This window comes from Psammomys obesus, unplaced genomic scaffold, assembly GCF_907164565.1.
Source record: "Psammomys obesus unplaced genomic scaffold, mPsaObe1.curated_primary_1811, whole genome shotgun sequence".
Classification (NCBI taxonomy): domain Eukaryota; kingdom Metazoa; phylum Chordata; class Mammalia; order Rodentia; family Muridae; genus Psammomys; species Psammomys obesus.
The window spans coordinates 281,453-425,631 of record NW_026594418.1 but is presented as its reverse complement, the minus strand read 5'-3'; the positions used below and the strand labels follow the sequence as shown (position 1 = coordinate 425,631).

Here is a 144,179-nt window from a genome sequence, read left to right as displayed (position 1 = left end):
TGAATGCCCTGTGCAAAGCCTGCACGTACTCCACCACCCCCAGAAAAGGGCTAAAGTGGCTCCCAACAGCCATAGCCTCTGTTTATAAGGGCTTAGTATTTTTCCATGGCCTAGTGTCTTTCCTCTGTAGCATATGTTTCTGTGCTCCCATTCCCACCTCAAGAAACTGAAAGATGCCTTTATGGAAAAGTGTGAAACTAAGAAGCTGTGTTGGGTATCCAGAGGTGGCATCGAAAATGCTCTGTGTGTCTGCTGCTTTAAAAAGAAAGAGGGAGAAAAAAAAATCACATCCCAAGTGTCAGTGTCAGGTCAGGTAGCACCTACAAGGGAAGGCTCTCCTCTTCCTGAATAATTGGGTTTGCTTCACATGACTAGCTGACATAAGCTTGGCAGCTCCATGAGAGATCTTGCAGCCTTACCCTTACTTCTCTTGATACTTTTCTCACTCTTGTCCACTGAACAGGATGAGGAGAAGCTGAGGCTGTCTCTCCTGGTCACCCCCGTGTTCCTGGAAGATGAAGAAGGCAGTTCTATGCAAACAGTCTCACCATCAGATCTTCAGGGCTCTCCACAAGTGGGTCATGAACCCAAGACCAGAAACCTGGGATGGCTTTTTTTCTCTAATCTCTGCTTTTGATCTATCACCAGAGCCTGTGGTCAGCCTTCAGCATACCTCTCATGTCTGGATATTGTAATAAATACCTCACCCCCATTCCCTGCACCTCTCCACACGGTCCCCACCACGGCGAATATGCCAGGGCACCAGAGGGCAGCAGCTGTGGCTTCTTAGAGCTCCCGGGAGATGTCAGGTTCCCATAGTACAGTCCTGTCTACCTCCCTGCATTGTCTCCCCAGCACTTGCTCTCACTCTGGCTTCCTAAGCAGTGCTTCTCTCTTTCCTCCAGACTTGCTTTCAGCCCATACTCTCCAACCTCAGTCTGTTTCCTCCCAGGATAGATACATGCTCTCCACAGGCCTGTTAATGCCTGTGCATTCTTAGGATCTCAGTCTAGCCATGACATACATGAGGACCGTGGACATATGGACACATACAGTAGGAGACATCTGAGGCCCAAGAATACTGCCATCTTCCACTGTATTCTCAGGGCCCCAGAGCAGCCCCTTGGAGGTAGGGGATTTCTGTTACTCCACCTGATGTGTGTTCCTATCCTATAGGGGCAGAAAGGTCTCAGGAGACAGCTGTGGGTCACCTCTGCTGTGCTGTTCTCTCCCATACTTTCAAGCAGAATGAAAAGGGAAGGTTCGTCACAGGAGCAATTCTTATCTCGCCCTGGCCTCTCACCTGACAGACGTTTTGGTAACTTGGCAGGCTAATTTGCCCTTTGTAAATAAACTAAGCCAAATGTTCCCGCTCAGGCTGTTGATAGCCTAACCACTCTGTCAGGCCATATCCCGACACATTCTTTAAGAACCTTTGTTATTTTGAGTTTTAAGGCCTGATGTATAGTAGGGTGGCAAGAACCTCTCAGAATGATTGGGTGATATTTTTACTTATCAGCCCACTGGGGTAAGGGTTAAGCCACACTCCTTCTTTGGCTGATATCTGGTCCCCACTGAATCCTGTCCAGCCCTCCTCAGTTCCTAAGATTAATCTATACCTCAAAGCTGAATTTCTAGCATTTGCACCAGACAGTGTCCTGGTCATCTATGAGCATGGCTACTCTTGCCAGCACGCCATCCTGATGATTATGGCATCTTCACCACTGACTCTGCCATACAGCGAGGCCAGCATTTGTGAATGCTTGCTTTGTGCACAGCACCAAGCTAGCAATTCCTGCCATCCTTACCAGGCAGACCTTGCTCCCAAGACAAGGTTTAGGAAAATTAAGAAACCTGCCCAGGCTAGTAAAATAGGCAAGTGTCAAGCCAGGTCTCCCTAGAGCTCAGCTCAAACCAAGGTGTACTGTAGAGAAGGAATTGAAATGGCTTCATGAAAACAGGAAGTGCAACTCACAGTGTTCCAGTATCACAGAATGCACAAGATGGGATTCCCCTAGGATAGCTCCCCTGCACATGCCTTTGCTCAGGAGCTGGAGATAGGGACAGCCTGTCCCAGGACTTAGAGCACTGATCTTTGAGACCCAGAACAAAGAGAGATGAGGACAGCAGGCATGGGGAGGGTGGAAAACATACCTAATTCAGAGCATTTACAAGTGAGGAGAAGAGCCAGTCTTGGGATTTTCTGCTTCTTTCCACAGATCCATTCAAAGCAGATAAACCCCTCTGTAAGAAATATATATATATATATATATATATATATATATATATATATATATATATATATATAAACCCAGCTTCTTTGAGAACATTAATTTTGTCCTCATTTAGAAACCATGCTAAGTTACACTAAAGGTAATGGCATTTTAAAAAATGTTCTCAGGGAAACTCCCAGCTGAACACACAAAGAAGCTGTCCCCAGGGAACAGTGTAAGGATTGTCTGAAGGAACTGACATTGGTGAGATTACAGAAATCATAATATGTGAATAAATGAACATATGGAAGAAATCAGCAAAGTTCTCTCCTCCTTCCCATATGTAAACCCGGCCTTCGCCTAAAGTCCTTAAGTAAATGCAGATGTAGCCAAACTAGGCACCAGATGGCAAACAAGAACTGGACCACGAGGTAAAGAAAGCTTTCCATGTTTATTCAAAATGGGAGAAAGTCATAATCCAGAATTCTGTGGTATTCTTAGAAGGGCAATCTCAGGTCACTTAAGCCTAACCAAGGCACAATATGACCTAAACAACATCAACAGAATTTATAACAACTGTGATTTGCTGTAGAAAAGCCACTACCATCTTACGTGACTGGAATCTGAAGTCAGAAGTTGTAAGTTTGGGACATGAAAGTGCTACTTAAATAAAAGGAACAGGAGCAGAGGGGCAGGAAAACAGCAGAGCGGCCTTTAGTCAGTATTCACATGTGCCGGCAGCTTTGATGCTCCTTTAATTTTCTCAGCTATGAACTAGGTATTGGGCAAATTCTATAAGGGTACTTTAAATGGATCAAGGATGTTAGGTCCCTGGGTCCCACCCTGGGATGCCAACCTAGCTATCACTAGTACTTTCTGTGTTTTGCTCACATGCTCAGCTTTGTAGTTCTGTGTTGTTGGAATGTATAACATTTGATAAGGACGTTAGAACCCTGAAGACTCTCTTCCATGCATAACCCCTAAGTACTCACAATATGCCAAGCCTATGCAAATAGCCCCAGGCCATGTGCTAAGTATGAAGCTCCACCATACCTCGTCTGCCCTTCCTGCCCAACCCCACAGGACTGGGGGACACTGTTAGCTAGCCAAGTAGTGCCTTGAGATCAAAGCAAACATTCTATGAGGAACAGAGAAGAACATGACTCTCTTTTCATAAACAATGGCCTTCACCTTCCTCACCCTTCCTCACAGCCTGTTCAATCCAGTGAGCATCAATACTGAAAATGCCCAAGCACATCCTTTGAAGTCCTGGCTTTTCGGGGTGCATGAATTTACATATTGCATGAAGAAAGTTCTGGTAGTGCTTCACCTTCATGTACAAGCTTAAATGAGCATTAAAGTGCCCTCTCTCTACAATTCAACTAATTCATTGCATGTGGAGCAGAAGGGTAAAATGCTTTCAAGCCAATCAGAACTGTTGCCTGCCTTTACCTCCAACTAAGCCCACTGCCTCAAGAAAGCCATCTCATACTTTGGTACTTAGTGTATTTGCCTCTAAAAGGTCTGAAGTATACCTTGAAGGCTATTCTGAGAATCACTTTGTTTTCGCTTCCTCCTATTCGCCTGTCCTGTTTCATGTGTGCATTCTTTCTGAAGGTCTGTCTGTGTCCCCATCACTCTTACTTGATCTTAACTCTGGGTGACAGAAGCATATAAAGCTCAAGGCAGACTTCTATATGTCAATCACCAGCACCCTGGTTCAGGTATTCCTGTTGTCTAGTTGGGTTTGGCCATTAGGAGGCACTAGCAGAACCCTAGAGAATTGTTCCTTTCCCAGCATCCTCGACAGGGTTGCCACAAGTCAGCTGCAGCCTTACTCCCACCTATTACAGAGATGGCCCCATGAAGACAAGTATCTCTGTGTGGTGGGAACCGGTTCTCGCTCCCTTTTTCTTCTTCAGACTAAGGTAAAAAATGGCTCCCTACTGTGGTCAATCCACAAATTCTTATTTCTTTTCATAATCCATTTTTCACTTCATTTATTTTTCATTCAATTTATTTCATTTTAATGACCCATGTGTGTGTGGGTATGTATGTGCCATGGCAAGCATGTGAATGTCACAGGACTACTTTCAGAGGTCAGTTTTCTCCTTCTACCATGGGGATCCCAGGGATTGGACTCCGGTTGTCAGCCTTGGTGGCAAGTGCTGTTACCTGCTGAGTCATCTTATCAGTCTCAATGTCTACTTTTTTAACGAACTCTTTCTTAAGATTACTTCAGTCACATCAGTTTCCTGACAAGAATCTGGTCAATATGCTATGCTAGCTCGATTTCTTGTTTCACACAATGTTTCCATGAAATCATTTAGCTTCTATCCCCATCTTTCCTCTCATAAATGATCTATTTATTCTCTACCACCAGTCACCCTTAAGTAAACATCCATTAGTGAAGCCTTTGCTTTGCTTTGCTTTGCTTTGATGGAACGATCAATGCTGGTTAGCTGAATCTGAGAAGTTAACAGTGTTTCTTCAGGGTCAGCACATGAAGGCTGTCGTCCAGAAGGCATAAAAGAGGTACATTTTAGCGAAATTGGTAGTGTGTAAGAGTCTCCTAGGTGGTACTGTTTTTGAAGGCTTGAAGGGGAATGGAGAGCAGCTGAGTCTTGGCACCAGGAGAGGTCGTTGGTCTTGAAGGTGCAGCCTCAGTTGCAGTTGAAGGCTGAAGACTGAAGGGGCCATGAGAAACCATGATGCTTGGCATTGTGACAGGGTCAGGGTCCCAAAGAGAGCCCAGGAGATGGTAAGGTGCAGTCCAGTTGCAGCAGAAATAAAAGCTGGTTCTTTAAAAAGATTAACAAGATTAACAAGCCTTTAGCTAGGTTAACCAAAAAGAAAAGAGAGAAGACCCAAAACAATACAATTAGAAATTAATGGAGACATTACAGCAGATATTGGAAATCCAGAGAATTGTGAGGACATATGTTAAAAATCTACATTCTCCTGACTTGAAAATTAAACTAAAAGAAATGGATGACTTTCTAGATGCACATGACCCTCCAAAGCTAAATCTAGATGAAGTAAATAATTTCAGTAGATCTATAACAACCAATGAGATACCAGCACTAATTTAAAATCTCCCAATTTAAAAAAAATCTCAGGGCCAAGGGGATTTAGCCCAGAGTTCTACTAGACCTTCAAAGAAGAACTAACACCAACACTTCTCAAATCATTTTGTAAAACAGGAAAGGAAGGGGTACTTTCTCATTCTTTTTATGTAGCCAGTGTTACCCCAACACCAAAGCAGACAAAAAACCCAACAACAGCAAGAAAGAAAACTACAGGCTGATCTCTCTGATGAGAACAGATGAGAAAAATCATCAATAAAATATTTGCAAACCGAGTTTGGGAACACATGAGAAAGATGATCCACCATGATCAAGTTGGCTTCATCCCGGAGATGCAGGGATGGTACCACAGGCATAAGTCAATAATCCACCACATAAACAGACTCAAGGGAAGAAGCCACATGACCTTCTCATTACATTCAAAACAGGCCTTTGACAGACTACAGCATCCCTTCATGATGTGAGTTCTGGAGAAACTGTGATACGGGGGACATATCTCAACATAATAAAGGCAAGATGCAACAAACGCTCAGCTAAACGCATCATGCCAATCGCAAAGCATTTCCATTAAAATCAGGAACAAGACAAGGACTTTCCAGTTTATATAGTGCTTCAAGTCTTGTTGATTTGTGTTTTGCCTACATACATGTCTGAGTGGGGGTGCTGGATCCCCTGGAACTGGAGTTAGAGTCGTGAGCTTCCATGTAGGTACAGGGAATTGAACCCAGGTCCTCTGAAAGAACAGCCAGTGTTCTTCACTGCTGAGCCACCTCTCCAGCCCCCTTCATCAATGTGTTTGCCTAAACAAGCCCTATAAAATGACAACACTAGTTGACATACCGTATACTTGATTTCACTCCCTTTTATTCTCTACTGTAGCACCTGTGGTTCAGCATTAAATGAGGGCAGAGCTTCCTGGTCCCCCAGCACAACACCTGAGGCACAATAATTTACAATGCCTGTTTGTTCAATGAAACCAGCACTCTGGCTCAGACTTTCCATTGTGAAGAAGCCGAGATCCAAAGAAATGAGGCATCTTAATCAAATGAGCACAAACTAAGATTAATACAGGCCTCCTGATTTCTACATCAGCTGATTTCCAGCATGCCATGTGCTTGTCTCTAACATTCTTTCTGGAGGGAAGCAGATTGAAACCCTGTCTTGTGAAAACAAAAACAAGCTCATATTCGTAAACACAGCTGATACTGTTGTTTTCTTCATTTGTTTTATGTGAAATGCCTGAAAGTCCAACCCCAGACTAAATTCTGTTTTTCCAATCCTTGAAGTAATGTAGCTTTTGTTGCCTACAACAATTTTTCTGTTCATTGTTCATCTTCCTTTCCCTCATGACTAAAGGAGTCAGCTGGTATTCTGTGTTGAATGATTCCTACATTTAATTTCTTTTTTGTTGTCATAGCCTTGCCCTGTGACATGTCACAGAGAAGATCAGGAAGTACTGCCTTTAAATAGTGACACTCAGAAAACAGGACGATATCCTATATATAGAAATGAGAAAGAGATGGCTAATTTAGCTAATATTTAAAGTAAGATGCTACTATTAATCACCTCTGTACATTTTCAATTATACCTTAACAATTCTATGGAAATTTATATTATTTCTATTTTAAAGATGAGTATGTTGAGGTACTAAGCAGTAAATTGCTTAAGCCATTTATTTAGCCAGTAAAGATCCAAGAGTTCAGTCTCAGCAGTATTGAATCCAAAGTCTTGATTGTCTATGAAGAATGCACTGATTTTACACTTAAGAATTACTACAATATACAACTGAGGGCCTAACCTTGTGTGGATATGCTAGGTATATAGATTTGCCACCCCTGGGTTTTTCATTAATTTATGAATCCATTTCATCATCTGTTTATTCTTTCAAAATGCACCATTGCATTATTTATATGAATTGTTATGAATACAGATAGAATAAATGCCCTCTAGCATAGCCCAGTGGAGGAAATCATATAAGTGAAAAGACATCTTTTTTATAACAAACTAGAAGGCAACCAGGGGTACTGGGGTCATACAGAAAAATCATAAACCAACTTGAAGGGACAGACAGTGGCTTTTTTCTGGACATGCTGTCCTTCTCCATTTTCTATCTCTGCTGGACCTCCATTTTATCTCTCTTCTACTAACTTCCCACTTTTCTTCCAATCTTTCTCTTGATTGGCCTCCCCAACTTCTAGGTCCACATTCATCTTCTTTGCTTATCTTCTTCCTAAGACTGATTTGGAATGAATTCAGGCTTAGCTGGAGGAATTCTAAGACTAGGCCAAATGTCCAGGATCCACTGCCAACAGTATGACCCTGGCTCGGATCCAAAGCTAGGAACTTTGTAGAGCATGATAGAAGAATGGATAAAGGGTGTCTTAGATAATATGGTTGCTCATCTATGTCAACACAGAGCCAGCATCCTGAGCAACTCAGGCCATGTTCACTATGTTAATACCATTGAAAATTATGTTTTATTAACTGATTTAACTCTTAACTATTTTATACATGTATATAATACATAGTGATTACTATTACCTCCCAGTCTTTCTTATCTCCTTCCCATCCTTGTCTTCCATCTTTCTTCCATACAAATCTCTTTCTCACATTGCTGTTCTTGTTGTTGTTGTTTTGTGAGCCACTAAGTTTGACTAGGGCTATAAATGTGACTTCTAGATCTATCTATCCATTGGAGCCTAGCGGCCTCAGAACCGAGTACACAACTGAGGTCAATGACTCCCCCTCTTCCAGGTTCTACTAACAGTAAGTAGTTAGAAAATAAGGGGATGATTACATAAATTCTTGCTACGTCCATGAGTAATTGCAGGCAAATCTTGTGCAGACCTAGAGCAGGTGGCTGCAGGTTCCGTGAGTTCATGTTTGCAATGGTTGTGTTATGCTTAGAGGATGTTGTTTTGTGCCCCTTCTCCTTGTCTTTCATCTCTTGCATTATTACTCACTGCTCATCTGGAATGGTCCCTGAACTTTCGAGGGGATAATATGGATATCTTAATTAGAGCTGTCCCCTTCATTATCTTTAATTCCTGACACCTTGGACAGCCTGAAGACTCCACACTCACTGCTGTTCAGTACGAAGAGAACATCGCTGGTGAAGCGAGACAGTTGTTTTGTCTGTGGGAATAAATAGACATTTTCCTGCTTGTTTAAATGGATTGATCAAACGGCCTTCTAAAAATATGTTAAAAGAATTTAATGAAGTTACTATATGGAGTTCTGTAATAGGGGAGAAAATACACCAACCAGATCTGTTATGCTACCAAATAAACCCCTAGTGCCAGTAATGCATTACAACTTTTTGAGTTGTTGACCAGAGGAGTCCCATAGACACCCTACCCCCAAACATTACAGGTGATTACCAATGCTGCTGATTACCCTCCACAACCTAATGGTAATATCCTACTGCTGAACATATATGAATATGTTCACGTATATGAACATACACAAATATGGAGAAATCAAGCTGGGTACTCAACTGAAGCTTCAGCTATATTGACTAGCATTCAAGTGCTGTACATGCTGTCAGAGGAGAAAAGTAATCATCAATGTCACCATTCACAGCTATGAACCTTGTGAGCTATACAAGCGACCTAGTGCATTTGCCTAGCCATTTGCCCACTATTACAAATGGTACAAATGTCCTAGGAGTAACCAATCACTTTTATTTAAGTTAAGGCCCTCTCCATGAGATATAACTCATATCTGACATAATGAAGCTAAAAATATACAACTAGGTATTGATGGGCTCTAGAGGAAAGCCTACTACTATCATTCTGTTAAACGAACATAGCAATACAATGACTCCTAATGATGTATACCCATAGCATCACTTAACCCTCATCTGAGAAGCTTCTTGCAATAGATAATTAACACAGAAACAGACAACTCGACAATGTTTAGAGAGTGGAGGGATTTGGAGTGGTAAGACCTAAAGAGGATGTCTTCATCATACCTGCCCTCAAGGCTCAGGGATACGTACAAAAGCAGAGGCAGACATAGTGAACAAGTTTAAGAAAGCAGCATTTTCAGATATAACAAGGCCAATGCAATATGAACTGGCAGAAACTGTGACAGCATGCAAAAGACCTGCACAAGCTTGAGCCAGACAAAATCCCAGCGTGGAAAAGGAGAATGTGGACACAAAGTCCTACTCCTGGCCAAGAATCTAAGAAAATATTTGCAATTAATAATTGCTGAAGGAGGGAAAATCAGTTTTCTTCAGTGGAGTGACACTGAGTGAGTCAACCACACTCCAGGACAGGCCTCATGCTCAAGAATAGCCAACAACAACAACAACAAAAATGGACTCCATATGTTTCTGTACTTTGTTTCAGTTCTGGCTTTAAGATTTATTTATTTTTACTTTATGTGTATGATGTCCTTCAAGACCAAGGACATCAGAATAAGTCACTAGATCTGTGGAACTGGAGTTACAGACGGTTGTGAGCTGCCATGTGGGTGCTGGGAATTGAACCTGGGTCCTTGACAAAAGCAGCCAGTGCTCTTAACTGCTGAGCCACCTCTTCAGCCCTCTGTTTTGTGTGTGTGTGTGTGCGTGTGTGTGTGTGTTTGTTTGTCAAGTTCGCCTGCTTGTTTTGTTTTAAGAGACAGAAAGAATATTGGGTATGGGAGGGGGAGAACCTGGTAGGATTTGGGGAAAGGAAAAACATGGTCAAAATATATTGTGTGAAATTCTCAAAAAACAAATATTTTTTTTAAACTAAAAAATTCATTATTAGTATGAAGAATTAAATGAAACTGAAAATGTTCAATGGACTGTGCCCTATCCAAGGTTCACAGTTCATGTTCCTTAATAAGTAGTTAAGAATAGGTCTTAGAACTTCACCTTACATTGGAGGAATAAAATCAGGTGTTTATATAGCACTAGCTATAGTAAATACTTGATAAAGTACTGGCTGCCACCACTGCTGCCATTGTTATTGTGACATGACCATTTTTCTATTTCAGCTCACTGCAATGCTTTATGCCTTCTCAGAAATGTCACCAGGATCATTTCAATTCCAGGAAACAATAAGTGACTAATTGAGCTCGCCTCTTTTGCATATTTAGAGTGTATGATCTTATTGATGCTTTTAGTAAGAAGCCTTAGAAAGCCCATAAAAATGAGTCAAGATCATATAAATAGGATCAATCGTTGCTCAAAATTCATATTTAGACCCAGTCCCTATTAGCCAGGCTATGTATTAGGACTCTATATCTAAACCTCTTGACAGGGACAGAGCCACCCCCTGTGCCATGTTGACCCATGATTAATCAAGAACAAAACTACATGGTGCCAGTAAATCAGCTGATGTATGCCCTGTTCGAGTGGGACTAGGAAAGCCTTGGAAATTGTGCCACGGGGAGTCAAGACTAACTTGTCATCTGAGAGTTAATTAAGACAGCACACACACATACATACCCCAAACTGATTGCAAATCTGGCAAGATTTTAGAGATAATTTAATCTGGTGCCCTTATCACTCTGCTGATAAGATAAAGCCAAGGAAGGGGAAAGGTCTTATTCAGGTTCATACAGATGGTTGTGATTTTATTTTGTTTGTTTCAAAAAGTAATGTGAGCAGCTTCTCTATACATCAAGGAACCTGCCTTCCTCTTTATATAAGCACAATGTAGTGACCATGGTTAAATGTGTCTTTGAAAGGGGAAAAGAAAGCTTTGGGGGTTTTACAGGGTCTAAGCACCATCACATGAGGGTAACTGTGATAGATTCAGCCTAGACACCTACCTGTTGAGAGTGAGCTCTTCAAGAAATGGGCTCAGTTTTACTCGTGACTTGAAGCAAACTTCTAATTCACTAATTTAGGAAAATCATTTGACATCTCAGAGACTGTGCTTCCTCATTTAAATATAGATAAAATCCCCCCCACCCTCCAGAATTTGACAGTCAGATGTGCAGTACCATGCATTAAAAATTCTCTCAGTGGAGCTGAAAGAATAAATGCTCTACTAAAAGCTGATAGTACATCAGTTAATAATAATGCCATGAACTCTGTGCTTCTGGTTCTGACAAAAAAAAAAAAAAGAGCAGAAGTGAAGGGCCTCGTGGAAGGAAGTAAACAATAAGCCAATAAATTAACAATAAAACTTCAGATGACAGTATGTATAAGGTGCGTTGTGAAGATAAAAACGTGTTGATGGTATGATCACTGGGATTTAGAAGTGGACTGATTCAATTAAGTGTGGCCGCAGTCTTGGAGAAAGTGTATTCGAAGAGGCCCTAAAAGAAAAGGCCAAACAATGAAAGGAGAGGAACAAATTGGGAAGGAGCAATTTTAGCATGGTCAGTCATCAGCAAGAAAGCTAGTGTTTCTAGACTGGCTCATGAGGAAAGTAATGAATATGACAATGCTGGAAACAGACACAATCTCCATATTGAAGGTTTCAGATCCTGAAGCTTTCATGGAGTTTGAGTTTTATCAGAAAGCCTTAGGTGTTCATTGCAGGTTTTAAGAGGTGAAGAGATTGTGATGTATGGTCATTGTCTTTGGTTCTTGTACATATGAAAACTTTTAGTTCCTAAAAAGCAAATTCCTTAAACTTTTGGCATCTCCAAAATGATATCTTCTTGAATGCTAATGAGAAGATTGATTGCTTGAAGACTATAGATGGGTACCCAGGAAGGCCCAAGCATGTTAAAAAGCCCAGAGCTTTCAGCCTGTCCATTGACTTTCCAAGATAGAAGAGTAAGGTTCACTGATGTTCCCATCTAACAAATCCCCAAATGATGGGATTCGTATAGGCCCTCGGTTGATGAGCACATGCAGGTCTTGACTGGTACCATGCCCAGAAAGAGCATGGACCCTTGCTGCATTCTGTTTTCTTGCATTTACATCTGCATAGGATTTGTGGAGCTGATAGCATATTAGTAGTAGTAAGTCCTATGTACCCATTCTAGTTAATTGGGGAGCCCTGGTTTATAGTTACTCAGAAGTATAGAGAAACTCAAGGCTTGCAACTCAAGTTGGGGCATCCTTGTGGGACTAAGCCATTACCGTGGGGAGTATGACCCTGACTCTGGGCAGCTAGGGCTGGAATTTAATTGTATAACACGTTGATGTCCACAGAATTGGAAAATGGATTGGGATAAGGTGGTAGTGGACCCACACATTAGGTGTCCTAAGTTTCATGGGTCAAAACAACCCAGAGACAAAATCTAATTTACCTCATTTGAACATTCAGCACAGTTTGATGGATTGCAGTCTCCAACTAAGTATGGGTTTTAGTGCAGTAAATGAATCAAAGACCAGATCTGGCCTGTGAATGCTGCACATTAGCAGAATAACAAAATATGTAAGGCTGTGATGTGCCTCAAATCTCTCACGTAACTACCTTGGCAATGCTATGAGAGACATGTTGTTACCAACCTTTCAGATAAGAAAACATCCCTAAAGAAAGCAAGATGTTTGCCTGATTACAGTCCCAGAGAGAGTCCACAGAAAAGTCCAATTGTAAACTCTGGAGAGCTGTTACAGTGTTGTTTAATGACCACACTGCAGTTTCCTCATTCTGGGTGACCATGACCACTGTATAGAGACGGAAGTGAAACCAAGAGACCAATTAAGAATGATGGTCAGAGCTGGGTAGGTAATATTCAATCTACTGTGAGTAGATGCTGTTACTCCCATTTTGTAGATGGGAAAACTGAGTTTGGGTTTGCATATCCATACTCATATGTGGCATTTTTTCTACTAACTGTTCTATTTCCTATTGAATTAGACATATCCATGAGTCCCCTTTTTTAGGTCCAAGAGAACTGGTGAGAAAGGAGTATATTTTAGGTATAATTGAAAAAGTTTTGTTTCAATTTGGTAGACCTTTTAAAATTGAAAAGATAAAATGTAACTATGGGACACATTTAATATAGAGCAATATTTTTACAATCTGAAGATGAAGATACAGTATAGATAAACTGACATATACATGCTAAACGTAACAGTTCTATGAGGTTTAACAGGTGGGAACGCCTGTGTAATTGAACATGTATAAATGTCCGTGACAGATTCAGCGTATTGGGAATGGTGAAGGGAATGCCAGTCTTCGCATCACAGTGGATGCTGAAGATCTCTCCCACTCTGTCATCTCCTCCTGCTGCTCAACTGACATTGCTGTTTTCAGTGCATTGTGCCGAGACAGTGCCGTCTGCAAGTCAAAAGATGACCATGCCAAACATAAAAACCAATAACACAAACAAAAGAACAATTAGCCATTTCTTAATACTTGGTAGAGGAAAATCACACTGCTGTTTTTTCTGTTTTTCTACGGAGGGGTCATGTGCGCCTGCCCACACATCTTAGCACATGAACTTGTTTTTCCAGTAAAATGAGTCAGAGTTTCCCAAGAAGGCAGATTAATGTATTTCAGAACTATGTGTCAGCATCTCTAGAGAAAGATAGTCCCCAGCATTAGAATTTCTCTCTCTCTCTCTCTCTCTCTCTCTCTCTCTCTCTCTCTCTCTCACACTCACACACACACACACACACACACACACACATACACACATATACACACATATATATACACGCTGAACAGACACGTGTATACTCAAAGTGATCACACAATTATCCAGAAGTGGGATTTGAACTCAAGTCCAGAGGACTCAAAGATTAGGTGGTGTTCGTTATGAGGAGGATGGGGCGGAGTACGAAGCTAAGAACTAGCCTAGAGTCAGAACTGGCCTTAAATTCAGGGCTTCATGGCAATCTGGCTGCATGTCTTTGGGTGGGTTATTCATTCTCTTTTTCTCCCCAACCTCCATTCAGTCCTGTCACTCAAAATGTGAGGGCGGATGATAATGCCTGTATCAGAACGTTTCAAGGAATAGAAAGTCACGTGTGTAAAGCAAGTGGCATGGTTCCCAGCCCAGGGTGAGCACCTGGGAAAGGCTGGCTTGAAAGTTGGCAGCTGACGTTGCGCACACCAGTGCTTTTGGATCATATAGCCATTCAATCATGAGGAATTCGCATGTATATCTCAGTGTGTGGACATCTGTGTAAAAGCATAGTCTATTGTGCTTGTAGACTATTTTGTAAAACAGACAAAGTATAGCTGAAACACACATATTTTGAAATATGCATATCTATCCAGTGTCTAAAGGTCTACGCTCTATGACTGATAGAATTTTTGTATGATGTTTTCGATTGTCAAGAACAAAGCTCCCTGTACAGCCTAGGCTGGACTTAACATCCTGATTCTCCTGCCTCAGCCTCCTGAGTAGTGGAATAACAAGCATGTTTCACACATAGATCTTTACGATTTTTTAAACATGTATGTATATATGGTGTGTTTTCATGTTTGAATTGTGAAGTTGTACATATATATGCAATGTTGATTGTCAGGAGTCTTCCTTGATCCCTTGTCATAATATCCATTAAGGCAGGGTCTCTTAACTGGGCCAGAGATTGCTGCTTTGGCTTAATCTAGCTTGCCCACTTTTCCAGGGACCCCCTATTCCTGTCTTTCCATGAACTGTTTTTTCCACCTGGCGGTTACGTAGATGTTAGGAATCTGAACTGGGGTTCTCATGGTTGAATGGCAAACATTCTGTTCATTTAACCATCTCTCAGTCCCCTTATTTTTGATGATTTTTAAAAAATTTTAGATGTGCTTGTGTTCAGATGTCAAACAGTGTTCTTGATAATTTTTTCTTTTCCAGGGCCTACCTTACCAGAGTAGAGGTTTGTTATTTTTAACCTCATAGTGTAAAAAGATAATATTTAATAAACATATTACCATTTTCTTTTTTTTTTTTTTTTTTTTTTTTAATCTGTGTTTTTTTCCTTTTTTTTTTCACCTTTTTTTATTTTTTTTTTTTACATTTTTTTTTTTTTTTTTTTTTTTTTTTGAGGATTAGTGTATATCAAATTAGGTCCTAGCTATAAGTCTAGTACTACAGGGCATTTAAATGTCAGCATATAGCAAATTCTGAATGTGGTGAACACCTAAGCAAGTACCAGGAAATTATATTAGTGCTGGAGGACACTTGCATGCAGCCTGCATGACTCTGGGTGTTTCGCCTAATGCCAGGCTCTAGATTAAGTGCAGGGAAACCTTAATTTGTTTGGAGCAAAAATCATGCATATGGCACTTCCGGTATTTTCTTCCAGAATATTTACTGAAGCACCCCAAGTGCTTTCTGATTGCAGGTGTCTCTGAGTGCAGTGTCTCAGCAGACACTGTTTTTTATAGTCTTACAGTGTCTGCTGTGATAGGCATCAACTTTTCGTTCACAGACATCAACTGACCAGTGATGGATGCTGGGATTGTGTTCAGTCTTAGCTCTCGTGTCATACTCCCTGCCTCCTGGAGGCTAGCTCCCTCCAACACCAGTTCTTGATTTGTTCTTTGCTGTATGCCGTAACTCTAGACAATTCTAGGCTTTCTCTGCAGCTCCATGCTGAAATCTAGACTACCTGACAGTCTTCCCCATATCTTAAGGTCTGGGGTCTCCAAAGTAGAGGAGAATGTTCAACTCCTGTGATGAATACCCACATCATGTAGGCTGTCTCTGACAGCCCACCCAACAGTACTTGACAGCTAGCCCGCAGCACATGACAAGCATTTCCTTTGCCCACTGCAGGCCTGGCCACTGCCAGTACTGTCTCCAGAGAAGCAGAAGCAGAGTGCTGACTGGTATCTCAGCCTTGACACAACAGGGAAGGGTCAAGTCTGTGAATGAGGCCTTTCATGGCTGGCTACAGGGACCCCATTTTTTTCCTACAGAAGTCCTGCACTTGCTTTCAGAAGTGACAATCAAATGTGAACTTTCATGGTTTATTAATAGCCCTGCCTTAGAGAGATAGAGAAAAGAAGTGATTAAAATGCTATTTTACAAAATATTTTATTTTTAAAGAGCGTTCATTGTGTGGGCAAAAAGGAAAAAGAAAAGTCACTCTATTCATTGTGCTGTCTAGACTCTCAAACAAAGAGGATAGCGTGCTGCAAATTGAGATTGTCCGGCCCCGACATGCTGACAGAAAGTATGAATTTAGAGCTCAACTTCAAATAAGTCCCTTTGAACAGAAATATATTGTGGGGGTGACTATATTTAGCATGTCAGCATTTCCATAATGAATTCATATTGTTGTACTGTAGTGATTCCCAGATTTGCCACAGGCAGAAGATTCATGCGTTTTCACTTTTGTGGTAATTATCTGGAGAAATTGGGACTCTCAGCAGTGCTGTTTATGATGACAGCATTGCTGCTCTGGATATTCTCTGTACTTTTCTGGTACCCATAATGCGACCAGCCTTCCAAGACGTGAAGTTGAGCCAGAGCCTTTTGACTGCCTGTGTGTAACTATAACTTAAAATAATGTAATGTAATGTAATGTAGGCAGAATCTGTGTGATTTGCCTACAGCAGTAAAACCAATATCTGCCACTGTGGAAAAAAAAATCTGACTAAAGAAAAATAATGATCCATTCTCTTGAGCTCGTTAACAATTTCATATATTTTCATCTGACCTTAATAAAAGTTTGCACATGTAATTTTTATTTAGCAAGTTATGTGAAGCAAAAACTTGTATGGAACACTTCACACAATTCTTTCTTCCTTCCTTTTTTTTTTCTCTGAGACAGGTTCTCCACATGTTGGGTTAGCCTCAAATCCCTGGGCATGAGGTATCTGCATTCCTTAGCCCCCACCCCTACCTCCCCAAGAAACTGGGAATACAAGTGCCTGCTATGGCAGCTGGCTACAAAATTCCTGAGACAGATTGAAAACCAGCTTTAGTTTTCACTCATACTGTCCTTTCCACTGTGGAGGGGAGTAGATTTTCCTGTCCTGGCTATGAATTACAATAGTTACCTACACACAAAGTAACATGGTGATGCAAATCTTATGCGCCTTTACAAATGTTATACCCAGCCAAAACTCAGGAACTCAAATACCAAGGGATATACAATAGTAAATGTGAGCATTTCCCGATTTCTGTAGCTGGGGTGAGGCAACACATCACAGGGTCTCTTCATTCTTCCTTAATCACTTCTTCACAATTGTTTCTCTTCTTCCTGTGAGGTAGTTGGGGGAGACAGAGCAATCTCATCAATAAGACTCTGGCTCTCTTAGATGTGAGTGGCTAGTTCTTGGTCTCATGAGGCTCTGCTGTAGGTGTTTCTGGACACCCGCTATCTCTGAAAACGTTTCACCTATAGTATAAGTTGTTAATGCCCCTGGATCCTAGCAGAATACTAGTTTTTTTGTTTTTTTGTTTTTTTTTTTGTTGTTGTTGTTGTTGTTTTAAATAAATCTGACAGTTCATTCCGATGTCCTTAAATGGCCACACTGTACAGAAACTAAATCAACCTATGACAGCCTCTCATCCCAGTGCCTGTTAGAGTCTGTAAGGAATGGCCATGCCTTTGAGGGTCTGACAGCAAGACCTCTCCTCTCTTCTCTACACAGAAAAGAATACTGGCTGGCATGTCCCTTCACAGCATGAGCCACTTATAATCTACTATGTGCTATAGCCCCAGTGCCAGGCACCTAGTGAAGGAAGCCCCGTTGGCTTGACTTGCCGGGCAATAGCCTTCCTTATAGCTCACCCTGGAAAGAGTCCTGATCACAGTAAACTAACCTTCCCTGAGAAGCCTGTCTCTGCGTGACCTTCCATACAGGTGAAAGGCATAGAGACATTCCTGTGTTCCATCCACAAACTCCCCAAGGTGGGCTGTTTCCAGCTCACTCTGATATCGTTTATCTGTCATTGTAGGTCTCAGTAGAGTCTTCTGTTTTAACATTTTTTTTTCAAACATATTATCTTTAAGTTCATTCACTCGGCCGACATTCCTGCATGCATCGGATATGCCAGATGCTAAGTTTGGCAGTGAAAATAATGTTAACAGTTCCTTCCTGAAGGAGCTCACAGTCGAGTTGGGAGACTGATATGTTAGCAAAAAAGCATGACACCATGTCATAAAGGCTGGCTAGACGGAAGCGTGAGTTACTGAGTGAGCAAATAACTCAGTCCAGGGGGCATGCAGGCAGCGGTGATGACTCAACAAAATTCTCAGGAGGCTAGGTACTCGACCTAAATTTAAAGTCGACCCTTTCTCAGAAACAAAATCAGCCCTTTTTAAATCCCTGAGATCTCCACTGTGAATACGTGTTTCCTTATTGTGAAAACAATCAGAGGTAATGTGAAGAAAAGACTAATGTGAAGAAAAGAACAGAGAATTCCCTGGTGTCTGCCATTTGCTGGACATCTGTTACTGTGGGGAGGAAAATAACTGAAGTACCTTCAATAAGCTTCCTGGATTCCATTCATGAAGGCAATACTGGAGTGTTGTCTCAGGCCCCTGAAAAAGCAGGGCCAGGAGGGACATGCCCTCGCAGAATTTCCCAGCTCCAGGGAGGTAATAAGGACAGGGTCTTCTCAGAAGCATAGCAGACGGAAAAGCAAAAACAAAATAGGATAAAGTTGCAAAGGTGGAGGCGCCTCTGACGACCTATGCCACCGTGTTCCACTAAGAAATTATGCCATGCAACAGAGATCCAGTGTTAGAGAGTTATTGGGTGGTGGAGGAGGCAAAAGGCCTTCATGGAGTGGGAACATGAGGGAGAGATGGAAACAGATGGGAAGACAGAACGGACAAGACAGATAGGGAATAAAGGAGTGAGAGTAAACTGGAACTGGAGCGAATGAACAAGATAGGGAATGAGAGAGAGAGAGACAGAAAGGCAGAGAGACAGAATGGACAAGACAGGGAATGAGACAGTGAGACAGAGAGGCAAAGAGAATGAACAAGACAGGGAATAAAAGAGAGAGAGACTGAGAGGGAGCGTTTAAAGACAAGGGAAAGAGGGACAGAGAGAGATGGGGTGCTTTTATGCATCACAGCTGGTGCACTTGATCGAAGCGCGTGACTTAAGCTGCCACTAGTCCCTGAGGACAGGCCAGTGGAAATGCCTGATTGCTAACAAAAACCAGAATGAATAGCAAAGTGGATGGTGGGAATGCTAAAACAATCCCAGGAAGTAAAACTGCGTCTATGAAGGAAAATGTCTTGACATACTCAGAGGTATACAGGGCTCATAAAACATCCCAGAGCAGAGCAGCACATCAGGAAGATGCCCTCCACAGAATGACTGCACGTAGCCTCCCTTTGGGTTTTTTCTTGTCTGCTTCACTGGTTAATTTTTTTTTTTCATCCATTTAAAAATCTTCCTCCCTTGTTAAAGCTGCCATTTCTTTCTGCCATCAGTGTGCTTGCTAATACAGCACCTCTTCCCTCCCCAGCACCTTTTTCCTCACCTGCTCATCCAGGGCTAGAAGACCACAGCACAAGTTCAGAACACCCACACTGTCTTTGGGGAAGAATCCCTAAGAGCAACTTGGCTGGAGTGTGAATAACAGGTTAGCAGACAGGCAAAGCTGTCTGCTTTCCTAAACTTTGAATGGTCTTTGAAATGAGCATGGCATATATAGAACTTACCAATACTGTCCTTTGATCCTAACAAATGTCATTCAGTAGCAAACTCTTTAAGAAATATCCATATAACCTATTTCTCTGTTGTCCTCCTGTACTGAGTGTTCTCCTTGGCATATAGAAGTGGCTCCATGTGCTTTATGAATACTTTAGGTGCTAAGATTCAGCAGGTCCCAGAAACCTTGTAAAACTGCCTAAGGAAATCTAGCCCTCCTTCTCTGTGCAGGCACAGAAGGCCTCTGCCTTCTGGGTTGTGTGCCCTAGAGACCTCAACGCACAGTCATTTATTAAACTCAGGATGTTTGGCCCCAGATGTAACCTAAACTGTTCGTTGATTTTTATTCTTAGTGCCAGAGAAAAACAAGTTGCTGGGAGAAAGCATGGTTTAACTGAGGGAATTAACGGAAGTGCATTATAATTACAAAGTTCCTGTATGTCACAAGCCTGTCTTTGAGGTTTGGGTTTTTTTTATTCTGTTTTATTTTTTCCTTCTTCTTTTTTTTTTTTTTTTTTTTTTTTTGGTTTGGTTTCTAGAGATTATAATAGAATTACAGCATTTCTCCCCTCCCTTTTCTCCCTCAAAACCCTCCTATATACTTCTCATTCTTCGAATTCATGACTTTTTTATTAGTTGTTATTGCATGCATATATGTATATACATGTATATTTCTAAGTATAACCTGTTGCGTCCATATACAGTTACTTGTATGTTTGTTTTCACAGCTGACAGTTTGGCACTGAACAACCAATTGGTGTGTTCTTTTCTGGGGAAGACCATATTCCCCCTGACCACCACCCCCCATCCCCAGCTTTATTCATTTGCCTGTAGTTTTTTGTATAGAGTTGAGACTTCATGGGCTTTTCCCTGTACAATTTGGCATGTTCATTGGTGTCATTCTTGTTCAGTTGACATTTCGGCAGTCATGTTGGTAAGAGTTTAATGGGTATAGCTTCTATGGTACTAGGAGTCACAATCTCATAAGAAACTCCCCATCTTACAATCTCCCCAACCCCACATATTTCACAATGTTCCCTGAGCCTCTACAACTCAGCATTTTGATTGGTTATATTTTTCTGTATTGGTCTATTTCTGTTGTAAATAGAAGTTTCCTTGATGAGGGGTGAAGGCTGCAGTTATCTGTGGCTATAAGTGTTTTTAAATTGTTGTTAAGGATTATGCTGGTTTGGTAAGTTAGTTATAGATTCTCCTCCAATAGCCACGATTTCACTAGCACTGAATAGTTAACTACGTTTCCAGTACGAAGCATGGTTTTCCTCTTGTTGAGCAAGTCTTAAGTCCAATTAGAGAGCTGTTGGTTACCACCAAAATATGTATGCTACTACTGTACCCAGAGGGTTATCATGCGATTCTGGTCATTGATGTGGTTCATAAGCATCATAGCTGGGTAGGACTCTCTCTCTTTTAAAGCTTGCATGGTTACTTCCAGGTCACAGGTTTCTGGGGCCTGTATGGAAGTGTGTGGGGTTTTTTGCAATAGGGACTTCTTACCTTCTATCTCTGAGAGGTAGCCAAGGACAACAATAAGCTCTCTGTTTTGGGAGTTATTTCAACAGACCTGACCAACAACTCAAATGAGGGCTTATCATGTCTGGTATTGACCTTTTTTGTTAGGTGGTCTTTGGCTCTTGGAAGGAACACCATCAATCTAGATGACATGAGATGGATACACACACACACACACACACACACACACACACATACACACACCCCTTTATTCTTATTTTACTCACTTCTGTGTTTACTGCCTTCCTTCTCTCTCAAGAGCCACCTTTCCCATTTCTCTGGACAGCTTGCTTATATCCTGCTGTTCCTCTCTCTGTTGCTCCCTAACTCCCTTATCCTGGCAATGGTCTGTTTTACTTTCCTGGTTTCTGTAGGTTTTACAGGCTCTGCCCTCACATCTGAAGATTTGGAGCTAGAAGCCTCCAGTGAGAGAGAACATGGGGCATTTGTCTTCCTGGGTCTTCGTTACCCCACTCAATGTGGCCTCTTCTGGTTACATCCATTTCCTGAAAAGTTCATGATCTTGTTCTTTACTCAGCTTTCTGTGTTGTTTCCATTTACCAGGACGCAATGGCAAGAATGAGCAAAGTGGGGAAAGTTGTGCTCCCGAGACATGAGGACAAAAAGTAAGTTTGTATCTCTGTATGAAGCTGCTAGAGAGGGAACTGGAGAATAAGACTTAGAGAGTAAGAGCACTGGCTGCTTTTCCAAAGGTCCTGAGTTCAACTCCCAACAACCACATGGTGGCCCACAACCATCTATAATGAGATCTGGTGCCCTCTTCTGGACTGCAGGCATACATGCCGGAAGAACACTGTATACATAATAAATAAATTTTTTAAAAAGCTGCTAGAGAATGAGAGCATGAAAGGAGGTGCAACTGTTCATCTGAGATGGACATGGGATCTGGGATTGACCTTGAATCAACCCTGCATTCCTTTCGCTCAGCACAGTGGTTCTCAACCTCTCTAAATCTATGGCCTTTAATACAGTTCATATTGTGCTGACCCAACTATAAAATTATTTTTATTTCTACTTCGTAACTGTAACTGTAATTGTGCTACTGTTGTGAATTACGGGAGATGGTTGTCAATGGGGTCGCGACCCACAGGGTGAGAACCACCTGCCTAGAGGTTGCCCGAAATTCCTCCTAAGGAGAGAACTTTGGTTTCCCAAAATACAGAGTTAGGCTGGCTAGAGCTTAGGTCACACGCAAGCTCCCAAACTCTCAGACCAATACCTTCGCCCTCAATCGTAGGAAGGAAATCTGTTTTGTTCTGTTCTAAAGTATGGGGATCTTTTATATTCACATCGAAGGATCAGGTGGCATTTCCTACCCTTTGTATATTTCTTGGCACAGAAAGCTAGAAAATGCCTCACGCTTAAATATAAAGTCAGCAAAATATTTATTTATTTACCCATTTATCCATTTATCCCTTTATTTATCCATTTACTTACTTATTTATTGAGTCTTTTCTATATTTAAAACATATACTGAGCTCTGGGCAAGATGGAGAGAGCAATGAGACACGACCTGATTTATACACAGAGATGATTTCAAATCACATGAATGAATCCTTCCATAGAACTACCAGCAGGTAGCAACATAACCCAAAGAAGAAATAAACAGGACCCTACAGGGATAGAGGAAAGCTTTTGGGAGAAGACTGAGTCTTGGCTAACTTTAAATGTTTGAAAGAAATTTCCAGACAGGCCAAGGTAGAGAAAAAGTATGCAAAGGACCAGCTTTCATACTGAGATCACCATAAACAACTCATAATTTCAGAACACAAGGATGAGGTAAGGAAGTGACACAGGTGGAGGTCATCTCATAAAGCCCATGGGGTCATACTGAAGACCTTTCTACTGTCAGAACTGAGTTGTAAGCAGTGATGAGACCTGCTCAAATGGAGATTTTGGAAAGTTCACTCATACAAGATCGATTCTTGAGAGCTAAGGCTAGAAGTCAGAAGGCTTCATCAAAGGCTCTTGGATGAGCCCACATTAGCAATTGGGGTCACTATGAAGTCATTTGTAATGAGTCTGAAGATGAAGGAACCAGTAATAGAGGAGAGCACTTGAGGGACCTAAAGGGAAATCTTCCCATGTCACCGAACAAAGATCCGAACTTTAGAGTTTGAAATGCCCACCAAAGGAGTAATCTAGTTTCATTTCTTTGTGGAGTCAGGCTGCTAACGCCCCTGTGTATAAACCCCTCTCTGCCCAGCTTGGGGAGAGATGTTGGTCTCATTTCTAGGAAGTTTACCCTGGATAAACAGCTGGATAAGGTAAAGCCATTGATATGGCTGTCTTCCAGAGACACTGGTGTGTGGAAATTGCAAGAGGGATTAAAATGTTCATCCTTGTACGTGGTTTTCACCTGTGTCTAGTCACACCAGAAGTATTTATTTAAGCCTGGGGAACTCAAGCCAGAACACTAGGATTCCCTTCCCAGTGACTGCAGTGTGTCCGCTTGAGGGCGCCTGTAATAGCTGCTTGTTTGAAATGAGAAACAGATTATTCCTCTTCATCTCTTTCGTGACCCTCTGAAGACTTTTCAGAGAAGTGTTTTTAAGTTCTTTCGGTAAAATCCAAGTGTTTTTCTTTGAAAAGACTGGCATCTTGACAGCAGCGGGCAAGCTTGAACAACAGTGCTGTGCCGCCATCTGCAGGCACCACAAAGATTGCAACCAGAAAGCCAGAGCCCATTTCCTCTTCCTGCCTGTTGGCTTCAAATCTCATTAACTTTAAGAAAGCTAGGAGAGGATGGGATTGGAAGGGAATAAGGGAGGGGGATACAGCTGGAATACAGAGTTAATAAAATGTAACTAATAATAATAAACAATAAAAAAGAAACAAACAAAAAATAAACCATATTATAGGGCAAAAAAAAAAAAAAAAAGAAAGAAAGCTAGGGTCAGATAGAAAGGGAGGAGGTCCTCCCCTATCAGGGGACTAGGGAAAGGGCATAGGGGGAGAAGGGAGAGGGTGGGTGGGACTGGGAGGAGATGAGGGAGGGGGCTGCAGTGGGGATACAAAGTTTATAAATTGTAATAAATAAAGATATAAATAAAATTAAATTTGAAAAATTTTTTAAAAAGAATGTTTTCTTGGCCCGGAGGCACACAAAAGAATTGCTCAAGAAGAGGAGAATTTAGAAGATAACTCAGCTGGCAAGTTGTATGTAAACTTAATGTCTAATTAAATAACTATAGTTTAATAAGCAAATGTTTAGGAGGATTCCAAATTATTCAGCCTTAAAAGGGTGAATCTTGGGTTCGTGTTAAGTGAAAAAGACATTTGCAAGAAGACAAATGGTAGGGGATAAATGAATCCAGTGAGAAGAGTTCAGGAAAGGTGTTGCTCTCAAACCTTCAAGTGTGTGAGACAGGCTGCTTCTAAGAGTTTTGAGATTCCGAAGTGAGAAATTGGTCGCATCTCCACAGAAGAGTGGCACAACCCTAAGCAGCTCAGGCCTGGTTCACAGCCAACCATAGTTCAAACAGGGCTCACCAGAGGAGTCAGATGGAGTAGGCAGGTGAGCAAGGTCAGTACCAGACAGCTGAGGGTAGGGCCAGCTGCAGGGAGATGCTGGCCTCATTTCTAGAAGGTTTACCCCTAGGCAGACAGCGGGATAAGGTAAAGCCATTGATATGGCTGTCTGCCAGAGACACTGGTGTGTGGAAATTGCAAGAGGGATTAAAATGTTCATTCTTGTACCTGGCCAGACTGTGGTTTTCACCTATGCCTAGTCACGCCAGAAGTATTTATTTAAGCTTGGAAGCAGAAGGGATCTGCACTAAGCCTGAGCCTTTCAGTGCTGTGGAGGCTCAGAAGTCATTCCTTCCTGAGTTCCAGCTCTGTTATGCTTTAAGCTTCAACACTTCAGACATGCCTTGCTGATAAAATGCTGCATCTCAGACATGCAGCTAGTGGAACTTCATGCCATTGACACATAAAAGATAGGAAGCCTACTAACCCACTACTCAGGGAGCCTCACACACGCAGCACTTGGGAGGTTTCAGCCTGACCGTGACACATACATTCCCATCCTTCTAAATAAGAGGGGACGCCATATGATGGCTTTGTTTTGAGAATGTTTAACATGTTCCTTTCTGTGCCCCCACAGATATTATGACAAGAAATATCAAGTATTTCTGAGGATGGTTGAGCACCAGAAGGAATATTCAGCAATCATGAATGGAACCTGAACAGCGTTTGTGGGTGCCAGTCCATAAGGACTCCATGCCGTTCATTAGGGGTCTGTGTGTTCATCCTATGCTCAATGACCTTTAGGTACATTTTAGCATTCCTTGCTTATCTTCTAATAAAAACTTCCACACGCGCAAGCATAACGGGAGTCTCCCATGTCTGTGTCCAGAGGCTGCAGTTATTCGCTTGCCGTTTTGTAGCTCACTTCCCTGGTAGCAGTGGCTTCTTATCAGAGCGTGGACTCTCTTGTAAGAACCGACCTTGGGGAATGATTCAGTCTTGGGGAGACTTGTTCATTCCTTCCGTGTCAGCTAATCAGACATACACTATTTTATGTGGAATAACCCAATGCTTATCCTGATGGCGTTGATGCTTATGGTGTTGATGGCGTTAATGCTTATACTTGATGGCGTTGGCTCCTTCTATACTTCAGGGGAGGTTACTTTATGTAATTTCAGAATCATTGTTTTGCAGCCATCATAGTAAAGATAGGGGTGGAGAGGAGTCGTCCGTGGATCCTGGAGGAAAATTAACATTCACTGCTCACTGGCTCCGCTATGCACTTTGGTTGTGCGGGTGTACCCGTACATTAAATGCTCTGAATAAATCCTACGCTCCCAGTTATAAGACATAAATAACCCAAACACCCCCAGTCATCTCCCCTTCGATACACACACTGTCATGGCCAAACCCTCACTTGTGTCGAGGTCATTTAGTTAAACTCTCTCTCTTCTCAATTTCATGAACCATTCCTTCCGTGTCTCCCACTGCTTTCTCACTGCCTCCCTTCAACGCCTTCCCCTAGCCAGTCCCTCTTGCCTGTGACAACCTAGTTACCAGTTCCCAATCCCCCACTACTGACCACTTGTCCCCAGCCTTAACTGGACAGCTGTGGCCAGCAGTTCTTTGGGCCATTCTGTCCTCACAGCTCAAGAGTTTTAGACCAACTTTCAGCTCTCTGTAGATTCCACAGCCCAATCTCTGCTTACCTCCAACGACAGCTCACTCCTATGACCCAAGCCTCTCTCCAGAACCAGCGCGCCTTAGGTCTCTTAACAGCAGAGAAAGGGGAAACTTGTCTGTTCCTCAGAGGAGAATGCTGCTAATCCATCAACAAATTGGGGGTGGTGGAGGAAATGCTTATAATCTAACCTGCCTTTCTGAGGACCTGCTGAAAGGAACTCTCTCTTTGATCACAGCTCCACAAGCTGGTTCCAGTACCCCCAAATTAATTGGATCTGGCCCTTCGCTTGACCCCTTATCATCATTGTTGTTCTATTCATTTTTGCCCTTTTAGTCCTTAACTGCCTTTCCCCTTTGTTATCCAAACAAATTTTACAAATCAATAACCAAGTTTTTAATCAGCTCCTCCTCAGGCATTACCAACCTCTTGCCACCAAAAATGACATCATCGTTTCCTCATCTGGCCTATGAACATCTTGTCTGGGCATGTGGATAGTTCCCTGATGGCCTCTGGGAGGACTCCTGGCATCTGCAAATGCCCTTCCATGAGCCAGGTGGCTTGCATGAAGCAATCTCCAATCTATGGCTTCCGGGAGCCTTTCAGCTCCTAGACCCAGAGCTTATTGAATTTGTTCTTTCCTTCTGAGCCTCTTATTTTTTCTACTTCCTCCCCTGCCAGAACCACTTTCAATTCCGTTAGATTAATGACTCCCTTTTCCTTGATCTTTGCCCTGAAATCAGCAGGAAGCAACCAGAGAGAATGACAGGTACTTACTCAATACTTAACAACCCAATGACAAAACAGAAAGGTGGGACTGAAGGGCTCTGGCAGGCCAAACCCCAGCAAACATGGGCCCACACAGGGCAAACATGGCCCTGACTGGTGGTGCCTTTTACCTTCCCCCACCTTGCTAAACTGTCAGATTACATTCCTAAAGCTAGCCACCAAGGTCTATTCCCTTATATGACCACTGATCATTCCTGACACTGATTACCAAGGTCCAGCTATCAAACTATCAAGGTCCAGGAATCAAAATTCATTATTTTTGACTAACCCAATTAAAGTATCCATTCAGAATTTATTACCTTGTCCTAGCTCATTTTAACACAGACCTCCCCTGCCCCGCCTTTTAAAATTAACAGCCTCGTGTGGTGGCACTGGCCTTTAATCACAGCATTTGGGATGTAGAGGCAGGTGGATCTCTGTGAGTTCCAGGCCAGCCTGGTCTACATAGCAAGTTCAGGACAGCCAGGACTTTGTTACACAGAGAAACAGTGTTTTGAAAAACCAATAAATAAATAGATACATGATATATAGATCATAAATAGATAGAGCAAAAAAAAACGATAGATAGATAGATAGATAGATAGATAGATAGATAGATAGATAGATAGATTTAACACTTTCCTATTTGCTACTGTTTCTGCCCACCTTGTCTCTTTACCTTGCTCAATACAGGATCTCTTTGCATTTGATTTGTGCTTAGAAATTGGTGTTTGGGTGTGGTCTGTGCCTAATGCTGAGTCCAGAGTGGAGTGCTCTGCAATATGCAGGTGCCTTCAGTCATGGTGTTTATTGCAGCAATAGAAAGCAAACTAGAATTGATACTGGTATCAGAAATGGGTGGAACATAAGGGAAGATTGTGCAAGCATTTGGAACTTTGGGCTGGAAAAGCCACCCAGTGCTTGGAACTTAAGCCCTATCTTGAGGAGGCTTGAAAAATAAAAATACTGAGAACAATGCAGGTACTGGAGGCCTTGCCTGTGGATTTTCAGAAAGAAGCAAAGACTCTATCAGGGCCATTTTTATGATTTTTTTTTTAAAGTAAGAATCTGTGCTCCTGTGGCCTGGCAAGGCTGTACCCCACACCCCAGGGAGAGGTAATCAGAGAGCCTGTCACTGAGTTCATGCCAGAGAAAGCCCCTGCTTCCCTTACTAGGGACCCCACCTGGATACTGAGCTGCCATGGGCTACATCTGAGCCAGGGTTTTATGTCCACTCCATGCATTGTCCTTGGTTGAGGTATCAATTTTGCAGGGCTCCCAGCCTCTGTTGGTCTCCTTTTGGAGCTCCTCTCCCCTCCAGGTCTTTCTATCTCCCCTTCTCTCATAAAAGTCCATGTCCTCTGCCCAAAGTTTAGCTATTAGTCTCCACAGAGGAAGACAAAGCAACCAGTCCTGATGAGACCTGATAGGCTAGGGTCAAATAGAAGGGGAGGAGGACCTCCCCTATCTGTGGACTAGGGGAGGGACATGGGGGGGGGTGGAGGGAGGGAGTAAGGGTAGGACTGTGAGGAGATTAGGGAGGGGGCCACAGCCAGGATACAAATTGAATAAATTGTGATAAATGATAATACAAAATATAAGAACTATTAAATAATAACATAATTAAAAAAATAAAAGAATCTATTCTTCCTGTCACCAGAGGCTAAAGAAACAAAAGACCAGACTACTTAAACTAAGCCTTTGCTTTACTGGAGCAGTAGATGCTGGTCAGCTGGAGCTGAGAAACTGAGCTGTGAATACGGGAGGAGTAGCATCATTGATGTGATATCTTCAGGGACTATTTCCTCAGAGTCAGTACACAGGAGCTGTGGTGCAGAGGAGGCCAAGGCTGTACCCCATGCTGGCAGCTGAACTTTGTAATGTGTAAAAGTCTCCTCTGTGGTACTGGCTTTGAAGGCATGAAGGGGTCATGGGACACAGCTGAGGCTTGGTACTATAAGAGGCCAGGAGAGTCTAGAAAGTGTAACCTTAATTGCAGTGGAAACCTCAGGATTAGACGGGTCACGGAGGGAGAGTGGGGCTTCACTTCCTACCTTAAGTAACTGCCATGATGGACTGTGATCAGAAGGTGTATGCCAAAGAAACCGTTTTCTCTCCAAGCTGCTTGTGGCCATCATGTTTTTATCACAGCAACAGAAAGCAAACTAAGATAAAAGTGTGTGAGTCGGATGAGAGGAGTACATACACAACATGGCTTGATTGCCAGGGACATGCCTCTCTCGTTGCAGTATTATACTCTGAGTTGAAAAGGTCAGTTCTATAGTAGTAATCCATGGTATCCAAGTGCACAGAGATTATAGGTGTAGCCCAGGATGAAGGTGGATGTGTGGATGTTCATAACCAGACAAGAAGCTCCAGCCAAACCTTGGAGTAAGGGACTGGGAACACCCCAGAGGAGAAATAGGGTAGAGCAGTATCTAGGCACACTATGAGGACTCAAATTAAATATGCTCTAGCTGGCAGAGCTGATGAGCTCTGACTAAGGCATTGGGGCATGCCTAAGCCAGCCCACACAAAGTACCGGTGAGTTCAGTGTCTGTCAGTTGTTAGGAAAGGCAGAAACAGAAGAATGCAGTCTTTCCTGTTTATTTCCTCAGTCCTTACTACCACATCTTGAGGTTCGCAGCATTAACCTGGTGATCCAGCAGAGAAGATGATGGTCAGAAAACAACAACAACAACAACAAAAAAAAAAACCCAAGCCAACCAAACAACCAGGCAACAACAAAAAACCCCAAACAGCTGCTGCAGTCACTTAGGAGGCGTGGGAATAGGCTCCAACTCCATGTCTGTCCAGGTGCAAAGCCTTGGATGGCACCCTATTGTACCTTCTGGGAAATAACCCTTACCCACAGCTTGCCCTGTGCTGTGATGACCATTCTAACTGCTCAGACCTGAATTTGGCATCTCACTGCTTTGTAGGAAAATAAAACTACCACTGAGAGAAGGAACACAACAGGCCCAGGTAACCTTCAACATCTCAAAATCAAGGAACAGTTTAACAGAAGAGGCTGGGCCCTTAGCCCTTAGCCATTGGACAAGTTAGCCTAAAGGAGGGTGGCCCCTGTCAGTGACTCTTTCTACTATATACCTCCCCAGGTGAACAAGGAATTGGCAAGTTCCCAGTTGCACTATGTTTAAAACCCCTTAGGTAGTACCTTGCAAGGTGTTAGGCATTCTGTTAATAGTGTCTCTACATAAATTTTCTGTACCTCTTGGCCAAGCTAATCTGCAAGGAAATCATTGTGGTTATCAAGATAATATCTTGGGAAAATATAAATGTCCATAAATCTTTATTTATAACTGCGTACAGATAACAAGATTTTAATTATTCTAAGCTAATAGAAGGGTTAATTCAGTGAATACATATGCTTAGCTTTTATGAGTTAAGAATTACAGCACAGCCCCAGTGGTTCTTGGGATTCTTGTTTTGTTGACTACTGAGCGTTTTTCTTTCAAGTCAATGCAGTTTTGCTGAACAAATCATTTTCCTAAGGAGCATACTGCATGTCTTTAATTGGGACCATAAATACTCACCATATATGAACAATATAAATGTGGCATTTAAAGGAGACAAAGAGAACTAAGGCTGGGGGAGGGTGGAGAAGCAAAGATGGGGATGGTGGAGTAGCGTCATTTGCTGCAGAGGTACATAACCCAGAGCTAAGCAGCTGGGGTCCACATGAGGCACCTAGAAACGACACACACTCTCAGAGAGACCTGGGCTGGGAAGTTGCTCTTTATGCTGAGAACACAGTGATTTTATCAGCTCAATAGAGGAACCAAATTCTCAAGGGGAGCAGTAAAAATGTCGTTAAGATGTCTCTGGAAATTCCCATCTAGGAGGAAGTGGCAAGTCAGCCATGTTGGGTGTAACATTTAGGCTTGAATTGTGAACTAAGCTACTATTTCTTTCTAGCCCAGTATCACCATATCCTTCTGCTTTCCTCCTCCATTCCTTGGTTAATGGCCTGTGAGTCCCTTGGGGGAGACAGGCTTTCTTAAAATCTGAGTTCCCTGCACCTGAACAGGCCCTGATATTTAAAGGATACTGAATAGATTTACCAATACAAACCAAGACATTCTTCAACAGAATCTAGCAGAACAAAATATCTCTAGGATCTCTGACATTTAGGTCAAACTAGGTATGCATTAATATATGTTAATTTAAGAAACTGTCAAAGAAAATTAAAGTGTCTTAATCACTGAGTGTTATAAAACCTTTACCTCATGTCTAGTGACTTTTAGGTTTTTTTTATTATAAACATATGCATACCATGTCAAAACACACACACACACACACACACACACACACACACACACACACACACACGCCCTTGACTGATCAAGTTACTTTATTTTGCTTTCTGGCTCAAACATAGAAAGCATTTGCCAGTGCCCAGGGTTATTGCAGACTATTACCTGCACAGAATCCAATGGGACACCAACTGTATCCTGGTCCAGAAATATCCAGGCCTGCAGTACAAATAATTTTAGAATTCAAGACATACGTACAAATCATTACCACCAAAGAATTTCAAATGAAGGACATTATCACTAAACAAGAGGCTCATGACAGGGCCGAGCTATGTAATGTAATCACTTAAGCTGGGCTCTCCACTGGATTACAGAGGAGCCTTTGGGCTGTCTCAACCTTGACTGGTACTGACAGCAGGAGGAGGGAGTCTTGAGAATACAAAGCTTTTTTTCTTTCTGTGATCTCTAAAGGGGGAACTTCTGTTAGAAAATTCTATTAAATTTGTAACCCTAAAGTCATTTAAACAAAAACCAAGAAGACTCTTGCTAATGAACTTAGGAACCTCAGTTTAGTGCTGTCACCCATTAGTTTTGTGACCAAAGGTTATTCCATTATGCCCAGGAAACCATTTAAAACATTGTGTCCTATGAGAACAAATGTTTCTAAAGACCCAATTTGTATTTGTGTAAGTTTTGCTATAACCTATACTTGAAATTTTACCCACTAAAAATTAAAAGTGTCTTCCTACTCCCTATCATTATTCATAGCTTAAATTCAATTTTTTTATTTATTAATGTTTGTTACCTGGCACAATCATAACCTTTCTCAGTGACACCTTTTCTTTGTGAATTTCTCTACCAGCTCCATTTCATTGCATTCGTGGTCCTCCCCCATGCCCCACAGCGAGTGGGTAATACAGGTCCTACAGAGCAGAATCCCATTCTGTTAAGAGAAAAAAACATCACCTGGAGTTTCAGAGCCAGCCCAGGGTGCCACAGATGCAGGGCCATCCCATTGCTTCTCCCTGCATAAGTTCAGTTAGCTTGTCTGTGGGACAGAGGCTGATTCATTAGTTGGTTAATGGCTCCCTCTTCCGCACTCCCCTTGTTAGCCTGTAGAAATACCCCAGAGACCCCTTCGGCCATTCTTTGGTTGATCAAAGGACTGTGCTATTTCTACTTGCATGCAGAAGTAAGTCAAGAGTTGGCTATCCTTGAGTTGCATAGCCATGGATCCTACTTTCAGTCTCTGTGTTGTATTTACAAAACTGGAGATAAGAAAAGCTGCCTCATTGTTCATAGGAGGGTTCAGTGGATACAGGTGCCAAGTGCCAGGTGCCTGGTTAAAGCAGTACAACAAATATCAGTTTAGTCTTAGACGTGTAGCTTCCAGTCGTGCTGCACACCTTTATACTGGTTTTTGCAGGTATAATGTCTCACATTAGATTGAGTTCTTATGTATCAAGAGTGCTGGAGTGGTCCCTCACAGTCAATCATGAGACCAGCAAGTTCGGATTCAGGAGAAGGGGCACATAAAAAAAACCGGGAACCGCAGGGCCCCAAGCTCAGTGCCTACTGAGCACTGCAGCCCAGTTGATGGTTGCTATAAGCAACCCAGGAACCAGAAGGTCATGCTTATTAGGAACAGCTCATCCAGCAACCATGAAGTCTAGAGCAGGGCAACCCTGCCCTGTTCCGCTCTGTAAAACTGCAAGCAAGAAGTCCTTTCATTCACCAATGCAGTTCCACCCTCTTCCAGAGGTAACTCAAGCCAAGGCAGGTACCACAGTCTCTCTGTTACTGTGCGCAGAGCACCTGGGCCTCGCCAGCTCATACCTTCTTCCCTAAAATACTAACATGCTTCCATAACCTCACTTGATTTCTTGAAATTGCCACACCAATCTTATACTAGGATGAAGAGTCCCCCCATGTGGTTCATATGCACGGTAACAAAGCCACCCCACTCTTCAGTAGGCATAATAAGCTCAGGCCTCATAGACCTGTTCTTTCACCACCTACTTGACCACTTCTTTCGAATTGACTTCTGAGCCATCTCCCCGGGTAGGACTCATCTCCTTCAAGAGATGAAATTCTCTTTCCCTTTAGTCTGACTTAAAAACCACATCACTCACCTGGCCCCCATCTCAAGTAAAGACGCAAAAAGGCTTCTCTTCCTTAACTCAATATTTGATGTGGAAATATCTGACTTAGTCTCTAATCTCCCCGTGGCAATCACACTTTTGGAAAGGCCACTTAGATGGAACTCTTGTTCTTTAGCTCTCAGCAAACTCTCTCCCTAAAGTCATTTCAATTCTGTTACTCTTTAGTCAACAATTTGGGCCTTGCATTTATCCCAAGGAGACTTCTCAAAAAGAATGCAAGAGCACACAAGCATAATTTCTGACTAGAAATATCTACTGTAGTACAGTCTCCTGATGGAAGATGAACACTGGACTTCCTGTCCCTCTGCTTCATTCTTAGTCCTCTGTGTGACTGGGGCGCAATGCTTACAGAATCTGGACCAAGTCTGATTGCCATCATTGGGTATCTCCAGAGCTCTCTTGCCCTATACCACAAGCTGATGATGTACCAGATGAGGATTCTCCCTCGTGCCAAGTGCCACAAAGGGGGTGACTCTGAGCCCAGCTCCCATTAATCCAAAATGAGCATGGAGCTTTAGACTTCGCCTCTGTCACTGAAACCTCTGAGGTTTTAAGTTTGTCTCTTACCTCAGCACCATCAACCCTATCAAAACTGGTCCACTTTGTAACTGGCATATCTCTGATGACAGGTATCCTGACCCAAATCAAGCCTAAACTTGCCAGAAGCAGAACAGCTGCCTCCATCTTGCTGGTGGAAAGTCATCCAGCTAAGTTGAAATCTGTTCTGACCTGAATCAACCCCATCCTACTCCCTGTGATTTCATTTTGAGCCCTCACTACCAATAAGAGTCTATGCCAGCTCCTCCCAACCAGGCCTCTCACAGGGTAATCCTTAAGGTATAACTTCCAAAGCTTAGGCTCCACTGTTCCCACAGGTGCCCCGTGGGGAACATATAGGCCACAAGTATTCATGTTCATATTTCAGGCCTACCCTTCTTACAGGCACATCATAGACTTCCTGGTGTTTGTGCCAGGAACATGTGGCTAGCCTTGGTGTCACCTGCCCTTTTAGTCGAGAGATTTATAAGGAAACTCTCGTATGTTATAAAGTCTGCAGGAAGTAACTATACATACAATGGTGACTTTGTCACAAGGTGACAAATCGGTGAGGCAGCACCAGTGGTTGAAAATCTTTTAAGGCTGCAATCCTAGAATGAATTCCTCTCTTCCCAGCTTGCTGTCCCTATAATCCTTTTGCATTTGTACAAAAATTTTCTCAAAAAAATGTTTCTCATACCATATGTTAAGCACAACTTTTGTTTCTGAGTCTACAAATTATACAAACAACTACTTATGAGTAAATGCCCTGCGGGCAAGCTTTGTTCTAAAGCAATTTCCCTTTTGGACTTTACTACAAATTTAAAACATGATTATTATTGCCATCCCTTTTGTAGAAGAAGATAATGAAGCAGAGAGAACTTAAATAATTCAAGGTTACAAGGAATGTCTTGCCAAAGTTCTCAATCATAGTTTTGGTTTGATCATGAGGGAGTAGCACCACTTGACAGTTTTTAGGAGGTATGACCTTGTTTGAGGAAGTGTGTCACTGGGTGTGGGCTTTGGGGTTTCAAATTTTCAAGCCAGGATTAGTGTCTCTCTCTTCCTGCTGCCTTTGGATCCAGATGTAGAACTCTCAGCTACTCTCCAGCACCATGTCTGCTACATTATGACAATAAAGTAAACCTGTCAGCAACTATAAGTGAGACCCAATTAAATGCCTTCCTTAATAACAGTTGCCATGGTCGTGGTGTCTCTTAACAGCAATACAGCATTGACTAAGACAAATAATAACTACCTTTCTGGAATGTAAATTACATGTAAAGATTTCATCATCTCAGTCTGCCCTCATAGCCCTGGTTGTAAATAACACCTCTGCCCTGGAGGTGAGGAAACCAAGATTCCAAGGCATTAAATAATTTGTACAAAGTCACATGACTGTAAGTGGCACTATACTACCTCATCTAAATGTCAAGTTATTTTAGAGTTAGGTGCAGCTGATTCTCTTTAATTAGTGACAGGCAACAGCGCATGCCTATCTACTACAGCACGGTGGTTTCTGTTACCCTGTGACCGGAAGAGAGAAGCTGAGGCCTCATGAATTAGAAAACAAAACATAGAATGCATGAGCGCTGTTAGCACAGAACCCCTTCCCTCCTCTCAGTCATCGAAAAGGCTTGGAAAGTGAGACTTCCCACTGGAGGGAGCTATAGTCTTAACTCTAAACTCTAGGTACACACTGTCCCTGTAGAACAGGGGTTAGCAAACCTCCCAGAAAGCGCCATATGGTAAAAATGATTGGCTTTGTGTATCACAAGTTCTCTGCCACTGCTGTTCAGCACTGACATGCCATTGTTACAAGGAAGCAGTCACAGACAACATGGGAATGAAGAGAACCGGCTACTTCCATGAAAAGCCAGGAAGAGACAGCATAAGGTCTCTGTCACTACTGCTCAACGGCATTGTTTCAAGGCAGCAGTCACGGACAGTGTGTGAGTGAGGGGCCCTGGCTATGCCCATTAAAGCCAGGAAAAGACAATTATTTTTTCCTTCCTACTACTGATTGGAACACCTTCTTTGCATCATATTCCACAGATCTGCCATTGCATCAACAAATTCACTTACTGGTCTTCCTTCTATTATGAATATATAAAGCTTCCTGAGTCTTCTTCAAGAAATCTTCTTCACTCAAACTGATTCCTAAATGCAATCTCAGCAGAACCCCCAAACAAGAACAAAAACAACGACAAAAATCCCCACCTTACATTATTAATTTACGCACTGGACAATGATAATGACTAGGAGTGACATCAGTGAGAATGAACCTTCACTTACTCCACATATATTAAGTGCCTGATTCTCAACTTTATTTCCCTTACATATGAGAAAACTGAAGCTTAAGAAATGTCTAAGTTCCTAAGTGGCAGAGCCAAGAGTCCAACAAGCACCCTGTTATGTCAAACAGGCATCACTGCTCTATGAAAGGAGATGTAGTAGTATTGAGCACACAGATCGCCCCTGCTGGTTGGAGTTGCTTTTCAGTGGGAAGACAGTTTTAACCTTTCATTTCATCAGGACTCTACTTTTTCAGAAGAGTTTCGAGTAGTACAAGTTTTTTTCCCCACAGTAGTTCCCTCAGCTTGCTTCTCCCAAAGCCAGCATCCCTCACAACCATAAATTTATCAATACTAAAAAATTAGCATTGGCATAATATTGTCAATCAGACTGCATATGCAAAGAGTTTTCCAATGTTTTGATGTTCTAGCATGCAATCCGGACACACTGTCCTGAAGTACTGCATAGGGTTCTCTGTGACAATTTCTTAGACTTCCTTTGTTTTCTATGACCTTGAGCCTTTAAAAAAATTACTGACCAGGTACTTTACAAAAAGCACCACAGTTTGGTTATGTCTGCTATGGCTCCAGAATTACACTGGTGTGATGGTTTTTAGACTAACAGCAGAGAGAAGCTCTATTCTCATCTTATTTCATGGGGACAAAATCTGTTTATTTGAGGCACTGCTGCTGATGTTAATGGTGACCAGTTAGTCAGTGTAGTATCTGGTAGATTTCTCTGCACAAAGTTACTCTTTCGCCATTTTTATATTTCATTAATTAGAAGTGAGTTCTAAGTCCAGATCACACAGGATGGTAATTAAGCTGTACTCCCTGGAGAAGGAGTAAGTACACTCGATTCTAATTGCAGTTTCAGTGAAATCATAGTGTGGATTATTTAGGTTGTACGGTTATTATGTATTTTGCCCTTTGAATTGTTTCAACTTTAGCCATTGGGAACTTTTGTATGCTGGCTATTGTGTCTTGTTCATGTGTATTCTTTTTATATTGTTTGCTTAGTTGTTTGAGAAATGTTGAGAGCTCAGGTTGTGCTCTACATCATTCAGGCTCACCTTCAACTTTGAATCATACTCCCCAACCAGGCATTATGAGTATAAGCACAGGTCTCTATCGGCCTAGAGCCAGTCATTTCTGCAAAGAGCCCTGGTAGTCTCACTGAAAAATGGTATTTGAAATCAAGACCTAGATGCCACGGTGTTTTAGGTCCTCACAGGAAAGCAAATAAAAATATGTATGTGTTAATATACTAGCCTATGTATAAACACATATGACAACATTAAATAAATAAATGCATTAAATTATTTTCATTAAGGAAAATAACAAAGCTTTAATTTAATAGCTAATATAGGCAAATACAACTGTTATATCAAAGCAGTCTTTGTTACAGAAGGAATATTAATGATAAAATCTACTAAGCAGTTAGGAATCATCCAGGTGAAAAGGCAGAGACCCTTTCAGGTGGAAGGAACATCACTGAAGAAGCACCATAAGGAAAGAAAATTGACTGCAAAGAAGCAAACACAAGAGCATGCTTGAAAGCTATGAAACAAAATTCACTGTCATGGATGCAGAAATATGCCACCGAGGAGGTTTTGATTTTGTAAAAGGGAACATTCTTCTTTATACAGAAATGAGGGCTCATGTCTTTACACAGAAATGGGGTTCCCCTATCTCCTTAGTATCTGTCACTCTCCCACTTACAAACTTTTCTAATCTCATATAAACCTACAGGAATTAGTACAGTATCCTGCATCACTCTGGAGCATACTAACATTTTTTCATAACAGTCTTTGCATCTCCCCCAGGGCAGATGAGTAAAGAGGACTCACTTGAGATACTTCAATTGTTGTGAAATCTGCTATCATTTGCATCATTTTCCCATCCACTCAGTCCTTGAAGGAGCATCTCTAAATAAAATGCCTTATAGAACTCTGGTCTCTCCTAAACACTGAAAATGTTGCCCTCTTTTGCTCACTTACAAAACGCCTCATAGCCACATTTTATTGCCTAGTATTCATACTAACTATATGTTCTTGATAAAATAATTTTCCAAATAAAGAAGTCAACAAGATGGCTGCCTAGAAATGCCTATGTGCTTTTTAACATTTTCAACAAAGGACGAGGACAATGAGTGTGTAAGAACTAGAAAGCAAGAGTGTGAGTGAGGGAGAGTTGCTTCACTGGGTGCTCAAGGCAGTGCTGGGGACTTGGTTGAGGCATTACAGAGCACAGAGATGGATGACAGTCTAGTCAATAAAAGAACTGAGCATACAACCGTCCCTTCTCTCAAGATCAACCATGAACTAAGAGGTAGTTCACTTGTCAGTGAAATAGTACATTGGAGACCCAAGAAAGTATTCAGAATCACAGACACTGGAGGTATCCTCTACTGTAGATTTCTGTAGCTCTTGCAGACCCCGACATCAGTGTGAAGAGTCTTCTGGTTAGCGCATCACAGTATCATTCTGGAAAAAAAGTGCAGCGCTTTTTTGTATGCACTTTCATTCAGGCTCTTATTTTGAATCCTCTTCTATCATCCACAGACCTAGGAATCACCTGAGGCTTGCAGGTGTCCACAGAAAGTAATTGCACAGTCTTGCCAATATTCCACTGTCCCTAAATCAGTCTGGTGGCCTCTCTACCCATCCTTGAACCTAGAAAGCAGAAATCCAGCCCTTCCCATATACCTTCAGCCCAGGAATCAGCCATCCCTCAGAAGCTCAGCCCACAGAGACCCCAAGAATCCCAAGTCTGTCTGTGTCAGTCATTGGGGGAACTAGCTAGTTAAAATGGCTGCTGTAATAATTTCCTGTGTTAATTCATTTAGAATGAGAAATTAATTTTTCTACACTATCCCATAAAATTGATATGGGTAGATGATCGTCTTAATGAACAAATACTAGTGTAGTATTTGTGGAAACTGGGCTAATAGGACACCTGCAAATGTACACAATAATCTATCAATCAGCAATTCAGCAATAAGAGCACTCCAGGTATAGCAAAGAGAATCAGCCTCAATAATGTGGGGAGCAATCAAGGAAGACACCCAGCTTAACCTTAGACCCACACCCACACCCATACACACCTACCCACAAACATACACACACACACACGAACACAGACAAGGACACACATATGCTAACATGTACATATATCACACATGCATGCACATGCAAAAATTATTCTCAATAAATGATGCATCAGTTATGAAAGTAAAGGGAAATATAAAGAATGAAAAATAAAAGTGTAAATAAAACTTAGCAAAACCCATGAGATTCTGCAAAAGAAGAGATGCAATAAATGTTTAAATCACAAACTAGAAAGATTTCCAATTAATGACATACCGTTGCAACTCAATGAACTGGGGGGGGGAGAATAAACAACCCAAAATTAATAGAAGGGAATAAATAACAAAGATTGGATGATACCAAAAAATAATCAATGACAGAAATAGTGGCTTTTAAACAATAAAATTTATAAATTTTTAGCTATAATAACCCAGAAAAAATAAAATAAATAAAATCAGATTTGACAAAGGAGAGACTACCTCTGCCCTCATTATTTTTTAATGTCAACTTTACACAATCCAGTGACCTGGGAAGAGAGAGGTCTTCTTTCATCAGAATGGCCTGAGGCTGAGTCCCTGAGAAATTGTCTAGCTTGAATACTGTCTAGATTGATGGATGATTAATGGAGGAGTACCTATCCTACTACTGTGCTCAGCACCATCCCTAATCACATGGGCCTTGGCTGTACAAGAAAACCATCTGACCATGATCCAGCAAGCATCATTCCTCCATGGTTTGGTTTTAGATCCTGCTTAAGCTTCTCCCCTGACTCCCTCAGTGATGGACTGTAAGTGTAAGCCAAATAAATCCTTTACTCCCCACATTGATTTTGGTCAGAGAGTTCTATCACAGCAACAGAAATCAAACTAGAACAAATTATTAGAATCTCCCTAACTTGGAAAACTGAAAAGAATCAACTTCTGGACATATATAACCTATCAAATTGAACCACTAAATCCATAGAAAACATCACTTTTCAAACAAGCAATAAAATGAATTGAACATGGAATTAAAAACCTTCCAACAACAACAGAAAAGCCCAGCTACATGATGAAAAAAAAGAAAAGCCCACTACCTCATTTCTTTTGTTCCCCTCCTCACCAATCAGAGACAGCCACCCCAACCCGTTCTGGAAGATAGACACTCCCCTTTCTTTTTTTCCAGTGCTAAAGCCCTTGAAATGGCCTTGTGCCAGTCAATCATCCATTGCTGTCTTTGCCTGATCCAGAGGCAGCCCACTTATCCTTCCCTGGTAAATAAAGCTCCTTTGTGCTGAGAATTTGGGTGTGTTTTGTTCTGACTCCAAGGTCCCTTTAGGAACTAACCCCAGTTCTCAAATGATTCTAAAGGATTGGCGTGCAAAATTCTCAACAAAATACTAACAAAGTCAGGAGCACAAGCACGTAGAACTCATTGTAAATCATGATCATGTGGGAAATTCCTCCAAAGGATGCACGGATTGTTCAACTCATGCAAACAGGTGCTTGTAATACATCACATCAAAATAATAAAGGACATAAACCACATTATTATCTCAGAATTAGAAGATAACCCTCAGAAATTAGGAATTACAGGGAGTAATTTGATCTCCTTTCTTTCCTGTTTCCGTGATTCTACATTGGGAAGGGCCAGAATCTGAACATTGTGTAAATTTCCATTTCACTATCACAGCATACAATGTACCTGATGCCTACACTGTCAAGAGTCTACTAAATCCAAGTGTCCAGGTTGTCAGCTTGAGCAAGGAATTCATCATGATACTGAGAGAAATTTATTGGCTTCATGCACCAGGTCTGCACAACAGTAGGTGGGGGATGATTTTGTTAAAGAACACCGTAATGACAGCCTTCATCCAGATTAGATATTAGCCACACAGAAGCAAGCCATTTAAATATATATATATATGCAAGTATTGTTATTTTTTTAAAGTTTAATTTGTGAGTTATAGAATAATACACATAAAACCATCTACAAATATTCACAAAACTAAAAAATTACTATCACTACTAATATTTTGATTATGACCATGATCTTTGCCATCTCTCTGTGTAGCCCAGGCTGGCCTCCAATTCATGTCTCTGACTTCAAAGTGCTATGCTTATAGCTAGGTATCACCATACTTGGTTCATTATAATCTAATAGGCAAACCTTTTAAGATAGTCTGTTAATAATTCCAATAAAGGCTTGCCTAAATAAATTTCACTCTTTTCTCACTTTCTTCTTTATACTATGAAGTACTGTTTCAGGAGGAAATGACACCATGGATTTATAAAACTATAGTTTTTATAGGACCAGTGATACTAATAAAGCCAAAGAGCCCTTTATCACAGATGATAAAACAAAAGAATTAACACAAAAGTGGAGGTATCCTTTGAGCCTGTTTTAAAAAAAATAAAGGTTAATTATTTGCCTTGGGTGTATGTATACATTAGCATACAGCTATTTGCCTTTTTTCTTATGCACATGAAATTTGAGAGGCAGTCAGATGAACATGATGCTTGTCACATGAAAGAATTTGCACAGAAGGCTTTTAAGGGTGTCCTTTATTAAACATGGAAGCCACTCTCCACAGGGTATTTAATATTAAAGATCCTGAGATTAAGTTATGGGTTCTGTTGCACTAAATTTAGTAAATGGGTTTCAACTCCCTTGTCAACACTAATTAATTGGTAGTGGTTTCTGGGAGCACTTAGTTGAAAAGGAATGGGATATAATTTACTTTACTTGCAGCTGTGATTAGATACTTAAGGAAGCAACTTAAGGGAATTGGAGCTTGCTGTATCTTACAGTTGAAGGGCCACATACGGTCCATCATGGCTACGAAGGTGAGGCTGTCACATTGCATCCATAGTCAAGAAGCAAAAAGGAAAAAAGCTTACACTCCACTTGCTTTCTCCTTTCTGTTCAACATAGAACCTCAGAGCATGGGATGGTGGCTCAGAACAGCAGGTGCGTTTTCAGTGACAGGATCCTAAGTAGAAGGTGACCAGGAGATGAGAAGATAAAAAAGACAAAATCTGAGGTCAAGAAGTCTTGCATAAGTTATGTCTTATGCCAAACAAATTTATTAAGAAGTATAGCATCTATACTATTTGCAAGGGGAGTTAGAGCCAAGGTCAGCAGAAAGCTAAATCAAGCAATGTTGGCAATAAGACAACAGTATACCTTAGACACGGCTGCCTTAGGACTGATAACCACAGCACTTTAGGGGAGAATGTTGAGTTCCCAGAAACCAAAACCCATAACTCCTTTGAGGTCTAGATGCAAGTCCCAGACTAGACCCCGCCAAGTCTGTCCCTTGACAAGGACAAAGAACCAGGTTCTATTTGTTCTCATCAGGGCCTCTAAGAAAGTTTTGAATTGGTCTGGCACCCAAGAAAATGGTATCAGTCCCACTAGTTGGGTCTTCCAACCTTAGTTAACTCCATCTAGAAACATTCTCACAAATATTCCCAGTTATTTGTTTCCTAGGTAATTCTAGGCCCTGACTACAACCAGCATTAACCATCACAACTGTAAAGACAAAAGTAAACTCATTGAAAAGATCATTGATGTCTATGTTTAGGGCATAGCCAAGGGGTTAACAAATGCTGGCAGTGACCCATTGGCTTTGGATTTGGGAAAGAGGGATTACATATAGACCTGAGGCTATAAATCTAATCACTTATTCATCTATTTATTTCATTATTCAAAAATGAAGGAAAGTGTAGGCATGTGAAACGATAAGTAAGACACAGTCCAGAAATAAAATGATAATGCAAGATCACTTGTAGATGCCAGTCATAAAGTCTCACACACCTGAAAGTTCACTCTAAATTTCATGCTACATAAATGAGAAGCTAAAGGTATAATGAATTATCTACGAGATTCAGAGTGTGTAAAATATAAGCAGGTCATATAAGTAAGACAGGACACAACCTTTTGATATAAAAAAATAGAAGTGAAGCTAGAAAACATGGGTGTTAATTCTAGTCCACCAAAAGAATCGTCATTTACTTTTCTGGAATGAATTTAAATTGACCATTTCAATGCTTTCATTTGGCAAAGTTGGGAGAAAATATTGTGATAAAGCTTTTATCTTATGTACCCCCAAAAGGTCACTAAGGCCAATGTGTGTTTCCTAGAATCACATGAAGCCTGCTAGTAGGTGTGTAGTTCACCAGGGGATAATGTGAGGTCTTGATTTCCTTGTTCTATCATTTGCCAGTCATGAAGTGAATATACGTGTTCCACCACACGCTTCCACAATGATGTGCTTCCTTGCAAAGCAAGAGAGCCAAAGAAGTGTGGGACTAAAACACTTTAAAACTGTAAGCCTGAAATAACTCTCTTCTCTTAATTAGTGATTTATATCAGGTGTTTGTTACAGTGACGGAAGACTATCCTGCTTGGTTTCATTCCTTAGACTTAACTTAGACTCTGTAGAACTTGTTAAGTTCTACAAACAAGAAGTCACTTCTGTAAGGGCTTGTTGTCAAGCTGGTACCTAACTAGAGCCTTCACCTTAACAGAATAGTGTTCATAGTACTGGGAAGTATTCTGCATGCTACCAGAGGAGAGAAATAAACACCACCCCAGCAATAAACCGTGTTCTACAATGCCTGCAAGACCAGAGGTGCAATAATGGCACAAAGCTTATGGCAATAACTAACAAATATTGGACAGAGATTAAGGCCTAGTCCATGAGATGGAACTCATGCCTGATACTACCCAGGTGGGCAGATAGATAGGCAATGGGCCTAAAGGAAAACCAAGTACTATTTTTCTGCTAAAGAAAAGTAGGAAAAAAAAAGTAACTCCTAATGACATTCTGGTATAATGACCCATAGATCAGTGTGTCACTCAGCCACAATCAGGGAAGCTTCTTCTTGCAGTAGATGGAAACTAACACAGAGACCCACAACTGGACAATATGCAGAAAGTGAGAGACTTTGGAACACTTAGTTCTAAATGGATGTTTTCATCAAACTCCTCTCAGGGCTCAGGGAGCTATGCAAATGTAGAGGCAGAAAGACTGTAAAAGTCAGAGGGGGGATGGATAATACCAAACAGGGTCTCAGTGCTGAGAAGAAACTGGACACAAGCTCTAATCCCTTACCAAGAAGCTATGTACAAATGACAAACACATGCAGAGGAAAAAACAACTTTTCCAATGGAGTCTCACTGGATATATAAACACTTAAGTGTAGGCCCAAAGTCTAGGAGAAGGTAACCAACACAAAATGAACTCAATAGTGTTTTTGTAGATTTGGTTTTTGTCTCATATTGCTTTGTTTGGGAATATTTTTTTAATCTTATTGGTCTTTTGACAGAATATTATGGTTTCTGACTTTGTGTTTTTATGGGTTTTCGGTGTGTATGCATGTGTGTTGTGACATTGTGCTTTCTTTTTTCTTTTTTTTTTAAATTATGATTTTTTTTGTTTTTATTTGCCTGTTTGTTTTCTTTAAAAAATGGGATAGAGAATGAAAATGTGGAGTTTGATGGGTGAAGATGTGGGTAGAATCTGGGAGGGGATAATGGTGATAAAACATATTCGGAATATACTGTGTGAAAAAATTTTTTCGATAGAAAAGTCATCTCCCTCCACTGCTTCAATGCCAAGGTTCTCACTATAGCTTCTCGCCCTTCTGACTACAGTGCACATAGGCTGCCTTCTATGGCTCCAGCTCACCCCTACATTGAAGAACACGGTTTTCTCTGGTTTCTAAAGAGGTCCACCCTTGGAGCCTTAGGGTGGTGTTGGGAGCTGCTGGTCTACGAGCTTGCTTTGACATTTAGATCTCAGGGGAAAGACTGCTTTCACCATGGCCTTCACTGCAGTCAGTGATAAATTTCCAAGTCTTTCTTTTGTTTGAGACAGCAGATGGGATGTCTTGTTAAAGTCACACCTTTTGCTTGACTTCCTTGTGAATTTACTCATTGTGCTGAGGTGCTTTTGCTCTGGCTTAAAAGGAGTCCGGAATAAAGCAAGGCATCTAGCTTCCACTAGAGCCTCTTGGAAAGGTCCGTGTGTTGTGTGTTGGTTTATTAATTTCAATCTTCACTCCCAACTCCAGAACCATTCGACTCAGCTGGTGGGCTCCAGCAGGGTGGCTTGCTACTTTTGTCAACTTAATTCATATTTCTATACATGATACTTTTATTCCAATTTGCATCAGAGCCCAATGTTTGGGATGCATTCTCTGTGTTACCAAGGCCCTTACTGACATAATGAATGTTTGTTTCAGAAGCAAGGAACTGGTATTATTTGGCTTTTTCATCTAGGACAGCACAGAGTCAAGCATTTTTATGGGAGAGTTTTAATGCTAATGAAAAGAATATGAGACAGATAAAAGAACCTGAGACACAGCGCTCAGCTGCTTTCCATTCCCGCTTCCTCACTTTCCCAACTTAGCATGCAAACAGAAGAGAGACTATGTTGTTTCCATTGCCTGAACAAGAACAAACATGCTGGCATTTGTGAGAAGCATAAAATACTATTTAGGTCCGGATGAAATCTAAAGATAGCACAGCAAGGAATAAGTATGTAGTTTTTGTTTGGTCCCAGCAGGGTTAAGTACAGTTCACACACACTGTAATGGTTAAGTAATTGTCAAGTGCACTAGGTGCAGAATCACATAGAAAATACCTGTGCTTATCACTGAAGGGGTTTCCAGAGAGGATTAGCTGAGGCCCTAGGCTGAATAAAAAGAAGGAAATGAGTGGAGCACCAGTGTTCGTCTCACTCTCTGCCTCCCAGCTGGAGACACAGTGGGGCCATTTGCTTCATAGGAATGTCTACACCACCATGGCAACACTGCTCTTCTTGCAGTAATGGACTGTTTCTCTCAAACTGTGAGCCAACATAAACCTTTCTTCTACAAGTTGCTTTTGCAAGTTGTTACAGAACTAGAAAAGTAACAAATATACATACCTAACCATTTCTGAAACGATTAATAAATTTCAAATATTCCATTAAAAAGGAGTATGTTAACTCTCTTGCACACACACACACACACACACACACACACACTCCAATGTGTGTTTCCTAGAATATAATAATGATTAAGCAGCTGGAATTAGTGACACAGGTCTCGAATTCCAGCTACTTGACCAGATTAAGTCTTGCTTGAGCTATACGAAGTCAGTTCAAAGCCACCCTGGGGCAATTTAATGAAACTGTATCTCAAAATAAGAAGAGGGAAAGGGTTGGGATACTTGAGCTCAGTTGTAGAATACGTTCATGAAGCCATTGGTTCAATCCTAGCACCACTGAAGAATGACTCAAGTTCATAGGGTACTGTCTTTTGGCTTGGGAATGTCCCTCAAAGACAAGTGTCCATTTTTCTTCTATTGGGAGGTAGTGGAAATTTTAAGAGATGGTGCTGAATAAGAGAATTTAGACACTTGGTGGTGTATCCTTCAAAGTGATCATTCTGGTCTGTCCCTTCTCCTCTAGTCTTGCCATGAGTTGGAAAGGCTGCATTCTACCATGCATTGCTGAATCATCAGATATCAAAAAAGCATAATCAGAGGCTAATCAGAGGCTGAAACCTACAGGACTGAAAGGAAGCAACTCATGAGCTGATCATCTCACGAACCTATTTCAGCAAAGGAATGCTTAGAGCAATGGGTAGCCAACAAATCCTGCTGTTGGTCCTGAAGTTACGTCACTTAGATAATTTTCCTACTTTCCCACATGAGAATATTCTAGATGTGATATAGGTCAGGAGAGGCCCTTGTTCTCAAATCCTTTCAACAGTAAAGCCTTCTTTGCTCCCCTTTGTTGCAAGTATTTTTCCAGGACACTAGATGTGCACTGAGATCTTTTGTGCACAAGTTGTTCTCATAATCAAACATAAAATAACCACAGGGTAGGGGAGAATATAAGAAGTAAAAGACTTGTAAGGTACAGTGTTCTGTCCCTGCCCTCCGCTTCCAATTTCATCCTGCTTTGATTTTTTTTTAAGTGTAGATTGCTCTTCTACTACAAACTTAACCAATGAAATAAAGGAGCAAAGACTAAAAATTTAATAATGAAGTTTTAATTGCTTTCAATTTTGACATGATCAGCTTGATTATTTTTTATGTTCACTCAAAGGTTTTGTATTCCAGAGGGAGCTTTTCTTGAAATTGTTCATATGTCCCAGATGTGACCTACTTTCATTCTGGGAAATGAATACTGAGTGTACCACAAGCAAGTAAAGCAGGCATGGCTATTCAGGAGCTATTTATGGGGCATGCTTATAGGAACCAAATATGCAAACCAGCTGGCCACTGAAACCTTTACTGATCTTGTACTATACTGAGTGATATTTCAGGCTCCCAAATTACAAAAACAAAGATCAAGAACTAATGCTTGAGTAGTTCTTGAACTTGTTTAAAAGAAAGACAATAAAATAGCCACAAGGTAAAAGAATCAAATGCAAAAAAGCTAAAACCAGAGCAAACTTTGATCAATATTAGAAGCTGGAGAAAAGCTGAGAAGCACTCCATTCAATGTAGATATTTATTTTGTCCAAAGAGAGTTCAGGGAAGGGTCACAGAGGAAGTGCAATTAGAGCAAACTGAAGTTTAATTACAGTATCAGATTAATTTAATTACAGTGTTGGATAGTGGTTTGTTATACTGGGACAAATTGAAGACTGACACACAATTCATAAAAGAAAAGCGATGGAATCAGCCAAGATGCCTATCAACAGAAGATTGGATAAAGAAAGTGGCACATGAATACATGATGGAGCATTATTACTGATCCATTGAAAGAGAAAATGGATGGAACTGAAGACCACTGTGTCAAGTGAAAGAGGTCAGACTCATAATAAAAAGGCTTAGTTGTTTTATTTCATCTGTGGAATAATAATAACAAGGCACGAAGAGGAACACTAGGAGATGACAGAGGTAACTGCGGTAAAGGAGATGACTATGATCAAAGCACCTCATACACATGCATGAAAATGTTGTAGTGAAGCACTTTTTGGTGTACTTAATGTACTCATAAAAGTTTAACTTAGGAGGTGGGGAGACGGCCAAGTGGTGAAGACTATACACTGATCTTGCAGAAGACCCAAGTTTGGTTCCCAGCAGCCACTTTGGGTGGCTCGCATCCAGCTGGAACTCCAGTTCCAGATTATCCAATACCCTCCTTCTGCCTACAAGATACCTGCACTCATGTGTACACACACACACACACACACACACACACACACACACACACACACACGCAATCTTTTTAAATGGTTAAACAGAAACTTTTCAATTCAGTTATGGATAAACGTTCTAGTTGTTTCACTGAAGAAAAAGGACAATGTATGAAAAACATTGGACATAAAATAAAAGGAGTTAAAATCTGTTATCTGTCTTTGTATCTTTTAAAATATAAAATTCCTGGGATGTTATTTCACTCTTTTGCTTATTTTAAAGTGAGCAGTCTAGTGGTGTTCCTTGCATTCATGATGCTTTGTAACCACTGCCATTACCTAATTCTAGATATCTAATTCTATAGTTGTAATGGATACTTTGTTGTCAACTTGACTATATCTGGAATTAACTAAAACACAAGTCGGTGTGCACACCTGTGAGAAGTTTTCTTGGTTTGATTCTTTTGAGGTAGAAAACCCATCCTAAATTTGGTCACAGCAGAAAGGACATGGAAGAAGGCAACTTTCGTTTTTCTGTCTGCTGCTTCTCACTCTCACTGGCAAGTTCATCTATTCTGACTTATTCCTTCCGAATGGAAGGAAGGAAAATGAACAATTTCAAGAAACGTTCTCTCTGAAATAGAAAACCCTTGAGTAAACATAAAATGTAATCAAGCTGATCATGTAAAAAATTGAAAGCAATTAAAACTTCATTATTAAATTTTTGGGTTTTGCCCCTTTATTTTGAAGAACCTATGTCTTTGGAATTCTGATGCAGACTGAAAACTGGCAGTTCGCTAAGACCTCCCGGGAACTCTAGCAGAAGATGTGGATTGCTGACACATCCAGTCTTGTGTACAGAACAACTATACCATCCTTGGCCTTTCTGTTGGGAAATAGCTACCTGGAAGGTGTTTTGGGGGTTGGTTTGGTTTGATGCTTGTATTTTGATGCTAATTACTGGCCCTCAAGATCTGGTAACTTCCCCCAAACACTTATCCTTGTTGTGTAAACCTGCCTCAGATATTATTCTTGATTGGTTAATAATAAAAGCCTGTACCTGGGCAAGGCTGGAGGAGGGGGAAGAGCTAAGGTTCAAGGGCTTGGAGGACAGATGGGGAGAAAAAAAGGAAGGAGGATGCCACGATGAGTTAGCGAGAAGGAACCACATAGGCTAGGAGAAAGGACTCCAAGGATGATGTAGAAGAAGAAAGTGACCTAGATGAAAGATAAGCAATTACTTATAGAATTATGGATGGGAGATGGGCCAAATAGGAATGGTTAAGGCAGATAGCATTGGATGGGGGCTGGGAGGTGGATGGTGAGGTTATTGAGACAGCATAGGTGAAATATCTGCCCAGCCCCAGGTAAATGAGGCGATTATAAAATCTAACCAGTATCTGTATCTGTGTCTTATTATGATAGCAGGTTAAATAATACCAATGTGATAATCATTGGATTAATAATAAGTATTTAGCCCATTACTATTTTTATTGCAACAACAAAGGTGCTATATTTTTACCTATATTTACTTGCCTTTCTATGCATACATTTGTTCTTACATACATATATGTGTGTATACACAGTTATGTGTATTAAAATATATATGTGTATTAAAATATATATGCCCATTAAAAAAGCTATCACTTGCCTGTTCCCTTTTCATCCCTTCCCCTAGGACCTGGGAACCACTGAACTCCTTTTCCTATCTATGCCTATTTTGTACACTTGACACAAATTTACCACATAATAGTTAACGTAATGTTTTCAAAATGTCCATGTGGAGGGATGAATCAGTACTTCATTGTTATGTTTGTATTTACATTTTATTCGTCCATCGCTGGGAATTAGATTGCTTCCACATTCCCCAACTCTGAACAGCACTAAGTATGAATCTTCAAAGTTTCCGTCTGGACATCTGTTTTTGATTCTCTTATGAACATACACTACTCCAAGTGGAGATGCTGCATTCTAGGTTAACTCTGACTAATGTTCTGAGGTGCCACTAAGCTATATGCCTGTATCTGTATCCACTGAGAATATAGCAACTAAAATAAAGAAAATATTTTATATATAAATATTAAAATTTCAGGAGTAGGACAGTTTAATTAAAGTGGCCAATTTTGCTTTATGGAAAAAAAAACCATGTTATGTTTATGAGGAAATAATAATAATAATAATAATAATAATAATAATAATAATAATAGAAGAAGTGAAGTATGCTTTAAGTATCAGCACTTGGGAGGCAGAGTTGGGCAGATCTCTGAGTTTAAGGCCAGCTTGGTCTACATGTTGAGGTCCAGGCCAGCTAGAGATTCCTTAAAAGGAAACCCAGCTTAAAAACCAACCAACAGATCTCATCAGGAGTGGCTGCATTGTCATCGTCTATGGCCTGGTAAGGCTGCTCCCCCCTCATGGGAAGGTGATCAAAGAGCAGGTCAATCAGATTATGTCAGAGGCAGTCCCTCTTCCCATTACTATGTAAGCCACTTGGACACTAAACTGCCATGGGCTACATCTGTGCAGGGGTTCTAGGTTATCTCCATGCATGGTCCTTGGTTGAAGTATGAGTCTCTGGGAAGACCCCTGTGTTCAAATTTCTGGTTCTCCTTGTGGTGTTCCTGTCCTCTCCAGATCTTACTATTTCCACTTCTTACATAAGATTCCATGTATACTGCACAACAGTTGGCCATAAGTCTCAACATCTGCTTTGATAGTCTGCAGGGCAGAACCTTTCAGAGGCCCTCCGTGGTGGGTTTCTAGCTTGTTTCCTGTTTTCTTCTTCTTCTGATGTCCTTCCTCTTTGCCTTTCAGGATGGGGATTGATCAGAAGGAAGGAGAGTAGGACCTCCCCTATCAGTGGACTTGGGGAGGGGCATGCGTGAAGAAGGGGGTGGGATCAGGAGGGGAGAAGGGAGGGGCTTATGGGGGGATACAAAGTGAATAAAATGTAATTAATTTAAAAAAAAACAACCAACAAACAAACAGAACAAAACAGTATCAAAAGATTAATGTATTCAAGGTTTCTGAATCAATTGCACTAACTGATCATCTTCATTCAGCAGATTCCTTATCAGATAGTAATTTCATTCATCTAGGCAAGATAGCTTTTCTTGCAAAACAGTGCTGAACAAAAAGAACACTATTTGAAGAAACATGTCAGCAACAACAGGAAATCCAGAGTTGGTCAATGAAGTATGTTACAAAATAGTCTGTAAAAATCTGATCTCACCTCCCTTAGAATCCTCTTCACAAAATTTGAGAAATTTGTTGGATTACTGTAGCTTATGAACATAGGGACCTCTTTGAGCATCAGGGTTCTTGTTTGTATATAAATGTAGAAGATATCATATCAGATGGTTGAGCTGATATGATGGGTGATCATAGCTGACAAGCAATTTGGCATCTGTGAAGCACTTAGATAGGGCACAGTACCTCCTTCTCCATACATCTTTCCTAGTATTATTGTTATTTACAGCTTCAGGACCATGTTAATACACCTCAGGTAATGAACTGTAGTTTGGACTAAGCCTTGTTGAGGTTTAGTCTCCATTTCTTTTTCTTTTTGCCTTGTGTTTTCACTTCTTCCCCCCTCTCCACCCCTCCGCCCCGGCTGTTTTGCGTTGTTTTCAGGACAGCTGGGAATTATTTCCAGTTCACATTGTGGCTTTAAAAATTCAGTTAAACAGTATCAAATGTTCATTAGCGGTAACTGGGTTTCTGGTTATCTTCTGCAACTTACAACAAATAAACACATCACATGTCTTCATGTCACACATCTTCACAGGCACTTCTACCCCCTATGTTCTTACAGCCCAACTCATTCTTGTGCGCAAGGAACTGTTTTCTCTTGTGCCCTTAAATGTTTTCACGAATTCCTTCCTTCTAGCACTTTGGTATTTTAAAATATATATTATATGTAATGGACAATGAACAAGATATCTCCCTGTAGGCAAGTTTCACATTAATATATTTTCAATTCATCTACACAAAGAGTTCAGAATATCACATTTTAGCTTCAATCATGTCAAATATAATTCTCTTATAAATTGAAATATAAATAGTGTTTCTAACACTGCAATGACAGTCTTTTTCAAAATATATGCTTTTGTTAAGCCTGTTTAATATGCCCTGAGAACATGTCTTTAACTTTGTTTCATTTATTTTAAGTTATATTCTTTGTTAACTATCAATTTTAACAGTCTTGGAAACGATAGACAGTAGCCTGATTAGTCATCCTACACATAAAGCTAGATTATTCTTGCTTTTTATAGAAAAGCATCTGTGGATTAAATGATTATGCATTATGTGCCACTGTTTGGTAGCTGTTTTGAAAACCTGCTTACTAGGATTAGAAGGAATTTTGTGCATAAAAATAGGTCACCAATAAGAAGCATGTACCATTTCTCCTAGCCAAGTATAAAATGGTGACATATTTTATGAATCAATTAGGTAAATATACACGTGAAATATAATACTTAAATATTTAAAATTTTTATATGAATTACATTATCAGTACATTTTACCAAATGCCTCTATTTACCTGTTGTTTTCAAATATTTGAAAAATTCCACATATGTATTTTTTTCTCACTTGAGTTGTTTGGAATAAAATACAATAGTCACTCAACTGTATGAAAATTAAGCATTTTAGTAAATGAAATAATTATATTTTATCTCATTCAATAAATATTAGTCTTTTCCCTGCAAATTTAACACAGGATTGGAAAGATTACACTGTTTTATAATTTACCTTTTTGTTATTTTATTGTCTTAGGGGTGGTCAGTCTAATATTCTCTAAAATATCTTTTACATACTTGCTGCCTCTGCCAGATACTTTGAGTTTGCACTTGGCTTGAAATCTGAATGGAAATCTTAGAACTCTTTGGGCAGTCCACTAAACTAAGCATGATATCACGGCAAGCACTGAGCTAAAATGCTTGAAAAGGCAGCTGTCCTGTGATATACTGTCCCTCCTAGATCCCCAGTGTACACTGGTTTCACTGTAGGCAACCATTCCCATCAGTGTGAGTAAATGGGCATTAACCCTTTCCTGGCTAGAGTGAACCACATCCTCGATTGCCCTTTTCCAGACCCAACTCAATATTCAACCCTGACTGAAAATATCGCTGGCAAGGAAGTTTGTCTCGGTTTTCCCAGACTGTCACCACTTAATATACACATGAATTCTGTTCAAGACTGTCCCATTGGTGATAAGTAAATCTCAATGATGGACTGAATAAATAGGATGAGTCAGGATTTTCATCAGGGACCCCTGTCCTTGATTTACCTTGATTCTGCAGTCTCAACAGATTGGCTGATTGAGGCATACTATACTTTCCTGGCAAAGGTTTGGGTATACATACCAATCTAAGCAATCAGATGACTTCCCTAAAATTTGAATCTTGAATATATTGACTATCAAAAATAGTGAGCAACCATTTTACTAAGCCATTCCACTTAGAGTGTCATAAAATGATTCCCTCATTTTTTTTTTTTTTTTTTTTTTTACTACTGAGGTTCAAGGAGCTATCTTCCCATGGATGGACTTTCCAGTTCTGAATTGATGAATGTCCCATTTTATTCCAGCAACATTAAAATTATGCCCCCAATTCACACTGAAAATTTTCAGAATAATATAGAAACATAGTGGCATTTTCCTACTTCACAGAGACTAAAATTGAGACCATGAAATTAAGTAGCTTGCTGAATAATGCTCAGGCAATAAGAAAAGGTGTCAAGTCTCCGTCTCACAAAAGTCTGGGTGCACTTTTAAGCAATTCTCTTTTCAATTACTTCCTGTACAGACATGCAGGTGAATATGCGTAGGTATAAGGTTACTGTGTAAATGGAATGCTGATTTCTGTACCACACCTCCATATCTGGTTGCAATCCTTGTTCCGAGAATCTGTCTCAGTGTTCTGTAAACACTGCTCCAATAAAGCTGCATATAATCAGCCACTGCGCAGGGGAGAGAATAGAGATGGACTTCCTGCCAGCCAGGGAAGGAGGAGACAGAAGAGGAAGGAAGGAAATCTGCCATGGGCAGAGGTCCTAGAGACATAGGGAAGGAGCTGGAGCAGAGAAAGCTACAAAGTGCAAGTTTCTCTGAGATGTACTCTGGGAGAAAACCAGATTACAGAGGGTTAAAAATAGAGTCAATACAGCTCAGGATTGTGTTGTGAAACTTGTTAAAATAATATAATAGGGTCTCAATTATTTGTTTGATTGCTAGATCAAGAGAGAAACAGAGAAACACAGTTTTATAAAAATAATTGTAACAAATGGGTGTGTATGTTCGTGTAAGTTGAGTGCCTACCATAGCTTGATTTCTAATAATTCTTGGTGGATGCTGTACCAGAGAAGCTGCAGTGGGCAGGTGAGCTTCCTGGAGACGGCCCACCGTTTTGCATGGTTGTGATGGATGTACCTTGGAGACCCCTGAGGCTTTGTCTCTGCTGCTGCTGTGCGGTCTCATGTTTGTCATTGCTGTATTCTCCTTATCTCTCATGGTGTGATTGGGTGTGGGGAATCCCCCACTGCCTAGAGTCTGCTGTGATTCTTTCCTGGGTGACAGCCTACTCATTTGGATAATTTTCTTGCAGATCAATATCAAGATGAACTTTCATAAAATATCGTTTAGATAAATTAGTGATTTCTACAGAAGTCCTGATTTGATTTAAATAGTTCGTTCTAGAAAGTTAGGTTAAGATGCTTTTGTCAGTGGTTTTTGACATACAAAATCTTGAGGAACAATCTGAAGTTCAGAAAAGCACACTCTTAATAGTTGAGCTGGAAACTTTTTGAGGTTAGGGGGCAAGAACAATATCCCATAATTACCACTGGCTGACATGACTCTCTTGTTGAAGCTGGGCTGGTGATGATTAATTTCTTGTACCCATTTCGCCCTCAGCTTCCTGATATGATTCAATAAAAATTGTTAATGAGTAGATGTGCACCTTGAGGATTTAAAGTACAAATGGCTGATTGTCTTTTATATAAAGCTTTAGATGTATAATTCTTTTAAGATTTTTAATACCATTACTTTTTAAGATAATTCTTTCCTTCTAACCAAAAATTGCAGCCTGTCAGTAAAGAAAGACTGTCAAAAAAAAAAAAAAAATCACTTTGCTTGCTTACACTTTGTTAATCTGTAACAAGCTGCTTATTTACAAATGTATGTGGGTTCTTAAGAATAATTTGTTTTTCACAGTTGTTTCTCATCCATAAAATGTAAAACAAATGATCATGTGAGGCTATTCGGAAACATTTTTTTTCTACCTATACTCATTGTAATCGTTCACTTGAAGAAAAATAGAATGTAACCACATTGTGGTTTTGTACTGCTTGAAAGATTTTGCTGGAATATATAAGCTGTGGGAGAAAAACAAAATAAAATGTTAGGGAGCCTGTAGAGTTTGCTCCATCCACCAGATGTGTGTATGTAGTTATGGAAAGTCGGAGCTTGCTTGCTGAAGCTTTGCTCCTTCCACCCAATGTGTAAATGTGTATATATCTATGTCTGACTGTATGTCTGTCTGTGTGGATATATGTGTGAAGTTGTTGAAGCTTTGGAACTTGCTCACTGAAGCTTGTCTTGCTTCATTCATCTGGTGTGTGTGTGTGTGAGTCTCTCTGTGTGTATGGTCTCTTTACTCCTTCTAACCATTTCCCCAGTCACTGGCTACCATGGAGTCCATGCTAGGAGCCATCAGCTCTGGTCCTCTGCCAGTTACAGTCAATTCCAGCCACACTTAGCACCATTCATGGAAGCCCCATTAGTAACAATCAGTTCCAGCCTGGAGAATCAAGTTTTTTACTCTCAGAAAAGAGTCTGCTGGATGATCAGTTGCCAGGAGTCTTTAGCTCTAGCCCCTGCTGATGCTACTCCCTGCCTCAGTTTACCCTGTGGTGTTGAAGCTGGCCTTCGACAAACTTTGAACTTTATATACTTATTCTGAAAATAACGTCACTGGAGGAAACTTTAAAAGCATTAAGCAAATGGGTGTTAAAACTCATTCATTATTCTAGCATCTGGACATGCCAAATTATCACTATTAACATTCTGATCTACACTCTTTAGACTTTTTTCTTTCCACTCTTACCTCTCTCTCTCACTCCTTTTTTTCTGTCTCTGTCTCTCACATATGGATATATGCATACACAATACAGGAAACAAGCAGGGATTTTTGTACATAATGAGGCTCTTATTTTATGTTCAAATTCAATTATCATATTTTCTTTAAATAATTATAGTTCAAAATATATTAATAGAAAGACATATGATGCTAATTGCTCCTCTTATAAATTTATTACTGCCTGTTCAGAATGTTAAGTATCACTGCAATCTGATTATTTTCTTAAAATTGATTCTGAAATTGAAACTACACCTTTAAAAACTTCATAATTTTTGAAACGTTACATTTTTTTTCAGTAAGATTGTGCCAATTTATAGTTTTAAAATCAGTGTTTTAAAATTAGCTTTATTCAACTGTACAAACTTGGACATTAACTTAAAAAATTAATGCCAAGTTGATAACTTGAAATAAAAGCTTATGCTGTATTAGGTGTTTCTTCTGTTGTTCTATCATAAATTAGTATATGCTAACTACAGAAAGATAAAAGCACACAGATTATAATTATTTCACATATAAACATAATAGTTTAATATATACATATTCAATACATACATATTTATAAGGTTGAGGTCTTATGCGTGACTCTTTTACATAAAATCATATCAATGTAAATTAATTACACTATATTTATTGTGAAAACTTTTCTATTATTAAATAGAAATAGTATTAAATATTCTCCACTATTATTTTTATTAGATGTAACTCTTCTATAATATTCTTGCTTATTAGACGAGTAGTTAATCAATACTTATCATGAATCAATACTGCACTTATAATTGACCAATATTTGTAGTTGATTTGCAATATATGTCAGTTCAGTCTGTGACTGAATTTGTGATTTCACAAATGGAATTATTCCAGAATTGAAATTAGGGGTTTACATGATATAGATATCTTAAAGTTCCTTGGAGTTGGAAAGATGCTCAGAGTTAAGGGTAATTGCTGTTCTTGCTGAGGACCAGAGTTCTCTTCCCAGCACCTCCAGTAGGCTACTCAAAACTGCCTGTAATTCCAGCTCCAAGAGATCTGATGCCCTCTTCTGGCCTTCAAGGGAACCTGCACACATGTTACAGACACACAGGAACAAAGTTCAGTAAAGTTGAGGGCAACAAGGGGTGCGGGGCCTGAGGGGAGCAGATTCACAAAGCCGACTCTTCAATTCTTACAGCCTGTAGTTTTCATGAAGTTACATTACGGTTTATAGTGTCCAGAATATTAAGCAACTCAAGTCACTTAACCAAAATTCCGAGATGGCATCAAGGATGTCAGGATATGCCCTCGCTGTATTTTTTAAAATGAGACTGACTTACATTAGAGAAGTTATAATTCATCATCCAACAGTTTTTATTCGGTGTAAATCACAGAGGTTTAAATGAACCAGGTGCTTAATGCAGAGTATGGCTTGATGGATTAATGAATGAGCGAAGAGGTGAGAACCAAGAGCAAGAATAAGACTGTTCTAGCCCCTTCCAATAACGACACGAGCCATCATGCTGTCCTGCCACCCTCATCCTCAGTGAACACAGATTTTTCGACGCCCAAAGACGGATACCACCTACGTTTTTTGAACGCTATTTCATTTTCCATCCGTAAACGGTTTTCCCTCTGGCCCCATTTAAAATGAATCCAGCCACAACCTGTGATCCTCTGGGCGCTTCTTTGACTTGAGCAGCCTGAAGGTCTGTCTGTTTGTTTTTCTTCAGGAAACGCATTTCTCGGTCCTGTCTTCTTCCCAGTGAAAGTCTAGGAAGAACTGGTTCCTCCTTCCTCTAGGGCTTTCCATCCGTGGGTACTCTCGTGGGACCCGAGAAGACGCCGGACGCCGAGCGCAGCTCTGCAGGTGTGCAGCCTGAGCCTCCCACTACGACTACCCTTTGGCCACCCCAGCCCGCGCAGGCGCGCTTTCCTTCCCCCGCCAGCCCCGCCCTCACTGCACCTGCCAGGTCACAAACCTCCGCCCACCCACTCCTACTGCTCCTGGCCGCCCGAGCCTGCCCCTCTTTGATTGGCCGAGGGCCCCCTGGAGAGCGTCCAATCAGCAGCCATTCTGGGCGACCTATTCGCGCTCCTCCCGCCCCGCCGGCCTCGCGGGCTCCCAGCTTCTTTGTGACTGGTGCTCGCAGCGGTCAGTCAGCGGTGTGAGCCCCCCCCCGGAGGGCGGGGCCGTCTCAGGTGCCGCGGCGCGGGCCGGACGCGGTGGGCGAGGGGGCGGCCGCGCGGCGACGTCGGCGGCGTGAGGCTTCGCGCGTGAGCGGCGCGGGCGCCGGGCCTGAGTGCCGAGCTCCGTGGGCGGGCCGCTCAGGTCGTTGACGCGGGGCCGGGCGGAGGCGCGTCCGTCGCCGGGAGCTCGACGCCGAGGTTCTCAGACCATGGAGGACCCGCAGCCGCTGCCACAGCCCGAGCTACCGCTGTGCGACAGCCTCATCATCTGGGTGAGTGGGGCTCGGCGCTGGCCGGCGGGGCGGGCTGAGACCTCCCGCTGCCGCGGACACCTGCCCCGCAGCCGGCCCGTCCGAGATCTGGCGCTCTCCCCAGCCCCAGCGCCCCGCCGCGCACAGGTGGCTAGGAGGCGCCGGCCACCTCGGTCCCCACGGTGCCGTCCCCGTGGGCCCACACAGCGACCAGGGTATAGGCACCGCTTAAGACAGATGACCAAACTGTTCTTGACATGGGAGCCCCCCCTCCCCCTTTTTATTCTCTGCCTCCTCTTCCCTTCTTCCTACCCTTTCGGTTTTTTTTTTTTTAATTTTATATTAGTTTATTTACTTTACATCCCGAGGGTGCCCAGTCCTCCCAATCCCCCTTCCCCCTCACTCTTCCTCCTTCCCCCTTCTCCTCCCCCCTCAAAAAAAAGGGGAGCCCCCTCTTCCGGGATCAACCCTCCCCAGAACATCAAGTCACATCAGGACTGCCCACAACTTCATCTCCTGAGGCCAGGCCAGGCAGCCCTGCCAGGGGGAAATTGTTCCAAAAGCAGGCAATAGATGTCCATGTTAGAACCGGCCTTCCCTCCACTCGCCTGGCGCCCATATGAAGACCAAGCCGCCCGTCGGCAACATGTCTGCAGGGGTCCTCGGTCCAGATCTTGCATGCTCCTTAGTTGATGTCCCCTTTCATTTTTAAAGTAGAAAAACAATTAGCCATTTGTTGTTGTTTATACTTGATCCATGTGCAGGATTTATTAGCGAAGACTTGACAAGACTGCACTAGTATTCCAGTCAGCAAAATGGTTTCTAACCTGTTGAAATTGCCTAGCTATGACAGAACCAACATCCAGGCGTGATTCCCAGCCCTGTATTGTGCTGGGATAATACTTGATGCCCTACAAACTGCTCTTGGTGGCTCTCAGTGCTCACCCCGGTTGTATAGGTGTGTGGAGAGCAGTCTATCTGATTGGGGGTGTAAGTAGACTGGATGAGGATTACATCCTTCCAGAGATTGCCTAGCCGTCTCCTAATGCCAGCAAATCCAAAGGACGGATGGGAAAGATCTTTGTGAGTGCTTGAAATTCCAAGTAACCTCTGCACGTTGGACTTAAATAACATGTTTTAAGTAGAATGCCAGGAGTTAGGATTTCAGAGTGTTAAAGCACTTAGCTCATTGTCAAACTGCATGTTACTTAAGTTACTATTTAGGTGCAGATAGTCTATTTAAGATTGTCAGGAAAGAAGGCAGTATTACTTTTAGTAATCTGCTTTGTTTAAAAACAAATGGCTAATCATAGGGTTGTGTAGGTCTCCAGTTTTGTCCTCCGATCTTCTAACTGAAATGGTAAACTGGGTTCTTTATGATGTCACTTACTTCCTTGACATGAAATCACATGAAATACAAGATTTTCTTAAACTGTACTCCAATATTTCTAAATGTTATGACTGTGTACATTTGTAAAACAGTATTTTTTTTTTTAACTTTCTGCTCTGTGCTAGGCTCTCTAGGAATCAGTTTAACTAGCAGAGCTGTGTATAATTACAACAGAAGGCAAAGTTCCCCAAGATCTGAAAAAATAGGAACCAGATAAGGATTCACAGACAGCAGAGGGCAGTGGGTTAGCAGGTGGTAATTGGCTCCTGCAGCATTCTCTGAGGCTGCTGTGCACCGGAGGAAATGGAATGACTGACAGACTGTTACTGGGTCTGGTTAGGCTACAGCTGCAGCATTCTTCCCTACACTGGCTAGCTTGATAATAGTGAGTAAAGCTGATAGTTCTAATTTTTCTTAGGAAGCTTCATCAATACTCACTTAGCTTTACTTGGAACCGAATCTTGGTTTTCAGGCATAGGACCACCTGCTTATTTTGGGGTCTGCCTGTAAACCCTGTTCCTTCTAACTCTTCTAGAGCATTGTTCTATTTTTTCTTTTTTCTTTTTGCTGCTTCTGCTGCCCACCTCTCAATTTAAGGAGGGATCCCTGCAAGTGCTCTACCAACAGAGCTGTATCTTCAGCCTCTTTTTAACTTAAGTCAAGACAATGTCTAAGCTACTCCGGTTAGCCATGGTGGGCTGACAGGCCTTGGACTTGTGATTCTTTTTCTACCTCCCAAGCACCTGGAATTGCGGACTTGTGCCAAAAGACTGCTACTTTTAGCAGTGTTCTATTAGCTATTTCCTTTATATGCTTATGCTTACTTAAATCTTTTACTACTTTATAATAAATTAATTTTTTATTAATTACAATTTATTCATTTTAATAAAGTTTTTATTTTTATATATTAATTACAGTTTATTCATTTTGTATCCCAGCTGTAGCCCCCTTCCTCATTTCCCTCCCCATCCCACTCTCCCTCCCTAATTTCCTCCTATGCTCCTCTCCAAGTCCAGTGATTTAGGAGGTCCTCCTTCCCTTATATCTGGCCCTAGCCTATCGAGTCTGATCAGGACTGGTTGCATTGTCCTCCCCTGTAGCCTGGCAAGGCTGCTCTCCCCTCAGTGGGAGGTGATCAAAGAGCCAGCCACTGAGTTCATGTCAGAGACAGTCCCTGTTCCCCTTATTAGGGAACCCACTTGGATACTGAGCTGCCATGGGCTTTATCTGTGCAGGGGTTCTAGGTAATCTCTATGAATGATCCTTGGTTGGACTATCAGTCTCAGAAAAGACCCCTGTGCCCAGACTTTCTTGGTTCTGTTGCTCTCCTTGTGGAGCTCCTGTCCCCTCCAGGTCTTTCATCAACCCCATCTTTCCTAAGATTCCCTGCACTCTGCCCAAAGTTTGGTTATGAGTCTCAGCATCTGCTTTAATACCCTGCTAGGTAGAGTCTTTAAGAGGCCCTCTGTGGTAGGTTTCTGTCCTGTTCTCTGTTTTCTCCCTCTTCCGATGTCCATCTCATTTGCCTTTCAGAACAAGGGTCCTCCTTCTGGCTTAGCTTCTTTAGGTGTACAGATTTTTGTTGTGTTTATCCTGTGTTATATGTCTAATATCCACTTATAGTGAGTATATACCATGTGTGTCTTTCTGCTTCTTGGATACCTCACTCAGGATGATCTTTTCTAGTTCCCACCATTTGCCTGCAACTTTCATGATTTCCTTGTTTTCAATTGCTGAGTAGTATTCCATTGTGTACCACAATTTCTGTATCCATTCCTCACCTGAGGGGCATCTGGGTTGTTTCCAGCTTCTGGCTATTACAAATTAAGCTACTACAAACATGGTTGAGCAAATGTCCTTGTTGTACACTTGAGCATATTTTGGATATAAGTATAGGAGTGGTATTATAGTTGGATCTTGAGGTAACACTATTCCCAATTTTCTTAGAAAGTGCTAGATTGATTTCCAAAATGGTTGTACAAGTTTACATTCCAACCAGCAATGGAGGAGGGTTTCCCTTTCTTCCCAGCCTCTCCAGCATGTGTTGTCAGTTGATCTTGTCATTTTTTATCTTAACCATTCCGATGGGTGTAAGGTAAAATCTCAGGATTGTTTTGACTTGCATTTCCCTGATGACTAAAGATGTTGAGCATTTCTTTAAGTGTTTCTCTGCCATTCAATCCTCTATTGAGAATTCTCTGTTTAGCTCTGTAATCTAATTTTTTAATTAGATTACTTGATTTGTTTCTTTTTAACTTCTTCAGTTCTTTATATAGTCTGGATATTAGCCCTCTATCAGATACCTCTATCAGGTTGGTGGAGATTATTTCCCAATCTGTAGGCTGTCAGTTTGTTCTGATTACAGTGTCCTTTGCATTACAGAAGATTTTCAGTTTCATGATTTATTGATTGTTGATCTTAGAGCCTGTGCAGTTGGTGTTCTGTTCAGGAAATTGTCTCCTGTGCCAATGAATTCAAAACTCTTCCCCACTTTTTCTTCTGAAAGATTTAGTGTGTCTGGTTCTATGTTGAGGTCTTTGATCCACTTGGAATTTAGTTTTGTGCAGGGTGATAAATATGGATTTATTTGCATTTTTCTACATGTAGACATCCAGTTAGACCAGCACCATTTGTTGAAGATGCTGTCTTTTTTCCATTGTTTGGTTTTGGCTTCTTTATAAAAAAATCAAATGTATGTGGATTTATTTCTGGGTCTTCTAATTGATTCCATTGATCCACTATTCTGTTTCTATGCTAGTACCATGCAGTTTTTATTACTATTGCTCTATAGTACAGCTTGAGATCTGGGATGGAGATACCTTCAGATGATCTGTTTTTTACAGGATCGTTTTGGCAATTCTGTTTTGTTGTTGTTTTTCCATATGAAGTTGAGAATTTTTCTTTCAAGGTCTGTAAAGAATTGTGTTGGTATTTGGTGGGAATTGCATGGAATCTGTAGATTGCTTTTGGCAGGCTCGCCATTTTCACTGTTAATTCTACTGATCCATGTGCATGGGAGATCTTTTTGTCTTCTGATATCTTCTTCAGTTTCTTTCTTCAGAGACTTGCAGTTTGTTTGTTTTTTTTCCAAACAGGTCTTTCACTTGCTTGGTTAGAGTCACACGAAGGTATTTTATGTTATTAGTGGCTATTGTGAAAGTGTAGTTTCCCTAATTTCTTTCTTGGTCCTTTTGTCATTTTTATACAGGAGGGCTACTGATTTTTCTTGAGTTAATTTTGTATCCAGCCCCTTTCCTGAAGGTGTTTATCAGCTGAAGGAGTTCTCTGGTTGAATTTTTGGTGTCACTCTTATATTATCATATCATCAGCAAATAGTAATAGTTTGACTTCTTCCTTTCTGATTTGTATCCCCTTGATCTTCTTTAATTGTCTTATTGCTTTAACTAGGACTTCAAGTACTTTGTTGAAGAGATGCGGAGAGCGTGGGCAGCCTTGCCTTGTCTCTGAGTTCAGTCGATTGATTTACGTTTCTCTCCATTTACTTCAGTGTTGGCTATAAGCTTGCTGTATATTGCCTTTACTGTGTTCAGGTATGTGCCTTGTATCCTTGATCTCTTTAACATTAATGGGTGCTGGATTTTGTCAAATGCTTTTTCGTCATCTAAGGAGATGATCATGTGGTTTTTCTCCTTCAGTTTGTTTATATGGTGGATTACATTGATGGATTTCCGTATATTGAACCACCCCTGCATGCCTGGGATGAAGCCTACTTGGTCATGGTGGATGATATCTTTGATGTGTTCTTGGATTCTGTTTGCAAGTATATTATTGAGTATTTTTGCAGCAATGTTCGTAACAGAGATAGGTCTGAAATTCTTTTTTGTTGTTGTTGTTGGGTCTTTGTGTGGTTTAGGTATCAAGGTGACTGTGGCTTCATAGAATGAGTCTGGTAATGTTCTTTCTGTTTCTGTTTTGAGGGACAGTTTGAAGAGAATTGGAGTTAGCTCTTCTTTGAAGCTCTGGTAGAATTCTGTGCTGAAACCATCTGGCCCAGGCCTTTTTTTTGGAAGGCAGACTGTTGATGACTGCTTCCATTTCCTTAGGGGATATAGGACTGTTTAATCTATTTACCTGATCTTGATTTAATTTTGGTAAATGGACTCTATCAAGAAAATTACTCATTTCATTTTGCTTTTCAAATTTCGTGGCATATATGCTTTTGTAGTATGACCTAATGATTGTTTGGATTTTCTCAGTGTCTGTCATGTCCCCTTTTTCTCATTCTGCTGATTTGCATAGTTTCTCTATGCCTTTTATTTGGTTTGGCTAAGGGTTTGACTATCATGTTGATTTTTCAAGAACCAGCTCTTGGTTTCATTGATTTTTTTTCTTTTGGAATTGTTTTCTTTGTTTCTAATTCATTGATTTTAGCTCTGAGTTTGATTAATTTCAATCATCTACTCCTCCTCGGTGTGTGTTTCTTTTCTTTTTTTTTCCTAGGGCTTTTATGTGTGCTATTAAGTTGATTATGAGATGTCTCAAACTTTTTTTCTGGAGGCATTTAGTGCTATGAATTTTGCTCTTAGCACTGCTTTCATTGTGTCCCATTGATTTGAGTATGTTGTATCTTCATTTTCATTGAATTTTAGGAAGTCTCTAATTTCTTTTTTCATTTCTTCCTTGACCAAGCTGTCATTGAGTAGAGAGTTGTTTAGTTTCCATGTTTATGTCGGCTTTTTGTTTTTTCTGTTGTTATAGAGGTCTAGTTTTAGGCCATGGTGGTCTGATAGGATACAAGGGATTACTTCAATCTTCTTATATTTGTTGAGGCTTACTTTGTAACCAACTATATGGTCTATTTTGGAGAAGGTTCTGTGAGGTGGTGAAAAGGAGTTACACTCTTTTGAGTTTGGGTGAAAAGTTCTGTAAACATCTTTTAGGTCCATTTGATTTAGGACCTCTATAAGTGTAATTATTTAGCTTCTGTCCAGATGATCTGTTCCTTGGTGAGAGTGGGGTGTTGAAGGTCTCTCACTATTAAGGTGTTGGGATCGATGTGTGATTTAAGCTTTAATAGTGTTCCATTTACAAATGCTGGTGCTCTTGTATTTGGGGCATAGATGTTCAGGATTGTGATGTCCTGGTGGATTTTTCCTTTGATGAGAATGAAATGCCCCTCATCATCTTTTTTGATAAATTTTGGTTGAAAGTCTATTTTATTAGATATTAGGATAGCTACTTGTTTTCTGGGTCCATTTGGTTGAAAAATATTTTTCCAGTCCTTTACTCTGAGGTAGTGTTTATCTTTGTTGCAGAGATGTATTTCTTTGATTCAGCAGAATGTTGGATCCTGTTTCTGCAAACATTCTGTTAGTCTGTGTCTTTTTATTGGAGAGTTGAGCCCATTGATGTTGATAGAAAAAAAGTGACCAGTGAATACAAGTTCCTTTTATTGTGGAGTTGGTGGTGTTACTGTGTTCCTATGCTTGTTTTCTTTTAATTTTTTGTTACGAAGTTATCTATATCCTGTGTTTTCTTCCGAGTAGTTGATTTTGTTAGATTGTAATTTTCCTTCTAGTATCTTCTATTTGGCTGAGTTGCTGTGTAGATATTGCTTAAGTTTAGTTTTGTCATGGAATATTTTGTTTTCTCCATCTATGTTGATTGAAAGGTTTGCTGGGTATAGTAGTCCGGGTTGGCATCTGTGGTCTCTTAGAGTCTGCATGACATCTGCGCAGGCCCTTCTGGCTTTCATAGTTTTTGTTGAGAAGTCTATTGTGATTCTGGTAGTTTTACCTTTATATGTTACTTGGCCTTTTTTCTTTGCTGCTTTTAACATTTTTTCTTTGTTCTATAGATTTAGTATTTTGATTATTACGTGACACGAGGAGTTTCTTTTCTGGTCTAGTCTATTTGGTGTTCTGTGGCCTTTTGTTTGCTTATGGACATCTCTTTAAGTTAGGAAAATTTTTTTCAGTGATTTTCTGGAAAATATTTCCTGGACCTTGGAGCCTGGAATCTTCATTTTTGTCTGTTCCTAGTATTCTTAGATTTCGTCTTTTCATGGTGTCCTTGATTTCTTGGATGTTTTGTGTTTGGAACTTTTCCAATTTTACTTTTTCTTTTGAGAGATGTATCAGTTTCTGCAAGTGTACCTTCACCAGAGATTCTGTCTTCAATTCTCTTGTACTCTATTGGTGATGCTTACCTTTGTGGTTCCTGATCTTTTCTCCAAGTTCTCCAGCTCCAGGGTTTCCTCTGTTTGTGTTTTCTTCATTGATTCTAAATCTTTTTTCATGTCTGTTTGAATGTGGATTCCTGTCTTCCATGATGTACTCTATTTTATATTAATTTCCTCTCTATTTGCCTCTACTTGTGCCTCTACTTGTTTGGCTGTATTTGCCTGTATTTCTTTGAGAGCTTTGTTTTCTCTTTATGTTCCTCTAATAACTGGATAAGCATAGATTTGAAATAATTTTCCTGTGTTTCCGATAAATTGAAATATCCATTGATTTTTTTTTTTCTGGGTTGCTGGTGAAGCCATGATGGCCTGGTTTTTGTTCTCTGTGTGCTTATCCTGACCTCTAACCATCTGCTTATCCATACCCTTCGCTGTTTGTTTTTGGAGTCTGTACTTCAGACTGGATCCATCTGTCTTTGGTGTCTGGAGGATTCTTCAGAAGGATGAGAGAGCACCATCAGTTCCAGAGTGTGTGTTGGTGTTTCAGCTGTAGCTAAGGGAGGAGGTTGCAGGCACGTGTGTGCAAGCCTGGGGGTGTATGTGGACGTGTGCCTTGAAGGACAGGATGCTAGACGGCATAGATGCCTGCAAGGGTGGTGCTTAAGTGCAGGAGGGGCTGCTGATGCCTTTCGCGGGTGCAGTGAGCATGTGCAAGTTCCCTGAATCCCTCAATGGCCCTCAGGCCTGTCATACTGTCCTCCTGGTATTCAGATCTGTCTGGGCTTTAGGAATTGTTTGCCTGGACTTCACCGGGAGACCCATAGAACAGGGGCTTCAATGTTGAGATTGCTGTCCCAAGGATCCCTCTGTTGCCCAGAGCGGGGCATTGGGTGGAAGGGATCTGATGTCTCGCTGCTAGTGTGGAAGCACCCTGGATCTGGGGCTCTGCATGCACTCAGTTGAAGGCCCACTCATTTGCTTGTAGGCCTAATTAGAATGCACAGTGTCTGCCCCTGTTCTAGTCTCAGATTTGGGCCTGCAGGGGCAAAGGAAAGTGTAGGAGGTAAGTTAGCTCAGTGGTGTCCACTGTTTGTCTGCTGGGCAGGGAGACCCTTAGTTTGGCTATCTGCCTTTGCAGTCTCAGTCACTGAGCATGGCAGCTGCCGCCTGCCACAGCCTCAGACCTGGGAGGCCTGTACTGCTGCTACCTCTGCTGTATCAGTCACTGGTTGGGTCTTGCTTGGGGCAACCACTGCAGCCTCCTCCGAGCAGGGTGGCCCATGCTTGGGGCAAGGGGAAGTACAGGGGAGGTCGTCTCAGGCCCTGGAGAGTCCACAGGTGGCCTGAATCCAAACTGGCCCAGCTCATGGGGATGTCCCTCTTACCCAGAAAGCCTCCATATGGATATTCTGGCTTCAGCTGTTCCCCTACTCACCAATTTTGAAGTTTCAGATCCTGTGCCCCTCAGACATAGTGCATGCTGTTAACCGTCATCTTGGACTGGATCTTTTACTATTTTTAAAATAGAAGTCACCACTCTAGCTACTCCATATAGTGTTTTCTCTTTCCCAGTAATGTTTCAAAAACTACCCCTCACCTTTACAATTAGTTTCCATTCACTCATCAGTGCATTGCATTTGAATTTCTTTTCTTTAAGACTATCATTCTTATCAGTTTGGCAAATCTAGTAAGTCTATCATGTACCATTGTCACTCCTTTTGTGACTTGAGAATTTCCTCCATCTTGTATTTTAAGAACTTTGTTCATACTTGAAAATTTCTTTGCCAGTCATACAATAATTGGTCTTTCTAGATGTGTCTCAAGGTCAAAAACCTTTGTGCCCAGCATGCTTCATTTGATTTCATGTTTCTTAGAGAACTTGTGCTTTTAAATACACACACATTTATACAGAAGACATTGTATCTTCTATCCCCTCCACATAGAAATATTCTTTTTGCTGGTTTCCTTTCACCATTTAGGTGTTGCATCTGATATTGCCTTTCAGATTAGATTGTTCTACAACAGCCCTTCTAAACCTTTTTGTTACCCCCTTATCCTGTTTGGACTTGCTAACTGCTTTCTGTCATATCAATAGCATTTAATGATTTCTGAAATTATGTAGTAGTTTGCTGCTTGGCTGACTCTAACCTCTAAGAATGGTATTCCACCATTCTTAGAGGTCTAAACCATGTTGGTTTAGACTTGGTCCTGAATTTTTAGTTGTATCTTGGTTTCAAGGGGTAGAAACCATAGGGAATGAGTTCCAAACCCAGAGAGGAGCTACTAGTGCTAATCAATATACATGATCTCTTTTGGCTATAGCATAAAAGGAAGTGGTAGATGACAAACATTTGTCAGGGTTTTGTTTTTGTTTTTTTGACTCTCAATAAGTTCTCAAATATGCTAAGTTATTTTGTATTTGAGAAGAATTAGCCGAATTTATAAGATTGAAACTCAAAAAGTTACAATGGGGTCCAAATCACGAAGGTGAGAAGATGGTTGTAAGTAGGGCTGCTTTTTATACCAGGAATAGGTCTTACCAGAAGCAGAAATACCAAGAGAAGCTGGCTAGGTTTAGGGTGGCTCTTCTGGTAACTCTTTAAGAGTTAGATTTTATGATTTGGATGTCTCTTTTAAATAGTTTTTAAAATGTACTGCTATTTAGAAAATACAAGGTCAAAGAAAAAATAGAATAATTTACATAAGAGAAGGAATATATATAGTTTGGAGAGATGTTTTCAAATTTTATTCCAAGTTTTAATGTTGTGAAGTATTTTGTTTTTTTTTTTTTTTCCTTATTGCTTTTGAATTCAACTTTTACCAATAGAATAGGGTATTGGGACAAATTGTAATGATTCATTTTTTTTTCGCTATAACTTAAAAGGTTAAAGAAAGAATAAAAGCAAATATATGTGCAGTCTGAGAAAATAAATGGTCATATTATATTTTGAGATTTTTAATTTTTTTATGTATGTGAGTATATCTGTGCACATGCATGCTACATGCATGTCTAGCACCCAAGAGAGCCAGAAATGGGCATTATATCCCTTTCTTTACATTGGAGTTAAAAAGGTGCTTGTGAGCTACAATGTGGGTGTTAGGAACTGAACTCAGGTCCTCTAGAAGACCAGCCAGTGCTTCTTACACTGTCAGTCCCATTTGAAAAGATTTTTGTTCTTGGCTATAAAGCCTTTCAGTTTACCCAAGTGAAATTACATTCTCTCTTACCTATTCCTTTGCAGTTATTTTAAGAGAAGTTGATATTGCTTTAAACAGTATAAAGAGGCAACTCTTTTTTTTATATATATATATATATATATATATATATATATATATACACTTTGTGTATTTGTCTACAGTACTTTTTCAAGCTTCTTAAATTATTTTCAGTAATTGCATATGTGGAGATGGGACAACTTGAGGGGGCTTCTTTTCCATCTGAGTTCCAGGAATTGAACTCATGTCAAGTTTGATAACAAGTGATTTTTTTCTGCTGAGCTATCTTACTGACTCCTATCAGGATTGTTCTTCCTAATATTCTGAAATTGATCTTTTTAGTTTGTTTGTTTCTTTTTATTATCATTTATTACAATGTATTCAATTTGTTTCCCGGCTGTGGCACCCTCCCTCATCTCCTCCCATTCTTCCTCCCTCTTCTCCTCTCTATGCCCCTCCCCTAGTCTACTAATAGGGTAGGTCCTCCTCCCCTCTTATTTGACTGGTTGCATTGCCTTCCTCTGTGGCCTGACAAGGCTGCAGCCCTCAAGGGGAGATGATCAGAGAGCCTGCCACAGAGTTCATGCCGGAGAAAGAAAGCCCCTGCTCCCCTTACTAAGGAACCCCACCTGGAGACTAAGTCTGTGGCCTACATCTGAGTTGGGGTTTTATGTCCTCTCCATGCATTCTTGGTTGGGGTATCATTATCTTCAGGAACCCCAGGGCTCAGCCTTTTTTTCTTTTCTTTTTTTCTGCTCTCCTTTTGGAGTTCCTTTTCCCTCCACATATATCCCCCTTCTTTCATAAAATTCCATACGTTCTGCCCAAAGTTTGGCTATGAGTCTCAGCCCCTGCTTCGATACCTCTGAAATTGACCTTTTAAATACACTAATCATACCCACTTTATAAAACATTGATATCTCTTTAAGTTACAAATGCAAAGTTAATGTGTAAATAGAATATGTTGTCAAATGAAATCTGCAATGTTTTCCTCAACAATCAATAAATGGGACCTCGTGAAACTGGAAGCTTCCGTAACGCAAAATAAAGTGTCATCAGAACAAAACGACAGCCTATGGACTGGGGAAGGATCTTCACCAACCCCATATCTGACAGAGGATAATATCTAGAATATATAAAGAACTAAAGAAATTAAAAAGCAACAAATCAAGTAATGATTTAAAAATGTACCCAATTAAAAAATTGGGTACAGAGCTAAACAGAGAATTCTCTGTAGAGGAATATCGAATGGCAGAGAAACACTTAAAGAAATGCTCAACGTCCTTAGTCATCAGGGAAATGCAAATCAAAACGACCCTGAGATTTCACCTTACACCCATCTGAATGGTTAAGATCAAAAATTCAAGTGAGAACACATGCTGGAGAAAGGGGAATCCTCCATTGCTGATGGGAATGTAAACTTGTACAAACACTTTGCAAATCAATCTGGCGTTTTTTTCAGACAGTTACGAATAGTGCTACCTCAAGATCCAGCTATACCATTCCTAGGCATATATCAAAAAAACACTCAATTATACAACAAGAACATTTACTCAACCATGTTTGTAGCAGCTTAATTTGTAATAGCCAGAATCTGGAAACAATGCAGGTGGCCCTCAGTTGAGGAATGGATACAGAAATTGTGGTACGTTTACACAATGGAGTACTACTCAGCAATTAAAAACAAGGAAATCATGAAAGTTGCAGGCAAATGGTGGGAACTAGAAAAGATCATCCTGAGTGAGGTATCCAAGAAGCAGAAAGACACACATGGTATATACTCACTAGTAAGTGGATATTAGACATATAATATAGGATAAACATACTAAACTTTGTACACCTGGGGGGATCCAAGATGGCGGTGGCATCTGAGGGGCAAAGGATCTGAAACTCTAAAATTGGTGAGTGGAGAGGCAGCTGAACCCATAATGACAACATTGAGGCTTTTAAGGAGAAAAGGGACTAACCGTGAACTGAGACCATTTAGATTCACCCATGGAATCCTCCATGGACTTCTCCTGGGGGCTCAATCCCCAGGCAGTTCTCATTATCCACCTCCCTACTCCCTCTTTGGCAGAGGTGAAGGTGGTCTGCAGCGTCTGCCACAGAGCACAGTACCCGCCTGCAGTGCCAGCTGCTCCTAGCAAAGAAACCCCAGCTCAGGATCTGGGAAAGAGAATACATACCCCCCACCCGGACTCCCTTGGGACCGGCTGCCATAATCCTTCCCTGGCAGTGGTGAAGGCTATGGAGGTACCCTGCAGAGTCTGCCACAGAGCACAGTGTACTGCCCCCAGTGCCAGTGGCTCCTAGCACAGTGCTGGTGGACACTAAGATCTGTAGCTACAGCACCACTGAGCTGACTGTTATCCTAAATCTGCATTTGCCCCTGCAGGATCAAATTGGAGAGTAGAGAACAAGGGGAACCCCTATGCTTTCTGACTGGTCCTGCTAGAGTGAGTGCGCCTTCAAGTGTGTGCTTGCAGAGGCCCATATCTGGGGACCCTCTATGCAAGGAGCCAGACAACAGATCTCTACCACTAACACCCCTATTTTGGGCAACATAGGGATTCTTGGGACGGCATTCTCAACACTGAAGGCCCCTGCTCTGTGGGTCTCCAGGCAAACAATTCCTGGAGCCCAGAAAGATCTACATACCTTTGGCCTTAGGCCACTAAGTTAGTCAGGGAATCTGCACCTGTTCATTTCGCCAGCTAACAGCGCCTGGGAATAGCGCCAGTGTCACATTCCTCACTTAGGTACAGCTGAAACACCTATGCACACTCTCAAACCAGTGGACCTCTCTCATCTTCCTGAAAAACAGTCCAGAAACCAGAAAAAGATGGACCCAGTTTGAAGTACAGACTCTAGGAACAAACAGTGAAGGTTACAGTTAGGCAGATGGCCAGAGGCCAGCAAAAGAACACACTCAACAAAAATCATGACATCATAGCTTCACCAGCAACCCCCCAAATCAATAGACATTTCAATTTATCAGAAACACAAGAAAATGACTCTAAAACTATGCTTATCCAGTTGTTAGAGGCTCATAAAGAGGAAATGAACAAATTTCTCAGAGAAATAGCCACACAAGTAGAGGCAAATAAAGAGGAAACAAAGCTCTCAAAGGAATAACCACACAAATGGAGGCAAATAAAGAGGAAACGAACGAAGATCTCAAAGAAATACAGGCAAATACAGCCAAACAAGTAGAGGCACAATTAGCAGCATATAGAGTGGAAAAGAACAAAAAAATAGAAGCCATCATAGAAAAGTAGGAATCCACATTCAAACAGATGATGGAAAAGGTGCAAGACATGAAAACAGATTTAGAATCAATGAAGAAAACACAAACAGAGGAAACCCTGGAGCTGGAGAACTTGGAGAAAAGATCAGGAACCACAAAGGTAAGCATCACCAATAGTACAAGAGATTGAAGACAGAATCTCTGGTGAAGGTACACTTGCAGAAACTGATACATCTCTCAAAAGAAAAAGTAAAATTGGAAAAGTTCCAAACACAAAACATCCAAGAAATCAAGGACATCATGAAAAGACCAAATTTAAGAATACTAGGAATAGACAAAAAAGAAGATTCCAGGCTCCAAGGTCCAGGAAATATTTTCCAGAAAAATCACTGAAAAAAATTTTCCTAACTTAAAGAGATGTCCATAAGCACACAAAAGGCCTACAGAACACTAAATAGACTAGACCAGAAAAGAAACTCCTCACGTCACATCATCGTCAAAACACTAAATCTACAGAACAAAGAAAAACTTATTAAAAGTAGCAAGGGAAAAGGTCCAGTAACATATAAAAGAAGACCTATCATAATCATACCAGATTTCTTAACATAAATTCTGAAAGCCAGAAGGGCCTGGGGAGATGTCATGGAGAGTTTAATGGACCACAGATGCCAACCCAGACTACCATACCCAGCAAAGCTTTCAATCAGCATAGATGGAGAAAACACAATATTCCATGACAAAACCAAATTTAAACAATATTTACATAGCAACTCAGCCAAATAGAAGATACCAGAAGGAAAATTCCAACCCAACAAAAACAACTACATCCAAGAAAACAGGATATAGATGACTACACAACAAAAAAATCAAAAGAATTCAAGCATAGAAACACAGTAACACCACCAACCACACAACAAAAGAAATTAACATTCATTGATAAGTATCTATCAACATCAGTGGGCTCAACTCTCCAATAAAAAGACACAGACTAACAGAATGTTTGCAGAAACAGGATCCAACATTCTGCTGCATTGGAGAAACATACCTCTGCAACAAAGATAAACAGTACCTCAGAGTAAAGGGTTAGAAAATATTTTTCGATCAAATGGACCCAGAAAACAAGCTGGGGTAGCTATCCTAATATCTAATAAAATAGACTTTCAACCAAAATTTATCAAAAAAAGATGAGGAGGGGCATTTCATTCTCATCAAAGGAAAAATCCACCAAGAGGATATCACAATTCTGAACATCTATGCCCCAAATACAAGAGCACCTACATTTGTAAATGAAAAATTATTAAAGCTTAAATCACTCATCGATCCTAACATCTTAAAAAGTGGGAGATTTAAACACCCCACTCTCAAGGGACAGATCATTTAGACAGAAGACAAATAGGGAAATAAAGGCACTTGTAGAGGTCCTAAATTAAATGGACCTAATATTTGTCTATAGAACTTTTCACCCAAACTCAAAAAAGTATATCTTCTTCTTAGCACCTCATGGAACCTTCTTCAAAATAGACCATATAGTTAGTCACAAAGCAAGCCTCAACAGATACAAGAATATTGAAATAATCCCCTGTCTATCTGACCACCATGGACTAAAACTGGACTTCAACAACAATGGAAATAGCAAAAAGCCTACATGTACATGGAAACTGAACGAGTTAAGGAAGAAATAAAGAAGAAAATGAAAGACTTCCCAATGACAGTGAACATACAACATACCCAAATGTATGAGACACAATGAAAGCAGTACTCAGAGGAAAATTCAAAGCACTAAGTGCCTTTAAGAAGAAATTTGTAGCATCTCATACAAGCAACTTAATGGCTGAACTGAAAGACCAAGGGAAAAAAAGAACAGGATACACCCAAGAGGAACAGATGGCTGTAAATAATCAAACTTAGGGCTGAAATCAATAAATTAGAATCAAATAAAACTATTGAAAGAATCAGTGAAACCAAGAGCTGGTTCTTTGAGAAAATCACCAAGATAGACAAACCCTTAGCCAAACTAACTAAAAGGCAGAGAAAAAACTATCCAAATCAGCAAAATAAAAAATGAAAAGGGTGACATGATGACAGACACTGAGAAAATCCAAACAATCATTAGGTCATACTACAAAAGCATATGTGTCAAAAAATTTGAAAATCGGAAGGAAATGGAAAATTTTCTTGATAGATTCCATTTACCAAAATTAAGTCAAGATCAGGTAAATAGATTAAATATTCCCAAAGCCCCTAAGGAAACAGAAGCAGTCATCAATAGTCTGCCTTCCAAAAAAGGCCTGGGCCAGATGGTTTTCAGCACAGAATTCTACCAGAGCTTCAAAGAAGAGCTGACTCCAATTCTCTTCAAACTATTCCACAAAATAGAAACAGAAGGAATATTACCAGACTCATTCTATGAAGCCACAGTCACCTTCATACCTAAACCACACAAATACCCAAGAAAAAAAGAAAACTTCAGACCTATCTCTGTTATGAACATTGATGCAAAAATATTCAATAGAATAGTTGCAAACCGAATCCAAGAAAACATCAAAGATATCATCCACCATAACCAAGTAGGCTTCATCCCAGGCATGCAGGGGTGGTTCAGTATACGGAAATCCATCAGTGTAATCCACCATATAAACAGACTGAAGGAGAAAAACCACATGATCATCTTCCTTAGATGCCGAAAAAGCATCTGACAAAATCCAGATCCCATTAATGTTTAGAGTCTTGGAGAGATCAGGAATACAAGGTACATACCTAAATATAGTAAAGACAATATACAGCAAGCCTATAGCCATCATCAAACTCAATGGAGAGAAACTTAAATCAGTCCCACTGAAATCAGGGACAAGGCGAGGCTGGCCACTTTCTCCATATCTTTTCAACATAGTATTGGAGCTCTACGTAGAGCAATAAGACAAACTAAGAAAGATCAAGAGGATAAAAATCAGAAAGGAAGAAGTCAAAGTATCACTATTTGCAGATGATATGATAGTACACATGAACGACCCTAAAAATTCAACCAGAAAACTCCTACAGCTGATGAACACCTTCAGCAAAGTGGCTGGATACAAAATCAACTCAAAAAAATTCAGAAGCCCTCCTGTATACCAAAGACAAAAGGGCCAATAAAGAAATTAGGGAAACTACACCTTTCACAATAGACACTATAAAGTACCTTGGAGTGACTCTAACCAAGCAAGTGAAAGACCTGTTTGAAAAAAAAAAAAAAAAACAAAAACAAAAACAAAAAACAAAAACTTGAGGTCTCCGAAGAAAGAAATAGATGATGATATTAGAAGGTGAAAAGATCTCCCATGCTCATGGATCAGTAGAATTAACATAGTGAAAATGGCCATCCTGCCAAAAGCAATCTATAGAATCAATGCAATTTCTATCAAAATACCAACTCAATTCTTTACAGACCTTGAAAGAAAAATTCTCAACTTCATATGGAAAACAAAAAAATCCAGAATTGCCAAAACGATCCTGTACAAAACAGATGATCTGAAGGTATGACTATCCCTGATCTCAAGCTGTACTACAGAGCAATAGTAAGAAAAACAGAGCTAAACAGTTAAAAAGCAGCAAATCAAGTAGTCCAATTAAAAAATGGAGTACAGAGCTAAACAGTAAATTCTCTGTAGAGGTATATCGAATAGCAGAGAAACACTTATAAAGAAATGCTCAATGTCCTTAGCCATCAGGGAGATGCAAAACAAAACGACCCTGAGATTTCATCTTACACCCATCAGAATGGCTAAGGTCAAAAACTCAAGTGACAACACATGCTGGAGAGGATGTGGAGAAAGGGGAACCCTCCTCCATTGCTGTTGGGAATGTAAACTTGTACAACTACTTTGGAAATCAATCTGGTGATTTCTCAGACTGTTCAGAATACAGCTTCCTCCTTGGCATATATCCAAAATATGCTCAAGTACACAACAAGGACATTTGCTCAACCGTGTTAATAATAGCAGGTTGGCCAGAATCTGGAAACAACATAGATGCCCCTCAGTTGAGGAATGGATATAGAAATTGTGTTGCATTTACACAATGGAATACTACTCAGCAATTAAAAACAAGGAAATCATGAAATTTACAGGCAAATGGTGGGACCTAGAAAAGATCATCCTGAGTGAGGTATCCCCGAAGCAGAAAAACACACATGGTATATACTCACTTATAAGTGGATATTAGACACAAATGTCTACAAGCAAGAAGGAGGACCCTGGGTACCGTGATCAATCCTCACTCAAAAAGACAAACAAGATGGACATTGGAAGAAGGATAAAACAGGAAACAGGACAGGAGCCTACCACAAAGGGCCTCTGAAAGACTGCCCGGCAGTATATCAAAGCAGATGCTGAGATGCATAACCAAACTTTGGGCAGAGTGCTGGTAATATTATGAAAGTAGGGGCAGTTAGCAAAACCTGGGGAAGGACAGGAACTCCACAAGGAGAGCGACAGTAACAAAATACCTGGGCACAAGTGTTCTTTTCTGAGACTGATAGTCCAACCAAGGACCATTCATGGATATTACCTAGAACCCCTGTTCAAGGGTCCAAGTGGGTTCCATAGTAATTGGAACAGGGACTGTCTCAGACATAAACTGATTGGCCTACTCTTTGACCACCTCCCCCTAAGGGGGGTGGGGACAGCATTGCCAGGCCACAGAGGAGGACAGTGCAGCCAGTCCTGATGAGACCTGATAAACTTGGGTCAGATCGAAGGTGAGGAGGGCCTCTACTATCAGTGGACTTGGAGAGGGGCATGAGAGAAGAGGGACGGTGTGGTTAGGAGGGAATAAAGGAGGGGGGCTACAGCTGGGACACAAAGCGAATAAACTGAAATAAAATAAAAAAATTGTACACCTAAAGAAGCTAATCAAGAAGAAGGACCCTGGGTAAGATGCTTAATCCTCATTCAGAACTGCAAAGAGGGTGGATTTCAGAAAAGGTGTAAAACAGGGAACAGGACAAGGGAGTACCACAGAGTGACTCTGAAAAACTCTCCCCTGCATAGTCAGATGCTGAGACTCATAGCCAAACCTTGGGCTGAGTGCATGGAATCATGAAAGAAGGGGGAGATAGAAATACCTGGAGAGTCAGGAGCTCCGCAAGGATAACAACAGAACCAAAATATCTGGGCACAGGGGTCTTTTCTGAGACTGATACTACAACCAAGGACTATTCATGGATATAACCTAGAACTCCTGCTGAGATGTAGCCCATAGCAGCTCAGTATCCAAGGTGGGTTTCCTAGTAATGGGAACAGGACTGTCTCTGACTTAAACTGATTGGCCTGCTCTTTGATCACCTCCCCTTCATGGGGGTGCAGCCTTACCAGGCCACAGAGGAAGACAATACAGCCACTCCTGATGAGACCTAATAGCCTAGGATCAGATGGAAGGGGAAGCGGACCTCCCCTAACAGTGGACCGGGGCAGGGACATGGGGGGAGACTGGAGGGTGGAATTGGGAGGGAAAGAGGGAGAGAGCTACAGCTTGGTTTCAAAGGGAATAAATTGTAATGAATAAAAATAATATATTGATATAAAAAATCAAATAAAAAAATAAAGGTGCCCTTTGTACTGCGATTTCTCTTCCTTCTTCCCCACCTAGTTGCAAAGTTCTTGTTTCACATCTCATACAAATCATTCAACCTGTATCCGTACTGCCCATTTTATAAAAAAAGATGGTTGCAGGAAGCAGCACATACCTACTCTGTGTCTCTAGTGGATTTTTCTCTTTCTTACTGTAACTCCTTAGTGATTTTTTCATTTCTGTAAAGCCAACATGTACAAAACCACTTTAAATTTTCTGACTTAATTTGGCTGGAGATTTGAACATATGTATCATTGCACTTCAGGAAAACTTAGTTTGTCCAAGTTGTTCTACTAGCCATTTAACACATATAACCACAAAGCAGATACCTGATCTAATCATGTTCCCTCCTTTATTTAGTGTTCCCAACCATCTTCTTTGGAAGAAACTTTTTCAGTTTCCTATTACATAAACAATTCTGTTATGGATCAAATGTAGTCTAATCTGTTTTTCACAGTCCTTCAGAATTCTGACTCCTGCCTGTCTCTCCAGTTCCCTTGGTTGACAGTTTTTTCTCATCCTCCTTTTTGCTGACAATCCAGTGATACTGAAATGTTTGCTTCTTAAAAATACCATCTTTTCTCTTTTATCTGTTTGATAAAAATATTCATATTTCCTGATACTTCCTTCCTATGGCCCTTGACTTCAAAGTTTTTCTGTTTAACCTTCAAGACCTCTTGTCCAGGAACTTTCTACAAGAAGACTTTCCTAAATTACAGATTTTAATTGCATTATTTGACTCTTTTCTCTTTTTGCTTATTGTGTTTGAGTCATTATTTGCACATGTGTTGTGGCTGGAGCATGGCGGTCAGAGAACAACTTGCAGGAATTGGTTCTATACTTACATCATGTGGGTTCTGGAGATTGAGATTGAACACAGGCCGTCACATGTATCAGTAGGTGCCATTAACCAGGGAGCCATCTCCTCAGCCTTGTGAGTGTTTTTAAGATCAAGGATTGAAATGTTAGCAATAGCTGAAGACATCCTAAATTGAAACAACTCAACTGTCTGTGCTCTAGGGTTAATTGTTAGATAATCCTTGTTTCTATCAGAGCACTTTCATAAGGTTTAAGTAGTTTTAGACTTACACTTCTAGCTTTTATGTTCCTATCAAGTAACTTCAGTGATTTGAACTTATTAATGTTCAGTTATCTCAAAGTTTTCTCTGATGTCCTCTTTACTGTAGATATGTCTGAGTTTGTATTATTCAGAAATGCTGAATAACATCATGAGAGCAATACTGTGTTTTTTTATATTAGGCTTGATTTTATATAATAATGTATTTTTATACAAATTCTACACAGCCATAAAATATAGTTTTATATCTGTATTTAAACAAAAAAATCAGTTTAGTTGCTTTCTATTTATTCTGTATTGTAAGGATAATGTAGTAGTAAGGTGATTTTTGTCTCATTTTAGCTGCAAACATTCAAGACTGCCTCACCTTGTCAAGATGTCAAACAGCTTACTAATGGAGTGACCATGGCACAAGTTCTTCATCAAATGTGAGTAGTGACGAAAGTATTCCTCATTAGAATGTAAACCCAGTGGCAGTTGAAACACTTGTATAAAAGTGATTGAAGTCTCATCTTATCCAGTTGACATAGTCAGACATGGAACCAGGGCATCCTTTCAGCTAGGGAACAAGAGCATTTTACAACCTCATGGCTCCTTGCTTGTTTATAAAGATGCATATAAACCAAATAATTGATAGATTCATATATCATTTAAGAGAAAATGGAAATGAATGATAAACTTGTCTGCATTTCCTGCAGATGCAGATTGACTCTTTACATGGAGATTCTTAGATACTGTTAATACAGAAAATTCTGCATTTGGAAAAAGAATTGCATTAAAAATCTAATATTGAAATAATAGTAATTTATTAGTCCACCAGTAATCATGGTAAGTGAATGGACTTTGAAGTTACAAAGCATGGTCAAGACTTTAGTAGTGAAGATTCTAATCTCAGGTTTATGATTTTGCATTTTGAAAATTATCTAATTTAATATGTACATTTTGTATTAACTCAGAACATGTTAACATATATTTTGTCATTGAAAAATACTCTACTTTATAGTATTAGACGTCTTATTTATATCTTGTTTAAAATGATCTACTTGGCCAAAGCCATGCAATCGCAATATGGTACTTCTTGATTTGAGGATATGATCACTGCTTAATGATGGAATATGTATCTTGCTGCTTTCATTGAGATACTTTTTAGTTAGTATGAATAAAAAACATCTATCCATCCATTCACTTACAGTGCTTTCTTCACATTCATCCACCCCTAAATCTGCCCCATTTTTTTCCCGTTTTTTTGTTTTGTTGTTGTTTGGTTTCTTTGTTTTTGTTTTCTTTTTTACACCGAGTTTCATTCTTCATTTTTATCTAGACTTGCTAGAGTGGTCTGGAGTTTACTGTGTAGTCCAGGCTGCCCTCAAACTTAAGGGCTGTCCTCCTGCTTCATCATCTAGACTGCTAACATACTTGGCCAAAAACATCATTTCTGTTTGTATTGATGAGCTTTAATGGCTTTATGCTGTAGGGCCTTTTCTTAGTGTGTTGTGTGTGGCTGTATTATCTCCTAGAATCTCCAGCACTGTTTGGAGTAGCACCAGGCGCATTTTATCTAAATGACATGTGGTATCTTTATCAACAGCTTTAACATCTTTGCTCTCTCTCTCTCTCTCTGTGTCTCTGCATGTCTCTCTTTACTCGTTTACTCGTGTGTGTGTGTGTGTGTGTGTTTGTGTTATTGTCTTCTAATTGTTTTTATTTTACATGGAAAATAAAATAGTTTAGCTAAGGTTTCTTCACTAAATAAATGACCAGTGACCTAAATTAGGTCCAAGCCAGTCTGTCTTCCTTTCTCCACCAACATTACCTAACTTGTTTCATTTGCCTGTTTTAATGTATTCCTTGATATTTTAGTCTCCTTGTCATCTAAGGAACCTTCATTTTGTTTTTTGTTTTTTTTTCTCTCTGATAAGCCATTTATTAACTTTTGTATCAGTATGAATATCTTTTATTTTACCCTAGAATGCTAGCATTCAGGGAGGTGTAAAGTGGCAATGGTAAATTTCGGTATCTAGTCTCCCATAAGTACCTGCTGCTCTACTCCTGATTCTATTAGGAGTAGAGTAGTTTGTATTTTGGGCAGTAAGACATCCAAGAATACATTTTTTCTTATTTGGTCAGAGTATTATAATTCCAATAAAAAGGCTGATTCCATTATATTTCTTTGACTGTTTCAAAGCACTGTATTTGTTAACATAATAAATTGTACTGTTGATTCATATCAAATCACATAAAACTTATTAAATGTTAGAACAATCATTTTTGCTTATGAGGTAGGTAGGCTTCTATATAAAAAGATCTTAAACAGTTGTTTAAGTTATAAGATTAGTCATGGGAGCCATGGACTTAGTGATAGGTTCTGTAGTTCCTTTTCTTTAGCTTGGTTATGTAGTATGTGCATCTCTTTTAAAAATTCATTTGGAAGGTTCAACTGTGGGAAAAAAACAACAAAACACTGGGGGAAAATACACCCGTAGCCGTGTTAGTTTTCTAGGGTTGCTGTAAGAGTGCCACAGGCTGTAGCTTAACACAACATAACCTCGTTCCCTTACAGTTCTTGTAGTTCGAAGACTAAATCAAGCTGTTAAATGGGCTGACCTCCAGAGCTTCAGAGAGAGAGGATCTTCCTTTCCTTTTTCAGTTTCTGGTAGTCCTGGGTATTTCTAGAGTCACTGTGCCTTTGTTCGGCTTTCCTGTGTTTGCACCTTTGTCTGTTCCATTTTAAGGGCACTAGTATTAATGGACCCATTCTAAGTCAGTGTGATCTCTTCCTACCCTGATTGATTCTGTGAAGACACTGTTCCTAAATAAGGTCACATTTGTAGGCATAGCGGTAAAAGAAACATATCCTTTTGGGAAATGTGGTTCTACATAATACTACCAAGAATATATTCCACTTTCCCTGAAGATAGGCATAGCTTTGTCACTGACCAACTGTACAGTATTTGCTTGTTTTTATTGTATTTGACTGGGTCTCTTTTGCAAAGAGGAGTGTGGTACAGCATTGAAATAGTAAGGCTTTAGTCATCACAAATTCATTTTTTTTCGTTTTGTAGGTATTTGAGCAGATAGCCGACATCAGGGTACTTACTAGCTATATCGTGATAGGTCCCATTTTATGGGTTATTTGTGTGTGTGGTTGTCCATTTACATGCTTATGGAACCAAAGATTGGTGTCAAGTATTTTCCTCGATCATTCTTTACCTTATTTTCTGGAACAGGCTAATGTATGACGTGGAGCTCACCATTTTGGCTAGGCTAGTTGGCAGTGAGTTCCCAGGATCCACACATCTTTGCCCCATCCCCTCCCATCTCTCGGTTACTGCTGCACTCAACTTTTATATGGGAGCTGCAGGTCTGAACTTAATACACATGCTTATGCACTGAGCCATCTTCCTAGCCCTCATTTGAGATTGTTGTTTTGTTTCTATAAACTGGGTATTACTATTTTTTTGTCCAGTGTATCCCTGAGGACTGAGGGTATAAAGAGCTAACAGTCAAGCAGTGAAGCTGGGATTTGTGTTAGTTTAGTTTGACTCCAAAAACAGTGTTTTCACTCAGCGGTAACAATAGAAAGTCAGAACCTTGAGTCCTGATCGATTTTTCAAGAATAGTCTAGGGGCATTGATCCTCCAGTTAGCTGCTTAAATTCTTGAAGACATATTCTGGAAAGAATTAAACAGAATAATATGATGATTTTTGCTTAGTTTTATTAGAAAATAAACAGACTGAATTTTTCTTCACCAGCCCTGCTTTCAGTTATTTGTGCCTTTTATTTTCTCTAGTAGCTATTTCTCTAAGAGTCAATAAGTAATCTTCATATTGGTTTTGCTCAGTACCTTAGACAGGTTTCCAAGTACTCTAGATTATAGTCTGTTAATGTGCTTTGTATATGTAGCATGTTTAAAACCTTGTTAAATTAATAACATTTTTGTATAATGGTTATTTGTCTTGATCTTCAATATAAACATTAGGACCTTATTTCTCATGAAAATAAATTTTCTTTAGTGTTTGGGGTTTGGCATGTACCAATATATTTGAGGCAAATTGCTTTGCCTTTTTCTTTTGTTCCTTAAACAGGGAGACTGAACATAGCATATCCTTTGCCAAAGTACTATGATATTTAAATAAAGTAATACCTCACACAGAGTTAGTGCCTCATACATAGTAGACACTTCAGAGTACTGGATTTCTTTGTACTTCTTCAGGATTGGTAATTTATATCATCTACTAACAATGCCTAATGCTAAATGTTTAGTGTTTGTTAAATTGCAGTTGTTAATGACTTAAAGAGCTTAAATAGGAAAAAAAAATTTCAATTTATAATTTTTAGAATCACCAAAAGATGAGTAGCTTCATTTAAAATATTGCTAATCTCACTATGGATAGATCTTAAACTGTAAATAAATTAAATAATTAAGATGCTATAAACCATTTTAAAGTTTAGTCTTTATATTTTTGTTTTAGTGACGTAGCTTGGTTCAATGATTCTTGGTTAAGCCGAATTAAAGATGATGTCGGAGACAACTGGAGAATAAAGGTATGCAGGAATAGGGTGGGGTACATGATGCAGGAATAGTGGCACTGTGCTCAACTCCATATTTTTAGTTAACACATGCTGTGCTAGTCAGTTTTTGTCAACACGATACAAACTAGAGTTACCTGGGAGAAGAGAAGCATAATTGAAGAAGAAATGCTTCCATCTGATTGGCCTGTGGGCATGTCAGGTTGTCGTTTTCTTGATTGTTGATTGATGTGAGAAAGCCCAGCAGTGCCACCCCTGGGCAGGAGGTCCTGGGAAGTTTCTGAAAGCAGGCTGAATGAATGTACCTGAAAGCACATCATTAAGCAGCTATCCTCCAAGGTTGCTGCCTTGGCTGCTGCTTGAGTTCTTGCCCTGACTTCTTTCAGTGATTGACTGTGATCAGGACTTGTAAGCCAAATAAGCCCTTTCCTCCCCAGTTTGCTTTTGGCCATTGTGTTACCACAGCAACAAGGAAGTAACTAGGACATTTAAGTTTATGCATAGATGAATATCATCGTATAAATACAGAGTTTTCTGTCAACCAAGAGCATATTCTTTGGTCTCTATCCTCACCCAGTGACTGGCCTCTGATGACCATACATTTGCTTTGTGTCACTAGAATTCTGTATAAATGAAACCAAACACTATGAACTATTTGTGTCGGTGGACTTCATTTATTCAGTGTAATGATTTTGAGATTCGTCTGTGTTGCCTGTATTAAAATTATGGCTTTATTGTTTTGTATTAGAGTGATATACCATATCACTGTTCACATGATGGAATATTTGAATTATTTCTAGGTTAGGCTATGGTAATGAACTTCACACATGAATCTTTGCTTAGACAATTTCTTTGGAAGAAATTCCTTGGTGGAATTGCTGAATTGTATACACAATATGTTTAGTGTTATAAGAATCTGGAAAAATAATTTTGTTCTTAAAACCATTTTGTTGCTGTTAGTTTCCTTGTGTCTTGTGGGGGCTTTTGTTTCATTAAGGATATCTGATTTGTGTCATAGTTCTTAACAGTGCTACTGTAGTACGATGCTAATGAACATATATATATATATATGTATATATATATATATAAAATCTTTTAAAATTAGTTATTATTTTGTATAAGTGTTTTGTCTGCATGTATGTCTCGGTTACATGTGCATGCCTTGTATATGCAGAAGTGAGAAGAGAGCATTCAGTCCCCTGGACCTGGAGCTACAACTGCTTGTGAGCTGTCATATTGATGCTGGGAATTGAACCCTGATCTTCTGGAAGAGCAGGCAGTGTTCTTAAGCATTGAGTCTTTTCTTCAGCCTATGTATATGATCTATAAATGGTGTCTTACCATTTCTTCCTGAAACTGAATTTTTTTAAAATTTTCCCTTAATAACATCTAGCTTATTATTTTTCAGTTTTATATTTTGAAAATCATTTATTTAATTGATTTCCTCATTGACTTTTTCTGTTTTTTATTTACATGTGCTTTTCTTTATCTTGCTTCTTGAACAGGTTTAGATAATATTAGACTTGTTTTCTCTCCTAGTATTAAATACTGCCTTATTCATTCCATACATTATAAAATATTTTTTTATTATTGTATATATGCTGTGTGTATGGAAGTGTACACATGCTACATTGTGTGTGTTGGGGTCAGAGAACAAATTTCTAAAGTGTCATCTTCCGTCGCATGGGTTCTTCCAAGATGGGTTCTTGGGATAAACATCAGGCCTACATGGTATGCCAGCAAGCTTGTCATCTACTGAGCTCTCTCCAGCTCACACCCTCTATACATTTTGATATACTGTGTGTTTATTTTCATTTAACCCAAAATGTTTGGTAATTTTACACATGAATATGCTTTGACATGTGGGAAAATTAGAAGTAGCTAATTCAAAATCTAAATACCTGTTATTTGTAGATTTTTGATTTAATTCCAGTTTTGCAATTAAGTAAAAATATCATACACCAAAATTAGGCAGACCCAGAGTCTATACAGTATATGTACCTAGAAGCTATGAAGCTTCACATTAAATTTTATATTTTCAACATATTTATATATTTATTCACTTACCTACTATCAGAAACGAAAATCCAAAAGAGAATTACAACTAGAAAAGCAATAAGCTTAATATCTTCTTTTCATAACTTGTTTTTTACCTGCATTTGGTGGGTTTTTTTGTTCATAAATTTTTAAAAAAATAAACCCTTTGTCCTAGGAATATACCTGCAGTTAGAATATTGTATGTTTACAGTTATTTACTTTCTCATTTATATTGTGTCTTAGTGAATGCTCCAAGTGCAACTGAAAACAATATATATTTTCAGTTATTCACAAAAATTATGTTGTGCAAAACTTGTTGACAGTGCAGTATTTTATGTATATTCTGTTTATTTTTCTGATCAACTACATAGGGAGTCATCCTTAAGTCTCTACTGATGATTCTGATGTTTCTTTTCAATTCTGGTAATTTTTATTTCATATATGTATTTTGAATTTCTATTATTAGTTTTATTACACATATTTCTTTCTTGGTGAGGAATTTGATAATGTTTTGCTATTTTTACTGGATATGTGATTCTCACCTTTGTGTATGTCTTTCATTATTAACATGAAACATTGATTTCTTCTTTTTGTTCTACTTTAGGCTAGTAACCTAAAGAAGGTCCTCCATGGAATTATAAGTTACTATCATGAGGTACAAGAAACATCTGATTTTAAACAAATGCCATTTGCATGACTTTTTAGCATTGTATTTTAATAAAATTCATAATTGTAATAATTATATTGTCATTTGCAGAGCACTCATAACTTCTAAAAATCGGGAAGTTTAAGGATTAAATGCAATAGATTTCCAAAGGGGGGAAAAAGAAAGAAGATAGCTTTCATTTTGATACTCTAAATTGGTTATTTTCACAGATAGAATTTGTTGCATAATATTGGTAGCCTTTGAACTGATTTTGTTAGTAAAGAATTTTTTTCTATTTTTAAACATTACAGAAAAAAATTTGAAAGTTTCTTGGAAAAGTTTTAATACTGCTATGAGAATTTTCAATGTGTTACATGCCCAGAGTCCTTAGAAACTTAATAAGTTTCAAGAAAATAAAGAGAAGGCCAGAAAAAGTCAAAACTATTGGCTTTTTTATTTATTTGCAGAAGTACACTGGTTTATGCTGTGAATCTAAGTGATACATACTATCACAGACTTTCTTCAGATAGTCTGGCTTCTCCTTCAGGTTGTCTATGTAATTTTGCATGCATTAGTCTTTTGCTCTAACATAATCCTTTTTACTGCTTCCCAAGATAAGCATTTCTGTTATTGTAATGTAGCTTGGGTCCTCCATAACAAATCCTTGTTTTTCTGATATGAGGTCAAATAAACATCAAACACAATTGACCAGGATATTGAGAATTGACCAGAATATTATTGACTTGGTTTTAGTCAATATTACTGGCTTGTGATTTCTTAATTCATGGAATTATTTTGAATTAATTTTTAAAATAATAATGCAAATTCTTTGTAGCCTATGTAAATGAGTAATCCAATTTATTATTTTAATTCTTCAGTTTTTGGGGCAGCAAATTTCTGAAGAACTTATCCCTGATTTAAACCAAATAAGTGAGTGTTCAGATCCTGTGGAACTTGGGAGGTTGCTTCAGCTTATTCTAGGCTGTGCAGTCAACTGTGAAAAGAAGCAAGGTAAGTGAGATCTAGTCACTTGAGGTTCCCATTTTCTAGAAACAATCTACATTACTAGCTCTCAGTGCTGACATTAACAGGAAGGTGTTATCTTCCTGCTGTGTGGCTGAATCACTCTGCAGTATATACTAGATATAAGTTCTAGACTCCCTGTCATTAGCAATGAATGCGGCAGCTCTTGGCTAACTGTATTCTGGTGGTTGGTGGCTAAATGAAGCATGTTTGAAACTGTCATTTCAACTGTTAAAACAGTTGAAAAATCTGGACATACTGGGTTGACAGTAAGATACAATTTTAGGTTCATTTAATTTTTTAAATTTTTATTTCTATATTAATTATAATTTATTCACTTTGTATCCCAGCTGTAGCCCCCTCTCTTCTACCCTCCCAATCCCATCTGCCCTCCCTCATTTCCTCCTATGCCCCTCTCCCAAGTCCATGGATAGGGGAGGTCCTCCTCCCCTTCCATCTGACCCTAGCTTATCTAGTCTCATCTGAACTGGCTGCATTGTCCTCCTCTGTGGCCTGGCAAGGCTGCTCCCCTGGTTCATTTAATTTTTAATAAAAAAATATTCAGCTCATAAATTTTTATAATCCCAACTTTTTCAAATAGTTGCTGCTCTGTTTAGAACAAAACTGTCTACCTTTTTCTTTTGAGAAGTGGGACAGTGATATTAATGGAATTGGTACATTACACTAATAAATATATTATAACAGCAATTACATTAATATATATAAGTAATCTTATGTGCTTCTGAGCACAAGTGTCATAAAAGTAAACTGAGTAGACTTGAGTCTCCTTTCCAGTGGGAACTTGGATCAGTTTGAGCGGGAACAGCTTTGACACTGTTTCTGTGTATTTTGCCCAAAGCTTGCTCTTACTGTATCTCCTTCAGGAAATCATCTGCATGTTCAAGAAAAGGATACAAGACAAGTTAATTCAATAAGACCAAGCTCAAGAAATATAAAGTAACAAGAAATTAACTGTAGTTTATAAAATACACATACACACCCCATACAATTTTCCTATTCCTGCATTTGCCATATATGCATATATGCATACCTTTTCACACTTTTTACAGGACAAGTGATCTCTTTTTCTATATTAGTGTCAGGGGACATTAAAGATATTTATTTTTTGGTTTGTTTGTTTCTTTTTTTTTTTTTTTTGTAATGATTAAGAATTTTTACGCATTCAGGTTAAAATGCCCTAGTTGTAATAATTTGAAAAGGAATAGTTTAGGTTTAAATCTAGAATATTTTGTTACTGTTGTTCTTTTATTTTTTGATTAATACTTTTCTTCTGTTTTGGTTTCTGGTTAGTTTTAACATTTCTGCCTAATTTATGTTTCCATAAATTATGTTTCAAAAATAATTCATCTTTGGAGACATAACATTTTGCTTTGATTCTATTTCATTTTAGTGTTATTTAATTTCTTGTATTGCATTCTACCATTTTCTTGTGAGTGCACCATGCTTATATTATAAGCCATAATTGACCGTTTAAGCTATAATTTCCCCAGTGTTAATGATTTTGTTGTACCCTGAAAATTTTAATACACTATCTCATTCATAATTTACCCTAAGCATTATTAATTGTTCTTGTCTTCATATTTTTAAAAGGAAATTCAGTCACTAGATTTGCAAGTGATAGTTTAATAAGCAGTACACATAAAGAAACAGTTTAACTTTCAAAATATTTGTCTGGGTTAAAAATTAGGTTTGACTAGTTAAATAAAAACTACTAGTAGGATGAGGGTGTGGTTTAGTAGTAGAACTCCCATTTATCATATGCAAAGCCCTGGATTCCATCCTCAGAACTGCCGATGGAATCAAAGTAAAAAGAAAAACAGTTCACAAAAAATGAGCCCCTAAATTCAAGGTTATAAAACAACTTCTGTATTTTTGCACTTTAAAATGAGATTGGATGACTATTAAGAATACTCTTCTCAAAGGGGAAGGCAATTTTCATGTAGATTTCAGCAGACTTGAAGCATCCAGCATATTAAAGGAAACCAGTACGTCTTTGGTACGTTGTTCAGTTAATTATTTTTCTCCTTAGTATTTAGTGGTCAAGTGCATAACCTTTCAGACTCTTAGCATCACAAAGGAAAGGGAGATTTAGAGGACCTGTCGGGAGCTTCCAAAAGGATCAGGAAACGTAAAAGTATTGGATACATTTGAGGGCTGTGGTTGGGTCACAATCACACTAGTTGAAGTGGACGTAAGTCGGCTGGTATCTGAGGCATTCTCTGAGTAAGATCATTTCTTGTCAGGGTGAGTTGCCTTTGCTTACTGCATATGTTTGTGGAAAGGTTTAGATCTTTGCGAATTAATGGATGCTGAGCAGATACTGCAGAAAGCTGCATGTGTACCTATGAATGCAAATGGTACAACAAAATTTCTGGATCTAAAATTGGATAGTTATTATCAATTGTCTTAATATTACTTGCAGTATTTTTATTTTACTTTAAAAACCCAAAGGGGAACTGGAGAGATGGCTTGTGGTTAAGAGCACTGGCTGCTCTTGGAGAGGTCTTGAGTTCAATTCCCAGTAACCACATGGTGGCTTACAACCATCTATAATGGGATCTGATTCCCTCTACTAACTTCAGGTGTATATGCAGACAGCATTCATATAAATAAATAAACCTTAAAAAGAAAATAATAGAAAAAAAGGTTTTTTATTTGGCTAAAAATTTTACATTACTAAGGTAAGTATTTTCATCTTTTAATGGACTTATTAGTGAATTAGTTTAGTGTACTTGCATGAAGGATCATTTATGCTTACTTAATTTTCACACTTTGATTATTATATAGAACAGATTTTATGACGTTTAATTTTTTAAATTACAGAACATATTAAAAATATAATGACCCTGGAAGAATCTGTTCAACATGTGGTCATGACTGCCATTCAGGAGGTAAGTGATGCCACGCTCACATGAGTGTGAAGACCCAAGTGATGTAAGGCTACATGTAACTTTCTAACAATTAAAAATATGGTTGAAAGCCTTTAAGTTCAGTTTTAGGGCCCATAATTCTAAAAGCGAGTTGATAATTAGTATTTCAAAATACCGAACTCAGACTCTCATGAGATTGTGTGCTCTAGCACGGAGCTAAATCCTCAGACCCTTAAAGTATTTTTCACTGATAAGAACAAAGTAGTCAACTCTGCTGCATGTGGGACTTTCCACTTCTCTTCTTGTAAGCTGGAACTGTCTTCCTGACACTCTTGTGTATCTATCACATACATTTAGAACTTTAGACTTGTGAAAACTTAGATTTTGGAGCCAAATAACCTGAATTTAGGACTATGATTACATCATACATAATAGAAAGGATATCAGATTCTTGGGATACAGTATTGGCTCTTAATACCAGTTATAAATCTTGGGTGAAAAGTTAATATATGAGATATGAGTTATTTTTTTTTAGGAGGACCAATGCATTCTAGTCCTAGCTATTACAGGAGGATCACAAACTTGAAACCAGCTTAGTCTACCTCATAAGACCCCTGATAGGAAAAGCAAAAAATAAAAGAAATGAAATAGTTCTCCATTTAAAAAATGATTTGTATTAATAGTAATATATCTCCTAAAACTTGGATTTTAATTTATTTTTAATATTTTCACTAACATACTTAAAGGTTCTTATTTGGTTTTATCTAATAAAATTTTTATCTGATTAATGTTCTAAAATCATTAAATTAAAGCAAGATAAGTTAAATATAAATCAGTTTACTTTCAAGTAAATAGATTATCATAAACATTGCACTATTGTATTTACCTTGGCTATTTTCGCTCTTCTAGTTGATGAGTAAAGAAATAGTGAACTCTCCTGCAAGTGACACTGTTGGAGACTTAGAGCAGCAGGTAAGATTTCATTGTGGGAGGAGATGGTTGACAACGGTGACATGATTCCTCTACCAGTTATTTTAAAAGGTTTAAAGAATAATTTTTGTTTATTTCTGTGAAACTGAATCTGATTTGCTATAAGATCACACTTGGGTACTAATATGTATTTCGTTCCTTTTATGTCCATTCTGATTTCTTTCATTAAAAAATTATTATTTGCTTTACATCCTTATCACAGCCCCCTTCCCTCCTTTCCTCCCAGTCCCACCTTCATACCCCCCTCTCTTTCCTCTTCTCTGAGAAGGGAAGACACTCCCCCCCACGGGTACCAACCTCTCCTGACACATCAAGTTTCAGCAAGACTAGTTGCATCCTCTTCCACTGAGGACAGAGAAAGCAGTTCAGCTAGGAGAAAGGGATTCAAAGTGAGTCAACAGAGTCAGCGACAGCCCCCTCTCCCACTCCAATTGTTATGGGACCCAAATGATGACCAAGCTGCACATCTGCTACATATGTGTAGGAGCCTAGGTCCAGCCCATGCATGCTCTTTGGTTGGTGGTTCAGACTGTGAACTCCCATAGGCTCAGGGTAGTTTACTCTGTAGGAGTCCTTGACTCCTGCTTTTGTTTCCATCAGCTGCTGGATGAAGCCTCTCAGAGGACAGTTATGGTAGGCTTCTGCCTACAAGCATAGTGTAGCACAGTATCATTAATAGTGACAGGGTTGGCTCTCTCCCATGGGATGGGTCTCAAGTTAGGCCAGTCGTTGGCTGGCCATCCCCTCAATCTCTGCCCCATCTTTATTCCTGCACATCTTGTAGGCAGGACAAATTTTGGATGAAAGATTTTTGTTTTTGGATGGGTTGGTGTCCTCTTCCTTCTACTGGTAGTCAACCAGACTATAGGAAGTGGGCACTTCTGCCTTAATATCGCCCTCTATTAGAAGACTCAGCTACGGTCACCCCCATAGACTCCTAAGAGCCTTCATTTTTTCAGGACTCCGGTTCATTCCAGAGATGTCCCCCCACTGATTTCCCTCTCTCTTTCAGCCCTTTCCTACCCATACTGGGTCCCCATTCGGTTCCCCTCCTCACCTTCTCTCCAGCCCACTTCCCTCCCTTTATTCTCCTCCTATGTCTATTTAATTTCCCCTTCTGATTGAGGTTTAAGCATTCTCCTTGGGCCCTCCTTGTTACTTAGCTTTCTTTGGGTGTATGGGTTGTTGCATGGTTATCCTGTTCTTATGGCTAATATCCATGTGTAAGTGAGTACATACCATGCATGTCTTTTTGCATCTGGGCTACCTCATTCAGGATATTTTCTAGTTCCATCCATTTGCCCTCAAATTTCATGATGACATTATTTTGAATAGCTAAGTAATATTCATGTACCACATTTTCTTTATCCATTCTTTTGTTGAGGGACATCTAGGTTGTTTCCAGTTTCTGGCTATTATGAGTAAAGCTGCTATGAACATAGTTGGGCAAATGCCCTTATGGTATGGTGGAACATCTTTTGGGTATATGCTCAGGAGTATAACTGGATCTTGAGGTAGAACTATTTCCAGTTTTCTGAGAAACTGCCAACTTGATGTTCAAAGTGCTTGTACACGTTTTTACTCCACCAGTAATGGGGAAGTGTCCCCTTTCCTCCACATCCTCACCAGCATGTGCTGTCATTTGAGTTTTTGATCTTAGCCATTTTGATGAGTATCAGATGGAATCTCAGAGATGTTTTGATTTGATAACTAAGGATGTTGAACATTTGTTTAAGGCTTCCCAGCCAAGATTCCTCTGTTGAGAATTCTGCTTACTTCTGTACCCCATTTTAATTGGGTTATTTAGTTTGTTGGTGTTTAGTTTCTTGAGTTCCTTATATATTTTGGATATTAGCCTTCCTTCAGATGTAGGGTTGGTGAAGATCTTTTACCAGTTTGTCATCTGCCATTTTGTTCTATTGACAGTGTCCTTTTCCTTGAAGAAAAAGCTTTTCAGTTTCATGAGGTTCCATTTATTGTTGATCTTAGTGCCTGAGCTGTTGGTATTCTATTCAGGAAGTTGTCTCTGTACCCATTCTTTTCAAGGCTCTTCCTTACCTCTCTTCTAATAGATTTAGTGTGTCCATTTTTTATGTTGAGGTCTTTGATCCACTGGGACTTGAATTTTGTGCAAGGTGATAAATATGGATCTATTTGCATTCTTCTACATTCCAATGTCCAAGTTAAACCAGCACTGTTTGTTGAAGATGTTTTCAGTTTTTCATTGTATGGTTTTGGCAGGTTTGTCAAAAATCAGGTGTCTGTAGGTATGTGATTTTATTTCTGGGTCTTTGGTTCAATTTCATTAATCACCCTGTCTTTTTCTGCCAATTCCATGTAGTTTTTATTACTATGGCTCTGTAGTACAGCTTTAAATCAGGGATGGTGATAATTTCAAAAGTTTATTTATATACACAGTTGTCCAGGAGGTCCTGGGTTTTTTGTTTGTTTGCTTGTTTTTTTTCTATATCCAGTTGAGTAGTTTTTTTTCAAGGTCTGTAAAGAATTGTGTTGGAAACTTGAAGGAAATTGCATTGCATCAGTGGATTGCTTTTGGTAAGTTGGCTGTTTTTACTATGTTAATCCTACTGATCCGTGAGCATGGGATATCTTTCTGTCTTCTGATATTGTCTTCAATTTCTTTCTTCAGAGACTTGAAGTTCTTGTCATACAAGTCTTTAACTTGCTTCATTATAGTTACACCAAAATGTTTTATATTATCTGTGGTTATTGTAATGGGTGTTGTTTCCCCAATTTCTTTCTCAGCCTGTTTTTCATTTATAGAATGGAGGGCTACTGAATTTTTTTCTTTTTTAATTTTGTATCCAACCACTTTCCTGAAGGTGTTTATCAGGTGTAGGAGTTCCCTGGTAGAATTGTTGGGGTCACTATTTTTACTGTAATATCATCTGAAAATAGTGATACTTTTGACCTCTTTCCAGTTTGTATTTCCTTTGATCTCCTTTAGTTGTCTTATTGCTCTGGCTAGAACTTCAAGTACTATATTGATATAGAGAGAGTAGGCAGCCTTGTCTTGTCCCTGATTTTAGTGGAATTGCTTTAAGTTTCTCTCCATTTAATTTGATGTTGGCTATAGATTTGCTGTATATTGCCTTTATTATGTTTAGGTATGCTCCTGTATGCCTGATTTTTCAAAGACTTTTAACATGAAGGGGTGTTGGATTTTGTCAAAGGCTTTCCAGCATCTAATGAGATGATAATGTTTTTTTTTTTTTTTTTTCTTTTCACTTTGTTTATATTGGTGGAGTACATGCAGGATGAACCACCTTGCATGCCTGGAATGAAGCCTACTTAATCATGTGGATGATGTTTTTGATGTGTTCTTGGATTTGGTTTATGCATAGTTTGTTATTTTTATTTTTTATTTTTTGCATCTATGTTCATAGAAAAAAAATTGCTCTGAAATTGTCTTTCTTCGTTGAGTCTTTGTGTAGTATAGGTGTCAGGGTGACTGTGATCTCGTAGAATGTGTTTGACAATATTCCTTCTGTTCCTATTTTCTGAAATATTTTGAGGAGTATAGTATTAGCTCTTTGAAAGTCTGGTAGAATTCTGTGCTAAAACTATCTTGCCCTGGACTCTTTGTTTGTTTGTTTTTTGTTTGTTTGTTTGTTTGTTTGTTTGTTTTGGGAGGACTTTTAATGATTGCTTCTATTTCCTTTGGGGTTATAGATCTATTTAAATTGTTTACCTGATCTTAATTTAACTTTGGCAAGTGGTATCTATCAGGAGAATTGTCCATTTTGTTTTCAATTTTGTAAATATAGATTTTTGAAGTAAGACCTAATGCTTCTTTGAATTTGTTAATTTGAATACTGTCTGTCTGCCTTTTAGGTATTTTGGCTAAGGGTTTGTCTATCTTGTTGATTTTCTCAAAGAACAAGCTCTTAGTTTTGTTGATTCTTTGTATTATTCTCTGTTTCTAAGTTACTGATTTCAGCCCTGAGTTTGATTATTTCATACCATTTACTCCTCTTGGGTGTGTTTGCTTCTTTTTGTTCCAGAGCTTTCAGGTATGCTGTTAAATTGGGTATAAGAACTCTCTAATTTCTTTATGAAGACACTCAGTACTATGAATTTCCTTTTTAACGATGCTTTCATTTTGTCCCATGAGTTTTGGGTATGTTGTGCCTTCATTTTCATTGAATTCTAGGAGGGAAGTCTTCTAGTATTTTTCTTTATTTCTTCCCTGACCGGTAGTCATTGAGTAGAGAATTGTTCAGTATGCATGAGTTTATAGGCTTTCTGTTGTTTCTGAAATCCAGCTTTAATCCATGGTGATCTGGTAAGATTCAAGGGATCATTTCAATTTTCTTATATCTGTTGAGGCTTGCTTTTTGACCCTCAGTTTTGGAAAATGTTCGTGTTTGGATGAAATGGTCTCTCAGATAAATTTTACTCATAACATTGGTTAATTTCATTATTTCTCTCTTTAGTTTCTGTCTTGATGTGTCCATTGGCGAGAGAGGGTTGTTGGAGTATCCTACTATTGATATATGGGTTTCCATGTGTGATTTAAGCTTAGTTTATTTTACAAATGTAGGTGCCTTTGGATTTGAGGCATAGATATTCAGAATTAAGGTTTTCCTTTGAGGAGTATGACATGTTCTTTCTCATCTCTTTTGATTAATTTTGGATGAAAGTATTTTATTAGATACTAGAATGACTACTCCAACTTGTTTCTTGGGGGTCTGTTTCCTTGGGAAACCTTTTTATATTCCTTTACTCTGAGGTAATGTCTATCTTTGTTGTTGAGGTGTGTATCTTTTTATTTTTATATTTTATTGTGTATCTTTTTATTGGGGAATCAATCCATTGATGTTGAGAGATTAATCACCAATGATTGCTAATTCCTGTTATTTTGATGTTGGTGGTGGTAGTGCACGCATGAGTGTGTATGTGCGTGTGTGTGGTGTCTGTGTGTCCTGTCTGTGAGTGCGTGCATGCACTTTCTTTTGGTTTTGTATCAGGAACTCTTTAGATTTAACATTTTCTTTGACTGAGTGAGGTATCAATTTCTCCAATCGTGTCTTCTATACCTGAGATTCTTCCATCTCTTGTATTCTGTTGGTGATGGTTGCATCTATAGTTCCTTTCCTTTTCCTTAGGTTTTCTGTCTTCAGGATTCTTTTAGTGTTTTGTTTTCGTTATTGCATCGGTTTCTATTTTCAGGTCTTGAACAGTTTTATCCATTTCTTTCATCTGTTTGATTTTATTTTCCTTTATTTCTTTAAGGGATTTATTAATTTTCTCTTTATAGGCATCTATCATCTTCAAAAGATTGGAAGTAAGGTTAACTTCGTATGCTTCATCTATGTTAGGACATCCAGGGCTTACTGTAGTAATGATAGCTGGACTGTGGTGGCTCTATATTGCCCTGGCTCTTGTTGATTGTGTTCTTACAATAGCCTTTAGACATCTGTTGTCCCTGGTGCTGGCTGGCCAACTGGATGGTTTTTGGGTCAGTAGGCCTCCTTGGGAAGGCAGTAAGAGATGTGGCTAGGCCGACGTAGCTCAGGGGACAGTGCACAGCTCACTGCTGGCTGTGTCCCAGAGGGACCTGACAGGGAATTGGGATTGGGGTGGGGAGCTAACCTGGATGTTCCTGGGGTCAGAAGGCCCTCCTTGGAACGGTAGGCAGAGAGGTATCCTGGTAAATGGTATTCACAGGATATAGTGCATTTCAGTGATGTTGTCTATGCCCCAAAGGACCATGTGGGCAGAGAATTTAAGTCAAAGTGTCTAACCTAGTTGTTCTTTGGACTGGCAGGCCTCCTCAGGAAGGCAGTCAGAGCTATGGCCCTAATGTCTAATTCCTAACGAATTTAAGAAGTGATAGATTTTGTGTTTTCTATGATCATGTTCAAGAGTCAGTGCTACTAAATATTCCATCTGATCCTTGATGTGGCCCATTCTACTTGGTTGTATCATTAAGCAGTAGATAATTTTTTAAAATCTGCAAAATTTTTATTATGCTTTCAATACTGATAAACACAGATAACACACACACATTCACAATTTTTATCGTTTTTGTCTGGGACTGGAGAAGTAGCTCAAAGACTCAGGAGTCTGTGACAGCACTTTCTACTAGAAAAAGGGCCCCCCTCTTCCTGTGTCTAACCTGATCTAGGTGGTCAATGGAAAGAGTAAAAGAAGAGGCCAAATGCATTTACAAGTGTTCGGCTTCAACCCACCCCCTCCAGGGGAGTAATATTAGGAATCTTAAAGAATATTTCAATTTTTTTTTTGATAAATTTGTTTAACTATAAGCATACTGTTTTTTTAATTTAGTTTTATTTGTATATTTACTTATTACAATTTATTCATGTAGTATCCCTTCTGTAACGTCCTTCCTTGTCTCCTCCAGTCCCACCCACCCTCCCTCTTCTCTTTTGCCCATTCCCTAGTCCCCTGATAGGGGAGGACTGCCTCCCCTTCTATCTGACCCTAGCTTATCAGGTCTCATCGAAAGATGGCTGCATCATCTTCCTCTGTGGCCTGGCAAGGCTGCATCCCTGGGGAAGGGGGAAGGTGATCAAAGAGCCGGCCACTGAGTTCATGTCAGAGACATGCTCTGTACCCCTTACTAGGGAAACCACTTGAAAACTGAGCAGCCTATGGGCTTCCTATGAGCAGTGGTCAAGCATACTTTTTTAAAACATATTTTCTGTAATGAAATTTAAAAATGCAATGTCTAATAAACTTTAAGTCCCAAATGTCCCAAAATTTTCGTAAAATTTAGTTTTTGCTGGACTTTATCCTAAACTATTAGTAAGATTATATATCACACCAAGGCAATCAATGAAGGCTCATTAGTTAAAAGGTGAAATTTAGACATGATTTCTAGTATCACTGTATATATGTTGACAGAAGGATTCATTGTTTTAAGTTGCTAAACATGGTCTTTTGGGAATGTTTTCTGTTTCAGCTTAAAAGGACTTTAGAAGAGCTTCAGGAGGCCATAGCAGAAAAGGAAGAGCTAAAGCAGAGGTGCCAGGAACTGGATATGCAGGTATGAACAGAGAAACCTGAGTAGAGAAGAGTTCTCTTCAATTTAAATAACTAAACTAGTAAAATGTTTTGAAGGTTGGTTTTCATTTCATGGAAGAGACATCAAAATGATCCTTCAACATTCAATTGGGAGTTTCATAAATACTTGTCTCCATTCAAAAATTGTTGGCTTTATTATTCTTTGAGAATATCATTATACTAATTGGAGAATTTCATGATGAAGATTCAGTTTTGTATGTTATAAAAATGGAAAATTTAATGTATTGCTTCCATAATAATTTTTGAATATTAAATAAAGCAATTTAATGTTGTGCTTAGTAATTAATTCATGACCCTCTAATAGAGTGTATATTTTCTCTGGTTCAACTACGTGTGTGTGTGTTTTTCTGTTCTCATTGTCATATATATGTCTTATGTAATTACTGTATTAAAGAAACGTGGCATGCTCAAGCACTGGGGCCCACTGAGTAAAGACATAGTTCAGGTATTGCACAACTTCTGGCCTGCAGCTTTAGCCATGTGCTCCAATGATGGAACTTGGATGTATTTGTTAATGAGATAGACAAAATAGTGCCATTGAAGGATTTCATTTATCAAGTAAGAAAGTATGTCTCATCTTACTTGTATAAAAAAATAATCTTAATAATTGTCAATCAACCAGGAAAAATTAGCATAGAAGTATGTGTGTTTGTTTAAGTGTGTGCTTTGTGTGTGTGTGTCTGTCTGTCTTTCTGTCTGTGTATGTATGCATATGTATGTGTGTATTTTGCATTGCTGTGTATTGAAATCAGGGTCCTGTAAGTGCATTCTGTGCTGCTGAGATACTCACCTGTACTCCTAGCAGTTTTTAATGTTGATAGTGAAGGCTCTTTTTTATTCATTTGTTGAATGACGGTGAAAGAGGGCAATGTTTCTGAATCAAGGTGAGTGTGATAATAAATCAAGATTAAAATGTTAACACTGCAAAAAAAAAAAGTACATTCAATGGCCTAAGTGATTAGAACAGCTTATGTTTTGTATCATGATACAAACTCATGTCAGTTAATAAAATCAGAGAGACAGATGACTCTGGAAGAAAGACTTGAAAAGCCATCCAGCAGTGTGCCTCCCTGCTTTCTTAAATGCTTCTGGTGTTTCTTCTTAAAACAAAATTAAAATAATCAGAAGAGAGCTTGTGATAACTTTCTAATCAGAATACAGCATCGCTGGTAAAGTAATTAGCAGTTGTGGTAGATCAATGTGGCCATTGCTGTTTAAGTGCTGCTATGGCCTCTGGTGGTGCTGCCTACTCTACCTGAGCATAAGGCTAGTGGTATGCCATTATTATGTCAATTATCTTATTATGTTTGTGTAGATAGCCCCATATCTCAAATGTTCAGAGTAGCAGTCCTTGACCTGTATTCTTTCATTGTGTCTCAGTCTGACCCTATGGTGTTTATATCAGAGTAAGTCGAGCATCTCTTACATAAATCCTTACATTTCCATTTTCACAGTAATGATCTTTTTATTGTACAATCACTTAGAATTTGTGACAGGTAGGTAGTCACTGAACTATGTGACAAGTGTGGCTGAATACATTGACTTTTGAACAGAAAGTTGCTTTTTTTGTTGTTGTTATTCACCCAGTGTCATGTTCTCAGCCTATCTGTATATCTCATTTGTATGTGTTACAAAGCAAACTGAAGGAACATTTCATTTTTAAAGTTAGATTCATGCATTTGATAGTTACAAAACAGGAATTAGTTCAGAAACTGCACTGATGGAAGACTGGGAGCTTCCAGTGAAGGAGTAGGTTAGAGTCCTGGAGGCTGTAGATGGCGCCGTAGGTAAAGCCTGAAGACCTGAGCTCAATCCTAGGAGCCTATGCAAAGGTAAAAGAAGGGAACTGACTCCAAAGATGGCCTCTAAACCTCTGGACTCAGTGAAATGCCCATCAATAATGTATGTATGTATGTATGTATGTATGTATGTATGTATGTATGTATGTATGTACATATAAACATACATTTTTTTTTACTATGAACCTAAAATGATAGCTTAGGTTGAGAAAAATAACCACATTCTGAAAATTAGCCTACACCTCAAATTGTATCTACTTTAAATTTAGATTTAGAAACATTGAATTGATCTCTCTTGTTTGATGTATTATTCCTATTCTCAGAATTCTAGTGTTGGAGGAATCCTTAAAAATAATCTCATCTGCTAGTCAAACTGTTTGATTCCTCAGTCAGAATTAGAATCGAGAACTCCTACCTCCTCAGAGGCTGTTTTGCTATTGATGTTTGTTTCTCAGGTCACTGCACTTCAGGATGAGAAGAATTCACTGGTCTCTGAGAACGAGATGATGAATGAAAAGCTTGACCAGTTGGATGACTCTTTTGACGATCCAAATACAATGGTTGCGAGGAAGTATTTTCATGCACAGCTACAACTAGAACAATTACAAGAAGAAAACTATAGGTAATATTTTTAGTAGATATTATTGTTTTATTAAACTAATATCTAAAGTGTCGTAATCATCAACAGGTGATGATTGAGAATTAGACATGCTTAGAATATTGACTAAAGTACTCTAACAAAACTAACAAATGGAGTAAGTGGTCCCTTCTGCAAAGGGTTCAGTCAGGTAAACCAAGTAGGATATGCACAATAAATCAAAAGCATTCAGCGGTATAAGCTATATGTTGGCCAGAGGCAATAAGAGTTTGGGCAGGGGTCACAGAGGCCTTGGAAAGAGTGCCCATAGAAGTAAATTGTAAATGAAAGGATGCAGATCTTAAGCTAAAAAGATGCTCACATTTTGTTCTTTAAAATACACATACTAAAACCTATAGCCCTAAAGAAGCTAAACACTAAGGAGGACCCTAAGGAAGATGCTTAATCTTCATTCAGAAGGCAACAGGATTGACATCAGAAGCCAGAGAAGACAGGGAACAGGGCAGGAACCTATCACAGGGGGCCTCTGAAAGACTACCCAGCAGGGTATCAAAGCAGATGATTAGACTTATAGCCAAACCTTGGACAGAGTACAGGGGATCTTATGGAACAGGGAAGAAATAGGCTGGGACAGGAGCTCCCCAAGGAGACCAACAGAACCAAAAAATCCGGGCCCAGAGGCCACTGCAGAGACTGCTCCAGCCAAGGACCATGCATGGAGAGGACCTAGACCCCTTGCTCAGATGTAGCCCATAGGCAGCTCAGTCTTGATGTGAGTTACCTCTGACATGGACTCAGTGGCTGGCTCTTTGATTACCTCTCCCTGGGGGGAGTGCAGCCTTGCCAGACCACAGAGATAGACCTGATAGGCTAGGGTCAAATAGTAGAGGAGGAGGACCTCTCCTATCAGTGGACTAGGAGAGGGACATGGGGGTGGGGGGAGAGGGAGAGAGGGTGAAACTGGGAAGAAATTGAGGGAGGGTGTTGCAGCTGGGATACAAAGTGAATAAATTGTAATAAATAAACAACTAGGGCTAGAGAGATGGCTCAGGGGTTAAGAGCACTGGCTCTTCTTCCAAAGGTCATGAGTTCAATTCCTAGCAACTAAATGGTGGCTTGTAACCATCTGTAATAAGGTCTGGTGCCCTCTTCTGGCTTGTAGGCACACCTGCAAGCAGCATACTGTGTGTGTGTGTGTGTGTGTGTGTGTGTGTATCTCTTTTTAAAAAAGATTTGTTGAAATAAACAGCCAAAGTTCTGATCTTTAGTAAATCTTGGTTGTTTCTGATGCGGAATTCCTCTGAGATGAATGCTGAGTCTTGTGCCAAGACCTAGAGAACAAGTGTTTTAATTGTACTTCACATATATTTCCATATCATTTCAAACTTGTAAAATAAAATTGTCAGGATATATGGAACTCCTTCCTGTGTGCTCCCTCCCTCCCTCCCTTCCTTCCTTCTTCCTTCCTTTTTCTTCCTTCCTCTCTTTATTTCTTTTTAAAAAAACCCTTTCTCTGTTTAGCGCAGACAGTATTCATGTAGGTATTCATATTTTTAGTGAGATGCAGATTTTTTAGCTCCTTCAAGCTACAACATGTTTCCTAAAAGTAGCATAATGTTGATAATTAGGAGATTTTTTTTTCACTGACGTGATGTTCCTATTTAAACCACAGAGCATTTTCAAATGCCATTAGTTGTCTCAATTTCCTTATAACTTTTCCCTATTCAAAACTGAATGCAGAATATTTCATTAGCTGATTGATGCTAAGTCTGTGGCTGTCCTCTTTATTTTGATGCTCTGCTTTGGTCAAGTCAATGTTTGTGTCTTTTATATGTAATCTTTCTTTTGATTATTTTCTTTTTGATATAGCAGTATGCCCTAGGCTGATTGTCCTTAATTTTTCTTTTTTTTAACTTTTATTTGTCTTTTTATATTAATTACAGTTTATTCACTTTGTATCTCAGCTGTCGCCCCCTCCAATCCCACCCTTCCTCCCTCATCTCCTCTCATTCCCCTCTCCAAGTCCACTGATAGGGGAGGTCCTTCTCCCTGTCCATCTGACCCTATCCTATCAAGTCTCATCAGGACTGGCTGAACCGTCTTCCTCTGTGGCCTGGTAAGGCTGCTCCCCTGTCAGGGGTAGGTGATCAAAGAACCAGCCACTGAGTTCATGTCAGAGACAGTCTGTGTTCCCCTTACTATGGTACTATGTGGAGACTGAGCTGCCATGGGGTACATTTGTGCAGGGGTTCTAGGTTAGCTCCCTTAATTTTTCATAATCTGCTAAGAAGCAATATTTATTTTACATGTTATATATATTAAAAAATAATTATCTATACATTTTTTTCTTTATCTTTGCCAATTTAAAATTTCTGTTAGAGCCAGATATAAATAAGAGGCCCAGTGAAAACTCAGAATTATTTACCTTTCACTTGTGTTTCAATATTAACAGCCAAGAGTTACCTTTTACTTTTGTTTTCCTCGTCTGAAGGTGGAATTTAACTATGTTATAATAACTTCATATCTCAGTATAAAGAAAAAGGATGGAAAGTGTATTAAAATTGTTTTTCTTATTTCAAGACTTGAAGCTGCAAAAGATGATTACCGTGTTCACTGTGAAGAACTTGAAAAGCAGCTGATTGAATTTCAGCACAGGAATGATGAGCTGACGAGCCTTGCTGAGGAAACCAGAGCCCTGAAAGATGAGATAGATGTTCTTAGGTATGGCCTGACTGCCATCGTTGTGCTACTTCTAAGTTATTGTTTAGATAATTGGAATAATTTCCAGTCTTATTAGAACTTTTAATATCATCCCTGTGCAATGATTACTTTATTACTTCTGGTCATCGTCTCTGCTCATTAATTAAAACTATGGTTTAAAGGTATAATGTTCAGTTTTTAAGGACAGCTTCACATTAGAACCCATAAACCCAAAATGATATTTCCCTTGAATTTTATAAATGATACATTTTCACATTTTGGAAAATTAAGTGGAGGTAAGAATTATGTTTCTCTTAGGAAGGGTTGTCCGAGATATAAAATGTATGCTTAGCGTCCTATCTATGAGGACAGCTTGTAGGAGTTGGCTCTTTTCCATACTGTGGGTTCTTGTAACTAAACTCAGGTGTTAGCCTAGAGGGAACCACATTCAGCTACTGGGCCTTAGGTAGGCCTCTGTTGCTGTTTTTATGTGAATTCTTTTTTCTGTTGTAAATATCCATTTGAAAAGAAATCATTAAAGCTATTAATTTGGACCTATGTGTTCTATTAAAGTGATTTGATGTTTCAGTTAATTTTTGCTTTAGCCCAGTTGCTCAGGTAAATGCAGTTCTAAAGAAAAGTGCTTTGCCAGATAAAGCTGTCAAGTGAATCAACTCTGTGAGCATATTGAATAGTTATAACTTTGCCAAACTATACGCACAGTTTTTCTGAGAACTGTAGATAGCTCATAATTATTTATTCATGCATTTTGGTACATTGTGCTAAAAGTCTATCAAACTTGAAATATTTTTATATTTGATGACTTTATCACAAAAATAATAAACTTGAAATGGTTTTAGACCTATGTCTTTTATTGTTTAGAAGATTCATTTTACAGTCCAGAAAAAAGTATGCATACATGTTTTATTATTGTAGGGCCACCTCAGACAAAGCAAATAAACTGGAGTCAACAGTGGAAGTGTATCGTCAGAAGCTACAAGATCTAAATGACCTCCGCAAGCAGGTGAAATCTTTACAGGAGACAAATATGATGTATATGCACAACACTGTGAGCTTAGAAGAGGAGCTGAAGAAGGCCAATGCAGTGCGTGCACAGCTAGAGACCTATAAGCGCCAGGTGAGGGATGTCTGAATATCTAATTGGTAAAATTACAAGCTTAATGTAATTCATTTGCTTTTTTTAGAGTGATGCAGAAGTTAAGCATCAAGTGTATAGTTCTGTGCTCCTGATGAATTTCTTCTTTCTGCAATTTTAGTTTAAAGAATGATTAAATAATCTGACATTTCTGCATCCTTCACATTTTTAACTCCTTTCTGATCTCTTCAGGTTTTCTTGTTGAGCTTTTATTGGTTGTCAGTGTTTTGGGACTCAGACAAATGCCAAGACAATAATAGAGAATATAGCTCTACCCTCAAATACTTTGTTGTGCCATTTATTAAACAACCTAGAGAAATATTAAACTAAAGCCTACTTTTAATATTTAACTTATTAATATGTTGAATTTTATGTAATTCTTATTTTGATACTCTATTTTTCTAAATACTTAGGATTAGACATTAATATTAGACATTTTATTTCCAATCAACTTTTCATGTATTCAACCCTGAAAATTTTTGAGTATCATGAACTATTTCCTTTACTTTTTTTTTTTTTTTTCCTGCCCAAAGGTTCAGGACCTTCACACTAAGCTTTCCTCTGAATCCAAAAGGGCAGATACACTAGCATTTGAAATGAAGCGGCTTGAAGAAAAACATGAAGCTTTACTCAAGGAAAAAGAGGTGATCAAAAATGTTTGATGAGAAATGTATCATTTTTTTTTTAAAGTTTTGAATTGCCATTAACTCTAATCTTTAACCTGTAACCACTAATCTGAACCCTAGTGGCATATTATAAATATATTTAGTCTTTTTTCTGAGTTCTTGCCAATTCTTTTCCGTCATTTTGGTTTATTGTAGTTACTGTTATTTTAGCTATCCTGCTGAATGTGAAGTGGTACGTTAATTTTTACTAGCATTTCTGTACTGACTAAAGACATTGACCAAGTATGTGTACGTTATGGCTGTTTGCGTGTATAGTACTTCTTATAGAAGGGCTCTTAACAATCCTTCCCATGTTTTACTTCAATCGTTTCTTTATTATGTAAGGATTTTTAAAAAATGTATTATGGATATTAAGTGTAGTGACAATTTTAGAACCTTGGTTTCTTTAGAAAACAGAAATATAAGAAATAGGTTTTTGTTTTAATCTCAGGCATAGGGATATGGGGCTGCTTTGGACGTTCCACAGCAGCTAACTAGGATTTGCCTCGTGCTCTATAGAGTCATGGTTTTGCCAGCTGCAGTGGTTTTGCCAGCTGCAGATAGTTTCTGTGATTGTGTAATATTTGGAATTCTGGGAACTTTTTTACCCTAGGGCCCTGAGAGGCATGGTTGGTGGTTGTCAGTCATTTAGGGGATTGGATGAGGTTTGTTAGTAGTCATGCTCAAAGAAGAAACAAAGTAAAGAAATTAAATTCAAGGATCTCTCTCTACCCCCTCTATCCTCCTTTCTCTCTTATATAGGGTTAGGGACAGAAAACTTGGGGATAAAGGGTGGGAAAAAGAAGAACCCACAAAGTAGCAAAGACCAGCTACAGTTAAGTCCTTTCTTAGATAACTAATTTTTAGATGTTTTCTCTGATTCTCTATGTTGTCTTTTCATGTTCATAGTGGTCTTGTTTGTAGCAGACATTTTCCATTTTCATCAAGTCACAGTATCTGTTTTTCTTCTGATTATGATTTACTTATTTACTTTCTTTCACAGGTTTTGTAGTTTGGTTCTTATATGTAGTTCATGCACTATTTCCTACATGATGTGAGGTAGTGATCAACTTACTTAATTACTTGTAGGCTACTGTCTGCTGTCCCAGGGTCATTTGTTTAAAAGACTTTTCCTCATTGATACTGTCTTGTTATAGGTCAGTGAATTGTGAAACTGCTATGGTGCACTCATGTCATAGGATATGTAACAGAAAGAGCAAAGCCTAAACATAGGACTGTATTAATAATAATGTAACCACATTGGCACGTTGGTCACAACAGTGCAAGGTATTAGTAATATAGAAAGTGGTAGTGTAAGAGAGATCAGGGAATGCAGAGAACTTGGGGTGGGTTTTTCTATTCAATTTTCCAGTAAGTCTAAACACGCCCCCACCCTACAAATAGTCTACTGCTAAAAAAAAAAATACCTATTTGACCAGAAACATAAGAGCATATATCTTGCCTTTCAGTTCTCTTACATTGATCTATATGTCTAGTTCCTGTGCTAGGATCCCACTGTCAGGCATGGTTGTTGTATCTTTTTAGTTAAGTTTTAAAATTTAAAAATTTGAGTTCTGGGCAGGCTAGGTGGCTTAGTGGATGAAAGTTGCTGTGTCAAAACTGAGAACCTGAATTTGATCTCTGGGCCCCATTTGGTGGAAGGAACTTGCACACGCATGTATGTGTGCATGCGCACTCTCACACACACACAGTTGCTGACTCCTGGTTAAGGGGGTTATAACTGCTGATAAAACAATTTTTTTTGTAGCGACTAATAGAACAGCGAGACACTCTGAAAGAGACAAATGAAGAGCTGCGGTGCTCACAGGCACAGCAAGATCACCTAAGCCAAGCTGGTGAGTCGAATAGATTTAAGTTTGTTTTTCTGATGGTTGAAATATTACTGACACACTAATCGATTTTCATTGCTTAGATGTATCTGCTACAAAAAGTTACGAAAACCTTGCTGCTGAGATCATGCCAGTGGAATACAGGTAAATTTGCACTCTTTGATAATCAATATCTGATAGTACAAATACCAGTTCTTTTTTGGCTATCTTTTTTTACATTTGCTTGTCTTATTAAAGCTTCAATAAATGCTTCATTATTTAGTAAAAGTTTGTGATCATTGAGCTGAAAACAACTTTAACTTTTTGCTCCAGCAATTTAAAAAATTATCAGACGTAAAATTTTATAAACTGGCAGAGTAACAGTTTAGTTTTTAATGACCATATCATGTATTGTATTAAAATACTTATTGTTTTTTTTTTAATTCAGAAAACTCTTAATATATAACAAATTAAAGTGAGTAAAGTAGAGTTGTCAGAGACAGTAGAAAAATACAAAATACAAATGTAGACAATCTCCCTCAGTCCATCTTTTTTCCTAGTTGATGGTGGTTTACGTTTAGGCATTTTATCTGCCCACTTGTAAAATAGACTCTTGGTTTTGGCAACAGGTAGGTTTTATTTATAAAGACCCAGATTATTCGTTGTTCAGTCTTATCTACTTAAAAACATAGTCTGCTGTTGATGCCATTCATAGACTTGTCACTGCCACCTTGAGGCCATCACCATCGTCTGATTTTAGAAGGTTTGTCATGACACTAAGAGACCTCACCCAGTAGCAGTTATTCCTCATTCCTGCCACCCCCCCAGACCTCACCTCTAGATGATCAACACCAGTTGCTTTTTATTAATATTTTTTATACAAGGAGTCTTATAGTAGGTAACTTTTAGGAATGTATACCTTTTTTTTTCCAGAGTAATTTAGACAAATAATAATGAAATTCTCTTTGGCACATTTAACTTAATAGACAGGTAGTTGTTGCTACAACAGTTTAGAAATACAGCTGAAGCAGAATACCACAAACAATGTTCTAAATTTGTTACTTGACTTTTCTTATTAGGTCGTAAGATCATGTGCTTTGTTATTAAAAAAAAATGCCTAAAATTCATATAACGAAAGTTTCTTTATTGTAGAAGTTTAGTAATTCATTTCAAGTTATAAAAGTATAAGAAGACAAAAAAATTAATAAGCCTCTGAGGAGTTTTATAAAATGAGAATTTTTTTTATTTGTTGTTGACTCAATCATTATTCTAAAATCAGCTTTTCAAAGGCGTAGAGCTTAATTTTTAGAGTGATGCTGTTGTCATTTAAAACACATTTCATTTCTTGAAAGTAGTTGCTTTGGGAGTGTGAGATTTAGAGAAGGGAGAAAGAGTAAGTTCTTATTTAATATCGGAATGAAATTTGCATTGCATCTCAATATAAAAAGTACATTATAATCTTTATATAAATCATTAATAAAATTTAAAAATATTTAAAGTATCATATGTATACTGTATTTACACCCTTTCCTGTCTCACTTCTTATTCATTACCTCTCTTTAGTTATCATTGTTATATATGTTTAAACAAATAAATCTTAACTGCTTAGGCCATTTAGTGTTGCTGATATGTGTGTTTTGGTGCCTGACCACTTGGAATTGAGTAACCAATTACAGGCTCATTTCTGGAGATTGATTCTCTCTCTGCAGCCTTTAATTGCCTGTATAATCTTTCCCTATCCAACTGATGCTGTCATTGTTCAGGTCTTGTTTAGACAGCCAAAAAGTTGAAATTTCATGCATGCAGCTTCCTTTACATATATAAAAGTAAATTTCTTAGCAGATATGTCCTGGTCCTCTGGCTCTTGAGATCTTCCCACCACCTTTTCTGCAATATTTCCTGAGACTTAACATGTAGATTGTGCTGTATGTATGAGTCGGGGCTGAGCACCCCACAGGCAGTTGTTCTCAGCATTGTGTCAAGTTCTGGCTTCCTGTAATGGTCTCCTGCAGCAGCAAAAAGAAGTTTTGGCTGAGGGGCAAGAGGTACACTTATCTGTGGATATAGGGATAAGTTAAAAATGGATTTAAAAGGTGAATATGGTGACACATTTTTATAACATTAACTGATTTAATAACAATATTGAGAATATTTTCTTATTAGTATACATTAATTTTTTAAAATTTATTTATTTTTTATTAATTATAGTTTATTCACTTGATATCCCAGCTGTAGTCCCCTCATTCTTTCCCAGTCCCACCCTTCCTTCCCCTTCTCTACCCATGCCCCTCCCCAAGTACACTGATAGGAGTGGTCTTCCTCCCCTTCCCTCTGACCCTAAGCCTATCAGGTCTCATCAGGACTGGCTGCATTGTCTTCCCCTGTGGCCTGGTAAGGCTGCTCTCCCCTTAGGGAGGTGATCAGAGAGCCAGCCACTGAGTTCATGTCAGAGACAGGTGACACATGTTTTAATCCCAGTGCTTTGGAGGCAGAGGCAGGAAGGTCTCTGAGTTTTGGGGCCAGTCAGAGCTATGTAGTGAAACCCTGCCTGAGAGAAAAAAGAAAAATAATACAGCTCTAAGATCATGCTCATTTTGGGATGTGGTGGTAGTAGAATCTGTTGAGTGGGCTTCAAGTCAAATTACCAAGATATAAGTGCCAGTATTGCACCTTTCAGGCTGTCTTGCAGGGGTGGTCATTGTGGTTCAATAGCACCACACTGGGCAAGAATACTAATTACTTTTCTTTCTTGGTACTTTTTCTTTCTTTGAGTACTGTAGAATTAGCCTTCATGACTTCTGGGTCAGATCCTACTGAATTTCCCTTAAGCTCAAAGTGTCAGGTGTCCTTCACAATAGGGACCTACTTTCAACCTTCGAGAGGCAACTGAGTGCCACTGCAGCGGCCTATACTGTTGCAGATAAACATAAAATTATCCTCCCACCTGAAAATATCTTTAGTGTATTTATCCCTCCTCTCTCTATGTTTCTCTCTGTGTGTGTCTGTCTTTTTCTGTCAGTCTCTCTCAGTATTGTGCTATTCTATTCCTCCCAACTTACTTCTCTCCCCATTTTCTCCATTTACTCCATTATAGCACCTATAGCCTGCCATCCCCCTTTCTAGAGTTTGTGCCTTCCACAGTCTCTTTACTTTCCAAGTGTCTGTGATTACTCCAGGTTGATACTCACTCCTGGAGATTCAGAGCTGGGAACCACAATTAAGACAAATAGAGCATTTGTATGTCTAGATCTGTGTTACCTCAGCATATTTCCGACTCTTTACCTGCTAATTTTATGATTACATTTTTCTTTACAGTTGAATAATTTCATAAAGTGAAAAATAAACTACTTCTTGGCATATGTCTCAAGGACTGAACATCACAATAGCTAAGAAATAAAAGCAACTAAAATGTCCTTCATCTGGTGAATAGATAATGACATATATACAACAGTTATTTTTAAAGAAAAAATATGTAGAGACTACTGATCATAAGAATGTATTTAAAATTTTTGATTAGCCAGTCATATTGTTTAGGTATCGTTGGTAAAACTTTCCTGTCATCTCCAGGAGACACAATCTCACAGCAGATTGGTCCTCCCTTTCTTTCTTTCTTTCTTTCTTTCTTTCTTTCTTTCTTTCTTTCTTTCTTTCTTTCTTTCTTTCTTTCTTTCTTTCTTAATCACAGTTTATTTACTTTGTATCCCAGCTATAGCCCTCTTCTTTATTACCTCCCAGTCCCACCCTCCCTCCCTGCCTCTTTCCAAGTCTACTGATAGGGTAGGTCCTCCTTCCCTTCCATCTGACCCTAGCTTATCAGGTATCCTCAGGACTGGCTGCAAGGTCCTCCTCTGTGGCCTAGGTAAAGGAGCTAGTCATTGAGTTCATGTCAGGAATAGTTCCTGTTCTCCTTACTAGGGAAACCCGCTTGTATACTGAGCTACCATGGGCTACATCTGAACAGGGGTTCTAGGTTATATCCATATATGGTCCTTGGATGGGGAAACAGTCTCATAGAGGACCCCGTACCCTGATGTATTTTGTCGTTGTGGAGCTCCTGTCTCTCCCGGTCATAGTAACTCCCACTTTTATTGTATGATTCCCTGCACTCTGCCAAAAGTTTGGTTATGAGTCTCCGTATCTGCTTTGATACACTGCTAGATAGAGTCTTTCAGAGGCCCTCTGTGGTAGGCTCCTGTCCTGTTACTTTTTTTCTCCTACTTCCCATGTCCATCCCATTTGTCTCTCTAAGTGAGGATTGATCATCTTACTCCGAGTCCTCTTTCTTGTCTATTTTCTTTAGGGGCACATATTTTAGTATGTTTATCCTATTTGATAGGTCTATATAAGTGAGTATGTACTATGAGTGTCTTTCTGCTCCTGGGATACCTCACTCAGGATGATCTTTTCTAGTTCCCACCATTTGCCTGCAAATTTCATGATTTCCTTGTTTTTAATTGCTGAGTAGTATTCCATTGTGTAAAAGTACCACAATTTCTGTATCCATTCCTCACCTGAGGGGCATCTCTGTTGTTTCCAGTTTCTGGGTATTACGAATACAAACATGGTTGAGCAAATGTTCATGCACTGGCTATCTGAATGGAATACTATAGCCAACCTTTCCTAGATGAGCACTGTATGGCTTATGAGTTAAATATGAAGATGGAAGCTCCCATTCTAGATTTGTACATAAATGTACATTATTCTACTTTATATTCTAATTTTTGTTTTTTCCATTAAAAAAGTTATGATAAGGGAAAAAATTTAGGCAAACTTTTTCTATGTTTAATTGTATAATCCTAAGATTATACTACTCTTCCTGAAGTGCTTAAATGTAAAAGTGAAGCTATATTTGGTCAGGATTCGCATAACTGTTTAATGGTATATCTCATGGTTCTATACTGTTAACCTTCAACAGTTTTACTTTTGATGTGTGACCTTGAAGAACATAAAACATTTAAAACTTTCAAAGTTTTGATCATATTTTAAAAGTGGAGCTATTGAGTAGGTATGAATTCCCTTAAAATAATATGGTAGTTCCAGTGAACAGTTTAGTGGGCTAAGGTGCTTTCTACCACCCCTGTCTACCTGAGTTTTTTCCCTTGATCCACATTTTGAAGGAGTGAACTGATTTCACAAGTTGACTTCTGACCTTTTCATGGATACCGTGGAATAAATATACATACCTACACACAGAAAATAAGTAAATGTAGCAACAATTTAAAAAGAATATTGTGAATTAACTGAAAAACAAAATTACTTTTTAACATTAGAGAGGTGTTCATTCGACTCCAGCATGAAAACAAAATGCTTCGCCTGCAGCAGGAAGGGACAGAGAATGAACGAATAGAGCATTTGGAAGAGCAGCTGGAACAGAAACACCGGAAGATGAATGAGCTGGAAACTGAACAAAGGTGACTATTGCGTTAGATGTCATGGGACTTGATTATGTAAAAGTGTGAAACAGTGCTAGGTCGGAATAAATCGCCAAGCAGATGTTTCTCACCACTGTAATCCTTATTCCATGAAAGAGTCAAGGGGTTTAGTTCAGTGATAATATCACAAAGTATATGAATGATGTGTTCATCTTAATAGTCATGGTTAGCCAGGCTTATTCTTGAATTTCACTAAATATTCTTACAATTGAAAGAAAACAAATGAGTAAATAATGGTTTGACAGCTTCTACAGTTGAGTGTATGCATAGGGCACAGATTGTATAGTCCAGTTTTAAAATATTTTTTTCTAAATTTTTATTTATTATTTGTTACAATTTATTCACTTTGTATCCTGGCTGTAGCCACCCCCCTTCTCCTCCCAGTCCCATCCTCCTTCTTCTTCTTCTCCTCCTATGCCCCTCCCCTAGTCCACTGATAGGGGAGGTCTTCTATCTGACCCCCTAGCCTATCAGGTCTTATCAGCACTTTCTGCATTGTCTTCCTCTGTGTCCTGGCAAGACTGCACCCTCCAGGGGGAGGTGATCAAAGAGCCAGCCACTAAGTTCATGTCAGAGACAGTCCCTGTTCCCCTTACTAGGGAACTCACTTGGAAACTGAGCTGCCTGACCCCAGGGGTCTAGGTCCTCTCCATGCATGGTCCTTGGTTGGAATATCAGTTTCTGTAGGACCCTGTGGACCCAGGTTTTTTGGGTCTGTTGGTCTCCTTGTGGAGTGCCTGTCTTCTCCAGGTATTTCTCTCCCTTCTTCCATAAGACTCCCTGCACTCTGCCCAAAGTTTATCTATGAGTCTTGGCATCTGCTTCCAGGTGCTCCAGGAGCGCAATCGGTTAGTGCGTAGTACTTACAGAACAATTTTTAAAATTCTTAAGTTTTATTTAATTTCAATAATGTTATATGAAGCAATGCCTAACACAGATCAAAACCTACATTTTTAAGTAGAATAAAATGGTTTACTAATGTTTATATTGGTGAGCTAAAATTTCACATAAAATTCACTTATATTTAAAAAATATTGGTCATTTTTCAATCTTGGACATAGAAATAGCATTTAGTGGTAGAATAGAAACAATGCAATATTTAAACACAGGCTTTTTTGTGTGGTCAATTAGAATTCCTCCTCTGCCTAACTCAGTAACTGTTTCTTAAATTCAGGTTACTTAAATTGAGACTGTGTTCGGCTGTAGTCATAGGGAGAATCTGAGTAATGTGATTGCCTCAGATAGTGTGCTTCCCTGGCCCCACTAGTCCTTAAAACCTTGCATAGTCATAAACAAGCATATAAAAATACTTACATCTGTCTTTTATGAATTTTCTGTTAGAATCTTCCATAATAACCTTCCTTCTATGCTTTATGTCAGAAACTGAAGCACAGGCTTCCCACATCTGGGCAGGCAAGCAAACATTTTCCTACTGAGCTATTTCACCACCATCATAAGTAATAGTTACACATAAGCACTTTGGGGACAGGTTTAGTTCAATCCTCACTGTGTATTAGTACTTGTGATTATTTTTCTTATGTTAATATTTTTTTATTTTTAAATAATTTAATACATTCACTTGTATCCCAGCTGTAGCCCACTCCTTCTTTCCCTCCCAATTCTCCCCTCCCTCCCTTATCTCCTCTCTGCCCCCTTCTGAGTCCACTGAGAGGAGGTGTCCTCCTCTCCTTCCCTCTGACCCTAGCTTATCAGGTATCTTCAGGATGGTTGCAATGTCCTTATTTGTGGCCTAGCAAGGCTGCTCCTCCCTCAGGTGGTGTGAGGGGAAGCTCATGAGTTCATGTCAGAAACAAATCCTGTACCCCTTAGTAGGGAACCCACTTGGATACTGAGCTACCATGGGCTATGTCTGAGCAGGTGTTGTAGGTTATATCCACGCATGGTCCTTGGTTGGATAAACAGTCTCATAGAAGACCCCTGTGCTCAGATATATTTGGACCTTGTGGGGCTCCTCGTCCCCTCTCTTTTCCATAGATACGGACATGAAGATAGAGAGGGTCAGAAACTTACTGAAGTTAAGTAGACAGCTTATAAGCTCTGGATACTGTTTCTGTTGACCTGATGGCTGAGTGTCTTCTAACTTACCTCACTAAGAGATGATACTGGTACTCACTGTAGAGAGAAGGTGTAGCTTAATTTGCTCATCTAGCTTTTACCAGATCTTAAAGAGACCCCTGGGGTTTCAGACACTGAACCTTGTGTTCTGTGAGTAAAATAGGGTACATTTGACCTTTCTGAAGAGAGACTTGACTGTTGCTAACAGTAAACATGCTACCTTTCAGCTTTTAATGAACTGATAAAGAATGACTAGACATGTGACTACATTCAGCATGTACAAATATATACTTTAAGAGAGGAGTTTTTTTTAAGTTGTTTCCTCAGAAATAACATCCTGTTCAACCTATTGTACTTGTAATAAATAATCACCTTGCACTTATTTCTGCTACCATTTCCATTAAATGCTGGAATGGATTTTTATAGATCCCCATATGCTTGGACTTTAAATGTGAGTAGATAAATGACAACTCATGTCACACTAGGTTGAGCAAAGAGCGCATTAGAGAACTACAACAGCAAATTGAGGATCTCCAGAAGTCGTTACAAGAACAGGGCTCCAAGCCTGAAGGTGAAAGTGTGAGTAACAGAGTCCATAACTTGCTCTGTGTTTATTCTCTGAGAGTTTCTGCCATCCACTTATTTGTATTTGAAATGCTACCCTTCTCAATTAAGGGTACCTTTAAATACCGTATATATCTGCATAACAGATGCAGTGATTTTTTTTTTTGTCAACTAGAGGTCTAATAGGTTATTCATATAAATCATCAGGTGATTTCTGTCCTGCTCAGCTCAGCATCTATACTTAAGTTCTTTCTAAGTCTTGACTTAAGAGAATGGTACACTTTGAAGCCTAACAGATCTGTTGGAATTTCACCAAGATTGGCCTGAAAAAAAAAAGCAAAATGTGAATAATCATTCAGAAATGAAAAAGCTTTCTAAGAGGAAAATAGAGAACAAAACAAGTGATTTCAACTAATAGTCATCCAAGAAACTATAACAAGTGTGAAGGACATTAACACAGTTTTGAAGATGCCATCCCTGTTGCTTCCCCTCTTATATACCATCTCAAAGCCTTTCAGACAATGTGGGCTGAAGTAAGACTTGAAAAAAATGTAGATTTAATATGAATTTTGACATATCTGGCAGTTATTCTGTACTTTACTCATATATGTTGGAAGAAAAAGAATTGAGAGAGATGTAGCTGATTAAAAGAAAAGAGACTTGAATGTGTTAGCAGATAGCAGTTGATAGAAAATGGTGGTGGGGGAAGAAACTGCAGAGTAAGGAGAGATGGAAAGGCATACTGAAAGAGCTGCATTTTCTTTCTGTCTTTTGCATACTTTATATGGTTTTCTCTTTCTTCCCTGGGGACTTGGAACATAGAAGTCATCTTATGCATGGTGGCATCTCATATGCGCATATATACGGTATCGTACCCTCTTTAATACAGATATCGCTATGCCGCTTTAGGGAATACTTTTAAGATGGCACCTCTGCGGGGGACTACATTTTGGGTTGCAGTGTTTTAAAGATTAATTCCTTTATCTTTTGTTTTTAATTCATTGATGTCCACATTTATCATATTGTGTATTTTAAACTTTGCAGGTACTTTGTAAATGCAGAACTGCTGTAAAGATTTTAAGTATTACTTTTAAAAGAGGAAACTTGATATTTTAAATTTGTTTTTGACAAAAAAATCCAGTTGTCCCATTTTAATGTTAATATGAAAGTACTTTCATTCACAGTGATAAAGTTTTATAAGATAAACAGTAAAATCTATATTTTTCAGTAGTTGTTAATTTAGATATTCAAATGTTTGATACTCCTCAATATATCACATCCAGCTTGAATTTGCTATTTTTAAGTTCAAGTTTAATTTTTACTATATTCAAAAACAAGCAGAATTTTCCTTTGTTACTTTTTTTTTTACTTCATTTCCTATTCTTGTTTCCTTTACCTTTTGATATAAAAATTATACCTAAAATCTTAGGTTTTAGAATTTAGAAATTGTGCTATTACAAGTACATGTTTTGAAGACTATTACTATTTTTACATTACATACCTTTAAAAGAGGTGAAGAGACTTAGATGTTTGGACAGTTTACCCATCACAAATGAGTCATCTTAACAAAAAATATTTTTAATTTTATAGTCCAGCAAACTAAAGCAGAAGTTGGAAGCTCATATGTAAGTAAAACTGATGTTTGATTTCAAAGGGGAAGGGTTAGAGAAGCTTCTGGAAAATGTCCTTTTCTGACTTGCTAAATGAATGCACAGGCTCTGATATTGTCAGCCTACTTCATCACTACTACCGAAATCAAAAGAAAACATGTTCAACTGCTCATGCCTGGCAGCCAGCCTTACGCCTCATTTTTAAAATACCATGTAACATATTTAACCAAGCAGCCATTTACCACCTTGATGATGTGCTGCTTAGCCTATAAAGCACTTCCTTCCACTTGCGCAGGAAGTGGAGGTGCTGATGGAAAAGACAAAGGGTTTTGGAATGCAACACATGTCAGGTGCATTAACATCCTCACAGCAATGCCTGTAGTTAGCCAAACACATTCCCATTTCACTATGGGAAACTTAACTGTCAAATTCTTCTCCCAAGTCCTAGCATTACTGTGGAGAAGAATAGTTTTGATCCTTAGGTCTGTTTGACACCAAGCTTCATGCTCTCTCCACTACTCAGGGAAAAACTAACAGAAGTCCATGAAGAATTACAGAAGAAACAGGAGCTCATTGAAGACCTTCAACCAGATATAAGTCAGAATGGTAAGTGTTTGTTAAAATGTGGATCAGACTTCTCAGGATCTGCCCTTTTAGGGAGGGAGATAAGAAAATAGATTTATCTTTACACAGGGTATAGTTATGCACATTGCATAAGAACCATACTAATTTTTAATGCTAAGTTCATTTGCATATGATATAATTTTAAAGCAAAAACAATTTACTAAGATGAACTGATTGATATAAAGGAGTATCAAACATTGTAAATTCTAGGCAAGTTAATACTATAGAACTGAGTAAAATAATTTCAGGATGGATTAAAATAAACTTCAAAACAAAAGTAGTGTCTTATTTCCTTTTATGTGAACAATGTACTTTGTTTCTGTAATGCTTGCTGAAAAGGACAGAAGCAGCTAGGTTATAGACAGTGGTTAAGGATACATTACTTGTAGTTCAGAAGTTTTAAATAAGAATTAAATAAAAAAAGGAAATTAAAGGCTTTTTTGGAAGCTTTTTTTTAAATCAGTCATTGGAAAATAAGTTTGATAAATACAATTTTTGTGTGTTAAAGAGTCAAGTGTTTTAAATATGTTTTAATTGGTTTGATTTTATTCTCATAAATAGTCCAAAAGATCACTGAACTTGAAGCTGCTCTTCAGAAGAAAGATGAAGACATGAAAGCGATGGAAGAAAGATATAAAATGTACTTAGAGAAGGCCAGAAATGTGAGTGACACACCTACTTAGTCGATCCCTTGTGCCTCCTGTTGTAGTCATTCCTAGTTCTGATTATACTACAGGTCTATGTCTGAACCTAGTCAATTTGCTGTCCTCTGCCTTGCCTTGCCTTGCCTGTCAGGTTTCCGGAAGCTTCTATGTGATTCCTGCATACTCAGTCTCTCTCTAACTTAATGTCAGGTAAATGTGACCTTAGGGACAGCTTCAACCTCAGTAGTAGTGACCGTAGTAAAAAAAAAAGGGGGGGGGGGTTATGCTCTGATATAAAGTCTTTTACTTTAGAAAACGAACCTCAACATATGTGCTAGGGTCTCAGCACATTGGTTGAGAATAAGGTTTACCAGAATTCTAGTTAGCAAAACAAATGAAATTGTTAACTTTTTGTAGAGACAGTCTCTTGGAATGTACCCAATTAGCTTAATTTTGTACTATATCCTGATGTTAACCAGACTAAATTCTTTCTGTTCCTTAATATATACTTTAACTCAGATCAGTGAAGTGTTGTTTTCATAGTCTTATTTCCAGATAAATATTCCCTCAGAATGTTAATACATTCTTTCTATTTAATAAATTAAGGGATTTCATGGTGGTGCAACTTTGAAATAATAGTAACATATTTATTTGTCTTAATGTTTACATTCTATATGTTTACCAGCTAAGATGTCAATGTGAGTTGTAGCATAAGTTGAACCCCATATATCAAGGCTTCACATGTTGGATATTTCCTTCCTAATTGGAGTGTATCTAGTCAGGGAGGGGCTCTGAAATGCAGGCATTTAGTCTTAACACTAAATGCCTTAGTGTTTCCTTAACTTTGTCAAACTGTTGAAGGAGAGACAATATAAACTGAAGAGGAAACAGGTAATAGGTCAGTCCTGGAAATAGCAAAACTCAGTGGCAGAGCTCACAGGTGGCCACAGTGAGCATCTAAGAAGACTCAAGGATATAACATAGCTATGTTTCAGAAATAAAAAGCAAATAGATATGATAAACATGCAAGAAGACCTGAGTTTTATTTCCAGCACCTACCCAGTAGCTCATAAAAGCTAAACAAACAAACCTCAGTGCTTAAAGTTTAACAAAAAGTCTCAAGTAGCTTTCATTGAATAAGTACAAGAGAGAGGAATTTGGTTTGGTGTTAGCCTCTCCCCTCCTTTTTTTTTTTTTTTTTTGTTGTTGTTGTTGTTGTTGTTGTTTTTCTTTAAGTTGTAAAGAAATTTCTAATGGCTTTATGGATAAATCTGTTACAATTTTTTATAAAACATGTTCTTACGTGTTTGACACTTATAAAGACAAAGTGGACTTAAGTTTGTTTTTTTTTGTTTTTTTTTTTTTTTTTTTAATGCAGGTAATAAAAACTTTAGATCCCAAATTAAATCCAGCATCAGCAGAAATAATGTTACTTAGGAAGCAGCTGGCGGAAAAGGAGAGAAGAATTGAGATACTAGAGGTAAAGCCTCCACACCCCCTCACTCCCTCGTCCCTCCGTGGAGTCCTGGGAATTAACTGCTGTGGTATTTGCCAGCATTATCAGGTTTCATAAAACCTTTATTAATCATGATGTGATCCTGCCATCTAATTCAGTTCTTCGCTTTTAATTTTTTTTCTTACACATTGTACAATTTTGTTAGATTCCTTAATTGCCTTAGTAGTTTCTTTTAAAATGCTTTACAGCACTACTATTTTCCGCTCAGTGGGAAGAGGCAGTGCTCATTTTGAAAGGGATATGTACTCCTTTACACCATGTTAACTGTAGAGGCCATGCTGAGCTGTCTTTTCTGGCCTCCCAGAACCTATGATTGATTGTTTGTTTTTCACATAACTAGAACATAGTCTGTTCATATACCTTGGACCTTGTATGGTTTCCCTCAAAGTCATTATAACCTGTGATGGAATTTTGTTCACTGGAAACTTTTATCATCTTCTCTTTTCTGCATCCAGAATGTATATACCAGGCTGATGTGTGCCTCTTCTCATCATTTGTCCAGACAATGCCATGTGTGTAAAGTGTACAGGGAAAGTGCGTGTCTGAAAAAAAAAAGTATTTTTTTTTAAGTTTTAACTAAATTGTCCAATTTTTTTCCTCTATAAAGTGTTTCCTATAATTACACAAAGGACACTCTCACCATGTTTGAGCTCAAGTTCACCGAAGTCTTCTTGCTTTGCACAACAGAATTATGCTTTATATTTTTAATTTTTATTATATGTTGAGGTTTCTTGAGGATGAAGTATTCTGTCTTGCTTTCTATATGCCCAGCACTAAATATTTCTTAAATCAGAGGCTGGGCTTGCAGCTTTATTGGTTGCCTATCTTAGTCTTCATCTCCCATTTTATTTTTGGCCTCAGTTTGTACAAAATAATAAGACCTGACTGGATATCTTTAAAATATTAGTTTTTCAAGTGTGTTGGCCATTCCCTTTACAAAGGAAGCCAGTGCACACCATTGCTAATATTCAGAGTATATTCCAAAATGAGTAATTCCAAGTGGTACCTCTCACTAAAGGATTCTCAGGGAAAAATCTCGATTCACTCACAACATATGGGTGCTTAATTTTTGCTTATTCATTCCTTGTGCATAAGAAGAAAGAGAAGTTGAGTTGTGGGGGCTGTGTTCCAGGTATTTGGCCCTGCATACTTTGTGTACTGTAAGCATGTTTCTCGGGAAGATAGAGGCATTAAGTATTAGCTATTTTTAAGTATTAGGTATTTTTTATGTGTGTCATCTATGTCTTGTGGTTATCAGAATAGAGAACTGACTATATTAGAATAATAAAAGTCCTCCAGTCTGTACAGTGGTGCACGTGCAGAGTCACAGTGTGTCTTGTAACCAAGCTGCCAGGAATGAAGAGCAAGAGTTGTGCTGAGGAGCCCAGCGCTCTGCTGCATCCTTTCTCCTTAGTTTTGACTCCTGCATGTACAGCACCATGTTGACATTTCAGGCAGCTGTTTTTGTGTCAAGTCACAGGAATCGATCACTATGGTTGTGCATGTGTGTAAGTCACTATTCCTGAGTAACATTTCTAAAATGAAGATTACTCACAGTTGTCTTTTGTAAAGATGCTTTGATTGTGTTCTGCATAACTCACTCCTGTATTTTTACTAATTTGTGCATCTCACAAAGGCATTTTTTCTATTCTCCCAGCAGTGAGATCGTAAAGAAATGATTTTGTTTTCAGTAATTTGGGGCAATTTCTGATATTTTAATTGTCTTAATCATTATTTCCTTTTTCAGAGTGAATGTAAAGTAGCAAAATTCAGGGATTATGAGGAAAAACTCATTGTTTCTGCCTGGTATAACAAGGTGTGTTGAGTTTCAGTGGTGAGTGGGTTTAAGCCCTGTTGATCACTTCCTTGACCAGAATAATAGAAAGAAATGTTTTATATCAATGAAATACAGTTGTGTTATAAGGTCTGGTGATGGAATGACACCTTCCCTCATCAGAAAACCAGTAGCCCAAACCAGAGTGTAGCATTTTATCCAGCTGCCATCTTTTAGCTCTGTTTATCTGGTCTCTTCTGTGTGATGTGTCTGTTCACAGTTAGTACAGTGATGGTTCCAGCACACACACAAAATTGCTTTGGAATTTTTTTTTTTCTGGCATGCTGTTTTAGGCTACTGTTTCAATGATGTAAAATTTACTAGATTAAAAGACACTGGATTTTGTGCCCTCTTGCTAGTGTTGTCAGACAAAGAAGAATCGGCTTTTGAATCTTTAATTTTTTTTCTCAGCCGATCAGGAAACCATTATCCTGCTAGGATTGCTGTAATTCTACATTTTCCTTGTTATTTATTTATCTGCTTTTTCATTCAGAGCCTGGCGTATCAGAAACTGGGCATGGAAAATCGGCTGGTGAGTGGTGCTGGTGCTTGCAAAGACAGCGGTATGAGTGCTCCTGCTCGGTCCTTCTTAGCACAGCAGCGGCATATCACCAACACCCGAAGAAGCCTCTCTGTGAAAGTTCCGGCTGCAGCATCTGACTAGTCTGCAAAGCAAACATGAACAGAAGTGCCTCAAACTCTTTTGTACCCCAAGAAACTGCCAGATGGAAAAAACAAAGGTTAAAATGCTTGTTAGCAGCTAGTTTTGTTTTGATTTTGAGACAGGGTCTCATGTACCCTACACTGGCATTTAATTTACAGTGTATTCAGAGATGACTTTGAGCATATCAACAGTCCTTCCCTCACTTTATGCATGCTGGGATTAAGAGTTGTATACTACCATACTGGGTTTATATATTGCTGTGTATCAAATTCAGGTGCTCTACCAACTGAGCTACATTCTCAACCTTGGTATCAACTATATTTAAATCAAAATATATCAAAATAACATTTCAGTTTACGCTGAAAACAAAATACAGAATCAGCTTTGAGTCTGAGCAGCACATTTGAGTAGTTGGGAGTGTGGTGAAGAAAATATTTGTCTTGAGATGGCATCATGTGTGGGAAAGCAAACACATACTTATGTTTTTAGTTGTAAGAGCAAGTCAGTTAATTTGGAAAAATTAATCAGTAGTTTGTCATTTAATAATATATCTAGATTTGTTTTATTGAAAGCAGTCTCCGATTAGGCACGTAGAAGACTCTGCAAGATGAATTCTTTGATATGTACAAAAGCTTTCCTCTGCTCGCCAGTTCTGCCCTCTGGAGGATGCTTTGTCATGCTGTGGAAGCTATGATACTTGGAAGACTTTACTCTTGAATTGACTTTGCCCTGTAAAAGTGACTCATTAGATGCTTGCAGCTTCTCTGAGTTGTATCTCAGTTTAAATATGTACTGCTGTGAATGAAGACTGTGGAGGGCTTGACTGAATGTTAAGGTGGGAAATAAACTGATATTTGTAGAGGTGCCTTTCTGTGGAAAGCAGACTAGGATACATTTTGAAATAGCCACATGCTCTAAAGGGTGACATTATTGTGAACTTTCCTTTCTAAGAAGTGGTATATCATGTATAATTTGCTTTTTTATTGAAAGAAACATAGTGATGAAAGAGCTTACAACCAATTCAGTTTCTGCTTACCTCTAAGAAGTATCTGGAGCTATATTTGTGGCATTCAGTTCATTTCTGCCCACAGTTTGTTTTTTCCTGAGGTCTTACTTTCTAATTTGGGTCGCTTTTTAAAGTCAAAACTTTGGACTATTAGTTGTTAAATCAGTATTGCTTAATGTAGCCACAAGTGGGTCACTCTTGTGCCAGTCACATTTTCAACACTTATTTGCCACATGTTTCCATCATTTTTGAAATTTCTTGTGCAGTGTGTCACACTATCTTGGTTTTTGGTAACTTGCAAAATTTCTTTTATCCTTAGACTACAAAAGTAAGAAGCGTTGCATCCATTTCAGATCTAGAGTGGATTCCGATGGGAACAAGAGTGCAGCAAACTCAAATGTTGCAGCATTGTGTCTACCCTGAGCATTAGCAGGCTTTCCATGTAGGAGCCAACTTAAGGGCTACATGCTCCTTGTTGGATCAGCTCCTCACCTCTGCCCTCACAGCATGAAAGAAGGGATCTGTACTTTGTAAACACAGTGGCTGTGGTGGTGGCTGAGCTGGCAGGCTATAGAGCTGTGGTCTGCATTTTATTCCTACTTCTGCGTGAATATGAGTATTGTTCTATTTGCAGTGTTAACTCGTTTAGATAACTGCCTTTAAATCCTTGCCCAGTAATTTTTTAACCATTTAAAATACAAGAATTACACAGTGATTTGGGGTCTTTGAGATTAGTAGTATCTGCCAGGATATTTTGTTTTATCAGGGTCCCTTCTGTTGACTACCTCTTAGATTTTGATGATTCTTTGTGCGTTGTACACAGTTTGTTTGCATATTTGTATGTTCTTACGGTGTTTGCTTGCCTGTTTCTTTTAGTAAAATGAAACTTTGAAAATACCTAGCATGCTATTTAAAATTTTCTAAAAATAATGGCATTTGGGTATATTTTTGTCAGTGAAGACATTAATGTTAGTGTTTGTATTTACTTATATTGAGGTTTTACAAGTTCCCTTTCAATGGAACTTACTGTAAAATATCAATTTATGTTTCCAGTGCAATTGCTCACAAATTCTTAAGTAATTCATATAGCATAAATAAGGACATAAGGATAGATTCTTGTTTAAATTTTTTAAAAAAGCAAATTTTCTGATTTTTCTAGTTTTAAGTAGAATTTTGAATGTTTGATACGTGTTTATATAAAACTAGTGTAAAATTCTATATAATAGAGATTAAATCACAGAAATTCAGGCATGATCATGGTAAGATTCTTCCTTTGTGTGGTTTATGCAGTGAGACTGGCATCCTGCCAGGTAGAAAGCATAACGTGTTTCATCTGGAGCCATAATTTCTACAAGCATGTTGCAAGGGAAGATTGAACACATAAACATGGAATTGACAAAATATTTAAGTCCCAGTGACTATAAAGTTAGAAACGATCTTGAATTTCCAGTGGTTGTCTTTAGGTGATACTTCTTTTTCTTTTGGATATAATTATGACAGTGATGTTTATCTTGGGATTAACTTAGTGCTTTGAGAAATATTTGAAGTTTATTCTATTTTTTCAATGATTAAGACTAAGGATTTAGTCTAAGTTTAAAATGTCTTGCCTAGCAATCTTTAGCTGATTATTCCTTACTAATTTCTGGTCTTTAATGACTGGATGTTAAACACAACCACATGTACTTCTGTGTAATGGTACATCCGCCTCTTGGGAATAATGGTGGTTTAGGCCAGCATACTATCATTTTGTGCAAAAATGAATATATGGCTTGTAATACATACAGTCTTACTGTGATTCTGTTTGTTGCACAGAAATAGTTTGGACATTTTTAAAGCACAAATCGTCAGAGGAAATAGTGTGTAATTATTAAACTTAAAGTTTTGGTGTAGTGTTTAGTTTGTAAAAAGGTCCTGTCTATTTTCTATGGCAAATGCTATCACACTTGAAAAATAGAAGAAGCAATACGATTTATTTTTGTAAGTATTTAGAATATTATTTTAAAAAATTAATTGTCAATATTATTGTGAAATGTTTTAAGTAAATAAACTTCTGCTTCTGTATCAGTTCTTTGTGGTGTTTTTAGTGGCTACAAATGCATGTTTATTTTCCATTTGAGTAAAGGATAAGCACGCTTAGAATGGTACACAAAATTGCATGAATTCAAGTTGTGTGTGTGTAAACAACATACTTAAAAGTGATTTTTTTTATCTTCTTTGTTTCTAGTTTCACCACCAGAATGTAGATCTCTGTTTTTTAATGTGGAATCCAGAGCATTTCTAGGCATATAATTTCAGGTTTATTGAGGGCTACTTATTTACTTAAGATAAATAGAAAGTTCTTGGATTAAAGGTGTGTGATAGGGCTCAACCACACCAAACAAGAAACAGGGTTTTACAGTTGACAATTGTGGGGTACACAGTGGGATAAAATATCCTGCAACAATAGTTTCCTTACATAATTCTTTCGTTAATAATTTATTGCATTACTTTGGTGTTGGAGGTTGGTCTGATGCTGGCCCCACCTATCTTTGTTTTTGTAAACCTAAGACATTATACCTGATTGGTTAATTGAAGGCCTATACCTCTGCAGGGCAAAATGGGGTAGGCGCGGCTAAGGTTCCCAAGTTTGAGGACAGGGAATCGGAGGAAACAGAAAGACAGGACGGGAGGAGGACAAAAAAATGTGTAACAATCACACAACCATTCAGATGTTTCAGATATAAAAGGACAGGGACGGGAGACAAAGTGAAAGACCTGCCTCACTTTAGGCAAACGCCCAGGATAGCACCCAAACTTTATTTGAGGACTCAGCTTCTCAAGTGTAGAATACTGTGGTGAACTAACTAAGAGAAAATTATTTTGTTTCTAATTCAATAAGAACGATGTCTTAATCAACATGGTGCCACTGACTACACTGTGTAAGTGTAGATTCCAGTCACTTCAGGTTGTTTTGGGAGTTGCAGTTTGTAGACCAGTTAACAGATCAGAACTCCTATGATCATGGAGACATTAAAAGTTACAGACCCAAAACCAAGGTTAGTTTTATTTATGCTTAGTCCTTTATGTAGCTATTATCAGGTGTGAAACTTACTAAATGTATTAGCAAACCAGTAATTTCCACCAGCCCAAAAGCTAAGAATGTCCTGAGATCTTGAACAGAATTTCCCCCACTTTATGCTGCCAGCTCCCTGATGCCCCATCAGTGTTTTTGGAAAATATATTTTGTGACTGCCTGAACCTACAAAAGCACATGCAAGTAATTTCACAGTAGAATGTTCCTGAGCCTTGGTCCAAATACTGTCTTACTGCTTTTTAGAGCAATCATTTTGGTGTCTCACATAGACCTGTGAAGCCGTGCTCATTTCTTGTCACCCACTTGTGCCTAGTGATAATTAACATCTTCAACCTTACTGGTTCTTTCTTCTGCCAGTTGATATGTACTGCAAAGTCCTTCTAGTAAATTTAAACCTGTTTCTTCCACTATGACAGTCTTTGGGTATCTGCTTTGAAAGCAGTCTCCTTACTGTGATTTTCCATTAAAAGAAAAAACAATATTCTAGCATTGACTGCTTTCCTGTTCTTATTTATATTTAAAAAAAATGTTCAGATTGTTTTAAGACTTTGGTAATTTTCAGAATCCTGGAGATGTTGATTATTTTTGATAATGTTCCTAATGTTTTTGGAAGGTGAGAACTTTGGGAATTTACATGACAGTTTTTTTTTTTCCTAGAAAAGAACTAGCTTTATTGTCAACTGGTTTATTAAAAATGACCAAGGTAATTAATTCAAAGGGAGAAATGATAATATTTCCAACACATGGTCCAAGAATAATTATATTTGGGCTGTGAAAAGATAGATGACTTTAGGTTTCTTCTTCACATCAAACCAATGTAACTCAAAATTAGAATTACATGTAAGTATAAAACTTTGAGAAAAAGAGAAAATATTACCTTTGATTAGGTGAACTATTACCGACATTTAAAAACATGTTTAAATAAAAATGTTGCTAAAATTGATTTCATAAGCATTCATGTCCAGTAAATCAAGGCATTGAAAAGAGCCTTAGCTTTGGAGAAATATTTGTAAAAACATGTTAAAAATATATGTATTTACAATAAAAATATTGTACCTCAAATATTAAGTCCCTTTAATATTTTTATTTTTTGAAATTATAGTAACATCATTTCCTCCCATGCACACCTCCACCACCCTTAAAATCATGGTCTCTGTTTCTTTAGCCGTTACAGATATACATACATATTCCTAAACATGTAAATACTGCTTTCTCATTCTGCATGGTGTAACATACATATATGATCTCAAGGCTAACTACTGTGTATTGGGTAACCAATTAGGGAGAACTGTATCCTGGGGAAGACCATCTTTCCCTCTCCTCCATTGCCCAGAGTTCTTTGCCTACGGTTGAGGACCCATGAGTTTTCTTCATTCCATGTTCTGTCCATTTTTTTGTCCTCATCATTGTTCAAGCCTTCTTTAGGCATCCAGGTAGATGAGATTTCATGGGAATAGCCTCTGATATTTGTAGAATTACAGCCGCTGCAGCATGGTAGCCTTTTATCTCTAGTCCATAGGGAACACAAAACCTTGTAACGAAAACATCGAACTGCCTGAGAGAAAAATGTCTACGTTTCTCAGTGGCACAAACAGGTGGAATTACAGGGATATGATGAATATATTTTGACCAAGTACTGTGTTTCTTTGAGGTCTGTCTTTGGTCTTTACAATCATGGCAGGAGCAGGTAGGAGGTTAGGCATCAGTATAACAGCCCTGAAATCCCAGTGCCTAACAACAAAGCATTTATTTTGGACATTGTATGCCCATCTTGCAGAAGCTATGACTTCGTTTCATGTCTGTGTCACACTGCAGAGATCAGGCTGAAAGGCAGAGAAGAAAATATGTTGAACTGAGATCAGGCACTCAAGGGTAACTCCTATAACTTTTCTTTATCATCTTGAGCAATCCAGGCATGTGGCCATTCCTGACTTTATCAGGAATGTTATGTAAAATAATACCAGAAGAAAAAATTTACAAAGAAATGTCACTTAGCTGTGGGATAGTGGCTCCCTTCACCAAGCGTGGTCTTTAGAGCAGATCCTTCTTCCGTCTTTCAGGTGGGCAGGGAATACTTCACAAGCAGAAAGTAACTGACAGACATGGGATTGGCCAGTTAGAGCCACAGCCTAGTTATCTGGCTCCCAGGGAGACTCCCTTGGTCTTTCAATGTAGTTCAGTGTGCATGAGAGTGTGGTGATGTTTTGGTACTTGATGGAACTGGACAAAGAGAAGCCTCTGTTCTGACCTTAGTAGCTTACAGTGTGCATTACTCATGACTCAGTGCCAGCTCTTGAAGGCTCTCTTTGCAACTGGCCCTTTCTTCTCAGTTTAATGCAACGATTTCAGAAGAAAAGTTCTTGGATGGCCAGAGCAGAACCGCTCATGGTGAGTGCACAAGAACACAGCGTGACCCAGAAAGCACCAGTATCCATGGGGGCAGCTGCCAGCTTTTAAAACAAGTACAGAGGATAATGCAGAGGATAGATATGAAGCAGGGAGCCAGCGGGGAACTAGGACATAGAGCTATTCACAAAGTCGTGTTCCTCCACTGTTTCTGAAGGATGGTAATGAAATTAGCAAGAGGAGAAAAAAAGGCTATAAAATGTACCAACCTCAGTGGCTGGTAAGCCATCGTCTGTGGTTCTAACCTGTGACTGCAGTCCAAGAAAGGAGGCAGGTGAGTGTAGGTTCAGGGGGGGAAAAACGAAGAAATAAGCTCACAGGCAGGATTTCAGTTGATTGAAAAATATCAGACTAACAAGATACATGACATACTGCTGAGAGTGAAGATAGGGGAAGAAATGTCAAGGGGAGACATGGCACCCCAGTAGGAATGACAGTGAACATCTGGGCTCACATTGATAATCACTGATGCCAATCATGATGGCTCTAATGCCACTGTTGTGTCCCCTAAGTGATCATATTATTCCAAAATTCACTACAGCACACTTTACAGTTCGTGCAACTATTTTTCGTATGTAATTAAAAAACTGAGCAGTGTTTTTCTGTGTGTGTGAGAGAGAGAGAGAGAGAGAGAGAGAGAGAAAGTGTGTTCTTTGTATGTTTTCTTAAGCTATAGGATTCTTCAGTTTTGTCCCTCCTGTTCAGTTTAACTGGTCCTAATTATGCTTCCCCAGGCAATTATTATTTTATTTTTCCCTCTTATTATTATTATATTTCCCCTTATTATTTTTATTATTCCCCTCTAACAGAAAGCAATGATGAGAATAAAGCAGGTCTAATCTTCTCTCCTGGGTTCACATAATGGGCACTGTGACTTCAGTGTTAACTCCAGTCAAAGACTGTAATGATTTCCCTCCCCTTAAATGGTGTTTGGCCTATGGAACTTGTAAAGGCCACCAGAATGCAGAGGAAGTCATGGGTAATGGTCTCTAGTCGGCACCTCACCAGGCCTGTATACTTTTGTTCTTCTTGGTATATTTTCACTGCCATTAGAATTCCCCAGTGCTTTGCTAGAGAAGGAAAAATAGTCAGTATGCTAACTTATTGCTCACATAAGGCATGTTAACCAAGAAGAGCCAACCGGATGACCTGACCTGAAAATGTTTAAGAATGGGTTCTTGCCGTTTAATATAGTCTGTGGTGATTGTTATACAGCAAGATTCTAGCTAATACAAAGGATATGAACTCAGTGAATCTGAGTGGAAGTGCCTGTAACTGGGGATGTAAATAAAAAACCTTGGGCCCTGTTCTGCCAATTCTGTAAGCATGTGATCTTGAGTAGCAAAGAACTCCCTTCTTAGATGGAGTTTTATTTTATTATTTTTAAAAAGATGCATTTATGTAATGTATTGGGTGCTTTTGACAGCATGTATGTCTGCACACCAGATCTTGTTATATTGTGAGCTGCCCTGTGAGTGCTAGGAATTGAAATCAGGACCCCTGGAAGAACCCACAGTACTCTTAACCACTCAGCCATCTCCAGCCCTGCTGGAGTTTTCTTATGGGATGAAAGTAAACACTAATTTATTTTCTCCCTAATTACTAATAAGTACAATTCTGTGGTGGTTGTCTGAGATAATTTGCCTGCTAATGAAGTCTATAATTAAGAGTAAGTAATGGCATTTCTAATAATACAGCATCAGTGAGTCTCTGTGTGTCGCCACGTTTGTTTTCCAGCTGGCACACATGGGAGAACAGTTTAAACTGGGTGAGACGTGAAGCCCCAATGGGAGAAGGTTTTTGCATTATGAAGGAGAAGGTGTGGACATGGGCAGAAATGGGCACAGAGAAGCATCTTCCTGTGGAAGCCATGGATGGGGATCTACTTCCATTCTACTCACCACAGTGAGGAAACAGCACACACTCACTCATGTGGAATGTACCAAAGCCCTATTTCTAGGCATTCTGGGTCTGACTCAAGAACCAAGAATAGTTTAGAACAAGTGAAATACATAACAGATTTTGTGTTATAATTCAAAACTTTTAATTCCTATTTTATAAACAGACTGCACAGATTCCCTGCGTCTTGTCAGCTTTCCTATTAAAGGGAGTTGTGAACAGTGAACAAAGGGACAGACAAGCCCAGGTGAAAAGACAAAAGAATCCTGAACCATCCTCTGTGAGACACACCCAGGGAAGCCCCATATTCCACAGTGTGGCTTCTGTGTAGCATTTAGTCACCTTCTGGTGACAGTGATAGGAAACACCAGCTTCAGTGAGAAGATCTGGTGGGCACTGAGCTCTAGCTGCAGCACATTTGGCTAGGTTTGTGTCTGCATCTCTGCAGTGCTCTTTGGTTCCAACTTGAAAGGCTGCAGTGGACACTTGCTCTAAGGTCAGCTCCATCTCATGTTCTGTTAACATTGCTTTCATGCTCTCAGGTTGATTTTTAGATATATAATATACTCTTGAAACAGACTTGTGGAAATAAACTGCAAAATTATTTGAAAAACATGGGGAACATATATATGTATATATATGCCAATATCTGAAATACACGGGGACACTGAGTTATTTACTATACAAAACTGGTCAATCTTCAATAACTGGCTGGCTAGAAAGTTGAAGAAAGACAGAATCATCACTGCATCACCTTGCCTGCCTTCCACCATATGCAGAAACAGATTAAGTAGATTTTTAAAGGGGATTATAATTTAAAATATCAGTTGAAGGAGTATTTATAAGACAGGGGTCAATCTATTATTAAAAGTATTGTCAAGATACCCACTGCTAGACGTAGATAGCCCCTTTGTCATGCCTCCTCCCCATTCCTTTATTAAAACTCAGCTCTATATCCCTGTAAAGATTTCTTTAAAAGAACTTTGAATGCTTAAAGATACATGCTTTATTAATCATTTTACAGCCTGATCCCAGGCCCTTCCCTTCTCCTCAGTCCCACCCCCATGTCCCTCTCCCCCATTCTACCTTCTTCTCCTCAGAGGAGTTGCCAACCCACCCTGGCAACTCAAGTCACAGCAGGACTAATAGTATCATCTCCCTGTGAGGCCTGAGAAGGCATCCCAGTTAAGGGAAAGGGATCCAGAGGCAGGCAACAGAGTCAGAGACAGCCCCTATTCCATTGTTAGAGGACCCAGATGTTGACCCAGATCTGCTACATGTGTGTAGGGGGTCTAGGTTCAGCTGCTTGGTTGGTGACTCAGTCTTTATGAGCCCCTATGGGTCCAGGGTAGCTTACTCTATAGGTCTTCTTGTGATGTCCTTGACCCCACCAGCTTCATCTTTCCTCCCACTCTTCCACACAACTCCTCCAGCTCAGCTTATTGTTTGGCTGTGGGAATCTATATCTGTTTCTATCAGCTGCTGGGGAAGCCTCTTGAAAGACAGCTATGCTAGTCTCCTGTCTGGAATCATAGCATAGTATCATTAATAATGTCACAGGTCGGCGCTCTCCCATGGGGTGGGTCTCAACTTGGACCAGTCATTGGTTGGCCATCCCCTCCATTTCTGCTCTGTCTTTATCCCTGTACTTCATGTAAGCAAGACAAATTTGGAGTTGAAAGTTTTATGGGTGGGTTGGTATCTCCCTTCCTCTACTGGAAGTCCCATCTGGCTATAGGAGGGCAACTTCAGGATCTTTAACCCCCACTGTAAGGAGTCTCAGCTGAAGTCACCCCCATTGACTCTCAGGAGCCTCCCTTGTTCCAGAGGTGTTCCCCCATCGATTTTCATTCTCTCATCTGGTCCTCTCCCCAATACTCTGCTCTCCTCACACCTGATCCCCATCCCCATTCCTCATCTCCCACCAGATCTCTCCATCCACCTACTGCAGATGCCTATTTTCTTTCCTGGGTGAGATTCAAGCATACTTCTTTGGGCCCTCCTTGGCTTCTTTGGGCCTGTGGATTGTAGGATGGCTATCCTATATTTGTGGCTAATATTCACTTATAAGTGAGTACATACCATGCATGTCTTTCTGGGTCTGGCTTACCTTGCTCAGGATGATATTCTGAGTTTCCTCCATTCACCTGCAAATTTCATGAAGTCATTTTTAATGGCTGAGTATTCCATTATGTAAATGTAGCACACTATCCATTCTTCAATTGAGGGACATATTGGTTGTTTCCAGTTTCTGAAGAAAGCTGCTATGAATAGAGTTAAGCAAATGTCTTTGTGATATAGTGGAGTATCTTTTGGGCATCTGCCCCAGGAGTGGTATAGCTAGGTCTTGAAGTAGATCTATTCCCAATGTTCTGAGAAACTTCCAAATTGATTTACACAGTGGTTGTCCAAGTTTGCACTCCCACCAGCAATGGGGGACTGTTCACCTTGCTCCATATCCTTGCCAGCATGTGTTGTCACTTAAGGTTTTTATCTCAGCCTTTCTCATAGGTATAATATGGAATCTCAGTTGTTTTGATTTGCATCTCCTGATGATTAAGTATGTTGAGCAGTTCTTTTTTTAATTAATTTAATTTTCATTAGTTACAGTTTATTCACTTCGTATCTCAACTGTAGTCCCCTCCCTCATCCATTCCCTCTTCTCCTCCCATGCCCCTCCCCTAGTCCACTGACAGAGGAGATCTTCCTCCCCTTCCATCTATCCTAATCTATCAGGTCTCAACAGGAGTGGCTGCACCCCCCTCAGGGGGAAGTGATCAAAGAGCAGGCCAATGAGTTCATGTCAGAGACAGTCCCTGTTCCGCTAACTAGGGAGCCCACTTGGACACTGAGATGCCATGGGCTACATCTGTGCAGGGGTTCTAGGTTATCTCCATGAATGGTCCTTGGTTGGAGTATTGGTCTCAGAAAAGATCCCTATGCTTCGATATTTTTTTCTCTCTCCTTGTGGAGCTCCTGTTCCCTCCAGATCTTTCTATCTCCCCCTTCTTTCATAAGATTCCCTGCACTCAGCCCAAAGTTTGGCTATGAGTCTCAGCATCTGCTTTGATACTCTGCTGGGTAGAGTCTTTCAGAGGCCCTCCGTGGTAGGCTCCTGTCCTGTTCCCTGTTTTCTCCCTCTTCCGATGTCTATCCTGTTTTCTTTTCTGGTGAGGATTGATCATCTTACCCAGGGTCCTCCTTCTTGATTAGCTTCTTTAGATGTAAAGATTTTAGTATGTTTATCCTACATTATATGTCTAATATCCACTTATATGTGAGTATATACCATGTGTATTTTTCTGCTTCTGGGATAACTCATAAAGGATGATCTTTTCTAGTTCCCACCATTTGCCTGCAAATTTTATTATTTCTTTGTTTTTAATTGCTGAGTAGTATTCCATTGTGTAAATGTACCACAATTTCTGTATCCATTCTTCAGTTGAGGGACATCTGGGTTGTTTCCAGCTTCTGGCTACTACAAATAAAGCTGCTATGAATATGGTTGAGCAAATATCCTTGTGTACTTGAGTGTCTTTTGGATATATGCTTTAGAGTGAAAGGCAAAGAGGCTGGACATCAGAAGAAGAAGAAAATAGGAAACAACCCAGGAACCTGCCACAGAGGGCCTCTGAAAGGCTCTGCCCTGCAGACTATCAAAGCAGATGCTGATACTTATGGCCAACTGTTGGGCAGAGTGCATGGAATCTTATGTAAGAAGTGGGAAATAGTAAGAGCTGGAGAGGACAGGAACCACACAAGGAGAACAACAGAACCAAAAAACTTGAACACAGGGAACTTCCCAGAGACTCATACTCCAACCAAGGACTATTTATGGAGATAACCTAGAACCCCTGCACAGATGTAGCACATGATAGTTCAGTGTCCAAGTGGGCTACATAGTAATGGGAAGAGGTACTGCCTCTGACATAATCTGATCGGCCTGCTCTTTGATCACCTCCCCCTGAGGGGGGAGCAGCCTTACCAGGCCACAGAAGATGACAATGCAGCCACTCCTGAGGTGATCTGATAGACTAAGATCAGAAGGAAGGAGAAGAGGACCTCCCCTATCAGTGAACTTGGGGAGGAGCATGCATGAGGAAGGGGAAGGGAGGGTGGGATTGGCAGGGGAGGAGGGAGGGGCTTATGGGGGAATACAAAATGAATAAAGTGTAATTAATAGTAAAAAAAAAAAAAAAGATTAGAAATGTCCTGATCAGAAAAAAAAAAAAAAAAGAGTGGTATAGCTGGATCTTGAGGTAATGCTATTCCTAAATGTCTGAGAAAGCACCAGATTGATTTCCAAAGTGGTTGTACAAGTTTATTTTTCCACTAGCAATGGAGGAGGGTTTCCCTTTCTCCACATTCTCTCTAGCATATGTTGCTGTCACTTATGTTTTTGATCTTAGCCATTCTGATGGTATAAGGTGAAATCTCACGGTCATTTGATTTGCATTTCCCTGATAGCTAAGAATGTTGAACATTTCTTTTAAGTGTTTTTATGCCTTTTGATATTCCTCTATAGAGAATTCTCTGATTAGCTCTGTACTCCATTTTTAGTTGAGTTATTTGGTTTGTTGGTGTTTAATTTTTTTTAGTTCTTTATATATCCTGGATATTAGTCCTTTGGTGTAGGGTTGGTGAAAATCTTTTCCCATACTATAGGCTGTCATTCTGTTCTATAAACAGTGTCCTTTGCCTTGAAGAAACTTTTTAGTCTCGTGAAGTCCCATTAATTAATTGTTGATTTTGGAACCTAAGCTGTAGATGTTCTGTTCAGAAAGTTGTCACCTCTACCAATGAGCTCAAGACTAGTCTCCATTTTCTCCTCTATTAGATTTAGTGTGTCTGGTTTTATGTTGAGCTCTTTAACCTACTTGGAGTTGAGTTTTGTGCAGGGTGATAAATATGGATCTATTTGCATTCTTCTACATGCAGATCCAGTTAGACCAGAAGCATTTGTTGAAGATGCTTTCTTTTTTCCATTGTATGGTTTTGGCTTCTTTGTCAAAAATCAGGTATCTGCATGTGTGTGGGTTTATTTCTAAGTCTTCTATTCAATTCCACTGATCAACCTGTCTGCTTTAATACAAACACCATGCAGTTTTAAACAATACTACTCTGTATCACAGCTTGAAATCAGGGATGGTGATACCTCCAGAAATTCTTTTATTGTACAGAATTATTTTAGTTATCCTGGGTTTTTTATTTTTCCATATGATGTTGATGATTACTCTTTCAAAGCCTGTAAAGAATTGTGTTGGAATTTTAATGAGAACTGCAATGAATTTGGAGATTGCTTTTGGTAAGATAGCCATTTTTAATGTTAATCGAACCAATCCATGAGCGTGGGAGATCTTTCAATCTTCTGTTATCTTTTTCAATTTCTTTTTTCAAAGACTTGAGATTCTTGTCATACAAGTCTTTCACTTGCCTGGTTAGAGTTACGCTAAAATATTTTATATTATTTGTGGCTATTATGAATGGTGTTTTTAAAAATTCCTTTCTCAGTCTATTGATTGTTTGTATACAGGAGGGCTAATGATTTTGTTAAGCTAATTTTGTATCCAGCCACTTTGCTGAAGGTGTTTATCAGCTGTAGGAGTTCTCAGGAAGAATTTTTAGGGTCACATTTGTATACTATCATATCATCTGCAAACAGTGATGTTTTGACGTCTTCCTTTCCAATTTGTATCCACTCGATATTTTTCAATTTTCTTATTGCTCTAGCTAGAACTTCAAGTACTATATTGAATAGATACAGAGACAGTAGGCATCCTTGTCTTGTCTCTGATTTTAGTGGAATTGCTTAAAATTTCTCTCCATTTAGCTTGATGTTGTCTATTGGCTTGCTGTATATTTCCTTTATTGTATTTAGGTACATGACTTGTATCACTGATCTATCCAAGACTTATAACATAAGGAATGTTGGGTTTTTCAAAGATTTTTCAGCATCTAAAGAGATAATCATGTGGGTTTTTTCTTTCAGTTTGCTTAATTATTCCACAAAATAGAAACAGAAGAAACATTGCCAAATATAATTTTATGAGGAAACAGTCACCCTGTTGCCTAAACCACACAATAACCAAAAGAAGAAAATTCTAGGCCAACCTCCGTGGTGTATAATTTGAGGAGTATTGGTATTAGGTCTTTTTTGAAAGTCTGGTAGAATTTAGCACTTAAACCATCTGGCCCAGGGGCTTTTTTTCTCCCTGAGGCTTTTAATGACTGTTTTTATTTCCTTAAGGGCTATAGGTCTATTTAAATTGTTTACCTTATGTTGAGTTGATATTAAAGTGGTGTCTATCAAGAAAATCGTCCATTTGGTTTAGGTTTTCCAATTTTGTGGAGTGCAGGCTTTTGAAGTAAGACCTAATCATTCTTTGGCTTTCCCCAGGGTCTGCTGTCATATCTGATTTTGTTAATTTGGGTATAGTCTCTTTGCCTTTTGGTTAGTTTGGCTAAGGGATAGTTTATCTTGTTGATCTTCTCAAAGAACCAACTCTTGGTTTGGTTGATTCTTTTTTTATCATTTTCATTTTTTAATTTTATTTTATTAATTACTGATTATTCACTTTGTATCCCAGCTGTAGCTCCCTCTTCCATCCCCTCCCATTCCCACCTCCCCTCCCTCTTCTTCTCTTATCCCCCTTCCTCTATGATAGGGGAAGTCCTCCTCCCCTTCTATCTGACCCTAGTCTATATTGTCCTCCTCTGTAGACTGATAAGGCTGCTCCTCCCTCAGGTGAGGTGATCAAAGAGCCAGCCACTGAGTTCATGTCAGAGACAGTCCCTGTTCCTATTAATGGGGAACCCTCTTGGACACTGAGCTGCCATGGGCTATATCTGTGCAGGGGTTCTAGGTTATCTCCACGAATGGTCCTTGTTTGGAGTATCAGTTTCACAAAAGACCACTGTGCCCAGATTTTTTGGTTCTGTTGCTCTCCTTGTGGAGCTCCTGTTCCCTCCAGGTCTTTCTATCTCCCCCTTCTTTTATAAGATTCCCTGCACTCAGCCCAAAGTTTGGCTATGAATCTCAGCATATGTTTTGATACACTGCTGGGTAGTCTTTCAGAGGCCCTCTATGTTAGGCTCTTGTCCTGTTCCTTTTTTCTCCCCCTTCCAATGTTTGTCCGGTATACCTTTCTGAATGAAGATTGAACATCTTACCCAGGATAATCCTTCTTGACTAGCTTCCTTAGGTGTACAGATTTTAGTATGATTATCCTATATTATATGTCTAATATCCGCTTATAAGTGAGTATATACCATGTGTGTCTTTCTGCTTCCTGGATACTTCACTCAGGATGGTCTTTTCCAGTTCCCACTCTTTGCCTGCAAATTTCATGATTTCCTTATTTTTAATTGCTGGGTAGCATTCATTGTGTAAACGTACCACAATATTTCTGTATCCATTCCTCAGTTGAGGGACATCTCGATTGTTTCCAGCTTAGGGCTACTACAAATAAAGCTGCTACAAACATGGCTGAGCAAATGTCCCTGTTGTATACTTGAGCATCATTTGGATATATGCCTAGGAATTGTATAGCTGGATCTTGAGGAAGCGCTATTCCTAATAGTCTGAGAAAGTGCCAGATTGATTTCCAAAGTGGTTGTACAAGTGTACATTACTACCAGCAATGGAGTAGGGATCCTCTTTCTCTACATCCTCTCCAGCATGTGCTGTCACTTGAGTTTTTGATCCTAGCCATTCTGATGGGTGTAAAGTGAAATCTCAGTGTCCTCTTGTGTTGCATTTCCCTGATGACTAAGGATGTTGAGCATTTCTTTAAGTGTTTCTCTGCCATTCGATGTTCCTCTATTGAGAATTCTCTGTTTAGCTCTATAACAACATTTTTTTTAAATTGGGTTACTTGATTTGTTATTGTTTAAATTCTTGAGTTCTTTATATATTCTGGATATGAGCCCTTTGTCAGATATAGGGTTGGTGAAGATCCTTTCCCAATCTGTAGGCTGTCTTTTTGTTTTGATGACAGTGTCCTTTGCTTTACAGAAGATTTTCAGTTTCATGAGGTTCCATTTATTGCTTGTTGATCTTAGAGCCTGTGTTGTTGGTTTTCTGTTCAGGAAGTTGTCCCCTGTATTAATGAGTTCAAGACTCTTCCCTGATTTAGTGTATCTGGTTTTATGTTGAGGTCTTTGATCCACTTGCATTTTAGTTTTGTTGAGGGTGATAAGTATGAATGTATTTGCATTTTTCTGCATGTAGACATCCAGTTAGACCAGCACCATTTGTTGAAGATGCTTGCTTTTTTCCATTTTCTGGTTTTGGCATTTTGTGAAAAATCAGGTGTCCATAAGTGAATGGGTTTATATCTGAGTATTCTATTCGATTCCATTGATCCACCATTCTCATTCTATGCCAGTACCATGCAGTTTTTTTGTTTTGTTTTTAATTTTATTTTTTTCTTATCAGTTACATTTTATTAACTCTGTATCCCAGCCGTGTCCCGATCCCTCATTCCCTCCCAGTCCCTCCCTCCCTCCCTCATCTCCACCATGCCCCTTGCCAAGTCCACTGATAGGGGGGACCTCCTCCCCATTCATCCGATCCTGTTTTATCAGGTATCTTCAGGACTGGCTGCAAAGCTCTCCTCTGTGGCCTAACAGGACTGCTCCTCCCTTGGGGGGTGGGGAGACCAAAGAGCCAGTCATTGAGTTCCTGTTAGAAATAGTCCTTGTTCCCCTCACTATGGGAAACCAATTGGTTACTGAGCTACCACAGGCTACATCTGAGCAGAGGATCTAGGTTAAATTCATACATGGTCCTTGGTTGCATGTCAGTCTCAGAAAAGACCCTGTGCCCAGATATGTTTGGTCCTTGTGGAGCTCCTATCCTTTCCTCATCAGACTAACTCCCCTTCTTTCTTATGATTCCCTGTACTCTGCCAAAGGTTTGGACATGAGTCTTTGCTTTGAAAACACTGCTAGTTAGAGTTTTTCAAATGCACTCAGTAGACTCCTGTCAATGTTTAATGTGCATCCCATCTGTCTTTCAATACGAGGATTGATAATCTTACCCCATGTCTGCTCTTTTGATTATCTTTTTTAGGTGTATAGATTTCATTATGTTTATCATATCTTATAGGTCTATATAAGTGAGTATATACCGTGTTTGTCTTTCTCCTTCTGGGATATTTCACTCAGGATGATCTTTTCTAGGTCCCACCATTTGCCTGCAAATTTCATGATTTCCTCCTTTTTGATTGCTGAGTAGTATTCCATTGTGTAAAAATACCACAATTTCTGTACCCATTCCTCTGTTGATGGACATCTGGGTTGTTTCCAGGTTCTGGCTATTAAAAATGAAGCTGCTATAAACATGGTTGAGCAAATATTTCTTTTGTGTACTTGAGCAAACTTTGGGTATATACCTAGCAGTGGTATAGCTGGGTCTTGAGGAAGCACTATTCCTAATTGTCTTAGAAAGCGCCAGATAGATTTCCAGAGTGGTTGAACCAGTTTACATTCCTACCAGCAGTGGAGGAGGGTTCCCCTTTCTCCACAACCTCTCCAGCATGTGTTATCCCTTGAGTTTTTCATTTTGGCCATTCTGATGGGTGTAAGGTGATATCTCAGGGTCGTTTTGATTTGCATTTCCCTGATGGCTAATGAGGTTGAGCATTTCTTTAAGTGTGTCTCTGCCATTCGATATTCCTCTGTGGAGAATTCTCTGTTCCCCATTTTTTAATTGGATTACTTGGTTTGCTGTTTTTCAGCTTCTTTAGTTCTTTGTATATACTCGATATTAGTCCTCTGTCAGATAAAGGATTGGTGAAGATTCTTTCCCAATCTGTAGCCAGGCGTTTTGTTTTGATGACAGTGTCCTTTGCTTTACAGAAGCTTTTCAGTTTCATGAGGTCCCATTTATTGATTGTTGCTCTTAGAGCCTGTGCTGTTGGTGTTCTGTTCAGGAAGTTGTCTCCTGTGCCAATGAGTTCTAGGCTGTTCCCCACTTTTTCTTCTAAGAGATTTAGAGTATCTGGTTTTATGTTGAGGTCTTTGATCCACTTGGACTTTAGTTTTGTGCCGGGTGATAAATATAGATCTATTTTCATTTTTCTGCATGTGGACATCCAGTTGTACCAGCACCATATGTTGAAGATGCTGTCTTTTTTCCATTGAATGGTTTTGGCTTCTTTGTCAAAAATCGAGTATTCATAGGTGTGTGGGTTTATTTCTGGGTCTTCTATGCGGTTCCATTGATCCTCCTTTCTGTTTTTATGCCAATGCCATGTAGTTTTTATTACTATTGCTCTGTAGTACAACTTGAGATCGAGGATGGAGATAGCTCCAGATGATCTGTTGTTGTACAGGATTGTTTTGGAGATTCTGGGTTTTTTGTTTCTCCATATGAAGCTGAGAATCTCTTTTTCAAGGTCTGTAAAGAATTGAGTTGGTATTTTGATGGGAATTGCATTGAATCTGTAGATTGCTTTTGGCAGGATGGCCATTTTCACAATGTTAATCCTACCAATCCATGAGCACGGGAGATCTTTCCATCTTCTGAGATCTTCTTCAATTTCTTTCTTCAGAGACTTGAAGTTTTTCTCAAACAGGTCTTTCACTTGCTTGGTTAGTGTCACCCCAAGGTACTTTATGTGGTTAGTGGCTATTGTGAAGGGTGTTGTTTCCTTAATTTCTTTCTCGGCCATTTTGTCTTTGGTATACAGGAGGGCTTCTGATTTTTTTGAGTTGATTTTGTATCCTGCCACTTTGCTGAAGGTGTTTATCAACTGGAGGAGTTCTCTGGTTGAATTCTTGGGGTCGCTCATATATACTATCATATCATCTGCGAATAGTGACACTTTGACCTCTTCCTTTCCGATTTGTATCCCCTTGATCTCCTTTAGTTGTCTTATTGCTCTGGCTAGGACTTCAAGTACTATGTTGAAGAGGTATGGAGAGAGTGGGCAGCCTTGTCTTGTCCCTGATTTCAGTGGGATTGATTTAAATTTCTCTCCATTGAGTTTGATGTTGGCTATAGGCTTGCTGTATATTGCCTTTACTATGTTTAGGTATGTGCCTTGTATCCCTGATCTCTCCAAGACTTTAAACATGAATGGGTGTTGGACTTTGTCAAATGCTTTTTCAGCATCTAAGGAGATGATCATGTGGTTTTTCTCCATCAGTTTGTTTATGTGGTGGATTACATTGATGGATTTCCGTATGTTGAACCACCCTTGCATGCCTGGGATGAAGGCTACTTGGTCGTGGTGGATGATATCTTTGATGTGTTCTTGGATTCGGTTTGCAAGTATTTTATTGAGTATTTTTGCGTCAATGTTCATAAGAGAGATAGGTCTGAAGTTCTCTTTTTTGTTGGGTCTTTGTGTGGTTTAGGTATCAGGGTGACTGTTGCTTCATAGAATGAGTTTGGTAATGTACCTTCTGTTTCTATTTTGTGGAATAGTTTGAGGAGAATTGGTGTGAGCACTTCTTTGAAGGTCTGTTAGAATTCCGCACTGAAACCATCTGGCCCAGGGCTTTTTTTGGAGGGGAGACTGTGAATGACTGCTTCAATTTCCTTGGGGGATATTGGGCTGTTCAGTCTTTCTACCTGATCTTGACTTAATGTTGGAAGATGGAATCTATCAAGAATTTTGTGGCATATAGGCTTTTGTAGTATGACCTAATGATTGTTTGAATTTCCTCTGTGTCTGTAGTTATGTCACCCTTTTCATCTCTGATTTTGTTGATTTGGATAGATTCTCTCTGCTTTTTAGTTAGTTTGGCTAAAGGTTTGTCTATCTTGTTGATTTTCTCAAAGAACCAGCTTTTTGTTTCATTGATTCTTTGAATAGTTTTATTTGTTTCTAATTGATTGATTTCACCCCTGAGTTTGATTATTTCCAGCCTTCTGCTCCTCTTGGGTGTATCTGCTTCTTTTTTTCCTAGGGTTTTCAGTTGGGCCATAAAGTTGTTTGTATGTGATGTTACAAATTTCTTCTTGCAGGCACTTAGTGCTATAAATTTTCCCCTGAGCACTGCTTTCAATGTGTCCCATAAATTTGGGTATGTTGTGCCTTGATTTTCATTGAATTCTAGGAAGTCTTTAATTCCTTTCTTTATTTCTTCCTTAACCCAGCTGTCGTTGAGTAACAGGTTGTTCAGTTTCCATGTGCGTGTAGGCTGTTTGTTATTTCTGTTGTTGTTGAGGTCCAGCTTAAGTCCATGGTGGTCAGATACAATACAAGGGATTATTTTAATCTTTTTGTATCTGTTGAGGCTTTCTTTAAGACCAACTATATGGTCTATTTTGGAGAAAGTTCCATGAGGTGCTGAAAAGAAGGTATACTCTTTTGAGTTTAGATGAAAAGATCTGTAGACATCTATTAGGTCCATTTGATTTAGGGTCTGTAAGTGTTTTTATTTCCCTTTTTTTTTTTTGTCTAGTTGATCTGTCCCTTGGTGAGAGTGGAGTGTTGAAGTCTCCCACTATTAGGGTATTAGGATCAATGTGTGATTTAAGCTTTAATATTGTTTCATTTACTAATGTAGGTGCTCTTGTATTTGGGGCATAGATATTCAAAATTGTGATGTCCTCTTGGTGGATTTTTCCTTTGATGAGAATATAGTGGCCATCCTTATCTTTTTTTATTAACTTGGGTTGAAAGTCTATTTTATTAGATATTAGGATGGCTACTCCCGCTTGTTTTCTGGAACCATTTGCTTGAGAGACATTTTTCCAGCCCTTTACTCTGAGGTAGTGTTTATCTTTGTTGCATAAGTGTGTTTCTTGGATGCAACAGAATGATGGATCCTGTTTCCGCAACCATTCTGTTAGTCTGTGTCTTTTAATTGGGGAGTTGAGTACGTTGATGTTGATAGAAACTAGTGACCAACAATTGTTACTTATTTTAGATGTGGTGTTGGTGGTGTCACTGAGTTTCATTGCTTGTCTTCTTTTGGTTTTTTTGTTGTGTAGT

At 39.2% G+C, this 144,179-nt stretch overlaps 2 protein-coding genes across 2 annotated transcripts in view; both read left to right on the top strand.

Moving 5' to 3' along the window:
* Window positions 1-25,649, top strand: part of Fggy (FGGY carbohydrate kinase domain containing) — a 334,558-nt gene extending 308,909 nt beyond the window's left edge. The window contains exons 15-16 of the mRNA XM_055618965.1: window positions 21,859-21,920; window positions 25,424-25,649. Coding sequence (XP_055474940.1) covers window positions 21,859-21,920; window positions 25,424-25,505 — 144 coding nt within the window. The 3' untranslated portion in view covers window positions 25,506-25,649. The remainder of the gene's footprint in view (window positions 1-21,858; window positions 21,921-25,423) is intronic.
* Window positions 25,650-59,068: 33,419 nt separating this feature from the next.
* Hook1 (hook microtubule tethering protein 1) lies at window positions 59,069-125,915 on the top strand. The gene is made up of 22 exons (XM_055618951.1): window positions 59,069-59,286; window positions 80,288-80,373; window positions 84,419-84,491; window positions 87,118-87,168; window positions 88,038-88,170; window positions 91,027-91,094; window positions 91,983-92,045; window positions 99,013-99,096; window positions 101,389-101,555; window positions 104,112-104,252; window positions 105,168-105,369; window positions 105,921-106,031; window positions 107,821-107,908; window positions 107,986-108,046; window positions 113,152-113,292; window positions 115,875-115,968; window positions 117,544-117,578; window positions 118,087-118,169; window positions 118,749-118,849; window positions 120,210-120,311; window positions 122,095-122,163; window positions 122,675-125,915. The coding sequence occupies exons 1-22, from the start codon at window positions 59,224-59,226 to the stop codon at window positions 122,843-122,845; spliced, it is 2,187 nt and encodes a 728-aa protein (XP_055474926.1). The 5' UTR covers window positions 59,069-59,223; the 3' UTR covers window positions 122,846-125,915.
* Window positions 125,916-144,179: the final 18,264 nt, after the last annotated feature.

Bases quoted from the DNA above. Each gene is read 5' to 3' on its own strand.
- Hook1 (XM_055618951.1), top strand. From the start codon at position 59,224: ATGGAGGACCCGCAGCCGCTGCCACAGCCCGAGCTACCGCTGTGCGAC. The intron at 107,909-107,985 runs GTGAGTCGAATA...TTCATTGCTTAG, and splicing joins AGATCACCTAAGCCAAGCTG to ATGTATCTGCTACAAAAAGT. The intron at 118,170-118,748 runs GTAAGTGTTTGT...TCTCATAAATAG, and splicing joins ACCAGATATAAGTCAGAATG to TCCAAAAGATCACTGAACTT.